This window comes from Rhodnius prolixus, unplaced genomic scaffold (genome assembly GCF_049639745.1).
Source record: "Rhodnius prolixus isolate KJV_2025 unplaced genomic scaffold, Rpr scaffold_4, whole genome shotgun sequence".
NCBI classification, from domain to species: domain Eukaryota; kingdom Metazoa; phylum Arthropoda; class Insecta; order Hemiptera; family Reduviidae; genus Rhodnius; species Rhodnius prolixus.
The window spans coordinates 19,016,202-19,160,380 of record NW_027411614.1 but is presented as its reverse complement, the minus strand read 5'-3'; the positions used below and the strand labels follow the sequence as shown (position 1 = coordinate 19,160,380).

The window sequence follows — 144,179 nt, the reverse complement described above, 5'->3', positions numbered from 1 at the left end:
TCAATCTTTTTAGTAAGTGGAGGTTTCATCTACTAGATTCTGAAGGGGCTGGCACAATAAGCCTCTTTTGGCAGCGGTGCCGTGGGAGCATAGGTCCCGTCCCTTTTCTAATCTATCTATCTATTGGAAAATTATTACTTCTTGCACTATTCGAGTTCAAAGGATATTGCCAGAAGACCAGAAGATGCTCTTGTCTGTTTACTTTATACTTTACCGCTCGAGAAGGCGATGCGATATGCTAGGATCCAGAACCCTGGTACTATATTTAATGGACTATTGGAAATACTAACTAGCATATGAAATACTGGAACGTCCTGCGGAGCCTTGGAAAAAACAGTTTTGTAATTAACATCTACCGTTAATAAGAAAAATGGGACTGAAAAGAAAACAGTGTAAGATGCAGTTTTTGTTTTGGGAATCAGGAATTGGAAGACAATAGCACAAATTAAAGAAGACGTTTGATAGAGGACTTCAAGGCTCACAAGTGGGCTGTGGAGTCACTAAAGATGATGGACTATTTTAAATAAAATAGAATAAATAATGCATCGAAAATGTATTGTAAAAAGTAAAATATTATAATAATTAATTAAAGAAGTGCAATCAAGACGAAGGAAACTCGCTAGACAAGGTGTAATTTCTCAATGTGTCCGCTTATACGAGAGTCAGTACCAGGTCTAATTCTGCTAAGACGACCGTCAGCGGTATCGCATAAACATTAAAGAAACCGCCTTCCCCCTCTTTTATTATGTATATATATGTATACATTTAATTTGACACTTGCAATCCGTACAATGTAATCCAATCAGTAAATCAGCTGAAGGTTGCGTAGGCATAGTTGTCACAGGTGAGAAGCTACCCTATGGTAAGGAGTCAAGATGCACACCAGACTGTGATTAGTCTCGGAGAAGTCCAATTGTGCAATATCTAAAGTGATACTATGGAACTCTTATACAGTAAATATTTTACAGTTTGCTAACGACTCTTGCGTCAAAAGGCTGTAGACATATTGTCACCTGCCATATGCAATCAATGAATATTCCTTAGGCTTATTGCTGTTTAAATGATTTGTGGAACAGTTGCACGCTTTTTTCATCATGACAATTTTACAGATACTAGTCAGTTTCTGCTAATACTAAATTCTATTAAAGGTTTAGTTATTGTGGCGACTTGAAGAACATGAATGGCTTAAAAAAGATAATTGAAAGGGACACTTGAGGACTTGTCAACGAGATCTGTATTCTGATCAAGCTGTCTCCCCTTGCGCTGCTCTCTCTAATTATAGCAACCAAGTCCAATGCCTAATGTCTAAACTAATCCCTTCATTCCGCAATTTGAGAATTTGTACATGCTATGTATGCCCCAATATATTTTTTGGTTACGTTCTGTCAAGTTGTGATGACAGCAAACAAGTAATCAATTTGCAAATTACCCACTTGGATCTTTTACTTTTCATTCGTTTTTTAATTTTTTGACAAGTAACCTTTCGGTTCCGCTGCTTTTAATCGCCCCTTATCTTCAATTCTTTCACTGTTTCATTCACTTCAAGTGCCGCGGTACCAATCCTAGCTCAAACTTTCATATTTCCACAAATGATTTCAAAAATCTTTGAATTTGCCTGAAATCTATTGAGATTTCTTAAACTTTTCGATTCCATGTTCTTCTTGTTCGAACTGATTTATTGTTATATGTATTGTGGTTATGTTTTTCTTTTTAAATGATAAAAATGACAAATTTTAATTAGTCCAAACAAGAATGACGCTCTACACTGCACGGCAGAGAAGGGATCCACTGGATGAAATGCAAACAAGTAACAGATTCTAGCTGTAATTACGATCATACAAATGCAATTTTAATTAAGAATTCAGCTAAATTCAACTTTTAAGCATAAATTAATGAAGAAAAGAATCCAATACATTCAAGAAAGCTTCACATAGAAGGCATTGGAAGTTATTTTTAGTAAAACTCTTAGAAAGGGCTACAGAAGGCCTTCGCTTAGGGCCTAACTTTGTTCGGCAAACTACCTTCCCATACAATGCTCTGGCAATTACATGTCCCGCATAGGAATCACCTTTATACACTAACATTTAACAAATTCACTTAACGATCTTTCTTCTTAACTTACCTTTTTGTCTAACAATTTTATGGACCTACTCACTTCTTATCGACAATCTGCTTGTACCTGTGAAAAATAAAACTCACCTCATTGACCTAATAATCTATTGCTTTATTTTGTTATATTTTTTTAACCTCTTTAATGATTTTCTCATTTATTTGGGAGTTTTATTGATAAAGTTTCCATTTTAATTAATTTAAAACTCCAGCGAGAGTGTTGCCGGTGGGCAGCTTCTCTACTCAAGCTGATCCAGTCATGAAGTCTTCTTTTATCGTATTCACTTATTACATTTTATTCTTTTTGTAGATTGTGAAGAACAAATAAATAAATAAATTAAAAAAAAAAAAAAATTTAAATGCAGCGCAATTGATGAAATTAGAAATTTTGTAGAAGTTCACAATCTTCTAATGATTGAATCTAAGGATTTGATTTTCAAACGAGGTAATTAGGAGTTTAGTACAAGTGCATCAAAATTCCATAAATAAGAGAGCTGCTCCACGCAAGCTTTTATGTGAATATAACATTCCAGAATCGTTTTTTAACTTTAAAGACATTTATATGTGAACAATTGTTGAGAAATGTGTTCATGTTGTATCTTAGAGTGTAAGTGATAATTACTGTTTGCTATTGTAAGTATCCAAGATACGAGTTTTTGTACAAAGTTACTCGTATTGAACTTAACCGAAACGAGGACTGTTATAGAAAACATCATTAGACATAATTGTGGGAATGACTGTTACATTTCCTGGGCCATGTTTAGAGGTCCTCCAACACCATCCTTTTTGGGTGGTGGTACCTCACATCTCCAGAGTGAAATGACGATAAGAGTTGCTTGTTATCTTGGTTCTTGCTGACTGCAGCATTAATCAGTCAAGGTCGGGGGGGGGGCATAAGGATAATAAGGCCACTGCAGGCTCAGGAAGCACATGCATCGCATGGGCCTGGCAGATGAGAGCCTTTGTAGGTTCTGTCAGGAAGAGGAGGAAACGGCACTGTACGTGTTTTGTCAGTGTGAGGGGCTTGTCTGGCTAAAGATGTTACTTCTAGGAGAGGAAAAACCAAGGCCTGTGAGCTTTACCCAAGCGTCGCTCTCCAGAATTAAGAGTCTGATTAAACGGAAAGGTCTGGAGGGCGAGCTCTAAAGTTGGGGAGCCACAATAGAGCCAAAGGGGTCGCGGTGGCGTAGGCCTTAAGGGCCGCCCTACTTGAATCTTATCTTATCTTGGTTCTTCTACTTTTCACTCGATTTTAAAAATCGGCTTATTCTACCATTTCAAAAAGATAAAAAACTAGTTTAGAACGTAATATGATTTCGATTCTCATTAAGCTAATCTAAACTTCGGTTCTCCTGCCTTTAATCGCCCCTTACATTCATTCTTTCTCTGTTCTATTCATTTATATGCTGACTTATTAATTTTAGATCAGATTCTCATATTTTGACAAATGGCACCAAAAATCTGTGGAAATCTCTTGAGCTTTTTTACACTTCTAAAACTCCATTCCATGTTCTTCTTGTTCCAACTTATTAATTGTTATTCAGTTTAATGTTGTGTTTACTCTATGTTAATTTAAAACAGAAATATAAAATAGATTGTTAAAGGATAATAATAGTTGTGTGTTTGAAAAACTTTTTGAAAATTAATAATTCGATAAAGTTTTGTTTTCGGTTAGCCAATCTATTTAAGATAACAGAATTTAAAAAAACGTATTTTTAGCTGTAATGAATTTAATTATACTTGATTCTTCTACTTTGACTTAACTTTAAGAAATTTATAGTTAAAATGAGTTCTCTTTTAACTTCGACCGTGTTACCTGATCGGTATTGGCCTTAAAGTCCGATAAAAAAAGAAATATTTTTTATTAAATGATCTTTAGTTTATTGATTTTTGATTGAGGTTGTGTCCTGTCAATTACAGTACTTTTCGTATCATTTGGAAGCAATAAAGGAAAATGGATACTTCTTGAGTAATAACTTGTTTGATAGGCTTTAACAAGAAGTGCAAGATTTTGCGGAACAAAATGAATAACTTTGTATTCGAATTTGGTCACCTCCGCAAAGCAAGGGTCTATTACATTTACAAAATTTACAGAAATGAATCTTTACTTTAAAATCACGAGCTTACCACTTTGTTGTTCAACTTAGCTGACAAGTTAGCCACCTTCCTCATGTGAAGTATCTTAACTTTTGAATACCTTCTCTTGGAAAATCATTGCTCTGATTCTTAAAATACTTATCGCAGCTTTGCCAGTTAAATGCATTTACCAAGAGGAAACGCATTTACAATTAGTTTTTCAATTTTAAAAACCATTGTTTTTTGGTGTACTGAGCGCTAAAAAAAAAAAAAACATAACTTCTAAAAGTCTGGAACTGCTAGTGCATATGTATGAAAAACAACTCTGCCTTTTCAACCATTTAATGGTTTTACTAGCAGCCTCTCGGATTATTATTTTTCCGTACATAAACTAGGCGAAGCGGGGCTCATGAGTGCTGCAGATCTCGCAGTCTATTAATTTTCTGTTCTGTTGCACAGTTAGTTTCTTTTATTTCTGTGAAAGAAGAGTGTTAGTTAATTTACCTAGTTTTGAGGGCAATATAAAAACAGTGTTTACATGAAAATATAATGTATGTTTGCATTTGTGTTTGTACACTTTGTGCGAGCAGCATGAATACAAAATTTTGGAAAACTTCTTGTTCTCTCAATTTTTTTTTCAAGCCTATCTTTAATAATCTTAGTTAAAATAGGACGAAAATAGGATGGTTTAACGAGCCCTAAAGGTACCTTAGTTAAAAAATTAAGCAATTTGCATACATTTTAGTATTGATGCACTGTATTGACGTGAATGCGTCTTTAAATTTGCTATCATATGGAGACAATCCAAAAAACCTAATGATAACAAAATCAGGGGATACAGTTTGGCATTATAGTTTCGAATCTATCGTCTACATCCAAAATTAAATTAGACCACTCGATAGCTAAAGGATCAAAGAATTCATTACGATAAGCGAGGACTGTGACGCATAGCGCGCGGTGGAGGGGAAAGCGCTGCCATTTTGAGATCATTTAGCTGCGTATCGAGATTTGCAAATGGTATAACTTTTGACTCGGAGAAGCTACGATGTTCGTTTAAGTTTTAATCGTTAGCTGTCGTCACAATCTATCGATTGTATATAAAACATTAGTATAAAATAGTGACAGTGAATATAATAAGGTGTTAGAATAAAAATATATCATCAAAAATATATAATGGCGGCCTATACGCGTCGAAAAGCCATAACCAAATAGAGAGATCGTATATGGTTGGAAGGGGCTTCTCAAGAACAATCGAATGGTAATAATAAAACACCATTTGACCGAGTCAAGCCGTGCCGGTAACGTAAATGAATGAATGCGGCCGAGCGGATCAACGACGGTGTCAGTACATCTGCAGCTGGGGCGGTTGAAATTATGCAAGTGGATGATGAAATCGCTTCTACATCGACAACGCACTGTATAGGCATAGATTGTGTTCGATCGTCGATTATGAAGACACATTGTTTCATCCTAAATACATAAATAAAAATATTTTATATAAAAAGTATAACCTGTTCCGTAAACGTATTCACGTACCACACACGGCCGTGTCCATGACACAGCCACAGTATTTTTTTCTTAACACTAGATTACATGTTGAAATAATTTTTAATTCTAAACGTGATTTTGGAATTATCAATGTGAAAGAATTATCAATCACTCATACCGAACTTCAGCGGAGGAAAGAAGACTATTTTTTCCAAACATCTAAAGAGGGCGGCAATTGGTAAACAAGTTGAACGAAACGAATGGCCTGGGCAAAGTGACAAAGGCAAGGCAGTTGATGGATGAGCTTGTATGCAACTTGATTGAAATTATGCAAATTTGGTTAGGGGGTGGAGAGATTAGGGGTTTGTAAGAATAATCAGGATCTATGTCAGGAACGCAGATTTGTGACGCTTTTTTTTCTTATTCTTTTTTCGCAACTTATTTTTGGTTCCTTAGGAAATGGAGGTGTTTGGAATTATTAAGGGGAACTTTTATGGGCCATATAATTTTCTTTTTTGGACAGCTCCTCTTACGAGGGGTGGCATCGAGCCCTAGTAACAGTTAAGGGCACATCTAAAGATCTGTAGGTGCCCAGTGAGGGATTACTTTTTCTTGTTGAAAGTGCCTTCCTACACAGGACCTCATTCGCAAGTGAGTGTTGTTCTGGCACTCTTGAACTCTCCTATACCAGAAGTTATGCGCAAGTAAATTCTTCGGACTTTTCTTGAATCTAGAAATATTGTCTTGTTCTTCAAACGTTCAAACAAGTTTAACAAAAAACATCGTTTGTATTCACATCACTTACTCCTAGACTGTAAAGTTTAAACAGCGAAAGACTGGGTTTTAGTTCAAAAATGCATTTTTATTTTTGTGCAGTCTTTTTCTAATTGACTCGAATAGATTCCAACTTTGAAGAGAAGTTCTAGGAGGTATGCAAAATACCCATAGGTATTACATTCATTTTAAAAACATTTTACAGCCACAAAGTTCATTAAATTTGGGACTAGATAGAAGACGTAAGGCGCCAACTCAGGTGAGATGGGCGAATGTTCCAATTGTTCGTACTTCAAATCCCTCAGGTTTCCAATCTATGTGCGTCTGATTGTCCTGATTAAAGGTGATTTATTTTTTCTATTGTTCTCCAACTTAATTTTTATAACAAATTTATTCACTCGATTAGGCCAGGTGAATAAAATCCAATCTTTACCTCTATCTAGAGTCCCACAAAAAAGTGTTCCCAGTATTAGTCCAAAAGAGCCAGTAAGAGGGCCGAACCCTTAGCGAGGATTGAGATAATCCTCAATCTTACACTTCTTGCTAATGAAAGGTTGCAGGAAGTCATTCTCAAAACATCAGAAGATGTTTTAGATAACAAACAGCAATCACCTGACCCAACCCAAAGCAACATGAAATCCGTGCAAGCCAAAGGATGGCCTGTTTCTTGTGGACAGAGCTGACTTTGTTGTAAACGGTACGCTCTCTGGAATAGGGAGCCTTTTCTAGTTACGCGGAATTTGAAGATATTTGACTACCCTTCGAAAAAAAAATCTTAAAAGGACACCCCAAGAGGAGAAATTATCTCTTGAGAGTTGGACAATATAGCTTTTTTTTGGGGGGAGAAGTCAGCCCATACTGCCGAAAATCTTCTCTTTTTGGTTTCTCCATCTCAAGAGAATCTGGATGGTCACCAGGAAATATTATGGAGTAGATATTCTGCTTTAGAAATTAAAGGATGATTCTGGTTCTAGGGTGTGATTACTTTTATCTGCCAGCTTCCTGATCCACGACACTTTCCTATAGACCCTAGAGTAGTGATGGCGAACCTATGACCCTCAGGTCAGACATTGACCCGTGCAACCTTTTTCACTGACCCACAATAGCTAGGCAACCATTTGTTTGTTTACGCGGGTTGATTTAGATTTTCTAATTATGTGGAGAATTTATATTCTATCTGTATTTTTTTCAATCACGCATTGACACAAAAGTAATTTAAATGCTATCTATAACCTTTAGTTTGATCATTATAGTTCTAAAACGCAAATGACGACAAATGCTTTTGTAGTATTTAAAATAAAGCAAAAGAGTTTATAAAATATCAAATAAAATGTATAATTTTACTCATACTTTGTTTACCCAAAGCAAATAACCATATTAAGATTTTTCTTCAAATAAAACACACTTTTGTAAGGTTTTGTTCCGTTATGTTTGTAAAAAGAGACTTCCATAGCACTTGTTTCCGTCCCGTTTTACCCGTTAAGCCAACTGAATTTTAAAGATGTTTAGTTTTGAAAATATCAGTTTAAAATTTTTAAACTTAACTCTTGTGCAAATGGGCATTAGTGACCCAAGAGCTGAACAAAATTTGACCCACGTCTCAAAAAGGTTCGCCATCCCTGCCCTAGAGGGTATGGTTTTAGAATAAGTTTTATTTGGGACCGATTTTGGAAATCTGGGAGATCATCATAAAGAAGAATGAATGGAAGGTTATATTTGACTACCTGCTCACTTCTAAGACTTTCCAGAAGAATTAGGTTATTTTTTTGAAGAACCAATCTTCATGAGGATGTACTGAGCGTAAGTGGTGAAGATAGGGAGCTCCCATACTTTTTTAGGAGATCTAGGGTAGATTAATAGGTATTGGAGGATGTTAATACCATATCGAATCTCATTTTGGGAACTTCCTTCAGATTATTCAGGACCAAGGACAATGAGAAGGAGTAGAGAGTTAGCTATAGTTAATCCTTACTGCCGCCTCTCATATGTCCACCTCCAACATTCCCAGCGTATGAAGAGTTCACTGGCCCATCATAAGGGCACGATAGATTTATTCAAAGATGGCAATGCATAATGTCTCTGCAAGAAATCCAGTTTGTTCAGAAGATTCACAAGACGCTGCTTTTCACATACCCGCGGATGGTTGTCAATGTTTTAATTATATAATCATAAAACTTTCAGAACATTTGCTGAAAATTTAATTAATGTCAGACTCGTTTTTTTTTTTGCATACGTCATTAATTATTCATGAGAAAGAAAAACTTTTATGAGGAAAATAGCCTACTTTTAGAACCAGTTTCTTCGTTTTGATTTCCATTCCATTTTGATTTCGGCAAGGCAAACTCCTTCCAGTTATAATCACACACAAAAAAAAAAGGTGAAAAAAGTTATTCATGCCAGATTGAACAGGTGCTGAAGGTTGGGATAAAATGGCAGGTGCTACCCCCTCGCTCAACCCCTTCTCTGACTTTTACTCTCTTACTAGCAGCCCTTTTGTTTTACAACTGGTTAACCTTTCTAAAATAAATCGCACCAACCTAAATCTATATATTTTTATTCTTCGAAGGTATTATAAATAAAGCAAGTATAAATATTGTCAGAAATCTATTTACATCTATAATAAAATAAAAGAATATCCAGTGTTCCTTGCAATTTACAAAACTTTTATCTCAATTTATTGCCTTTTATTCAAGAACAATCGATTCAGTGTAAAATATAACTTCCCCTTTTTGATGAATAAGTTCAAATGAATCACTCGTCTGTATTCCCTGAGAATGCAAGAGATGATGCATATTTTACTTCAGATATAACACAAAATATATTGTTATCCAATCGCGATATATCAAAGTCGATTTATTGTCTAAATCATCTGTAAAGAAAGCGCTAAATGACTGACAATATATGTACGTAAATGTCCCGGCCAGAGCAGAAAAGATTCATGGCCTGAATTGTGGTTTTGGAGCACAGTAAGATTTTTATGTAACCATGGACTTTATTGGCCTTTATTTATTTTAATAAAATATTAATTCTAATATTTTATTTTTAACGGTAATAATTGTAGTGTTGATCATTTTGCCGGTAATTTTGAGTTGATTAAACGACTGCCTAGTTTCCATTATTAATTCCATACGAAATCGTGTGAAGTGTTGCAAGGACGGTTTGCAGCTGTTCCAGAAGAATCCGCAGGACTTTAAGCGTCGTTTCGTCACTGTGGATGAAACATGGATACATCACTACACTCCTGAGACCAAAGAACAATCTACGAGTAAACAATGGGTTACCAAGGGGGAATCTGCGCCAAAAAGGACGAAGACCGTTTTACGGCGACTGTCTTTTGGGATTCGCAAGGAATAATCCTCATCGACTATCTGGAAAAGGGTAAAACTATTACAGGTGCATATTATTCATCGTTATTGGACCGTTTGAAAACCGAGCTGCAAGAAAAACGCCCACGATTGGCCCACAAAAAAGTCCTTTTCCTTCACGACAACGCACCAGCTCACACCTCAGCAGTTGTGGTCGCAAAATTAATGGAAATAGGGTTCCAACTCGTTTCACATCCCCCCTATTCTCCAGACTTGGCTCCCTCGGACTACTATTTGTTATAAATAAGTATAAGAAATGGCTGGCGGGAAAAAGATTTTATTCAAACGAGGAGGTGATTGCAGAAACGAATGGCTATTTTTCAGACTTGGACAAATCCTATTATTCGGAAGGGATCAACAAACTAGAGCAGCGTTGGACGAAGTGTATAAGCCTAAAAGGAGACTATGTTGAAAAATAAAAAAGGTTTACCCCAAAAAATTAAGTATTTTTTATTTTTGCACGGACTTTTCAAACGACCCTCGTAATTGCTCGTGCAGGAATGTCTAAGGAAAAGATTGGTTTGTTTTGTTTATGGCATATTTATTTTAATCATTTAAAAATAAAATATTTACAATGAAAAGCTCTGCTCTTGTTTGGTCTGTCATAGGGTTGGCAAATAAGTTCGTTCGGTTTTTGAGGGTGGAATAAATATCAATTATTTTGATACACAGAATAAATTTTAATCAATTATATATTCATTATTCTTATTGATAACCTCTTGCCATCTTTCCACCAACTTCATTATACCGCGTTCGTAAACGCCTGTGGCTTATCGTCAAAAAACCAATCAAAATGTTTTTTGACAGTCTTTTCTTTATCGAAAGTTTTTCTGTTCATGGAGTTCTGCAACTATCAGAATAAATGATAATCAGAAGGTGCCAGGCTCGGTGAATACGGAGGATGAGAAAAAACATCCCAGCAGTTTATTCCGAGTGGTCAATGACGCATGCGGTCTGGCGTCGTCGTGGTGGGAGACGACACCTTTGCGATTTGCCAATTCTGGACGTTTTGTGCGGATTGCATGGTACAGTTTGGTTAACTGCTAGCAGTATGCAGTTGAATCAATTGTTTTGCCTGACTCGTAGCAGCTCGTAATAGACGCGGCGGCTCACTGTAGTGCTTCCATGATCTTTTACGCACTACTTTATCGTAGACGATCCATTTTCATCTCCCGTTACCATCCGCTTTAAAAATGGGTATTTTTTTGTGACGTTTCCGCAACGAATCGCAAATGGATGTGCGAGTGGCTAAGTTGGCCTCGGTTAATTCATGCACTACCCAAAAATTGAGCCGAGAAACGTATCCCAGCCGGCGCAAATGATTTTTGGAGCTCTTTTAGGATATGTTAAGTGCTATTGCTATTTCTCTCACCGATTGGCATGGATCTTTATCGATTACGCCCCTTGTCATCATCTGAATTAATCTCGGTCGGGTGAAGGGAGCGGGGCGCATCATTATTGCCAAAATCTCCAGAACGGAATTTGGCAAACCACTTTTGGCACACGCGTACTGTCAGGGCATCATCACCATAAACACAACATATCTTTTTATGAGCCTCTGCAGCTCGTTTGCCCTTTTTAAAATAATAGAGCAAAATATGACGAAAATGCACTTTATTTTCTTCCATCTTTACAGCTACGCAGCAACCGCAATAGTAATGTTTGTTTAACCGAAATCCATAGAAAGGTTAAGCTTAACATAATCTTTCAAATGTACAATCGAGTTCTGCGCTTGCGCCGAAAATAAAAAAAGAAAATCGGAATGAATCTGTACCAAAATAAAACCGAACGAACTTATTTGCCAACCTGATACATCCTCTGACTGGTTTTTTATTGAATGGAGCTTGGACACTGCGAGTTTCATGCCCCATCAAAGTTCTTAGTTCTTAGTTCCATCAGAACACTAATCAACTTCAAACATATTTGCGTTCAATCAAAACTTTCAGAGAACCAAACCATGCAGTAACCATTTTAGAACATTCGTAGTGGGATGCCTCATTTGACTGTGGTTTTTTGTTTCTAAGTATTTCTAATCCTTCGGATTTTAATGCAATATTGATTAATTGATTTGTTTTAAAACTTGTTTACTTGTAAGTGTGTTTATAGAGAATATGATTTCCATTTATGTTTCTATTATAAAACATGAGTGGAAATCAAATTCTCGTAATACCAAACACAGTGGCTGATTATAGAAGAAAATCCAAAACCGGTCAGAAATTAAAAAAAAAACAACAAATATTTTATTAATTTATTCTATGACGGAAAAAATCAACGCTACTAATTTGTTTAATTCTCTTTCTTCTGTAAAGTAATTACATTCTAAATGAAAAGACCTGGGTTTGGCATTACATTAATTGGGTCTACTCAAGAGGACTGATTACTTGCCATGTACGAGCATATTATTTAGGTATTGTAATTAGTATGTATATATACATTTTCTCATCTTGACAGAGTAAATTAGAATCATTTGCGAATTCTCAGATGAAAGCGTTTTAATTTACTTTTGTAATGTGAGTTTAGATATTTGAAAGTAATACTAAATGTACTTTAGATCAATATTTCACGAAAGAAAGTTAATAGAGTCTTCTTTTTTTGTTACTTCTTTAGTAGAATGTTGAAAGGGTATTCTTCCTTTTTTCGGACGTGGGCGAACTTTTTAATTTTTACTTGTCAAAGGATGAAATGAAGGACTGAATACGATGGATTTTGTGAAAGGAACATTAATATAAAATAAAAAGTATCTTTCAAAATTGTTTAACAATTATATACAGAGACGTATATCGTATTGCTTTTTGTTATTAAAGGAGAGGGGATTGAGGCAAGTTAAGGTAAAACTACCTTGAGATAAGATTTGGAATTAGAAAATATTAATTTGTTTCTTTAAAAAATGAGGAAAAATCTAGTGCTTTAGAGAGTTGTTGAGTTGTTAGCTGAAGGACTTGCGCAAGATTTAGACATAATGTTAACTTCCTTTTTCCACTTTAAGAGGCTCTACAACCCATCAATAGGCCTTGGCCTACTCGAACCGCTTCCGCCTGCCTTACCCTGTTTAATACGGCCGCTTTTCAATTCCGGTCAACATGCTTCTTGAGTTTCCACTAAACCTATTCATGCAGAGCAACTTAGGGTGCTTCTCGTCCCTTCGACTAAATTCTCTTCAATTCCTTCTCTTTTTTATTCGGCACCTCGTCATCAAACATTTTAATCACGTAGGCTCTGGCTCAACTTAGTCAATTTAATGGCGTACAGAGTCTGGAATAGTCGTATTAACTCCGTATCGAGCGCCTTCTCCAAGTTTTCAGCCTCTCTATTTTGTCCATATAGTATTTGTAGGAGAATCAAGTTGGACAATTTTTACATTGGCTTCGTTTATCGATTCTTTCCTTACTGATTACAAAACTGAACGGAGAGCACCCTGTAGAGCTTTACTTTTCTAACCCTAGACATAATTTTGTCCTAAAAATAATCTTATTTATCTCTCTTCTTGACCTATGAGGAGACATATGTATGAGGCAACAATGTTGCTTAATTATGTAAAGGAGTTCTTCCTGTCAATGTATTAATGCTTTTGTACCTTCAAAACCTGTGTGTTCCGTCGTTCCTTCAGCAGCATATTCGTTACTAGTTGCATTGGTCTCCGGCTTTTAATTATTTTAAACGTTTTTTCTACTTATAATACTATTTATGCCAAGATATAATAGTTGAATCAAAATATTTAATAGAAATAAAAATTAAAGCAATTAGTTACAAACTAATTGGGTGACAGATGTACCTCACGTAAATAATCGCGTAACTCTTTTTGGAAACCTCCTTTTTCCAATATTGAACTTTCATTAGGATCGGTAATAATTTTCTTTCTTTCTCTCTCAATCTCGTTAATTTATGCAGCAATCAGCGCATTGACGCTATAATTAAAAAAAAAAAAGTAAACGAGTGGAGACGTTACCCAGTAATAACGCTCCAAAACATTAGACTGTTACGTAGTCACTCTCTTCACTAGAGAGGAGATCACGAAGCCAGTCTTTTAGGACCTCTTGTTGGGTTACCAGGAAGAGTTCTTGAAGAAAGATTTTGAGCCAGAGGATTTGCATGTTATTGCAGGTTGAAATGGAGTTTCCTGTATCGGTTTTTGGCGACTTGGTTGATAAAAAGAACGTAAGATCTGTATGTATAGCCTTGTAAGAGGCGTAAAAAGGAGCGTCTATAAGTATAGTCCTATAGGAGGCTTAAAAAAACAGCGTATACTTTGGGTCGAAATATTTTAGATTCTAGAGTCTAAATTCTTTGGAGATTGGACGTTAGGTTGAATCCCACAGCTCTATTCCATAAGCCTAGATGGGTTTCAAAATGTTATAAATTAGTCTTTTGTTGCCTTAGGGACACATAAGATCAATAATTTTAGTAGTTTTAGTTATTATTCTTTTAAGTTGTCAAAAGCTTCTGTTTAGTTCTTTAAGTCTAGAGTGGGATAGTTATTCTTGTAAAATTCATTTATGTGTATCTTTGAAAAGATACCTTTTTTTAAAGGTTTAAACTGTTCATTTTAACTAATATTAGCAATAAAATTCAGTTTTTTATTTGTTTTATCGTAGAAAAAAATAATATTTGTTTTTTAAAACTAATTCATGGCAGCTGATTAGTATGTACTCAAACAGTAAGGAGAAGTGAAAATTAAGCGCTAGGAATTAAGAGAAATTAGAATATATGATTCATATAAGGGTTCGAGGAAATAAGGAAGAAGGGAGAAGAAATGAATCAGAAGGCGTTGCTACATCTGCCGACCATCACGTGATAAACAACAAGGATGTGTAATGGTTGCCGAAATTAAAAGAAATCTGTCACACACATGAATTTTGAAAATTAATATTTTCATAATAATTGTGCCAAAAGTGACTGATATTTATATAATTGAATCATTTCAATAATGATACTATATTTTTGCAATGATTTAGTCATAATAAACTTCAATGAAGCTGCCAAAAAAATAGACGTTGTATTGGCCAGCATTCGAGTTCACTTCTGATCCGTGACTGTACGCTAGTAGCCGGTAAATTCAGAAAGCCTTAATATTGGAAGGATGGTATTCGTTTGCCCACTTGGTTACCATCGTTACGAGAGATAACGAGGTCTCCATAGAGGTCAAGAAGAGAATGGGCTGAGCAAATTTTTGCTGACTCGTGGAGTATTTCTAATACGGAGCTCGGACTCCGCTTTACAGACAGTCTCTTTGCTGTCATTGCTTCCTTCATTAAGTTTCGGCCGAAATCTGAAGTTAACTTGATTGATGTGATTGTTCTTAATTTAGTGTTGAAATTTGCAGCAATCACTTTCTTTAGAATTCGTATACCACTGGTTTCCAAACTTTCTGTAAGGTCGACTCCCTGCTTAACCAGTTAAGCGTGTTTAACGTGTAATATATGTCAAACCAAATCTCTATTTCGGTGCGTTTCACGTGTACTCGTCGTGAAAAATGTAAAATAGCCATTAACAATAAAAACTCGAAATTTTAATGAAATACAATAAGAATATTATTTGGTGGGATGTTTCCTTTATCTCACCAATAGAACTTCCAAGTATTTTATACGGAGGAGGGTGGAGGGAGCCAGCCAAATGATAAGTGGTTGGTACATGTTTGGTCTCCGCATTAGAGATTGGGAATTACGTACACAAATAAAAGCTCTCAACCTTTGTGCAATGCCGTTTTCACCTTAGATAGAGGTTCAGACCTCAGAGAATGATTTCATTTTGCAAAGAATTCAAAGATCTTTTCTTCCTTGTAAAAGCTCTTGCGTCCCTAGTTACCTAGTCAAAGCATACGTGAAGCGGTGAAAGATTTTGAAATGCACAGAATGCTCTATAATCTCAAGCCCTAGAAATTGCGGAAAAAGTGCTTGCAGTGACTACTACGACGTTGTAAACGTTTGGTTGTTTTGCCCTGCGTTCGACGTATACATATACACGTCATTGTCTGATTTTAATTCCGCACACTGTGGGTTTTTTTTTTTAAATTAAATTCCGTGCTTAACTGGTTAATGAGCCTCCTGTGTAATTCTAATAGTTTAATTATAAATAATTTTTTTTTTATTACAATTAATTTAACACAAAACAGTGTTTTATATTTCGTAGTTCTTAACAGAAAAATTCATTCTTTATGTACAGGCAATTCAGACATGTGGATTTCTCAGATTATACCTATAACTTCCCGTATTTCTCAACGTGCTTAGCAGCGTAATAAGGAATCTACAATATAATTTTTTTTCCTTGATTGCGCTTAAAAAAAATATTTCTGATTAAAGCTGCGTGCCTCCCTTGCAACCGACAGTGGCACCCTTAAGTGTTCATGCCCCCAGGATGTGGAAGACATTATATATTATACAATTTATCCAAGGCGCCACGATAGCCGAGTGGTTAGAGACGAGGCTCACAAAGCTAATATGTATTGTCTTGGTACTGGGTTCGATTCTCGGGTCTAGGCCTTGGATTTCATTGAATAGTTTATAAGGGAAATTTACTGTAAAGTATGTTTGCTAGTCGCCTCTGTCCACAACCCCTAATTTGGTAGTTAAGTATAAAGCCACCCTGAAAAAAAAAGCATTACTTTGCTTTATACTTTGTTCACTGCTTCTTCCCATGGTGCTACAGTCCCTATTGTAGGACCTGGACCTCATTCAAGAGAGTGCCCCTCTTCCCTGTCCTCGGCTTTTAGGCGCCATCTTCTAACACCCACCTATCACAGAACTCTTTCTACGTCAACCAACCATCTTATCCTGGGACGACCTCTACGTCTTGCCACCCCCGGCCATATAAATACTTTTCTCGGAACTCGGAGATGGGGCATCTGTTCAACATGACCAAGCCACCTCAGACTGCCTTTTTTGTTACAAGAAACTATGTCGGGTTCTCCGTATAGTTTCTTGAGTTCTTCGTTCTTTCGGAGCCTCCATTCACACCGTCAATGTACACCGGGCCGTAGATTTTTCGCAATACTTTTCGCGCCCATATCCCCTAAGCATATTCTCCACATTCTTGTGTCATTGCCTCGCTACCGTACATCACTACCGGCCTTATTATTGTTTTATAAATAATAATTATCGCCGGACGTGACAAATTCTTAAACCTCAAAACCTTTTGTAACTCATCCAAACACCTGTTTCCTGCAGTTACTCTTCTCACACCAATATGGACTTACGGACTCGAACTTTACGGAACAGCTAAAAAATCCAACATCAATAGACTGCAAACACTCCAATCTAAAATTCTCCGCCACATAGTAGACACTCCATTCTATGTTAGTAACCACACAATCCATACTGATCTCCAAATTCCACTCAACTCTGAACTTACCAAAATCCGATATAAAAATTTTCATCAAAATCTCTCATTTCATCCCAACCCTTTAGCTGCAAACCTGTCTACAACTACACTACCCTCCAATCCTCGAAGACGGCTGAGGCGCCGTTGGCCCCGTGACCAACTGGGTGACTAATGGCGGCCATCACTGGATGGCCGTCATTCACGTTTGACACGTTAATTGTTTATACATTCATCGCAATTACCTATTGTACCCTGTGGGTACAGGTGTAAATTTTATTAAAAGGATAAATAAATAAAAATAAAAAATTCGTTTTTAAGTTACTCTTTGCTCAAGCATTGATACATAAAAGAGTTTTTACTGAGTCAGAAGTTAGAGAAGATCTTCTATTGGTCATTATCAACGCAGCTTGCGAAAATAATCTTTCAGATGGCACTGAAGTTGCCCAGGTACTAAAAATATCTTTTTCTGCAACCATGTAGGGAAGTTCTCATTACTCAATTAAAATCAGCTATGTAATGCCCAACTTCCCACACTAGTGGGGAAAAATTCCCATTAGTGTCACTTTCCTCACTAGTGTGTGGGAAAACTTTATTGTGCTTCCTTGATATAAGTAGTTTTGTTATTAACATAAATATTTTCTGTAAAACTTTAATAAGCTTATTTAACGTAACTAAATAATTAAAAAACGAATATTAAAAAATAAAATAAAAATTGAAAGGAATATAGAAATAAAAATAATACTTTAATAAATAATTAGATATTTTTAATTATAACAGTTAAAAAGGTTATAGTGTTACCTTATAGAAATTTAAAATGGATTCTAGTGATTCCTGTTTAGAAAACACTCCTCCATCAATAAAAGAAACAGCAGAAAATGTAATAAGTAATGTAAATAATTGTAATATAACAATAAATGTTTATAATAAATAAATTACTTTTTGTAGACTGTAAAAATGAAATTTTTAATTTTTTTAGTTAATAAATCTAATGGTTGCAGAAAAAATATAATATTTAACTCGAGTGTCAAGTATTTTCCTCACACTCGGCAATTTGCACTTGCACTCGCCTCGCTTCGCTCGCTCGTGCGTGCAAACCCTGCCTCGCGTGAGGAAAAGTACTACTTTCCACACTTGTTAAATAAATAACTATTTATTAATTATGATAATATATTATATTACAACTTAATAATTATATTAGAAAATAATAATTTTTGAAAAGATTATTAATAACAAACCATTTTTGTATTCATTTCGATTGCCTCAGATATTGGGTTCATTTTTTTTTTTTTTTTTTTTTTTTTTTAGACTGAGATCGAGACGAGACACGTCATACGAGACCGAGGCGAGACTTTATGCAGTTCTCGCCTCGTCTCGTCTCGTGCAGCACTACTATAAAGCTACTAAATTGAACTATTTTGTGCCTAGTATCCTAGAAGCGTTCTATGTACGAGTAGCTCAATCGCCAGGTTTGTTAATTTAATCAACAACAAGATAATTCTTCCAAATCATCTCCTCTCCATTTTTCCCCGTGGTTATTTCCCTAATGGACATTTTATATCTTCTTTCGAATTTTGACACTCCATTTAATTCAGCTATCTTTTTCCCGGCTGAATTACTTACATATTCAAATGATTATTAAAACTCTCATATATTTCAACTTAATGAGTTGCAAATATCTGCAGAATGAAAACGCAAGTTTTTTCCTTTGAGAAAACGTTAGGAAAGAAGTGTAGTTTATGACGGGTGACTTGCGGCATTAACATGTAAATGAGCGGCTGGGTTGCCCAAAGTGGGTTCTTCAAGGACTCATCTCGCCCTAAAAGGGTACAGTGTTGGGGAGTAAGGTTTTACCGCTCTATCCAGTACCTCTCAACTTGCTAATTGCTCTTGTGGAGCGTATGCTTTTTATTGTCACGACTTGTAGGATATCCCATGTTAGTTCTCTGCCGTTGGGTCCGTACAGGAAATGAGGAGAGTAGTTGAGGACGGCTCGTGGGGCCTCAAGAGATTCTCTTTCAACAGTTATTTTTTTTGTTGGTTCCTTTCTTCTCTATTTTACTTTTTGTTCGCCACACACTCGCTGTATGTGAAGGGTCTACGATAGAATGCGTGAGTGAGGCTTGTCAAGTGTTAGAGTAATTAGCTTTTAGCTAAGGATAGCCCTTAGGGATTGAATCACGTTTATATCAAAATCTACCCTCTAAATGTGGGCTGATTTTTTTGTGTCCAAAAATACTAAATCACTATAATCAGTGTAATAGACATTGCTTGACAGATTAGCATTTATATTGAACTGTTCTGTGACCACGTTGTAATTAGGATTGGTCTTGTTAGTACATACTTTGTTACTAGATTCGTTTTAAACGGTTGGCGATCATAAAACTGTTGCTGGGCAAAATATTTGTAAGCGCGTAAGGCTTACACCCAGCTGCGGAGGGGGAAGATGACGCAAACGCGAATTCCCTCAGGCGATATGTGCCCGAGGGAGACACCGCAATCGATTATAGTAAATAATGCTAAGAAAATTTATAGCAATAAAAACGGTCAAGAAAACTCTTACCTTTGAGGTACCAGAAGCGAGCGCACACAGCATCCGCCAGACGGTGAAGGATCTCTAAATAAGCGGTAGAAGGGAATAGGAAATATTAAGGAGCTTAAGTATACAATTGTGTAGAGACGTGTGTGTGTGTGTGTGTGTGTAGATGTGTAGTTCTGCGCGTGTGTGTATCCCCAGCACAGAGGTTCGTAGTAAGAAGAAAGAGCCGAGTAGGAGGAAATAGACTGGAAGTGGTCCTTAGGACGTTTATAAGAGGCGGGGTAGATATATAAGGGGAAGCGAAGGGGATAATGAGCTCCTTAGTGCCGGAAGCGGCCAGCGATGTAGCGTTGAGCAGAAGTACAGAAGATGCACTTGAAGAAGCGTACAGCTGGCCAGGCGTAGACTCACGAAGTGGTAGCTGCGTTGTCACTTAGATGCGTTATAGGCCAGGGCACATAATGAGGTTTACTTGGCAGAGCAAGAAGTAGTCGCGAGATAAAGCGGTGCGCTATGAAGCGGGGGTGCAGTGTTCGTGAACTATATATGAAGCAGAGCAGAGCCGGACATCGACTAACTGACAAACGGATGTTACAACTCCGTCCAGAGTGTAAAGGAGGGGAAGGGTTTGATAGCGGGGGAACCCTAAAGAAATAAACAGAACTACAAAAGAGTAGAAAAATAAAATATTTGGCGACGACAAGATAGGAAAAGATTAACGCGAAATAACCCCTAGTGCGAGAAATGGAAAAATGAGACAGAGACAGAAAAAGGTGAGAGAGAAAACCATCAAACGGTACCGCCAAGAAGGACGTCACGCGCCTTAACAATATTGTTGATTTAAAAGAGCTTCAAAATTCGTTTGCGTTTTGAAATCAGTGCCAAAAAATACTGATAAATACTGTAAATGTTTTAATGGAGTTTCATTTTAAAAGGTACATTTATTTTCTAGATTACTTTCATGTACTTGATAGTGCAAAATAATGAGTTGATTTTAAGTAATTCCTTCTTGTTGCAATGCAAGCAGGACAGATCCTGCGGCGCAGAAAGTGAGCAATAGTCTCGCTAAACTCGACGCAACAAACTTCTTTAAACATTAAATAAATTAATGTTGGCCAAGATCAAAGCCCAGATGGCCGCAGGCTACAGATGTTTCTTCGCCTAACAAAACAAGGAGTTTATCCTTTTTTTTACAAAAAGAGAAAACATCAAACATTTTAGAACAAGTGTGGTTGTGAAAACTGGGCAAAAAACAAAAAGCAAATATTCGCACGATTACAAAACTTCCCTTACCTCTCGTAAGAGAAAATAAAAAAAAAGATATGAATCGCTTTTCACTTCATTTATTGTAGAGATACTTTTCTAAATGTATTCAATCAACATTCCGCAAAGTTTATGTTAAAACGAGAATAGATAATTGAATTAGAATTCCAGTACGGTGCCTTCATGGAGGTGGACAGATTTTATTGGGCAGGTTTAGATGCGCCCGCATGGATGTTACTTCCCACGCTGTTCACACTTGATTTGTCTGTAATGAAACAGTACTAGACAAAAAACGAAAACGAGGGACCCATCATTTACTTAACCGTTCTTAAAGACGGCCCCGCATTCGATCTGGGAACAATACAATTCAAATGTATTTTCCAATTCTAAACTACAGTTTTATTTCTGTTAACCATCTTACTAATCCAGTAATAACCATGTTCTATATTGACAATTAAAACAAAATAATTTTACAAACCAAAGTCATTTTATTGGGAAATTATGATCTAATCATTGCATAGAGTGGATAGAGTGAATTAAATGGAGTGTCAAAATTCGAAATCGAAAGAAGATATAAAATGTCCATTAGGGAAATAACCCTGGGGAAAAATGGAGAGGAGATGATTTGGAAGAATTATCTTGTTGTGGATTAAATTAACAAAACTGGCGATTGAGCTGTTCGTACATAGAACGCTTCTAGGATACTAGGCACAAAATAGTTCAATTTAGTAGCTTTATGGAAAGATTTATGCAAGATTGGTAATTGTGACCTTAATAACTGGCTTACAGCCTAATGCCCAAATTAATATACGTTTTTATATTGCGCTAAATAAAATCTCTAATATTAAAGCAATATTTTTAAGAAGTGCTTTGCAAATTTTTCTGTTGCATCCCAGTAGAAAGATTGCAACAGTTTTCTTTTTGAATCAGATTGTTTAATAATTTTCCGACTATAAACAGATATTCTCAAGTTAGTGTCTCTTTTGATGAAAAACATTTTAAAAGCGTAAAGCTTTTCTTTTGACTTGAGTTTAATAAGGATTTTAACAAACAAGAGTTACATGAATCTTATTGTTTAAAACAAGAATAATATCAATTTTGTTTGATGAAATTCTTATTTTCCAGTAATTAATGACTGCAGAGTGCAAAATTCAAAAAGTTTATGAAATTGAATAAAATAAAAGTTAACCTTTTTTGCAAACAGAAAAATAATATATTTCTACATTATTATTTTCTTTAATCAACATCTGAGGTCAATGGCAACCGGAGCTTCTTTTCTGTGCACTGCCGGCCTCTGGACAGTGTTCTCTTGTAACAGACAACACTGTCCATCACTGGTAAGTGAACTGTACGAAATCCTATGAAGAGAAAATCTAAGAGCCAACAGTTGGATTCGATCCCGTGATCTCTGCATTGGAATTCAGTATACGCTAACCTCTCAGAAAATCGCTTACTGTTTATTATTATTCTGTCTAATCGATATCAACTCCATATACAATTAAAAAGTTATATTTTTGAATCAAATATTTAGGGATTAACTAAATAATATCTTGACTTTTAAACTAAATTAAGTATAAACTTAAGCTCGGAGTGTTAAAGGATCACGGATTCCGATTGAGAGAGCACATTGTTGAAGGTTGTAAGAAGGTAGCTACAATATGTGAGGTTTACGTTTAGGCATTTTAGTGGGATATCAAGGATTCCAAAGCTCTGAAATTCATATATTATAACATTGTCAGAATCTAAACTTCCGTTATCAGTGCCTGTACTTATTTGGAATCCATCAAAAACAGGGTAAATACAGAAAAGCTAGAACAGCAATTTGTCCGCTCCCGCAAAGTTTCAAGGGAATAGCATGATGATGAAGTGAATTTGGATTCTCTTGAAGATACTCGACTAAAGCATGATCCGCGTTTTGTTTTCAAGATTCAAAATAATGAGATTGATTATGACGTAACCTTATCTATCATGGGGTTCCGTGTTCCGCCTGTCAGACTTAATCACGCCGGAATGTTATAACATTCCTCATTTCTCCAGCGCAAATTCAGTGGCCGAAGAGCTGGATATGTTTTTATCAGTCAGGAATATTAGCATTTTTCTATAAAAAAAAAAAAAAGACAAAGGAAACTTCTTGCTTCTTGTATTTTATAATCACTTGTAGTTGTATTGTTTCCTTTTGTGAGTGTACTTATTATTGACTCGATTTATCTTATGTATGACTTATAAATAAATACATAATTTTCATTCTCCATTTGGAATCAAGTCCAGACCAGTTTATCGACAAAAATACAACAATAAATAATACAAACATGTCTTTAACTAAGTGATACAGAATAAAAAAGAACTTTTGCTTAATCTCTTAAGTCATTTAAGCGAAATCAAACGGGTTGTTTCGAGCTTTTCCGATCCAAGGGTTGTTGTCATTGATATGTACACCAGACTCAAAAATTACGAATGAAGTTTCTATGGCAAAATCCAGTAAAAAAAATCTGAAGAATTTTATTAAGCCAGACACAGAGATGTGCTTCTAAGTATCTAAGTCGTACAATTAAAAAACATCCCAAAACAAATAGTCTTCTCCAAGATGATGAGTCTTGGACCCAAATATATTTAGACGATTTACCATTTTCTCTCTTGTTTAGTACCTACCCATCTTTAAAATATTATTTATAAATTTTGATTAGTTATGAAATGGACCGTTTATTTTGAAAGTGGTGGAAGTCCATTTTTGAAAAAAAATGTGATATCACGTAATTCATGCTTAATTTTATATTAATTTTTTATGTATAACTAGTCCGTGTTTAATTTCTTGAAAAATTCCCATGTTTTGTAGAATTTACAATTGGTCGGTAAATGAAATTGCATAATCATCGATTATGAAAGTGGTGTAAGTCCAATTGTCAGAGGTAGGCGGCTTAGCAGATGGTTGCCGATCAGTAGCCTGTTATTTTACATTTGTTTTATATTAAATACTATCAATATCTTGTAATTTTAACAATGTAATTAGCGTCTAAAATTAAAAATATTACTTCTGTTTTATGTCGTGTCATTATTATTTGTAAACAAAATTGGATTAATATGAAGTATATTATTATTTATTAACATGAAATATTATTATATATTAGTATATTATTATTTGAAAATATATATTATTGGATTTTTCAAAATTGAAACTAAACGATTTTTACAGTTGTCTAATTTTGAAAGTGGTGTAAGTCCATTTGCAGCCCGGAAGTATACATCAGTTTGGTAAAACACGCCTAAAACAAATTTATATAACCAAATTACATATTGATAAAAGAGTAGAAACATTGCCAGACTTCATATAATTTGTTTAAATTTTATAATTAACTGATATATTAACCTTTAATTTTCTCAAAATAAGAGAAAATGGACTTACACCACTTTCAAAATAAACGGTCCAAATATTTCTTGCAATTAATCTGGATTGGATGATTTTGAATTTAATGTTCCTGACAAAATTTTTTGAGCTTTACCTGGGTATTTGAAATTTTGGTGTCGGGATTTCATCTCACATTTCTAAAGATCGAGGAGGCATCTCCTGTATAGGTTGTTGACCTGTACAAGTTAAAGTCAGTAAATATTTGAAGAGGTTGTTTACATCCCTTTCCTCTTTCTTCTGTACACATCAACATCCCGAAGGACTCTCATTGATTGGTCTCAGGAGAATCGCCTTAAATTCGCATTTCTTAAATTTACTATGATTTCTCTTAAGGAATGTAGTATGCCATTTTATGTTCCACCTTAACAAAAAAAAAATAATAATAATAATAATAAGGGAAGGGATTAGCTATGAGGTTAGCATACTGGACTCCCACGCGGAGGTCTCGGGTTCGAATCCAGCAGCTGACCCTTAGATTTTCTCTTCCTAGGAGCTTCTTACTGCTCACTGTCCGGTGACGGACAGTGTTGTCTGTAACGAGAGAACACTGTCCGGAGGCCGACAGTGCACTGGAAAAAGCTCCGGGCGCTAATAACCTCAGCTGTTGATGCGCCAAATAAAAAATAATAATAATATTTTATTATTAATTATGTAATTTCAAACTTTTTGTCCTTACATATTCCCAACTATGTTAGTTCAGGAGGAATTTTATCCGTCATTATGTCAGCTTACGTCCTGGACACATCCAAAATGTTATACATATTTTGACGCGATGTGGAATGCAGATAGCATGCAATTCACATCATATGCATGCATAAATGTTTCAACTCTGCATTCCTTTCTGTCGCAAAATTGCAGTTCCAAGCATATTTTTGTTCAGTTTTCGGTTAATATTATTATTTAATATTTAAAAAAAGGTAAGAGTATTTAAAATCACGAACTCGATTTTTATATATAACAACATTCTAAAGTCATTGCGATTTTGGGTTTTCTTTTATTAATTGATTGAATCACAATGGGTCTGAAGCAGAATGCAATATTTCCAAATGGCTTTAGATTTAAGATTGTCATCTCATTTCTTCCAGGGATTAAAAAATAATTTCCTTCAAAGCTTCCTTGAATATACAGATAAGTAATTAAGTTTTTTTTAAAGAAAAGTAATGCCCAATTTTACAGGCAGGCTTTACGTCTAACAACCAAATTAGGTGTCGTGGACGGAGGCGATTAGCAAACGTACTCTACAATAACTCTTTTATTAAACATTAAATAAAATTCAACGTCTTGTCTGGGAATCGAACCCAGTACCACCAATACTAAGATGTTTTGCTATCCTCGCCTCTAACCGCTCGGCTATCGTAAAGCCATCGCAGCTATTTTACTTAGATAAAAATGAATTATCTGTTTTTAATAAAGTTAATGTATTCCTAATAAACCCACTTTTAAAGATTTTCAATTATTTTGAGCGTCACTTAACAGAATCCTTAAGAATCAGTTATTTTCTTGCAAGTCACAGGTGAATCAAATCCATCACTATGGAATGTGTGGCCATACTGGACTCACGAACTGAATACTGAAAGAAGGGGCTACTAAGTATCAGTATTCTAGTATACACACTCTCACGCCTTCATGTTCAACTTAAAGGACCCATTTTTCGAAAAAAAAAAAAGAAGCAAAAACAAAAACAGGTATTTCTAGTTACTTAATTTTCTTCAAATTTAATAAATTTTGGCTACATCGTTAATGTGTATTAACATTTAATAGGTAATTAGTAGGGGCGGATGTTGGTCTAGTGGTCAAGAGCGTGGGCATTGTAAGTGGGAGATCACCAGTTCGAATCCCGTGTAAGACTACTTTTTATTTGTTAGAAAAAATTGTTTATAATAAAGTATGAGCTTCCGACACCTAATTGGTAGCTGGACGTTAAGCCCTGCCTGAAAAAATAGGCGATTACTTAACTTTAATAGGTAATAAGTTCATTAAATACAAATTATCCTGAAATGGTTCTTAGGTGGAGATCACAAAAACCCCATTTTCATTCGTAATTGGAAATATTTTTCACAATCCAGGGAAAATATTTCCAATAAACGTTATGGAACCACTAAATCGTAAAATGAAATTTAATCCACTCATTAAAATGGCACTTAAATGACCGATGGTGGCATTTAAAGCAGATGTCGAACTTGCGGTTTCCGGTTTTTTATTTAAGCATTCCATCATAATATTTTTATCTTTTTCGAGTTTAATAGAGCAAAAGGAAAATCTATTAAGTAAATGTTAATCCCAAAAAATCAAAATGTGGAAAGATTGTGGAGTAAAAAGTGAAAGCAAGCCAAACAAAATAACCTACATATTATTGGAAGTGAACTGAAAGTATGGTGCCTGAGCTCGCCTCTGACGTCACACTTCCAACTGCACCTGCTTTTTAGGAATCCCCACGCTTCAATGATTTCTACTTCTTCTTTAAATCAGTATTTCTCTTTTCACTTTAAAGTAATTGTTCTTTATGCTGAAATAATATTAAAAAAGTATAGTTTTTCACATTCTTGAGGAGATATTCCAATCTGGCAGAGATTTACTTTTAACCTATATGTTTATTCAATAAGGTGTACGAAATCAGTTTTCATTAAAAAGCAAACATATTTAGCGGACTTACTTCTCCTGTACCACATTTAAGCAAATTTTGCTGTTCCTTCTTCTATCTTAAAATCTTACAAATTTACCTACCTTCTTTTCCTTAATCCATAAATAAGTAAACCAATAAATAAGATTACATTTTAATAAATATTTTCATACAGAATTTTTATTGCATTACCTGATAATTTATCAAATAGGAGAGAGGGGGCACGTTTGAACAGAATTTACATTTTCTGTTACAGAGTGCACGGAATCGTATTATTGAACCTTTTTATTTTGTTTTCTACAACTTTCAAGTCTTCTGAACAGACCTATTCTAGATTTAAAAATACGAATTCCAAATGTTAATATGGACTAACAATTCTTACATCTTGTCCCTTTACAATCTTCACAATACACATCCAAAGCTGCCACAAAAATTTTACTTCCACCTTACAAAATATAACATTTCTCAATTCTGACTTTATGAAAACGAAGGGAAACTCTGTCAATTATACAACAGGTCTACCACAAAATATGGAGAAAATTACCAATCATAAATGTTTTAAATATTTGGCGAGAAATTAAAACTGTTCAAAGGTGATCCCTGTTCAAATGTGCCCCCCTCTCCCATACTTACAGGGGATATATTTGTCCATGAAATAATTAGTGTTCAAAAATTAACCAATCAGAAAGCAGAAAAATTGGTGCAAATCATGGGCGATTTTTTTTTGGCCAATTAGAAGTTGGACCTGTAACAATGAACATGCCCAAAACCTCTTTCTCGCCTTCTGGATCGCAAAGGATGCGTGAGCCTTTTGGCTTGAAATGATAAAGTAAAAGTAGTAAAGTAATTGCCTATTTTTTCAGGCGGGGCTTAACGTCCATCTACCAATTAGGTGTCGTGGTCGGGAGCGGAAGCTCATACTTTACTATAAACAATTTTTTCTAACAAATAAAAAGTAGCCATACAAAGGATTCGAACTGAAGATCTCCCACTCAGATAGCCACGCTCAAGACCATTATCCCTTTATTATTGTAATTACTACAGAGATTATTTAATAACTTGTTTAATAATGAGAACCTCATGAAAAACTAGATCGCCATTAAATTCACTTTAAACTTACGGAAACAAAACACTCGGCTCAGTAGAATGTATCACATAGTTGTGGTTGATGGAATTCATACATGCCCTTGGTCGTATTTTCTTCATTGATAAGGTGAAGGTGATGTTGTAATTTCAATCTACTAAAACTAAGATAACCAGGTTCATTTTGGAACAACTTAAAAAAGTTAAACAATTTCAAAAAGTCTAAGATAGAACCAACCGTTTTAGGATCCTTACACAGTTGAATAGTAATTTGGGACCATAGCTGGTGTCTATAGTAGCTGATGTCTATTTTTCCTCATCTCACATTCCATATTAAACAATTAAACTTTAGAAGTCGAGTATCGTAGAAACACGTAGCTGATTGCTACAGAATGCAATTAAATTCAAAGCTCTGTTACACTTAATTAGATTCGAATATATTTATAGTTCAACTAACTAACAAATGGAATAGCATTTGGGAACAAAGCTAATAGTTGTTAATTACTGTTTAAAGTTATATGAGAGATGAACAATGCGATGCAGTCAATTCGAAATGGTTTATTCTGGTTGAAAAGTTAAGCTTACCCCAACCAAGAATAGAAAAACTTCAATTAACCATCTCTGGGGGAAAAAAATGCAAACAATTATGAATTTAAAGCTAAATTGAAGTAAGCAAAAATGATAAATGCAAAGAGGTTACCAGTGCTTAAAAAACGTCAAGTTACTTTTTCTAAATAATTTCATTTTAGAGGCTATCGATCTGTTTCGAACTTGATTAGCCCAGATTTTATTATCAACTTTACACCTTTTTTTTTTTTTTTTGAAGAATTCCTGAAAACTAGGGAACGCCCCAAAACGATCCTTCTGGATAAAATGGTGGCACAGAAAGTTCTAGAAAATGATTCAATTTAGCGAGGGCAAATTAATGTTCCCGGCGAGATCATACATATAATTAATATAAACATGGATATGTGATACTTGTATCGAAATGTAATTAATAAAACGCATAAGGGCAATTAATTATACAAAGATGCCAAGAATACTCCTGTAGCAATATTATATTTGTTGTCTTTGCTGGAATTGCTAATAGTTAATTACTGCAGAAAGAGTATTCTTGGACTTGCATCTTTAGAAAGAGTAAAGGCTGGAATAGAAATGCATCGTTCTGTTAGTGGAATTCACACTAAGTAACCAATCATAATTGGTAGGCTTTTTTTTGAATCAAAGTGCGTTTAAATTACTTTGCATAATTTTAGCGTAAATGTGGTAGCAACAATATAAAAATTGTAGTTGTTAGAATGCATCAGTTTGAAAATCATGATGAGATAAAACGGAAATTTCCCTTGGTTATTTTGTGTGTTTTTATTACAATGCATTTTAAAACCGCAACATTACGAATTGTCATTTAATTCTTTGAATATTTAAAGCTATTGACATTAACAGTAAATTAAAAGCATTTAATACTTAATAAAATATTAAAGGATTGAAGAGTAGGCTCGCAGAAAATTTAGGAAGCAATTAAATTTCCACATTTTCCTTGTAGGGAAATACAAATAAATCTTTAATACTTGGAGGAAAAGCTCACTATTTATTTATATTCTCAGAAAAGATTTTTTTAAAGGATTAATTTGAAGAATACTTTACTCCAATCAATTGTGAAGGTTTCTAGGACAGAGCTCATTAAAATAATATATTTTTTCTTCCCTGCGATAATAATTAATATTAATGATATTAGGCCCGAGAAAAAGAAGAAGAAGTTATTTTCTTGTCCAAATTTTTTGTTTCAAGCCATATTCTTGAACGAGCAGCTTTGCGTTTAAATTAGATTCTTGTTTAAGATTAAGTAAGTATTCTGTTGTCCCCTATTTAGATTAACTCTAGCTTCGTGAAGATTAACAGCAACTACTAGTACAACCTTCCAAAATAGTTTACGATTACTACTATTGTACCTGTAAAATAATAGAACACATTTAAATTAATTACTTCCAAATAATAAAACATTTGTATCGCTTTGAAAAACTAAACGAATCATGGAATGATTTTTTTATGGAACTGTTAATTGTTCTGGAACACAATCTGTTATTTTATAGCATCCTTAATTCCTGGAAAGTAGACACAGGAAATAGAGATATTTATTTATTTACAAGCTTATAGGTAAATACCTTTAGCTGGGAGTTGTAACAACATACATAAACAGTAAAATAACATTACATTAATACAGTATTAAAATAAAGGAAATGAAACTATTATTTGTTAGTTACAAAAATGGAAAACTAAAACATAACTCAGACATACATAAGTGAACAATAACTTAATTAATTAAACATAAATTACTCAATAGCAATCACTCTGAGAGCAAAGAACTTCTGAGATTCAGAGCTTGGTTCATAAAATCTAAATCTCATTAATTTGGTTCACTCTATTTATATCTAACAACTTGAGAAACTTACCATTTTTAGAATCATTTGAAGAATGGTACGAGTCAAGAAAATGACTTCTAATAGGTAAAAGTGAGGTACATTCAAAAAGGAAATGAACAACTGAATCTCAAGGGAAGGGATTAGCTAAGAGGTTAGCATACTGGACTCCCACGCGGAGGTCCCGGGTTCGAATCCAGCTGCTGACCCTTAGATTTTCTCTTCCTAGGAGCTTCTTACAGCTCACTGTCCGGTGTTGTCTGTAACGAGAGAACACTGTCCGGAGGCCGGCAGTGCACTGAAAAAAGCTCCGGGCGCCAATAACCTTAGATGTTGGCGCGCCTTAAATCAAAAGAAAAAAAAAAAAAAAAAAAAAAAAAAAACTAATCTGGAGAAAAAGAGTTACAAATGAGGCAAAGATTGTTTAAATAGAGATATTTAATGTAGCATTTTTGAAGATAATGCTTTTTTTATAAAGAATTAAAATTGTACAAAGAAGCAAAACGTCAGAACCTCTTGTACCTACTTTACAAACTATACCTTGTTTTTGTTAGAGATGTTAGTTCTAATAAATTATGTTTATTAAAAATGTATAACTGTTAAACATTGTTAAAACATAAATGTTTCTAAATTTAAATATTTTTATACCAATACTGGAAGAAAAGTTCCTATGCTAAATCGCTATCTGTGACGTAAGTTAATAATTGGTTTAAAGTTAGTAAGGGATTTATATTTTAGGCAATTTGGAATGAAAAGCATGCCCAGAATGTATTAACGATAGAAACTATCCATCTAATCCGATGAACTCCAATGTTATTTAAAAAATAGGATCGTAAATTTCTTATAAATGCAAAATCCAGTACGTGGTCTCTGGATTAGAGATACTGGGCTAATCCAGCCCGGATAGGAGTAATGTTGCCTTTTTTCGTTTTTGGTGACTGATTCAATACTAAAGGATGAAAGATTGTGGCCACTTTCTTGTTAGCAGTTAAAATATTTTTTATATTGTTAACAACGAAGGAAGGTATATCTTCTGTTCTGTCTGATAAGGTTGTCAGTTTGTTGTCACTTCATTAACTTCTGCCGAGCACATTGCTGTTATGAAAAACAGAGTTGCAAAGAAATCCAAACCAACAAGAAATACCATCCCCAAAGAGACAATTCTGAAAGAAAGGATTGTCCGAAAAAAAAAACGCTTACCTTTCCCAAGTTCCGATGAAGAGGACGAAACAGGAATCGAATTCGAAGAGGAAAGTGATGCCATTTCAGAAATCGATGAAACTGAATGTACAGGATATGGGGAAAGCTAGAACAAGACCAGAAAAAAAAGATTGGTTGGAATGCATAATTTGCCGGAAGTGGTTCCACGAAAATTGCTCTTCTTTTGCATACGCTTGCCAAAATTGTAGTAAAAGCGCATTTAAAAAGAAGAATAATAAGTAAATATTAAGTAACCATTCATTTTTTTCTGTTATTTTTAAGTTTTACTAGTGCAATTTCATTTACAATATGTGGCCATCTCTCCCAAGTTACATTGGCCAACTCACCCAGCCCAGTGGGGATAGATGGCCAATTGCTAATTTTTTGTTTGTAAGAATAAAAAAATGTTTCCCTTAGCATTTTTGCTGAAATGTTTTCCTTATCTTATGTTTGTGAGCGCATGAGGTTTCCAAAAATAATAATATAGTAAGCCTAGCCCTTACCAAAAATTTGCAGGCACCCTCCAAATAAAATGGTGGCCATCTCACCCTACTTTACCCAACCAGATAATTCAGTACCTTAACAGTTAGAACATAAGACACACCATCCTTTGATGTTAACAATGCTAATAATTGTTAATAAGCAAATACTCTGAAGATTACCTGGTTCCTAGGACCAGAGCTTGGCAAAAAATAAATAGAAAATTATTACTTAAGTTGGCCATAATCTTTTTCTCTTTTTTCTGCCTGACCAAGATCAGGTGTCATGGACGGAAACGGATAGCAAAAATATTTTACTTCAATTTCTTACAATCGTCACATTAATTAACCCCTTAACGTGCACGCTCGAGCTAACTCGAGCGCGCTAAACTGGCCAAACTGTGCACACTCGAGATAATTCGAGCGGCGTTGTTCTTTATGCTGCTATAATTTTTCACACTCGAATATAATCGAGAATTGAAAATAACAATGTGAAAGCAAAGAAAAACAATCGTTTTATTGATATTTATCAAAAAAACTGTGCATTAAGGGGTTAAAGTCAAAAGGGAAGAGATTAGCTATGCGGTTAGCTTATTGGATTTCCACGCAGAGAGATCCCGGGCTCGAATCCAGCTGCTGACCCTTAGATTTTCTCTTCCTAGAAGCCTCTTACAGCTCCGGTGATGGACCGTATTGTCTGTAACAAAGAACAATGTCCGACAGCCGGTAGTGCACTGAAAAAGCTTCGGGCGCCAATAAGCTCAGATGTTGACACGCGCCTTAAATCATAAAATAAAATAAAAAAAATTTAAGTTAAAGTTCAAGTCTAGGAATCGATCCCAGTATGTCAATAAATCTCATCTTGGCTAGCTGCGACTCTAAATCCTTCGACTAGTGTGCGCCTCAACAACCTCATTGATTAAATCAAACCTGGCTTAGAATCTCGCCCAAAAATTAATATAAGTGTTGATACTGGAAAAAAAACCCTTCTCTATTCATATTTAGCATAAATAAATAAAAGTATGCTAACAAATGTTTAACACTTTTGCTCAAACTAAATTAAATGAGTTTAAATTTTGACTCATACAGAAAACCTGATCTTATCTACATTCAAGAAGGCGGGGATTAATTACAGAGGAAGGTCCGGTGTTTAAAAAAAGAGAGTATGTCTTAAGTTTAAATTAATTGGCCAGCGGAAATTTGTCTCTTTTATTACATTATCAGCACACCAGGAATAGCATTCTGAAGCGACACAACTTTAATGCTCCTATTTCCTTATAGGTACATACAATTTAGAAAAACAAATCAAAAAATATGAAATTAATTTCATTTGTTATTAGATTATTAGCCGAAGCGCAGCGAAAAGAAGCGTGAAAACACAAATATTTCAATTCAAAGCAAGATAATGTGCAAATTAAATAATTATTTTAACGAATGTCTATTTGCCGTCTTGCAACCTTTTTTCCAAATAAGCTCGTTATAAGAAGCCTCTGTCCTAGTTTTTTTTCAACATTAAGATCACAAAAAATAATATAGAAATTGCTAGATGGATAGTTAAAAGAATATGTGTTTTTAAATTATTCCAGAACGCTGAAACTATTGTATTCCAAGTGTTAAAAGATCTCCAATTCAAGTCACATGTGTCAAAACGTCATACAAGTGTCATCTCCTGCCATCCCTAATTGGAGAGTGAGATGGAAATAAGACCTTTTAGAATGATATCTAGTCAAACTTCTGTGCTAAAAATCTGTAAACTCTTATATATTCAGATTTCTGATGATCTAATTTAGTCTATTATTGGATTATTTGTTCATTATTCTTTAATTAATATTTGTTTTGCTATTTTTAGTTTAATTGTAAGGAAAGCCATTACCCTGGTTTATACTTTAAATCAGAGGTGTCAAACTGCGGCCCGCGAGGTAACTTTTTGTGGCCCACGTTGTTCTGAAATCAAATGAAAATAGAAAAAATTGTTAAGGAGATCCACTGCCACCTATACTTTTCAATCTTGTATTGGAGACTGCGGTAAGAGCCATTCGAACCAATCCGAATGGTACGATTCTAAATAGATTGACACAACATTTAGCCTACGCGGATGATGTTGTGATCACAGCAAGAAGTAAAGCGGCATTAGCAGGATCCTTTCAGGAATTTGAAACAGCAGCCAAAAAAACTAGGACTTAGAGTTAATTTCGAAAAAACCTTGCATATGAAGTCGTCTAGATCCCCATTAAATAGGGAGAATATCCAACTGGGAGATTATTCCTTTAGAGTAGTGTAATGATACTAGCCTCCTCGATTTTAAGGGGTTTCAATTAGAAAAAAGAACACCTGGTCGACACTTTAAAACTTTATTATCTTACATAAAAATCCTTGACTAATAATTAACTAATTACCGTAAATTGTATATATGTAACTTAACTAATAATACGCGTAAATTGTAAATATGTAAATGAACTAAAAAGGTGACAAAAATGAACAAAGGAATTACAAACCCTTAACTAAGAATTATAAAAACAATCACTACGACAGGAGTTCCCCTTACCGCCCGTCGCCCTGCCTACCGGGACCAGAGAGTGGCGACCCCAAACATCTCAAGACAAATTTGGCTTACCCGCCGCCAGCACATGCAGCTTGACCATTCCTCGCCAAAATCTTCTCTGATGTTGTCAGGGTTTTTCGCACTCAGCACCAGCCACTCAGTTCGGTCACACTCACTGTTCTGTTTTTCTTTCCTTCCTTTCTCTCATACTATCACTCACACAGACTCACATTGACACACCCTACACACACACACACACACACCACTCTCTAGGCCCCACCATTCCGTCGGCAGCGCGCACAATGCTCCTATTCTATGCATTCCTGACTATGCATTCTAAGACTACCTTATCGGCCTCGTGTTACATTCTCCATGTATAGCAATTGAATTCTAAAAGAAAATATAATTACAATTCACCAAAACCACAATTCCGTCCCCTACAGTAGCAACTCAGTTCAAATATTTGGGGACCATTTTGACTGAAAAAAAAATGAAATAAAACAAGATATAAAGGCTAGGATTGCTGCAGAAAATAGATGTTATTTCTCCCTACAGAAAACCATCTTGTCCAAAATGATGTCACGAAGAGCTAAATTGCTAGTTTACAAGACCATTATCCGACTTATGACTGTGAAGCATGGGTATTGACCAAGGATAATGAGCGTCTTCTAAATATTTGGGAAAAAAAGTTTTTGAGAAGGATATTTGGTCACGTAAAGATAAATAACATTTTGAAGATCAGGACTAGCAATGAGCTTCGTGACTTATATGGCGAACCAGATCTGGTTGGTTTCATTAAAGCCGCCAGATTAAGATGGCTAGGGCACGTAGAAAGGATGCCTGAAACAAGAATTCCAAAAAAATTGTTATATGGTAATCCAGGGGGCAGAAGAAAAAGAGCTCGTCCTCGCTTGAGATGGCTGGACGTTGTCGAAACCCACATCAGAAGGCTGGGAGTCAGAAGATGGAAACTCCGTGCTTTGGATAGGGTCGAGTGGAATGCTGTGCTGAAGGAGGCCAAGGTCCTTATAGGACCATAGCGCCCTATAGTAAAGTAAAAAAGAAAAAATTTTTATGACTAAATCAGCACTTAGGGGAGATCCAGGCAATACTGTACACACAATTGCCGTCAATCCTTTAACTACAGAGTATACACGTGGTCCAGTGCCTTACCTGGAGGCCTGCGGGCGTGTATAAAACATGCTGACTCAGTTCTGGCGACGTTTCGAAGCGATGTCTGCCACTCTAAATGGATTTCCAGAATGATTCGGTTTTAAAAGACAAAAAGAAGTAGGAATTCCCCAAAATATATTCTTACGTTCTCAGGTCTTTGAATCCAGATATAGCAAAACTTGTACGAGGAAATCGCTGGCCAAGTTTCGGGTAAAAAAGAATAATTTTAGCTTTATAAATACAATTATTTAGTGTTTTAATTATTCTATCAATATTCTTGAATCTTCACAGCAGAATATAAATTTAACAAGATTTGTAAGAGTGGTGGGGCCCAGGTGAATCTTGCCTTTAGCACCAATAGGCCCGTGTTTTAAATGATTTGACACACCCTTGCTTTAAATAATTCCAATGTAAACCGTTAGAAATTTTAAGTGCTACAAAAAAAAATGTCAGCCTAATAAACTTCAGTTATAATTGTACAACAATTATTATAATTAAGTATTTTCCGTTTTTTGAGAAAGCGTATTCTCGCTGAAGAAAACTCCCCGCATACAGACAGATAGTATTGTTACAATTTCTAATGTTAGAGAGAAGATAGAATCTGGCAATAACTTAGAATATAAATAGGTTGCTCAGATATAGCTTTTAGATTGCATTATTCATGTAAGTGTAAGTACGACGGTCGTTTGAAAAGTCCGTGCAAAAATAAAAACTACTTAATTTTTTGGGGTAAACCTTTTTTATTTTTCAACATAGTCTCCTTTTAGGCTTATACACTTCGTCCAACGCTGCTCTAGTTTGTTGATCCCTTCCGAATAATAAGATTTGTCCAAGTCTGAAAAATAGCCATTCGTTTCTGCAATCACCTCCTCGTTTGAAAAAAATCTTTTTCCCGCCAGCCATTTCTTCATATTGGGGAACAAATAGTAGTCCGAGGGAGCCAAGTCTGAAGAATAGGGGGGATGTGAAACGAGTTGGAACCCTATTTCCATTAATTTTGCGACCACAACTGCTGAGGTGTGAGCTGGTGCGTTGTCGTGATGGAAAAGGACTTTTTTGTGGGCCAATCGTGGGCGTTTTTCTTGCAACTCGGTTTTTCAAACGGTCCAATAACGATGAATAATATGCACCTGTAATAGTTTTACCCTTTTCCAGATAGTCGATGAGGATTATTCCTTGCGAATCCCAAAAGACAGTCACCATAATCTTTCCGGCCGAAGGAACGGTCTTCGCCTTTTTTGGCGCAGATTCCTCCTTGGTAACCCATTGTTTAGATTGTTTTTTGGTCTCAGGAGTGTAGTGATGTATCCATGTTTCATCCACAGTGACGAAACGACGCTTAAAGTCCTGCGGATTCTTCTGGAACAGCTGCAAACCGTCCTTGCAACACTTCACACGATTTCGTTTTTGGTCAAGCGTGAGCAATCGCGGCACCCATCTTGCGGATAGCTTTGTCATGTCCAAATGTTGATGCAAACTATTATGTGCCCGTTCATTCAAGATGCCCACAGCACTAGCAATCTCACGCACCTTCACTCTTCTGTCATCCATCACCATATCATGGATTTTATCAATGATTTCTGGAGTAGTAACCTCAACAGGGCGTCCAGAACGTTCAGCGACAGTTGTGCCCATATGGCCACTCCGAAAATTTTGAAACCACTTATAAACTGTTCTAATCGAAGGTGCAGAGTCACCATAATGTTTATCAAGCTTCTCTTTAGTCTCCTGAGGCGTTTTGCCTTTCATAAAGTAGTGTTTAATCAACACACGAAATTCTTTTTCGTCCATTTTTTGAAAATCACTCGACTTCCTCGATTCAAACGAATGCCAAACACAAAGAAATAGACCGATCTGGCTGAAACTTGGTGTGTGTTCTTCCAAGAGATGCTACTAACTAAACATAACCTCGATACGCGCCAGTAGTGCTATCTCTCTGACTTTGCACGGACTTTTCAAACGACCCTCGTAAGATATAGGTCAATGCAGCTGGTGAAAGCCAATGCGCAAAAAAATAATGCAAGCTTATTTAGCCAATAAAAATTGAATTTTGTCAAATATAAAATAACCTTTTTTTAAAAAAATGAAGCAGGGAGTTCTCCTTTTCCGGTAGAACGTCGGAAAGATAAAGAAGTTTTGAGCGTAATATTCCAATATTGCCATCAGGTAGTCCTTAGAAACTGCAGAATAGAAAATATAATAAGATAGTAGCTTACACAGCTTGAGAAGAATGGCAATATGAGGTAAAAGAGGTACAACATTGTGTAAAGTGAAGAATTAATTTAAAACTTGAAAAAAAAAAAATTAAATTAAAAAAAATTACAGATTATAACACAGTAATATGAAAAGAATTTTCATAATAAAATACTTGATGATTTGGGCCCCATCAGTTAAGAATAATTTCTAATTTTACATTAACCTCTTTTCTGCAACGCTAGAAAATATATTACAAACTGTTCGTAAACAAATTGTCGATTTCGAAACACCTGCAACACTTTAATCGCTTCTAAAGTACTTTTCTGTTTATTAGAATCTCCTTGTAACAATTCAAAAGTTTAGAATTTCGGTTGATAAAAGTAGAGAAAAATCTATTATCAGCCTACGATTTAGTTAGTTGGCTTGCTCATCACTTTGAGAATACGGGCAGGTTGGAGAAGAGAAACAGAAGTAGCCTTAAGGCTATATTAGGACCCAGAACAGTGTTATTACTTGGGAAAGTACCTATTTATCTACGGGGAAGTAAAAAGTAAAAGTAATGCCTATTTTTTTCAGGCCGGTTTTACGTCCAAATACCAAATTAGGTGTTGTACACAGAGGCGATTAGCGAACATAATTCACTATGATTTTTTTTTCATAACCATTAAATAAAATCCTAGACCATTAATCAAGGCCTAGACCAGTATCAGAATCTAGAACCACAGGACTTCCTAGCTTTGCTAGCATCGTCGTTATCGTCGAGCTTAATTAAAAGTAAAACTGAACCTCCCAGCATTGGCTATTCACACAGATCAATGACAAAGGTTTCTTTCCTCCAAGGGCACTGCCTTCTTGATCATGGTTGACTTATAGGTTCTTCCAACTGAGAAGTAGCTTATTAATAAAATTCTAAGATATTAATCTTATTTCTGAATTATGATATTTAGATGGACTCATATGTTAGCGGGGTCATTCCATGTCAAATCAACACAAAAAAAGACCATTTTTTACCTCACCATCTCGGATTTTCTTGAAATTTGGCACATGTGTACTATTGGTATAGACTTGGAAAAATATGAAATTTTACTGTGATAAATCAACTGGTTTATGAGGCTGTAAAGTTGACAAAAATGGGCTGAAAAACAGGGAACCCTATGTTTTTGAATTACTGTAGAAGCTTTCCTAATTGAGCTACAGACTTGGGATTAGTGTCATTTTATAGTATATATAATGCCCTTTCCTGTGATATGCGACACCATATAGGTTAGGATAAATAAAGTTTGTTAAATTTAAATTTTTTAGAAAGTACATATTTTAAAATTTTAAAATTAATTCTATAAATAGCTAGTAGTGTTATGAATCACTGGGCAAAATATTAATTTGGGACGACAATGGCTTCATTGTCAAAAAAATTTAAGACTAAAGCTCCAATCCGATTAATTCAACTCTGAAATTTCAAGAAAATCCGAGATGGTGAGGTTCAGACCCCGTGTTGATTTGACATGGAATGACCCAGCGTAAATATGAGCATTAAACTGTTTCAGATGAATATCTCCTAAAGAACAGATTTAAAGTTGAGTTCATTTTAGGGTAATTAAAGCATGCTAAATACCTGGCGCAACGATAGCCGAGCGATTTAGAGGTGCAGTTCACAAGCTGAAATGTTTTGTAACACTAGGTTCGATTCTCGGTCTTAGTTTTGAATTTTATTTCAATTCAATTTATTTATTTGTTATAGGGGGTAGTCCCCATTCAAAGGAGCATGGTGGTGATGGTGTTTCAGATCAATAACATAGAATTATAAAGAAACAAATAATTACAAATACAGAATTAAAAAATGAATTATCTTATGCAGACTAAAGTTACATATAAGTTTTTATAAAACCATTCATACTTATATTGAAAGAAAATGTGAGCTGAATTGACAGTGTCTGGATTCAACTATTTTTCAATATGTTCCCCTACATTATCAGAATGTTAATACTCTCTAATAGGTTTGTAGAATGGACATTCAACAAGAATATGTACCAGGTCCTCTTTCTTTTGTAACCGACATAACCCACAATCCAACTTATTTTATTATTAAATAAAATAAGTTAGATTGTAGGTTTAATACATTAGTATTAAATAAGAGAAATTTAATTATATTAGTTGTCTGCTCCGCCTACGACATGAAAAGTAAATCCAGCCTGAAGAATTAAGCCCATATTTTGTTTTACATTATTAAGTTACTTCTGTAAAGCTGGCGAACAAACATTTCTAGAATATACGACCAAAAAATCTGCTAATGAATTAATAAGTAATAATAGTAATAATGAAACAACACTTTAATCGCTTCTAAAGTACTTTTCTGTTTATTAGAATCTCCTTGTAACAATTCAAAAGTTTAGAATTTCGGTTGATAAAAGTAGAGAAAAATCTATTATCAGCCTACGATTTAGTTAGTTGGCTTGCTCATCACTTTGAGAATACGGGCAGGTTGGAGAAGAGAAACAGAAGTAGCCTTAAGGCTATATTAGGACCCAGAACAGTGTTATTACTTGGGAAAGTACCTATTTATCTACGGGGAAGTAAAAAGTAAAAGTAATGCCTATTTTTTTCAGGCCGGTTTTACGTCCAAATACCAAATTAGGTGTTGTACACAGAGGCGATTAGCGAACATAATTCACTATGATTTTTTTTTCATAACCATTAAATAAAATCCTAGACCATTAATCAAGGCCTAGACCAGTATCAGAATCTAGAACCACAGGACTTCCTAGCTTTGCTAGCATCGTCGTTATCGTCGAGCTTAATTAAAAGTAAAACTGAACCTCCCAGCATTGGCTATTCACACAGATCAATGACAAAGGTTTCTCTCCTCCAAGGGCACTGCCTTCTTGATCATGGTTGACTTATAGGTTCTTCCAACTGAGAAGTAGCTTATTAATAAAATTCTAAGATATTAATCTTATTTCTGAATTATGATATTTAGATGGACTCATATGTTAGCGGGGTCATTCCATGTCAAATCAACACAAAAAAAGACCATTTTTTACCTCACCATCTCGGATTTTCTTGAAATTTGGCACATGTGTACTATTGGTATAGACTTGGAAAAATATGAAATTTTACTGTGATAAATCAACTGGTTTATGAGTTACAAGGCTGTAAAGTTGACAAAAATGGGCTGAAAAACAGGGAACCCTATGTTTTTGAATTACTGTAGAAGCTTTCCTAATTGAGCTACAGACTTGGGATTAGTGTCATTTTATAGTATATATAATGCCCTTTCCTGTGATATGCGACACCATATAGGTTAGGATAAATAAAGTTTGTTAAATTTAAATTTTTTAGAAAGTACATATTTTAAAATTTTAAAATTAATTCTATAAATAGCTAGTAGTGTTATGAATCACTGGGCAAAATATTAATTTGGGACGACAATGGCTTCATTGTCAAAAAAATTTAAGACTAAAGCTCCAATCCGATTAATTCAACTCTGAAATTTCAAGAAAATCCGAGATGGTGAGGTTCAGACCCCGTGTTGATTTGACATGGAATGACCCAGCGTAAATATGAGCATTAAACTGTTTCAGATGAATATCTCCTAAAGAACAGATTTAAAGTTGAGTTCATTTTAGGGTAATTAAAGCATGCTAAATACCTGGCGCAACGATAGCCGAGCGATTTAGAGGTGCAGTTCACAAGCTGAAATGTTTTGTAACACTAGGTTCGATTCTCGGTCTTAGTTTTGAATTTTATTTCAATTCAATTTATTTATTTGTTATAGGGGGTAGTCCCCATTCAAAGGAGCATGGTGGTGATGGTGTTTCAGATCAATAACATAGAATTATAAAGAAACAAATAATTACAAATACAGAATTAAAAAATGAATTATCTTATGCAGACTAAAGTTACATATAAGTTTTTATAAAACCATTCATACTTATATTGAAAGAAAATGTGAGCTGAATTGACAGTGTCTGGATTCAACTATTTTTCAATATGTTCCCCTACATTATCAGAATGTTAATACTCTCTAATAGGTTTGTAGAATGGACATTCAACAAGAATATGTACCAGGTCCTCTTTCTTTTGTAACCGACATAACCCACAATCCAACTTATTTTATTATTAAATAAAATAAGTTAGATTGTAGGTTTAATACATTAGTATTAAATAAGAGAAATTTAATTATATTAGTTGTCTGCTCCGCCTACGACATGAAAAGTAAATCCAGCCTGAAGAATTAAGCCCATATTTTGTTTTACATTATTAAGTTACTTCTGTAAAGCTGGCGAACAAACATTTCTAGAATATACGACCAAAAAATCTGCTAATGAATTAATAAGTAATAATAGGTAATAAAAATAAAAATTATTAAGCTGCTGTTGCCCAGAAACTGGACCCCGAAATCTAATCTTAATTAATAGTTTTATATGAGTCTCGATCTCGATAATATTGTTAAAACTCATAAAAACTGTAGAACTTTTGAAAACTTTAAAAAAAAACAAAACAAAAATTAGAGAAAAAATAAAAAATATTTCTAACTTAAATTAAATCCCAATAATTTATATTAAGGCTTTCCTTTACGATATTGATTCTGAAAGAGTCGAAAGTTTAAAACAGGATATTAAATGATAATTAGTTTAGTTTATAGACAAATAAGTTTAACCCGGGTGTTTTATAATAAGATATTTCCCGCTTGGGAAAGGAATATTTTTGGAATCTTGAAAGAAAGAGTTCAACAAATCGAATCAACTACCAACCAGAAATAAACTTGACTTTCTGAGAAAGATACTAGCAAAGACATGTAGATTAATTAGTAGGCTTAGAATTAATCTTATGTTGTATAGAACCTCTACGTACAATTAGAGTATCTCCTTTGTGCCAAGTTTATCAAGTCATTATAAGTCTTGCTTAGCGCTAAGTTATATCAGGGAGTATAAAGGGTTCTGTATGAAAATTGTAGCAAATAATTATAAATCCGTTTTGTTGTGTAGAAAATTCCTTCATCTTTTAACACAGAGATTAAGTTCACACTGATTAATTAACGAGTTTAAGTTCAAAATTTAACAGAACTTAAATTGAAGAATTTAATATAATTTGTGAAATAATTGATATTTTTATTAATGTAAGAGGTTTTATTAATAATGGTTTATCATTAGTAATTGTTATTTATATTTATTTAAAATGAAGTAATCAACAAAACAGATCTTTTTTTAAATCGACATTTATAGCTCACCTCTTGGTCATGCCAAGTTAAAGGTACATAATAAATATTGTACACAAACAAAACACTTATATTGCATAAACAAAACACAAGAAAAATACAAAGAGTAAAAACAACTAACGCAAACGCATAGAAGCACATGGAACAGAAAAAAGACATGGCGAGATGTTAGAGACAGGTTAACCAACAAGTACATACAATCGATTATAAACTAAAACTTTTTCTAACACTCCCTAAGAGTTTTATTTATCACTTCGGTATAATCATCTTCATCGTCAGGGTAGTGAATCGAGATCCAGGAAGCGCTTTAGTCAATATGTCTGCTAACTGCTCCTCACTGCTGATGTGAAGGACTTCCAATTCACCATTACTCACTTTCTCTCTAATGAAGTGGTATCGTACGTCAATGTGCTTACTTTTAAAATGGAACTCTGGGTTTTTCGCCAGGCGGACTGCACTTTGATTGTCGATGTAGAGTTTAGGCTTGTCAACATTTGAGGTTATTTCTTTTAATAATCTCTCAAGCCAAACCAGTTGTTTTGTAGCTTCACTTGCTGAAATATATTCTGCCTCCATTGTTGATACAGATACGCTCTTTTGCTTTTGGCTCGACCAAGTCAGTACTGATCCTGCATATATACAAAGTATTCCGCTCCTTGAAAGTCTAGACTTATCTGAAGCGTAATCAGCATCGCAAAAACCAACTAAATTTCCTTCTCCACCTGTTCCGTATAACAGTCCATAATTTTTAGTTCCTTGCAAGTATCGAAATATTCTTTTAACCTTTTTCCAGGACGTAGTTGTAGGATTTTCCAAGTCTTGTGCCACAGTATTCACGGCATATGCCAAGTCTGGCCGTGTACCTGACATTAGATATATTAAGCTGCCTACAGCTTCTCGAAAAGGTACCTTTTTATCTAGAGGTTCGCTCTCTTCATAAAAATTTCCATTTGCCTCAGCAGGAGTTTTTATAGGTTTGGCTTCCTCCATACCAAACTTTCTTAATAGCTTTTCAATATAAGGCTGTTGTCTGAGAAATATTAAACCGTCGTCCATTTGTTGTATTGTGATACCTAAGTAACAGTCTGGATTTATTATCTTAATACTGAATTCCTTTTTCATTTCTGCAACGAAACTTGAAATATCATTTAGGTCTGTTCCTGCTAACAGCCCATCGTCAACATAGCAGACTACTATTAATTTATTTCCATCCTGGTGTCGAACATAAAGGCAAGGATCGGATTCACTTTTAGTAAATTTTTGTTTGTTCATGAAAGAAGCCAGTCTTTCATTCCAACATCTGGGACTTTGTTTTAACCCATAAATGCTACGTTTTAATTTCCAAACTCTGTCCGTTCCATCGTTATATCCCACTGGCTGATCCATATAGATTTCTTCATTGAGATTTCCATATAAGAAAGCCGTTTTCACATCAAATTGGCGTAAAAATAATTTTTCCTCAGCAGCGACACTCAAAACAGTTCTCACCGTTTCAAATCTAGCTACTGGACTGAAAGTGTCCTCAAAATCAATACCTTTTTGTTGCGAATAGCCTTTGGCTACAAGTCTTGCTTTAAGTCGTTCGGTTGTTCCATCAGACCGTGTTTTTTCTCGGAAAACCCATCTATTTCCAACAATCTTTTTGTTTCGTGGCCTATCAACAACTTCAAAAACGTCATTTTCTGAAAGAGTTTTCATTTCATTATCCATTGCACTTCGCCATTCTGTGGAATTTAAAGCTTCATAAGTATTCGGCATTCCATTTGCAATACATATATAGTCATTCAACATAGTAGGAGTCTTTATTACTCTTCCCGATCTGGTAGTCAATATGTTTTCTTCTCCATCTGATTCAGATATGTCTGGGGTCGTTTCTTCATCTTTACTTGAATTAGTTGAGCATATAGTCTGTTCCGGATCAATTGTGCTACCTTCTTTGGAATTACTATGAAGCATTTTACTTCCACAACAACTAGTTCGGGGTCTCCTCACTACTCTTCAAATAATCTGTAACCATAGAATTTTCTGGTGGGAAGATAACATCCGCTGATCTTAAGACTATCCGTCCATTGTAGACTCGAAATCCATCTCGTTCTCCACAATAACCTACTAATATCCCTTTTTGACTTTTAGCAGACCATTTCTGTCTCTTTTGTTTCGGAGTATGTACAAAACAGGTAGAACCAAATGCTTTGAAATTACCAATAGGCGAAGGTCTCTTTCCAAACCACAACTCGTAAGGCCACTTACCAGCAACCGCTGTGGGCCCTGTACGATTAATAACGTGACACGCTGTATTCATCACTTCGGTTTTATTAATAATAGTTTATCATTAGTAATTGTTATTTATATTTATTTAAAATGAAGTAATCAACAAAACAGATCTTTTTTTAAATCGACATTTATAGCTCACCTCTTGGTCATGCCTAGTTAAAAGTACATAATAAATATTGTACACAAACAAAACACTTATATTGCATAAACAAAACACAAGAAAAATACAAAGAGTAAAAACAACTAACGCAAACGCATAGAAGCACATGGAACAGAAAAAAGACATGGCGAGATGTTAGAGACAGGTTAACCAACATGTACATACAATCGATTATAAACTAAAACTTTTTCTAACATGCCTCATGGTTTACGAGAAAAATGAAGAAGATAAAGTGGTATCTAAAAATAAAACAAATTCATTTTTTATGTGGACGTAAACTTGTCTTTTTTTCTGGCGGGAACAGATCGCAATGCGGCAAAAAAAAAAAAATTGAAATTAAAAAATAAAATAAAATAAAAAGGTTCTTTAGTTCTGCAGTTCTGAAGCTGAAATTATATAATTATTATTGTGGTATTAAATAAAAATTACAAACAAACTGTCCTCCGTGACAGCGTGGCTAGCAACAGAAATTAGATTCCCTTGTCTCTGCTGGCCGAGCCCTTTTATTTAAACAAAGTAGGTTCACATTGTTTGCCTTACCATTTATTAACCCTTTAGGTTGTTGGACAAATGTACAATTTTTTTCTAAAACCTGTTAAGAACATACAAATCTCCGTTTAACTTCAGTTTTTAGTAATTTAATTGTTTTCAATTTCTAAGCTCTAAATTCATGTTTCGAATTCTTTAATTTTTTCATCTAATTCTTATAGGTGATCATATTAAAGAGGAATGAAGTTAAGCACACCTTCAAGGTGTCATTTTAGCAAATATCTATTATCAAGTCTTGATTTCAATAAGAAAAAGCACAATCAGGCAACAGTAAAATAATATAAAATACAAACTAAACAAAGTATTCTTGAAGACAATAAAGAAATTATGAAAACTACTTCTAAAGAAAACAACCATGGTTAGAAGCGAGTCCAAAATTTGTAATAATATATTTTACGATCATTTGAAGAATGACGTAGTCGATGTACTAACACTACTCTTACTTTCTGAAATTGAAAAGCCCTTGCTTGTGCAGCAGGTTAAGATTCACCCCTTCACATGGCTAGAATAGGAATAAGTATAAATCCACAATGCTCATGTGTTTTGGATCGCGCCTTCCAGATGCAAACCACATAATCCTAGACTGCAATAAATTTTAAGAAAGGCAGAGAACAGCTTTGGAACGCTGTTAATGACTCAAAATGCCCAATATCTGCCAACTTTTTAAACATCTGCCAACAGTCTTAAAAATTAATATTATACTCATTCTTCACATTATTACAATCTATATATGTTTAATTTCACAATTTTATTATTTCCGTTTATTAATAATAATAATAATATTAAATGTTCATATATTTAGACTCCCGGTCGATTGTTGAATGTTAATTAACCAGGACAACACCACGACAAGCAAGAGGGCTCAGATGTTCTTAATGTAACAACACAACATAATTGGGCTCGTCATGAGTTTTTACCAGTTTATCACACGCGATAAAAGTAAAAAGTAAAGTAATCGCCTATTTTTTCAGGCGGGCTTAACGTCCAACTACCATTTACTAGGTGTCGTGGATGGAGGCGAATAGCAAACGTACTTTACTATTTCTCATTTAACCATTAAATAAAATCCAAGGCCTAAGACCGGGAATCGAACCCAGCACCACAATGCATATTAGCTTTGCAGGTCTCGCCTCTTGACCAGCTCGGCTACCGTAGCGCTCCTTTTGAATTGGACATAACTTGTAAGGCTTACCACTGATCTTTTGTTACGATACAATGAAAATTAGACCCTTCCCTCTGAAGAATCATCTTCTAAAATGTAAAATATAAAAGTTAACTCCTTTTTTTTTTCTAATTCCGATTTTGAAGGAAATTTAAATACGTAAACTGCGATAAGAACCAAAATTTGCTTTTTTTGGGAGATGGGACTGGTTGAGCTTGGTGAAAATTATTTTCTTATGACTCTTAGCCATTCCAATCTCTATTTCCTCAAGGAATTTTGCATTTTACGAGTAGTATGTATATGATAATTTTAAGGAATATTAATTGAAAGATTTGCTAATATTTATCGCTACCACGATTGTACGTATTTATTCTAATCAATTCAGAAATTATTATTTAAATAACAATTTACTGAAAAGAATTTAACCTGTGAACGTGCTTTGGTCAAAATAATAAATAAATACATAAAATGTTGTGTTATTTGTTATGGAATATGTATGCTAATACATTGGAAATACAAACTTATAACAGTAGTAATAGAGAAAACAGATCGAGACATCATGCAATGGAATATTCATACAAATTTAGAGATACTGAGCCTATCTGCCTACTTCAAACACTATCATAGAAACTACCGGATAGCTCCTCCCTCCGAACAACATCCATATTCATTAGTTAGAACTCTATTAATAAAGCCATAAATAACAAATTCGAATCGCCTCGGCTACTATTCTGTAATAATGCTAGAGTAAATTCATTCTGAACTTATTTTATTTGAAAACAAACAATATAAAGAAAAGTGGGTTAAATTTGTAGTTTAAATTCCTTTAAGTTTAATAACTTAAATCCAAACGCATTCTATACTAGCGATTCCCTCTAATCCAACTCATCGCAGCCCTATTATCTCCCACTATCTGCTGAGACGTCGGAAGCGTCGTTGGTCGCACTCCTTGTCGCCATAATGGCTTATTACAGCTGTCATAACTGCGTGATCAAGCTAATGTATGCGCGATATCAGTTTTTACTTGTTTTATACTGTTGTAAAAACTTATAGAAGCTCTTAAAAACGAGGCATTAATGCTGCAAGAAAAAAATATGTTTATTAATGAATTTACAAAGCGAGCTTGGCGAGGTTTGACGCAAACATTAACTAACTGATTTAAGCAGCATTTTAGTTGGTTTCTTTTTTAAAGAATCTGTTATAAATGGACAGAAGATGAGACTTAAAATCAATTAATTTCTGTCAGCCACTTTTTTCTCTCTTGATTGAAAGAATATTATAAGTAAACAACATGTGATGAGAGATTTTTAACATAAAATAAAATACGTAAGCTAAAATTACAAGATATAAATCTAAGCTAATACTATTACTTAACTCTAAACTTTTTCCAAAGTGAATTATCTAAAGGCAAGGTCTGGGATCGCCGCTCTATTCCTCTTAATTAGATAAGTTTAAAAAAGAATCTATAAGTGTTTAGCTGTAGAATGCAATTTTTTAGTTTTTTAAAATTAATGACGTTGCGTCTTCATTTTAAATTCTGCTTTAAGATTTTGTCTGTCGCCTTTACAAAATTGAAGCCCATAAAAATAATTAACAAAAACCTATTTTGGTTCAAAGAGTGATCTAACCTTGCCCAAATTTGATTGATTTCTTCTGGGTTATAATATGTCGGAGTGGGAGTCTAATTTTTTTTTTTGGAACTGTTACGGAGGAGTCAGTGAATAGTTCAATGAAATCGGAACGTTAGGAGATTGTTAGAGGCCTCTGGGTAGGATTTGTGACTTTAAAAATGTCAGAACCACTCAGTTGGGGCTTCAGAACTGAGGTAGTTATTCAAAGTGAGAGGCGAATTGTGGTATTCAAATTATGGGTTGACCATGCTGTTATAGTTCCAAAGAAAAATGTGTATTTAGTAGAAAAGACTGCCCAACTTCCTTTGTGAGTAACCGCCCCATCCGGTCTGAATTCCCGGTCTGAACTTGACAACCTGGAAGAATTCAAATAAAGGAGGCTAATTAAACAAGTGCCTCTAAAGGAAAAAAGGTGAATCACTGTAAAGTTGTCCACTCATATCCGTTCAGATCCATTTAGTGATTTGGAAAGACCATATTGTTGCGAGAGTCAAGTTTCCAAGTGCTTTACCGTGGTCTTGATTATGTGTGGTATGGATTAGCACAGATACTTCTTCCACTATGTGAGTGAGGATGGGTTTGTAGAAGGATTTCAATCTGAATTCTTCGAGATCCGATCATATTGCCAGAAATTGGAAGCTATCTCCTTAGATTAAAGGAATTTCGCTATGCAACCAAGAGTTTGTGATTAAGATTGGATAAATCGCCGCGAACTCGCAGGATTAATTCCTTCTTAAAGTTACCAAACGAACTATGTATTTGTACATGCCCACACCTAAGTCTTAAAATAATAATAATAAAAAATACAATTTAAGAAAATAAAAAGTTACTTTAATGTTCAAATTAATGCCTCGAAAAACTCGCTAAATTGCTTAACTGATCACTTTTTCATGTCATCATGTTTATGACATTTCTCTTTCAAATCTGACTACGCCCGCCACTATTTTTTGCAATCTCAAATGCGCCCGTGATACAAAAAAAGGTTGAGAACCCATTCTCTAGACCAGAGATGGCGAACCTTTTTGTTCATTTTTTTTTCTGTACTAGCTCTTGGGTCACTAATGCCCATTTGCACAAGAGTTAAGTTTAAAAATTTTAAACTGAATATTTTCAAAACTAAACATCTTTAAAATTCAGTTGGCTTAACGGGTAAAACGGAACGAAACAAGTGCTATGGAAGTCTCTTTTTACAAACATAATTGAACAAAACCTTACAAAAGTGTGTCTTATCTGAAGAGAAATCTAAATATGGTTATTTGCTTTGGGTTGTCGATTTTTTTAACAGACAAAATATGAGTAAAATTATACATTTTATTTGATATTTTGTAAACACTTTTGCTTTAGTTCAAATACTACAAAAGCATTTGTCGTCATTTGCGTTTTAGAACTATAATGATCAAACTAAAGGTTATAGATAGCATTTAAATTGCTTTTGTGTCAATGCGTGATTCAAAAAAATACAGATAGAATATAAATTATCCACACTATTAGAAAATCTAAATCAACCCGCGTAAACAAACAAATGGTTGCCTAGCAATTGTGGGTCAGTGAAAAAGCTTGCGCGGATGAGTGTCTGACCCGCGGGTCAAAGGTTCGCCATTACTGCCTTAGAGGATGCAATCAGCCGCTAGTTCTCTGTCTTGGGGATTTTCCCTACCGTTTCCTATTCAATCCTACCCTCTTGCAGGGCTACCTGCAAGTGTCCTGAGTCACTGAACTGCTGTTCTTCAGGCAATGGGCGCAAAACAGAAGCTGATTAGAGTTCATCAGGCGTACGATCAGTCACGTCATACTTTCCGTATGAAATATTGAACAACGGGAGTAAGCTAAATTTCAGGCCTGGTTGCTTGCAGTTGCGTTTGGAATCATTGTGGTCTGTGGTTTTAAAAGTAACTCCAATAACGGTTATGAGTTGAGCGGGAGGAACCCCGCAATATTTTTTGTCCGGTGTCAGCCTGTAGCTGAAAGTGCACCAGCTAGATGTACGCGCGGTCCACCAAAGCCAGTTACCTTCCCTAACTCAGGTGGTGTTAACTTGGTGGTTGGGCCACTTCACGAGTTGCTTTTACGAGTTCAGGCGGCCTTTAAATGGGCATAAACTCTTCTGCTTTGTTCTTGCACATCTTGAGCTAGGGTCTAGCACAGGGGTCCCCAAACATTTTACACAGGGGGCCAGTTCACTGTCCCTCAGACCGTTGGAGGGCCGGACTATAAAATAAACTATTTTAAAGTAAAAAACAAAAACAAAACGGGAACAAATAGAATATTTCAAATAAAGAACAAGTAAATTTAAATCAACAAACTGCCCAGTATTTCTGTGGGAATTATGGACCTGCTTTTGGTTAATGAGATGGTTATAGTGCTTTGCCTTTCTTCCTATTCCTGCTGTTATTTTACACTGTTTCCGGATCCCGCGTCATCGGAAGTAGTACTGTACATGAGCGACGCAACACTTTGCGGCACTGCCACATATAGTGCTCCTCACACTGACCACCAATGAAAGAGATGCTCCTAAAAAGTCCTCAGGGGGCCGCATGCGGGCCGCGGGCTGTAGTTTGGGGACCCCTGGTCTAGCACAACGACCCAGATAGGCCAATTACATCTCCTTTTTGTAAAACGATCTCCATGCTCGCATGGGGATGACCAGTATACCCTACTAAGGATGGGAACAGTCCTTATAGATCCATTGAGTACACCATTAGAAAATGATTAAACGAGAAGAATACCCGAAGGCTGGCAGTGCACTAAAAAAAAAGCTCCGGGCGCCAATGTGCTCAGATACTGACGCGCCTTAAAAACTGCGGCTAATGATGAGATTTTTAATCCAAACCAATCTTTAAATTAAATAAAATATTGTTTCATTCAGAGCTGTCTGAGCTAAATGGTTACAGAAAATAAAAGGAATAAATATAATGATATCCAGCATTCCCGGATCTATCTCTACAAAGTTAGAAAAATGTATTTACTTTTTGTAATTTGTTTATTTTTATGTAGTTTGCACTCCACACATGTGTATTTCTTATTACAGAACATAAAGACAAAACTTAGTTACTAAGTAATTACTATGATTGATATGGGTTTTCTACTTAATAATTGGATAAATTCCGTATTTTTTAGTAGAATTTACTTCGCTGTTTACATATGTTCTGTCAGACTGTGAATGGGATTAATTAAAATCAATTATTTGCGAGCTTTAGCCTTGTCATATAAGATAAAACCATGTAATTACAGAGAGAAGTTTACAATTTTCTCGTTATTAGTTGATTTTACAACAGTACATGGTAGTTTAAACCTTCTTCTAAGAACTATTGTTTGTTTACTACATAAAGAGATAACTAGCTACACACATGGTTTGCTTTGTTATATTCTTCCTTTTGTTTTTAGTATTTAATCCTCACTGCTACGGGCGGTCACGTTTAGTGGAATTAATCAATCACACAACAAAGGAAATAGCCACTACCAAAGATTTTTTTAAAAAATCTTTTTGCTCCATTATTATTATTATTTGTTTCTTTTTTAGAAATGAACTCCTTTCTCTGGAGAGTGTCCGGCCGATAAAGACTGTTAGGCAACATACCGACCTCCTTATTTTTGCCACTATGAATCACTCTGGTGAGAGCTTTGGGAACTAGAAATCTGCTTGCACCTGCTCTTTTGGAATCTGTAATAACAATTTTCACTGATAGCCTTAATAAACATAGTAACTGTTCTCCAAGCAAAATTATATTATAATCAACTAATATAAGCCACAAAAATGAGTTATTTAAGTAACATAGGGTGTTGTTGTAGTGGTCACGAACGTGGATTTATAAATAGGAGATCCCCAGTTCGAATCCCGGTATGTAGCTTCTTTTTATTTATTAGATGGAAATATTAATAATTATGTTCTTCTGTCCCCTGAATAATAATTAATAAAATATACAGGGTGACCAGAATTATATGCTCCACCCACTTTTTTTTTTAAACGGCGGGAAATTTCGAAAAAATAAAAAACACGTATTTAATCATTTTTAGTCTAGTTTATTTTCAGTGAATGACCCATTTTTTTAAACCCCTGTATCTCGAGATACAGCATCCAACTTTTGTTTTTCAAATGGAACGTTATATTTTTTGTTTGCATATTTTTGTAGTATTTGAGCTCCTAAAAACAACAAAAATTTTTTTTTTGAAATCGGTTAAGTTTTTCAAAAGTTATGGTAATTTAAAATATGAAAAACAAATTTTACTTTACTGTCAAAATTACGTTATTTTTTTAAAAGAATCTATTCAAACTGGGCACAACCAGCGGATAGGCAAGCCAAAACTCTGGACTCCCACGCTTTGCTTGTAGCAGCACTTATGGTGGCAAAGTCAAGATCTAGGCAGGCTAGAGTTATTCGACGTTTCAGATCATCGACTGAAGCCACGGGATTAAGGATACTGTACACTTTATTTTTTTAGGTATCCCCACAAAAAATAATCCATTTGGGTTAAGTCCGGTGATCGAGGTGGCCATTGGATGGGATAATGAGTCCCTAAGCACTTATCATGGAAATTTCTGTCCAGGTAACCTCGAACCACTCTCGCATTATGTGCCGGGCAACCATCTTGTTGAAAATACGTATCTAGCCAACGTTGTAGATGAACATTTTCAAGTAGAACAGGCAAAATATCTCTTAAAAAAAAGTTGGATACCATTCACCAGTTAAGTTCTCTCTGTAGAAGTATGGGTCGATTAGTTGATTTCCTAAAACTCCACACCAAACGTTTGTAGAAAAAACAACCTGAACGTCGAATAACTCTAGCCTGCCTAGATCTTGACTTTGCCACCATAAGTGCTGCTACAAGCAAAGCGTGGGAGTCCAGAGTTTTGGCTTGCCTATCCGCTGGTTGTGCCCAGTTTGAACAGATTCTTTTAAAAAAATAACGTAATTTTGACAGTAAACTGAAATTTGTTTTTCATATTTTAAATACCCATAACTTTTGAAAAACTTAACCGATTTCAAAAAAAATTTTTTTTTGTTGTTTTTAGGAGCTCAAATACTACAAAAATATGCAACAAAAAATATAACGTTCCATTTGAAAAACAAAAGTTGGATGCTATATCTCGAGATACAAGGGTTTAAAAAAATGGGTCATTCGCTGAAAATAAACTAGACTAAAAATGATTAAATACGTGTTTTCTATTTTTTCGAAATTTCCAGCCGTTAAAAAAAAAGTGGGTGGAGCATATCTCTGGTCACCCTGTATATAAGAATAAGTTACAATTAATAATTGTTTACAATGTATGTTTACAATTGTTTACCATCACTATAATGCTATTTTACATAATATTATTATATAAAACTAGATACACTATTGCAGAGTCTCAATTATTTCAAAATTAAAACCTTACTGAGGATGCCTTCTGCAGATCTAAGTAACTACAGCAGCACTGAGTAATTGGCTCGTGAATTTATGCCAGCTTAATCTGCATGTTATGCCTAAATACCTAATATAACCAAGTTGATATCCACCTAACTCATTGACTCTTAGTTAGAAAAGTAGCATTTACCTTGTTGCTTTGCCCGCATTGAATAAAAAATTCATAATAATAATTTGTCTTTTTTTTAAAAAACTTATTTGAGGGTACCCGACTTATTGTGCACCCCGTCACTAGATACCCATAGTAATTATAAAAAAATTTCTAAAAGAAATTATTAAACATTTTCTGAGCAATCTTCTTTGGTACCGCGAAATATAATTAATATAACAACTTTTTTGTTTTTGTTTAATTATTAAGAAGCATTTCCTTAAAAAAGAGTTTTACTAAAATATCAAATAATCGCCTTTGCTTGGTCCGGCTTAAGTTACAGTTTACGAAGTAAACCGGAACCGGATGAAAGGATTAGAAAAGTTTTCTTCCTTTAAGACCCCCTGCGGTCGTGGTGGGGGCATCTTTATTTCATAAAAAAGGACAAAGTAAGAAGTTATCCAACTTTCGTCTTGTTGAATTAAGTACGCCCTACCTATAAATAAATTTCAATTGTATCTTTTATTTCAGGATAAAACTTCGCTACATTACTTTTTCATACTTTTTACTTTTTTATTATTTCTGAATTTTTGCTATTTGCTATCATGGTATACCGGGATTTAAACTTAATCTCAGTTTTAATAATAGCTTTCCTTATTTTCTGGCCGTAGATTCAGAGGGTTTCTACGACTAAAACCCTAAAGGGAGGATTTAAACTGAAGTTTTAGGGTATGTAGTGTGTCATACGAGGTCTGTAAATTAAGTAATGAGACTGATTTTTATTCAAAAAGAATTACGATTCTATATTGTCACCTTCAAAATAACTTCCTTCTGAAGCCACACAGCGCTGGAGACGTTTCTTCCACTCCTCATAGCAGTGCTCGAACTCAGATACTGGAATAGCCTTCAGGTGGTCGGTTACAGCCGTTTGAATGTTTTCGACTGTCCCAAAATGAGTTCCCTGGAGGTGATTTTTCAACTTCGGAAAGAGAAAAAAGTCACAAGGACTCAAGTCAGGCGAGTAAGGAGGCTGAGGAGCCACAGGAATGTTTTTACTGGCCAAAAACTCTGGTTTATTGAAATTGCTGTGTGACAAGGAGCATTATCGTGATGCAACACCCACTTGTTCTTGATGTTTAGTCTCACACGAATGACCCTTTTTTTGAAGTTTTTCAAGAACCTCTCGGTAAAAGTGTTGATTGACCGTTTGACCTTGAGGTAGAAACTCTTTGTGGACGATTCCCGTGGATATCGAAAAAACAAATTAGCATGCATTTGATCTTCGACTTTCCCATCCTTGCAATCAAAGTTGAAAAATCACCTCAAAGGAACTCATTTTGGGACAGTCGAAAACATTCAAACGGCTGTAACCGACCAGCTGAAGGTATCGGAGTTCGAGCACTGCTATGAGGAGTGGAAGAAACGTCTCCAGCGCTGTGTGGCTTCAGAAGGAAGTTATTTTGAAGGTGACAAATTGAGTGAATTGACACAGGTGAATTGTAATTCTTATTGAATAAAAATTTTAAAAAAATCAGTCTCATTACTTAATTTACTGACCTTAGCATAGAGCTGGGTTTCCAGACTCAATTAAACCACGGGCCACTTGGTGTAACAGTCAAGATTCACGCGGGTCACAACATACGAGTATTTATAAATTTGTCCTAGTTTTCCAATATCTGGATTCAGAGACTGTGAACAGACAATCTTCATTAAGGTAGATAGATGTCTATCAGTCAATCTTGTGCTGTACGCCGTTTTATTTAATTTCATAGACGGAAATAGTTGCTCACACAAGGACATACTCCAAAAATAACACAAAATTTGTGCAGCAAACATTTTTGGATATTTCTCACCAAAATAAGAAAACCTATATTTTGGGAATTCCTACTTCGTCTTTTAAAAACAAATCATTCTGGAATTCCACTGAGAGTGGCCGACATATGGCTTCCAAACGTCTCTTGAACTAAGTCAGCGCGTTTATACAATTCAGTAGTTAACGGAAACTGGGATTTGTGAGTACGATATTGCCTCGATCCTCCCCTAAGCGCTATTTCCTTCATAAAAATTTTTTCTATTTTCATTTGATTTCAGTACATCGTGGGCCACAAGAAATTACCTCGGTAGAAGGACTTAGTAGAATTGAGACAAAACCATGTGAAATTGTTTAAAATTAATTAATATGGTTCTCTGTAAAAATTTTAATGTCTGTGAGCAATCAATGCTATGCATCAAGGTTAATAAAATCGGATTTACTTCCAAATCTTGTTTCCATTCAAATCTTTTATTTACTGAGGTACACTGGAGACCTGGAGATTTTGAACCGAAGTGAACACTATAATAATAATAATTTATTATAATTATCAGGTTAAAGTTCGGTGTCTTTACAGATCGTAAATTATTTATATCACAGTCATTTAAAAATGTTGTTTACTTTATTGTATTATAAAGACTTGAAATATTTGACCTGCCTTTTGTACTTTTATATGCAATAATTAAATAAAAAATAAACAAAATTACCAATGAAATAAGCATATTATGTTGCGATATTACTACTTTATAACCTTGCCCGTCAGCGCATCTGAAGACGCTATCTTTCGGGCTACAAGGATGTACCGCTAACTGTCATTTCAACAATTAATTTAAAATAAAATTGGATGGGTTCCCAAACCCATGCGAGCTTTACTTAGGTTTTTTTATTTTTTTAAAAAAAAGTCTTACACATAGCTGCACCTTAAAAGCTCTTCTATGTAAGTTATAGTTGTGCACTTAATATTGAACTAATGGTTCGGAAACTACTGCAAGCTCTAGGTCTTTATTGAGGTCTGCAAATCTCATTTTCTTTTTTATTATCACCTATTTTTTCCTCTTGAAACGGTGAGCAGTATTATTGAAAAAATCCAGCGGTCCATTATATTCAGGAAACTCTTATGATTTATGTTTTTTTTGCTTTTCTACAAATTTATGAATTCAATAAATTTATAAAATATAAATAAATATGTTCATTTAATAAGGCTAATGTAGTTTTGTTCTACATATTGTTTTTCTTTTTTCCAATGCCATACATCATTGGAGCTCTGCCAGTAGATGTCTCGCAGCCCAATATATTTTAGCTCTTGATGAGAGCTCGTCAGTCAGTATATGTCGCAGTCAAATGGGACAGGGCTTCGCACTCAAAAAGATGATCACCTGTCATCTGCCCGTCCCCGCAAAGAATACAGTTCGGGTTGTCAACTACTCCGATCCTAAATAAGTGTGCCTGTAGGTAATCATGTCCAATGATCAAACGAAAACAGGCCACCGCTACGCTCCGAGGCAGGTTATTTGGCAGCACATTGTCCCTCTGATAATGTGGTGTGCAGCTCCGCTGTACTCTTTTTGGCTTTTGACCAGCAAATTCGTCTTGTATTCTCAAAAGGAATGGACCCTTCAGGCTGTGTCATATTTGCTGACAGATTCCTCATTCCCGCTGAGGCCGCAATGGCCGCGGATCCAATGTAAAACCACCCTCACATTTTTCTCGATTAGGTCGTTAATTATTTTACGACATTGAATTATATCGTAAGAGTCGGTCGCAGCCCAAGTAGTCAGTGCCATTATCACGGCCTGCGAATCGACAAAAAGGACTACATTCTTAATCGCCATATTTACAATGCATTTTAGGGCTAAAAAGGACCGCTCTGACGTCCCCATCGAAATTAGAGGCCACTCTGAAAGCGGAGCTATAAACCCTTGCACCTGCACTACCACTAGCGTTTACAGCTGACCCATCCGTATACACATGCAGCCAAAGACTGTCCGGGTATCTATTATGGATGGTTTCTAAGTCTAGGGCTTTTAATTCATATGCTGGAGTTTCTTCTTTAATAAAATCTTTGATGAGATGCAGCGTACTACATAATGTAAAAGAATCTTTAATTCTTAAATTGAAAAATTATTACCTTTATAGAGTATCCTTACTACATTTTTATGAGAGAGACGAAGTTGAGCTATGATTCTAATTTTTGTAATTGATTTTGCTTTTAAATATGTTTCTCCATCGCCCCAACAGGCTAATACTTCTATAAATGTTGCTGTAGCGGGAATTCAATACATTTTTAACCGCTAGACTGTACCAGCGATTCGACCATTTCTCAGTTAAATCATTTCCCTTCAATGAATATTGATATTCATTTGTTTGTATTTGACAGTACAGACAAGATCAATGACATTGTGTATTATGTGTTGGGTTCATTGAAGTTGAGATCTTTTATTATGAGAGTCAATATAAAAGTTTGTGAGTTAGTTAAATTTTTCAAATGTGTCCAGAGGATATCTTTCTTATATATAGTGCTGCACTATTGGTTGTTTTTTATTATATAGGTGTAATTTTTCTATTTTTTCATAATGTATATTATATTTTTACTATATTTTGTGAAGCCCCAACGCTTGTAAAACTGTTAGTTGTAACAAGTAATAAATAAATAAAATAAAATAATAATAATAATAATAATAAATTGAAAAATTATAATGTTCTACTTGCAGGGACTATTTTTAACAAATATGTAATGCATTCAACTTTCTAGATGTATTTTCCCTTACCAGTGATAGTTAAAATTTTTCAAAAAACTTCTCTAATCAAAGAAATCTCCGAATTTGAGTGGATTTTCTAAATCTTTTATAAAATTTCTTGAGTGAAATATCTTTTAGCCGGATACTTTAAACTATGGGCAGCAGAATCTTTTAGAATTCTCTTTTAAAGTTAGAAGTTGGAATGGCTAGTTCATATTTAGGCCTGTGATAGGAGAGGTTTTTTTTTTAGTAGAAGCTGACTTTAAGGCTTGTGGCCCTTTTTTTGGGGGGGGGGATGATGCTTAACTTTAAACTACTCTTGTAAATTCCCCTGGGAGTAACTTGGTCTGCGGCATAAATTTTACCTGCATTCAGATAAAAACCTCAGCGTTTGTGTAACCTCTACCTCTAAAGTATGAGTAGAAGTTGAAAGTAAAATATGTTGTTAACACTGCATTGCCAATGCTCGAACTTAGTCAGTTATTGCCAATGTGGAGTCATATTGACTACATAATTTATATTTATCTTTTTTTATATTGATTTCAATTTTAATAATAAAATTTGCATTAAAGGAAGAGAAAGAACAGGAATTAAGAACGAAAAAACTAATTTTGTCCACAAATCGGCTTTAACATTTCACGCAGAAGGAATTAACTTCAACTTAAGATCGCAGTAATTCAGTATTTTCTAGAACCCTGATTGGCTGCCTTCTGATCAGGGACTTTTTCTTTTTTTTAAATTTCATTCACTATCTTTTCAATTACTGTGCGCTGTTGACACGGATCGGAAATTACCCAATTCGCTACAAGTTTTTGCTGCAATCCGGACACAAAATCAATTCTAGAAAGAGGCTTTTTTTATTGTGCCTTGATACTTTCTATGAAAATTATGTAAATTTATCAAGTAAGCATTTAGGCAATAATCTGGAGTCGAAGTTAATAACAGAAAATCTACTTATGTTGCCAATCAGGAGTCGAAATGACTCTTATGATTCAAGTAAACTAATCTGCAAAAAGAAACTAAGAATTCCACGGTCTTCATCTCGTGACTATCAAATGGCGTGAGAGTGGGGATAGCATATCTAAGAGCATTTTGGGATAGCTATGAGATGTGGGGAAACAGAGACCATTCCTATTTTTTTTGGAGTCAAATTGACTTCGGATTGGCAATGCAGTGTTAATTGGAATTCAAAGTTCAAAGAAAATGAAATAATTCTTATTTCAAGAATTGAGAGCTAAGTAAAACTTAATTAAGTTAAACTTAAATGAATATAGATACATTACAACGAAACAGGAAAAAGGAGAAGACAAAACAAGCATATATACGGCTTGGTAGTACGTAAGCAGGAAATGGCGTATTTATTCAATTAATTATAAAGTAAGAAGAGAACTTAAAATATCTCTCCAAAATAATTCTATAGAAATAAGATAAGAATAATGCAAAAACCTTCTTTAATGAGGAAGGAAAGAAACAATTATTATATAAATATAATAAATTATTATATAAAAATAATAAAGTAGAAATGGCATCCTGTACATCTGTTACATTCGCAGGTAAATTAAAGAAAAGTAAAAGTATGGCCACATTAACAATGATAAAATTACCGTTTCCTACATATAAACAAACACTGTTTTTCCCTTTTGATTTCTCTGGTTTTTTTTGTAATCAATTATTAACTTTCTGATAAATATTAATTGACTTTCCATCAACAATGAATATTATTTCAAACTTTTGAAAACAAACGCTACTCTTCAAACAAACAACACAAATTCATTGTTTGCCTATAATTTATTTTTCTAGATTTATAAGCGAAAGTATATCAATGTTTCTGTTGTATTTAGTACCACATATATCAACCAGAGAATGTTGTATCTAGAGACGGTCATATCTGTGTTTGGTGTAGATTGTTTGGGGTGGGACTTCTGATTTTTTGTTCCTAAGTTATTGTTTATTAATAATAAATAAACATTTCATTCTAACTTTCATTTACTTCTAGCAGAAGGTTTTTCCATTGTTAAAAATATATTATTTTATTTTGTTTATTTTTGTTCAATATTTTCCCGAAAATATAAAAATAAAATAATATTATCCTTCCGGTAAAGGAGAGACTCATATTGTGATTGAGCAGTTGTTAAGGAGAAGGATCGAAATAGAAATAGACAAGAAATTTATTATTCTGGGACAATTGTCCCCTAAGAATAAATACAGGAGCAAACAGAGGCCTTAATAGTTTGGCCTGTGATTGAAAGAAAATCAATAAATAAGTAAGTATTTACAAAAAGTGAAAATAATAAAACAGCAGAAATTAAGGAAATAAATTAAAACAATTAGAATTTCGGAGGAAGCTGAATAGAAAGTAGATAACTGAATAGACGGGATTTAAAGATAGATAGGGTAGGAGCATGGCGGACAGATGATGGCAAGGAGTTCCAGAGAGAGGTAGCACGTATAAGGAAGGATTTTGTCAAAGGATGAGGTACGGTGAGAGGGTATATAGAGATCAGATGAGCGAGATCTAGTGTTACGGGAATGGATGAAGGATTTAAAGTTAAAGAGTTGAAAAATATAGGAAGGCCTTTGAGACTGGATGACAGGATAGACAGAGAAACGATAAATGATAGAGAAACGTTAATGATATGAAAGTGACCAATTAATAGTAATTAATAATAATTGTTTAGTTAATTAAAGAAAGTAGAAGAATGTACTGAATTAGCCTTACAATCACAGTAAATAATACAAGTAGTTATTTTACCCAGATAAAAATAAGTATGACTAATATAAGTAATAGTAATGTGGGGAGAATGAAGCGAAGATAATAGAGCAAAGATTTAGGGTTGTGGTTACAAGTAAATGGTCTGTGGAAATGTCCGTTTCCTTGAAAATCGCTCCGTCCCCAGCCAACTTGATGACGGCTATCCTCGCCACAGCTCGTCTGCGGATAGGGTTATGTACCCAGTCATGGGTAGTAGAGTAAGGTTTTGTAAGCACAGAGCGTTTTCAAACGCTGATAAGTTTAGCGTAAGTTCTGCCGTTACGCAGTCGGGTGAAATAAAATTCCTTGGCCCTGTTAAGTGCGAAATAGCCGCTAGTTTATTTTGTTGTGAAAATAAATCAGAAATAGAAATATTTGTGGAAAGTATCCACAAACAAACTTCTAATATCACGAAACATCCCAACAACTAAAAAAGTGCATTAGATTAGTTACCAAATTGATGAAAACCCTTGGTTGCTGTTAAGTAAATCTGAAAGAAAAGATTGACATCCAAGAAAACATTGCTGCCAACCGATGTTCTTAAAATTCAGAATTGTTGCAATATATTTTGCTTAAGATTTACTTATTCTCGGACCGCTTCTCTATACTGTGTACACATCTGACTCTGCACACTCTGCTCTGCACTTACGCTGACGATACTGCTATTCTCTCTTCTAACTCAGACACCACTACAGCCTCCTCTCGTCTACACAAACTAGAACCCTGGGCCAAAAAGTGGAGAGTCAAATTCAATACTCAAAAGTGCGAACAGGTAACTTTTACTCTGCGTGTAATTCTTGTCCCTCTATAAGTTTTAACTCAATTCCTCTTCCTTCTGCTAATTTAGTTCGCTACCTTGGGATGTACATCGACAAAAGACTAACGTGGAATCCGCACACTAAACTGAAAAGACTTGAACTCAACCGACGAAACAAATTACTACTGCGACTAATTGGCGTCAATCTAAGCTGCCACTGGAACGTAAAAGACTAATATACAACTGCGTACTCAAACCGATCTGGACTTACGGACTCGAACTGTGGGGTTCAGCCAAACTTTCTAATTCACAAAAGATCCAGTCCTTCCAATCCAAAATACTCCGTCAGATTACGAATTCTCCATTTTATGTCTCTAACTCCACCCTCCATAACGACCTCAAAATCCCTCCATAACGAATCTAAATCTAAATATAGGAAATTCTTTGACTCTCTTCCATTCTGTACTAATCCTCTTGTTCAAACTCTCGCCTCCAATATGATTCCAGATCGTCCTCTACGACGATTGAAACGCTGTTGGCCTCGTGACCAGCTTCAATAGTAAAAGAAACTGCAGCGAGAGTGTTGCCGGTGGGCAGCTTCTCTCCTCAAGCTGATCCTGTCATGAAGTGTTCTTTTATCGCATTCACTTATTACATTTTATTCTTTGTAGATAGTGAATAGCAAAAAAATTATTAAAAAAAAATAATAAAAAGATTTACTTACTGGCAGAGGGAAAACGCTGGCCAGAGGAAGCTGGAAAAGTTCGTACTCTTAGAATCGCTGACCTATTTTGGGGATTACTGTGGCTGGGCAATAGAAAATGCTTTCATGATGAATGAACAATCGCCGTTCAAGATCCCTTAGTTATCAATGAAAATGTGCAGACTTTTTTGAAATACGCTTATTTCCTCTGCACCAGTTGGTAGCACCAATCTACCCTACTAACAGCTACTCAGAACTGGATAAAAGCTTGGATCCTTCTTATAAGTAAGACCTCTCAGTTGGCAACCAAATTACACAAATTTGAATAAAGAATCTTTCACCTTGATCGCTACACCTGTATGAAATCTCACAGCTGTGAGATTCAGTGATTGAACATAGATTGCAGGTGTTTGTAGAATGTAAAATGTGTAACTGTGAATGAGGGGTATAGAGCTAAAGTTTGCCTCCGGGTATGCTAAATTAGTGGTGGCAGGTGCCTTAAAAATATAGTTGTGGGGCCAGTTAACATAGAATTAGGTTTTTGTACTGAAATATTCCTAAGGTAAGGCTTTAAGAACTTTTACAACGTACCTTTTCTTAAAGAGAAATTCCATTTATGTTTATTTTTCAAGATGAGTGTATCTTTCTATTGAAACCATAAATATTTTTATTAACTTTTAAAGTAAAACAAAACCCTGTTCAAATATTATTTGTAAGCCTAACTCAAGTCTGGTCCAAGCCTAAGTCAACACTAAATGAAATAACTCTTCTTTTCAGCTATTGAATCTAGAATAAAGTAAATAAAAATCTTTTCTATTCTTTAAAAAAAATGTATCAAATCCAAATTTAAAATAAAACTTGACTAGTTTAATAATAACAATAAAACAAACCATCCAAGCACAGTGCACTCGAATCCCTAACTTAGCAAAGTAAGAAATATGGCGGATTATTATGTTACTTCATTACGCGAAATCAAACAGAATTTTATGTGTTTCCTCAATCTTGGGAGTTCACTAACACTCCTAGCGGTGATTGTAAGTACTAAGTACTCCAGAAACAGAGAATTACGGCGCATTTGAATCGGTCGCAATTCGTCAAATGCGTTCAATGAGGTCTTCTTTGCATGCTTAGTTTGTTAGGTTTTCTGAATGATTTTAAAATATGATGTGAACAATTACATTAAAAAAAATTGTTATTTTCAGTAACTGGAATAACCTTGCAATGAAATATAATTTTTCTTTTAATTTCAGTTGGTAGTTGTGCAACTTTTCTGTCGAAGTCAGAGAAGCCATTGGAGAAAATCGAGTATTTCTGCACAACTACCTTTGTAGGGTCAAAGTGGTTGGTTTGAGTGTTGGTTGCGTCAGTAAGTGAATGTTGGCAGAGGCGACAGGCTCCGCAGGTGGTCTAGGATACCTGAAAAAGTAGTCAGGACTAACCCTTCTCACTTATCAAGACATCCTGATGGAAGTGAAGTCCCCAGTTTTGGTTAATGGTGTTAGATGGCATCAGGCAACTTCTAAAGGGAACATACAGGTATATAAAAGCCAAGCTAAATCATAGACTTCCTTTGTACAATAATGGTAAAATTATTGAAATCTCCGTAAGAGTGTAGTAGATAGAATCATGAAATATCATAATGTATAAAATGTTAGAAGGTTTTAGTAGAAGTAATTTGTGTATAGGTTTGGTATCCCGGGTAATTATATTGTAACAGATAGTATCTGTTGTATTACCCATAATGAACAGATTATACACGCTTGGTATTTTTGGAAAGAATCTAATTAAATTTAATAATATTGAATATAATAACAAAAGCTTTTGTAATGTCTATTATCTCCTATATTATCATATCTACTTAAAAGTTATTGTTTTGGAAATTTTATTTTGATAATAAAACTATCTATTCAGACAATGTTGGCAAGCATCGGTTCCTGAAACCATGATGGTGGCCACCAAATGCAAGTGCACTACTTCATCATATACTTAGTCACACCTTCTGTACGAGGAAGCATTGCAATCATGCTGAATCTCTATTTTCAGTTTCCACAAGAAATATCCACTTATAGGTTCCTGGAGTCCCAAAAAAAGTGGTTTTTACAAAATTCTTTCTCACTCTCTAGATGTTTTGATGAGTAGATTCCTCTAAAGCATCATTCCCCGTGAAATTTGCGGTCCTATTTCTTATACATTGTTTTGGAGAAATAAATATGTGGTTAAAATAAGTTGTAAAGAACATTTCTTATCCGGCAAGTCATTGAATAGTTTACATTTTTTATTTTTTTGAAAATGACTCAGAGGTTTCATGAAGCATTGTTTGTTTATCAGATACATATTGCTTTAACTTTTATTATCATTCTATAAAAATTCGTTTTAGGGCCGATTTTGGCAGTGCACTGCTAACTTTAAGGTCTATTGTGCCTTACTCGCTTACTGGTCCCTGGCAATTCCTACAGCACCTCTCCAGTACAAAAATCTTAGAATTTCAAAGAATTACAGGAAGAGTCTTCTCCAGCACCAGGTGATTTCCCAAGTTCCTGTACGTTCGTTGAATTTTAGCTTGGCAATCACATCGGAGGTGTATTGGAACTCAACTCCAGCGCTCCACAAAATTCCCATAAGTCTTCACGTTCATCAGGACGCCGTCTGAGTTGATGGCAATGCCTCGTGAAGAAATAGGAATCATTTTTTAACAATGGCACTCCAAGGTACAAAGGAAAACTAATGCTTCGCAGGGAAGTCCTAGTAAGAAAAGAGGAGTCGGTTATTAAGAACAATCTTCAAGGTAGTGTACCGTACACTACGAGGTGTGGCTATAAAATAACGAGACTGATGCTGCTACAGAAGAACTATGCATACGCCAAATCTTAACGACCGACAGCTGTGCAGCGTAAAGCCTTCTCTTTCGATTGCAGCTTCTCACGTGTTTGTAGAGAAATCTGTCTGACCGGAACCGTCGTTTGTGTAAGAGGTATTAGTTTCGTTTTGCCGAAAACATGATACTACATACACATGTAGTAGAGCAACGGATTGTGAAATTTCACATGAAACTTGGTAAAACTCGTACTCCTCACAAAGCCCTTTTTACAGATCTTCAAAAATTGGGAGTGCTTTAAGGTGGATATATCTGCTATCAGCGAAATACCTGGGATCAGGGAGCAGGTAGATGGGGGCTTCGCCACCCATTATACATTTTTATAGACTATTTCCTATGTTTCGATGTCCTCTGGATAAGAAAAAGAGGTTTTTGCATTTTTATTTTATAAATTTAGCTCAAAAGCAAGGTCGAAATTTTTTGAGGTCAAATGATTCAGACGCCAGAAATCAAAATTTTGCTGCTTCCTAGTTTGAAGTTTACCAAAAATCCAAATAAGACCATCATAAATAATTTAAAATAATAATAATATAAAAAGAGAGTAAGAAATGAACATTACTATAAAAATACTATTTCTAACTGGAGGAACTTTATAATAATATGTTTCTTTACATCCCTGGTAGGGAAAAATAAATTGATTGAATGACGTAAGAGGGGAAGATTATATGAAAAGATTTTCCTCATATTTTAATACTCTCCTTTTCCTGAAGCTTCCTTCTTGTTGGCCAACCATCGAACGGATCTCTCTTTAAAACTTATTCAGAATTCAAAAAATAATTACCCTAAGTAGTCGGTTTTTTTAAAGCTCAAGTTAAATAAAGAAAATGAATGTAAAAAAAAAAATAACCTCAAATGATATTGGTAGCTGCAAAAACATGATGATGACAATCGATAATTTGTTACACTGTCCCTACGTAACTTATTACAACTTACAACAGTATGATAATGCCAAAAACTAAATAATTAAAGTTCATAAATAGTAAATTCGAGGTGTGGTTATTAAATAACGAGACTATTGCTGTAAAACATTTTATTTTAAAATTACACATATTTAGTTATTATCACCTTCAATATACACCCCTCCCCTATCCCTACAACGCTCCATGCGAATTTACCATTGTTCGAAACAGCGCTGGAAGTCTTTTTCTGTGAGCTCCTGCATGACGCGTGCCGCTTTTTCTTTCACAGCTTCAACGGACTGAAATCGTGTTCCTTTTAATGCAGATTTGACTTTGGGGAACAGATAAAAGTCACATGGGGCCAGGTCAGGGGAATAAGGCGGATGGCCTAAAACCGGGATGTTGTACTTGGCTAGAAACGTCTTTGACAGACAATGCAGTGTGAGCTGGCGCGTTGTCTTGATGGTGAACCCATGACTTGTTCTTTCACAAGAACAAGTTGTTTTTTTCCTTACTCTTTCACGGAGTTGAACAAGCACCTCAGGGTTGTAATGTTGATAAATTATAATCGATATTTTCATCCGTTTTGGACGTGGTAGGGCGACCCGGGCAATCATCATCTCTGAGTCTTCTCGGCCATCCTGCAAACGCTTGAACCACTCAAAATCTCGGGAACGTGATTAACATTCATCACCATAAACTTCTTTTAATAAAAGATAAGTTTCAGTAGCGGTTTTACCAAGTTTCATGTGAAAATTTCACGACAATTCGTTGCTCTACTACATGTGTAGTATCATGTTTTCGGCAAAACGAAACTAACACCCTTTAGACAAACGACGGTTCCGGTCAGACAGATTTCTCTACAAACACGTGAGACGCTGCAATCGAAAGAGAAGGCTTTACGCTGCACAGCTGTCGGTCGTTAAGATTTGGTGCATGCATAGTTCTTCTGTATCAGTCTCGTTATTTAATAGCCACACCTCGTATTAAAAATGATAGTGCGAAAAAACTCGTAACAGTGTGATCATCCATTATTGGCATCATATGGTTCGACCTGCGCGCTTATGGTTACACTTTTACATATGACCTGAACGCATTCTGCTCATTTTCTTTTTATCTTTTTATTTTTAAACTCAGGCATGCTACAGTGGATCGAGCTCTATATTAGATTAATGCTTGTACTACATCTGAATATGCATGGACGCTCGTTTGTGGGCTGTTGACATTGCAGTAATGAAGTTACCTTCTTCTCGTCCTCTCTACCCGCGCAGTTCGTTAGAAAGGACAGCAATTGCACTCCCTTACTCTTCGTACTACCAAGAATAACTCTACTTCTCCAAGAAAGAAATTGATTCTACAATTTGTTATGTCTATACCTTCATAAACAATCATAATGTTAAAAGGGAATTTTGTTTGCATCCATTATTTGTTGCCCTTGTTATGAAGGAACAAATTGGTCTATACGTTTGTAATCTCAAATTTGATGTTTAGTTTAGATTCCACTATTTTTCTTGACCGAAAGTACAACTGTCCGGGTGTCTTTCTCTGACATTGCTCGGGCGTTTTTGTCCAGGTATGGCACTCTTGCTGAGGAAGTTCTTTTATAAACAAAATAATATTAGATTAGAAAAGGACGGATGCGACTAGCAAACTTCTAAGTTTCTCATATTAACAATTTAAATGAAATCCAAGACCTCTATACTACGGAATCGAACCTACTAAACCAATAATACATATTATGCTTTACAGGTCTTGCCTTTAACCACCCAGCCATCGTTGCTCCTTCTTTATTGGCATATAAGTAAGTAAGTAATTGCCTATTTTTTCAGGCGGCTTTAAGTTCAACTACCAATTAGGTGTCGTAGACGTAGGCGACTAGCTAGCATACTTTACTGTAAATTTCTTTTATTAACCATTAAATAAAATCCAAAGCTTAAGACCGGGAATCGAACTACAATACATGTTAGCTTTGCAGGTCTCGCCTCTAACCGCTCGGCTACCGTAGCGCCTATTATTGGCGTAATTTTTTAATTGTTATGGTGACCACACGTAATCAATTTGCTTACCATACATACATGTATTTTAGAAAAATAAACGCTTATTACAAAATCTGGTATGATTGCATTTTGTAAAAATTGTTTAAATATAATTGATCTAGCGTTAATAAACAAAAACAAAGTAGAAGGGAGAAATTGACCTAACCCTTTGGGCAAACTTTTCGACCTGTATCCATCAGTTTAAAGGACTAATTTCATATTTCATCTAAAAGAACACCATGAGTATTTGCAATTAGCTGAAATATTAGTTCATTTATTTGATTTAGAGAAGTGAGCGCGGCAGTCAGAGAGGTAGATGATCTAATTTTGATTGCGCCAGCACTCCGGCCCCCGTCTTGCGTCATATCCACTACCAATTATCTAAAACACCGAAGCTCTGAGCTAATAAAAATGATTAGGCCTACTTTCTGTTTGTCAGATATGAGGCGCCAACAAACATTTCAGCATGAAATCTTGTTTTCTTCTGATTTAATAAATTAAAAGCAAAAATTTTTGTTTGCTTTTGTAAATAAGAAATTTTGTAGAGAAAATATTATGTACCGAATCACTTCAATATACATTCATTCTTTAAAATTTATTGTTTATCTACGACTAGTGTATCTTTTTTAATTTTTCTTGAACTGATCAATTTAAATTTATGATCAAAATAAATTATATAAATCAAATTTACTGTTTGACCAATGTAGAGAAAGATAATTCTTAATGTATTATACGCAGTTAGTTAGAGCAATAAATCTTTACAATTTATTTATCTGATAACTAAGGATTTTTATGTATTTAAAAATGCCAAATATTTAACTAAAATATGCATTTATTTTCGTCAATTATGTGGAAAATATGTGATTTTCTTAAAATATTTTCTGGAATATTTAAGTAAAATGGACATTTTTTTTTTATGAAAATGGAATTTTTTTTTGGGGGGGGGCAAGTTATAATTATTTATACAAGAAAAGAATATTTTTACAATTTATAATAATTTATTAGGAACAAAATAATTTGTTTTTACAAGTTATAATGATTTATACAACAAAGAACATTTTTACTATTTATAAAAAGATGTGTTAAATTTTCAATTTTGAAAACTTCACTCTTCGAAATAGTTTGCAACCACATGAAATTTCAAATGTTGGAACGTAAAGTGACGACGATCTGGGCGTAAGATGGACTTGTAACGACTAAAAGATCGTTCAACATCTACAGATGTTATAGGTGCCTTGCTGAAAGAAGTTATCTCGTTGGTTGTAAAGGGTACACGATGTTCTGAGGTGACTTCTATTCCACTGATAATATCAGAAATCTGGCAGATGGTCTCCCACCCTTTGTTCTTGCTCAGTACTTCTACCAGTTTTGATCTGATCAGATCTCCCTTACTCCCAGGTATTCCTTCCACCTTTTCGATGACTTTTTTAACGTTGGACACGTTTTCTGTCAGTCGAACATTTTGGGACTCAAGTTGGGTAATGGCTTGTGCAAGAAATACGCAATTGTCAGAAATGAATGCAAGGTCGTTCCTTAAATTAGGTTTCTCGAATAAAGACTTGGCTGTATTTATCGCTACTGCTTCGTCTTCGAGATGTGAAAGGACATTCTTGATTTTATTGTAGTTTTCATAGTAATACTGAGCTGCTTCCAGCCAAGTACCCCATCTTGTCAATATTGGTTCTGGTGGAAGGCACAAGTCTGGATAGAGATCTTTTAGCATTTTAATGCGACTTGGTGCTTTTAAGAACACTTTTTTAACCGAGGAGATTAAGGAATCTACGTCACTGAACAAAGATCGGACAGTTTCTGCTACTCGATGCAAGGCATGAGCAATACACGTCACATTGTAATACTGAGCTGCTTCCAGCCAAGTACCCCATCTTGTCAATATTGGTTCTGGTAGAAGAAAAGAGATCTTTTAGCATTTTAATGCGACTTGGTGCTTTTAAGAACACTTTTTTAACCACTGTGATTCACAGTCTGTGGTTCACAGTTCCTGTCAACCACCTCCCAATTATGAAAATATGCCCAAAATAAAAAATATGAAAAATATGTACATATTTTGATTAAATATGTAGAAATATTTATTTATTTTAATCAAATATGTATAAATATGCGATAACATCCAAATATGTGGAAATATGTGAAATAAAAGTAGGCTCAAACGGCTTAAAAAGTGTCAGTATGAATTCTTCTAGTTGAAAAACGTCTGTAAATTGCCTAGAAAAAAATATGTAAATACATACGAATCCATTCCCTACTTATAACTAATAGGGAAATATTTTGAGTCTTTAAATCGTTTGAAATGTTCGCTTCTGCTCTTACCGGATAGAAAGTAACGTAACAGTTAAATTAGAACTGTAGATTTCAACAATGGGTTAAGTTACATTTATTCTTTTATTAAAAAATTCTTTAAGGATTGGTCTTGAAAATGAACTTCTATTTTCGGAATTTTTAAAGAACACAAATTTGAAGTAGAACCATTGAACTTCACTGTAAAGGATTTTAAGAGTTCTGAATGTTAATGGAGCTCCTTCACAACATTCTAATAATAATAATCTTCCCATAAAAATATCTCTAAAAATGGAATAGATAAATTTTTAATGGCTCGATTCGTAATTAGTTCTCCCTTTATATATCAGTTATTTTCTCTCATAACAGGTGAGGAACAGAGTACCATGATTTCACTCACAAACACAATTGCCAATCAATTTCCTCAGATCTATGATTTTTACTAATTAGAAGGATTTTCAGAGATAATACAGCTTCATTTGATATTTCAACAAACAACTGATTCTAATTTTAGGTTAGAATGTTGTTCAGGGGCTTTCCTTGATGTACAGCAGGCCTTCGATAGAGTATGGCACACTGGCCTCTTGTGGAAGCTTAAAAATAAACCTGCCACGTTTTATTTAATTATAAAATCTTTCTTGTCCGACAGATACTTCCGAGTGCAAATAGGATATTCTTTCTCCCCACTTAAACATATCGACGCTGGAGTTCCACAGGGCAGCATTCTGGTTCCTATTCTCTACTCCATTTACATTTCAGACATACCAACAGATCCTAACATTACACTTCTCACTTACGCAGATGACACCGCCTTACTGTCCACTAATCATGATCCTGTACTTGCTCACAGAAATCTGCAGTCACATCTCTCCTCCTTAGAACAGTGGTTCAAGAGATGGGCTTAATGAAAGTAAGTCGCAAAACATCACCTTCACTCTTCGTCGCATTACTCTTCCTCCAGTCATCTATAACCTAACACCTTTACCAGTAGTGAACGTTGCCCGCTACCTGGGGCTTTACTTAGACCGAAGACTTTCTTGGAACCCCCACACTAGACTTAAAAGAACAGAACTGAACAGACGCTATCGACTACTTAAAAGACTCTTAGACGACAGATCAAAAGACTCTCTGGACAACAAAAGACTAATTTATACTTCTATTTTAAAACACATCTGGGCGTATGGAATAGAGCTGTGGGGTTCAACCAAACGCTCCAATCTCCAAAGTATTCAATCTCTACAATCAAAAATACTTCGAACTATTGTACACGCTCCATTATTATGTCTCCAACCTGGACTATACACACTGACTTTAACATTCTTTTTGTTACACAAGTTGCTAAAACAAGATACAGAAAACTCCACTTCAACCTGTAATCTCATATAAATCCTCTAGCTAAAAAATCTTTCTTCTAGAACTCTTCCTGACAACCCGACAAGACGCCTTAAGAGACAGTGGCCTCGTGATCTCCTCTAATAGCCTATTTTGGAGTGTTACCGCTGGGTAACTTCTCCACTCGTATTCTTCTGTTATTTGTTGTTACTGTTATCACTGTTACTTATAGCGCCAACGCGCTGATTGCAGCAAAAATAAACGCAAAAAAAAATTAGGTTAAAATACTAACATGCCAGCTGTAACTTATAATAAAATCTGAATATTTAATTGAAATTATTATTTTCATGACTCCAAAATAATAATAATAATAAATCAAATTGCACTACTTAGGTGCTTTCCAAAAGTATGTAACATACGTATTTGTTATTCCTGAACAATGTCTGATATCTTCGAGCCATACGTTTAAGTGTTAGTGAGATTATCCAAATAAATTACGATCCGTGCAATAAGTTTTCTTCGGCAATTCTGGGGAGATTATGAACTCGCGCTTCGTTTCCATTATTGACAATCGCAATCGTTCTCTTATAGAAAAAAAAAAAAAAATGACAGTCGTTTATTCTTTGCAAAATCGCCGAAACAAATTATCAGCACTCAAGATATCACCAGCGTTGAGCATATGGACTTTCTTTCCAGAGAAACAGTCACTTAGAGGTTTCTTTAGTTCAAAAAAAAGGACTACGAAGGACTAAAAAGTGCATGAACTATAAATGCGGTTTAGAAAAAATACACAAAGAATGGGCAGATAGAAATGATTTGATGACCAAATAGTTTGTGTCTAAAATCTGCGCAAGGTGGGGCTTATTAGCTTGGAACTTGGTTGTGCAGATTGTGTCAGGAAGAGGAGGAAACGGCCTCTCACTTGCCGTTCGATTGCGTTGCAATCGAGCGGTTACGCTATGACCAAAGGAGATAGTAGCGCAAAAAGTACTAGGGTGAAGGGACCAGTAATTGACTGCTTAAGAAAAAATTCGAGTTTAAGATAGAATAACTTCCGTTATTTTGGCTCCAGGTGTAGGTTGTAAAATTGTACCGCTCCAGTAGGATGTATTTTATTTTATTAATATTTTAAAAGCAGTAAATTCGATCTTTATGTCAACCAAAAATGACTTTATTTGTAAGTATGTCAATGACCCAGTAATTGACATACCGAATTTTCGGTGGAACCAGTGTTTGACATGGAGTGGGACCAGTAATTGACATACAAATATATTCATGAAACGACATAAGGTATGTATTCAAAATCACTTTTAAATCTAAATAAATCACTTAAATCACCCAAATCACTTTTTCAATTGGATTTATAACAAAAATTAGTCTTATTCATAATTAATTACAATCAGTTTTTAAATAGGCAAACCTAAATAATCTAATATTTTTTCAACATTACCCTTTTTTATGCAGTTTTTGACGATCAACCCTTACACAACTGTCCTACCGGACAGTTTTAATTAAGTCCAACCCAGACAGGTAATTTGAAGAACAGCCCTTACTTTCAATAGTACCAAGGAGATATTAGCTAACATGCTTGTTAGATAGTACACAATGTCTGTCGGCTCGCTTTTATCTCTTTCTCTCAACTCTTCCGCTCTCTTATCCTTTCAAGTTTCCGCTAAATAGCTTGATCCTTAGACCTTTTTTTGGGAACTTTTTTGATTCTCACTTTACCAAACTACCCTCTCTACTTCCGATTAGACTATGTGGTCACATCCTTGTTTCATTCATTCCGCCCATAACGCTGCTACCGATGGCATCTTCGCGCCTTTGGGTTCGATTTGTTGGTGCTTTCTAGTGAACCAAATTTCTCCTACGCTTCCCTTCTTTTTGAGCGCTTCGCTAATATTTTCCACAATCTGTGCTGCCAGTGTCATTTGCTTCAAAACCAAACTATCTGAATGTAATTCATTCTTACTTTCTGCATCTATTCAGTATTTTATTGTTTATTATTACTGAGTTACCTCTTGGGCACATGTATATATACATTGTGTACATTGTGTGTGATCACGATTATTCCAGTTTGTTGTTCATACATTGTTGTTCTCTACAGAATAATCATTCTGCTTGCCCTCTTGAAATAAGGCGTACATTTGCTAATTCATTAATTTAAACATATTTTGTTGGAAGTTTTACTATTTATTTTATGTTGCCGATTTTTATCAATGATTTTATTTTACAATGTATTGAATTTTTAATTATAATAAAATTTATCAACCTATCTTATCTTATCATTTTCCCAGGAAGTCAATCACTGGTCTCAAACAAAAAAGCTGTAGGACTAGTAATTGACATACATGTCAATTACTGGGCAGATTGCCGTTTCAAGGACCAGTGATTGACAGCCCCATTTTAATCCTCAATGCTTCTTATAATTAAAAAAAAAACTACATAAATGAAATCTACAAGTAATACTAATTATAACAGAACATTGATAACCACACAAATATATGAACAAATAAACGAAAAATAAGAAAAAAGAAAAATTATTTTCTTATCAATCCTCCTTAGCAACGGCTTGTTTTTTCCTTGATTTTGAACTTTTAACACAAATAACCTTCCACTGATACCAAGGAACCTTCCAATAATTAATATCTTGCTGGAACTGCTGTCCAAAGGCTTCTCAATAACGAAATTGAAAGAATCACCACTAAAAACGGCTCAAATCCCTTATAATACCAGTTTATTTCTGGTATGTCAATTACTGGTGCCCAGTCAATTACTGGTCCCTTCGCCCTAGTAGGGCAAGTCCTCAACCTCCTTTAGTAGGTGAGGTATTGTCTACTCGATTCAAAGGGAAAGGCACAGTACCCCTCTTTTGGCTGCGGTACCACGATACCTATTTGGTAGTTGGCCAGTTGGACGTAAAGCCCACTAAATAATAATAATAATTATTAGTAAATAAAAACGAAAACAATAAAGAAAGGAGAAGGTTCTTTTTAGGAAACTCCTTTTTAAAATTTACAGTAACTATCATTCACTATAATCCAGACATCTATAGTTGATCCAATTTATAGTTACTCGTATTATTCGATTACAAGGTTTTTACACTCATAAAATTTCCTAATCGATTATTACATCAATATTTAAAAAAAATAGTTACAAAAACACAAAGAATGAATCTTAAATCTTTATTATTATTTTGATAGTTATAAAATGTTTCAATAAAATTCAAGTATATAATAAAAATATTACGTGTTATTGTTAATAACATAAAATACGAAATAATTGGTCGTGTTGTAAGTGATTGTACACTCGTTGTGGAGTAGCCTGTTGGATGTAAAAATTTATTGGTTTTTAAAATTTAATATCGCACTTCAGTCACTACAAATGTTACGTAAATTAATCTTTCATCAAATTGTGTTACACGTAAAACAAAACAATATTAATAACTTTACTTAAAAGATGTAAGAGGGTGGACCACCACTTATAAGTATCCGAATGATTTAAAGATGAACTTGGTTGTTATTAAATTTAATGGGGCCACATTTTTATGAGAGCAAGAACATAGTATTACCATTTTGAATTTTAACGAGCTTCACCGTAACCACGAGATTCTTTTTGTGCTTAAGCAACCTGCTTTCCTGGGACATGCTTAGAATTGATCATCATATTTACAAGCTTATAAAAAATGTTTGGCTTCACTCATTCTTGCATTAATGCTTATTTTTTGTCATTAAAATTTCGTTTTTTTTTTATCTTTTATGTTTCTTTTTTTAACACTACATTATTTCGGCTTGATTGTTGTTGTAGTTGTTGGTAGTCATTGTTAAGAAGTGGAGTGAAGGTTTTTTTATTTTAGGTATACCCAAAAGTGATGGCATTTTCAACAATTTTGACTCCTGCTTCTAAGCACAGTTCAAATCATCTTCAAATCGCCGTCTAGATGTGTAGTACGAATTGTGTAGCAGAATACCTGCCAAGATCTTCCCCGACAATGATGTTCCACTCCACACAACACTCATGATTGGTCTTCAGCTAGTCCAATGCGATAGAGATAATCGAGTCCGAGGAGAGCCTAATGCAAGTCTCTCCTACTTTCCAACCGGCTTAGATCGTGAGGAAATCTTTCGACTTTCGTTAATATTGTGCAAGTGTCATCTATTTCACTCCGCTATTTTGAGAGTAAAGCGAATTAGACTACTTGAGAAGCTAATTTGACAGTATATTAGTCACAGAGATAGTGATTTTAGGCTATGCTTTTATCTCTTCTTAGCCAGTCAATCAACACCTTCGTTTCCTTGTAATTCATAATGGCTGGAAATCCAATCAAAGGCGATGGTCTTTTTTTTCTTATGTCTTTTCAACTGACTGTGAAATCGAATCTTTTCGAATACACATCTCCTCCTCTGTAAATTCAAGTAAGCAACTTAGCCCTGTCATGCTGAACTGTAGAAAATGTGGTTAGGTCTACAATGCTGGATAATGTCTTTGAATCCATCCCTCGTTGCACCCATGTTTATTGTAAACCCTGACCGATTCTGGACCTTCATCCTTCATCGGAGTTAAATAATTAGTCTATCGCAGAGATTTCTACTTCAGTTACGATACCGTCTCTCGTCACACTTGCTGAATTTGGAGTCAAACCCACGCCTTTCTGTGGAAGTACATCAGAGTAGTCCAAAACATCGAACTTAAAAGAATGTTGATACTTATTAGCTCTGCCCAACTATTGTAGGTTTATATTGTTGTTTGTATTTATCGCTCTAAATTGTGATTGAATTTAATGCAATCACCATTGAATGAATTAAACTCGAAATTAAAATAAAAAATAACACATTCATGACATTATATTGGTTATTGCAAAAGTGACTTCTATCTCATGTACATATGTTATGTATCTTATGTATTATATGTATCTCAACATCTTATTGAAGGAAGTTCTTTTATTTTTTTGTATATATTTCCGTATTTGTACTATCAGGGGCAAAATTCCAGACGATGATGCCGTTCGCTATTCCAACATCTATATGTAAATATCTTCAAATACCTTATATCTTGCTGACAGCGTTGAATATTCAAGAAGATTGACAACTCAATTTTTGTGTCCAGATTACGTAATGTACAAAATGTCGCGAACAATTTATTTATTTTTCCGCTTTCTCTTAGAGCTAACATATCAAAGTGTTGCTACAATCACATCCACTTCCTGGATTGAATTTTCCCAAGAAATAGAGGCTTTGAGTTGAAAAGATAAGGTAGAAACATGTCTTATATAGTACATTCCCCGCGCACTGATTTCTGGGTTCGAATCTAGACGTGCTTTAAGGAGGAAAATATTACAAATAAAAGTCAGAGATCTCCATGTAAGCAGATAAAGTTTAAATAAAATCATTTGTGCTGTTTTTCTTGAGCAAGACCAAAGTGAAACTTTCTCTTGGTTGATTTTGTAATGTAAGGTATGTAGTCAAAGTATCAAAGTGTAAAGTATCAAAGTGTAAAGTATCAAAGTGTAAAGTATCAAAGTGTAAAGTATCAAAGTGTAAAGTATCAAAGTGTAAAGTATCAAAGTGTAAAATATCAAAGTTGAGCTTTCCAAAATTTTCAGTTTTGGATTTATGATGAGAAGAGATAATTCTTTTATAGGTTGAACTGAGATGGCCAAAGATTCGAGGTTGAAAATCGAGCCATAGGAATTTATGGAAGCGGATTGTGAGGGAACATGATGTGATGATTGATTTTATTTGATGATAAATCACTGCATATTTTAAAATCATTAATTATTATTATTTTTTTTGTTCATTGTGTCACAAATAATATTTTTCGCAGTCAGAGGACCTTCTAAAACGTGTATTTCTGGTGGGAAATTAATATTGAAAACCGATCACGAATAGATAAAATTGTAATTTTGATCTTAAATAACTCGACAAATATTAGGGACATTGAAACGGGGTTAACGTCATTTTTAACCATTTTTTATGTAGTTTTCATAAACATTGACAAAACCAGTGGTCCTTATTAAACCCCGAACCCGTATTTTGGCCGTAACACCCCCAAAACTGAAGATACAGCATCGGGGGTAAAAAATTTGAAAACTAGACCAAAAAAAAAAAAAATAGTTTACTGCATGGGATTTTCGAAATTCCGCTTTCCTAAAGAGTTATTAGCGATTGGTGCGTTTTAAATGGATCACCCTGTATATGTATATTATGATTCCTAGGCAAATGGCTACTTTAGACAAATATTACCCGGCCAGATAGATGGTTCGAGGCATTGTTAAGCAAGTAGCACTCACTTACGAGGGTGGTTTGAAAAGTTCTCGGAATGTACTAGAAAGAAGTGTCTTACCTCGGTGGAACTGCTTTTATTTTTCAACATAGTCTCCCTGTAGACTAATGCATTTGTTCCAGCGATGTTCCAATGCCTTGATCTCCAAGGCCTGCAAAATACCTCTCCAATTCGGCTGACAGTTCTTCCGTTGTAGGAAATCTCCGTCCACCGAGGAAAATTTTCAGCTTGGGGAAGAGATGAAAGTCTGATGGTGCCAAATCAGGTGTATAAGGTGGATGTGGCAACAATTCGTACCTCAGTTCATGAAGTTTTGCCATGGCAATAACACTTGTGTGCGGGCGAGCGTTGTCCTGATGAAAGATGACTTTTTTTCTTGCCAAACCAGGCCTTTTTTTCGCGTATCTTTTCCTGTAGTTGGTCTCATATTTGAGGTAATCTTATTTGAAAAATCTTATCTAAGATTTCTTTATTATTATTATTTTTTAAGACGCCTCAAAATCTGAGGTTAATTGCGCCTGGAGTTTCCTGCAGTTGCCAGGCGGATTTCCAGAACGTGTTCTCTCGTTCACCGTCCATCACCGAACTGTAAGCTGTAAAAAGCTCCTAGGAAGAGAAAATCTAAGAGGTTGCTGCTAGATTCCCTAGGTTCGTCCCATAAATGAGATCATTAGAGGATCCGTATCAATTCCTAACTGTAACGATTGAATGACGAAGAGGATATCCGTTAAAAAATGTTGCAGGATGCAGGCAGACAGATTTCTCAGGCAAATGCTTTATAGAAAACCAGGAGAAGCAAGAGAACGAGGAAGGATCTGTTTGAAGTGGAAAGATGTCATGGAGGTGGATCTAAGACATAGTACTACGAGGACAAGGGCGTGAGATAGGGTTTATTGGCCCCAGATCGTTGAGGTAGCCATGCTCCTGTCAAGACCGTAGCGCCAATGGAAGAAGAAGAAGTTCAAGGGTCTAATTCAAATCCTCTTAATTATCAACTGCAGCTTGAACTGTTCTACGAGCAAGTTCTAACTCTAACTGACGGAATAATGTCAAATAATACTGAATAGAACATAGAACGTTCTCTAAATGTGTAGTATCGTAGGGCCACTGCAGTATTGGACTATTTTTTTGATTTATTATTTAGTAATAGCCAAACATTTTATAATAGATAATTATCTTGTTTAAGCACAACAGCGAGTGTTTCTCACGATTTCATTGTTCCACTGGGTGGTTATTATTTACCAAAAAAGTGTAGAATTACTACAGATTATGGCATTAATGCGGAAAATTGTGGGAAACAATGACAAAGGCCTTCTGTATATTCAATAATCTGTAATCTTGGTTTCATTCACAACACTGAATCCACCTAAATTGAATACATAGACATACTGCTTAGATCGTACGTGCATGTTATAGCTCTTAGCCTTAATTAAAAGATTCCTTGTGAATCGACATCAATCTGATTTTTAAGCTGTGCACTTTCATATTGGTGTTCATACCATAAATACGGTATCCACAATAAGTAAACCAACTCCCACCGTTAAGTTTAATATCAAATGTCTTCGACGTTAGTGGTAAAAGAAAAGAAAACTCAACTTTAAAGAAGCTCCTGAAAACTTACCTTAGACAACCTCGTAAAGAGAGAAGGTCATTTCTTCAGGGATCTTGGGCTAGAACACGATGTACGTGTACATGCAGAGAACGTTGAAAAACACCCAACTTTGACAATTTTTTTCTCTTTTTCCGTAAAAGATAAAATTCCCAAATTTTCTTTAAAATATAGGGCAATTCCTCCTTTATGACTTGAATGAGCAAAAACGGCATTTTCAGAAATTGTTATTGTTACCTTTCTTTGTAAACAACGTAGCGCCTAAATGCGTGAACAGATTTTCATGAATGTGGTGTCATTCGATTCGGAATTTCATGTAAATGTGTTTTTATTAGGGTATTGACGCTGTCATCTAATGGATGAGGAGTTAGCCCCAAATATACTTGTTCCCCCTTCTAAAACCATTAATAGTCCTTAACAAAAATTTACGTTTTATTAAGGGTAAACAAATTATCTTATAAAGTTAATTATAAGTGTAAACAAATGTACCTTTTGTCGTTTAATCAACTTATACGTGGACTTGTTAAACTGCCTTTGTACGGCGTACCTAAACGTAAAAGTCAAGGTTGGCTCTACCACATGCATTTCTTTCAATTTGGGCTGAGTGAACCCAAAAGTATTTTTGAAAAATGAAAAAATTACTTTCATTTGTTTGTGTATCTTTTTTTTCAGCAAAAACTCTAAAATTTAGTTAATTTCTGAGATTAACATTTCTGGCTATTGAAACAGAAATCTGAACTCTATCATGAATTATGTGCTATAAGAACGATACTAGAAAACAGTTTTTCCTGCTACTTATTCAGTGAACTAGTGCTGTCACCACTCTATTAGCCATAGAAGAAACAGATTCAACCAATAGTTGAATGCGGTGACATCAAATTACTGCCAACCAAAATAGAGACAGACATTCTCAGAGTAACATTATTAAGTTCATTCTTCGCACTACACTGCTTCTTCTAGTTATTGTGTGCAATGAAAATTCAATTTGTTATTTCTTAGTCTTATTTCAATTTGTCATTCTATGTTGGTTTTATTAAATAATATGATAGTTTTGGTTTTCCGCCATTGTTAACTGATGATTTTTGTGAATATTGAGGTGCTGTCAATAAATTCACAAAGTTCTTTACTTCGTACCAACGTTTCGGTAATTTTATTATTGGCGTCATTGTGGTGCACTGTTTGGTAAGAATAATATGCTAGATTGATCTTCAATGCACTCGGAAATGATTGCAAAGCTGTAGACTTAGTTAGCATAACTTTGTACTGAAAGCAAAAAAGCACAAGTGAAATTGATAGCTGTGCAGAGGCGTTCTTGTGTAACTAACCTTCACTAATTATGAACGTCCGTCCGCTTCAGTAATCTAAAACCTTCTAAATGGAAGGGAATAGTTAGGTTTATCAATGAATACGTGTTTGAACATCATGTAAGCAATTATATGATCAAAGCGTTCATCTCACATATTGTGTGTGTTATAACAATGATCCAAAATTCTGTTTAGAACTTCAAATATACCAGTTTCTTTTACAGACTCCTCTTAAGCACACAAATTGTCTCCAGAATTTGAAAATTTAATGTTTACCTTGATACTCACAATTCTATCTTGGGTTTCTCTTAGATCCTCGTTGTTTTTATGTTCGTGAAGAATTGTTTGATTTATGAGGAGGCCGGAATGGGTAGCAGAGAGATATTTTATTTGTTAATGAACTTATCTTGTATGGCTTCCCAAAATTATTGCCTGATTGATGGAAGATACTCAAACTCAATTGGGTAAGCGCAGCATCTACAAATGAAATAATAATTTTAAATAAAATCAGTTATTTAGAACTTTGATCTACAGAATAGTTTGTAGAGTGTTTTGAAGTTCACTGTAAAAAGGCTTGAGTAATTTTTCTTCGACCTATCGAATCGAAACATCGATCTACCCTTAAAACAAACATTACTGTTTATTTATTTTTAACTTATGGCACGCCAATGTTTTAGGTACCCTTTTTTAATAAACTGCCAAACTTTAACCTCCTGACAATGTTTTCACGTTAAAGACAACAACTCTCCAACACCAGACAGTGTTACTTCTGTAAGAAGCTGCTAAGGATAGAAAATCTAAGGTCAGCCAACTAGATTCTAAACGAGGATCTCTGCGAGTGAATAAAGTTCTTAAAAAAGATATTTCGAACGAAAACGATATTTCGCGCACCTCTAATGAACATCCTTTAGATCTTGGCGCCCCACAGTTTGGGATAACTTGGGCTTAACGATCTTTTAGATACCAAATCCGAACATAAAACTACCGAATTTTTTGATAGATTTGTCTAAAGTATACTTAATTATTCACAACTTGAAGTGAAATATTTAAATTTTAATTTCTATGCAGTTAAAGGTGAACACGTTATTGTTGGTATGGCGAGAGAAGTTGATGTAAAGATGTTCTGATAATTATTGTAGCGTTAAAAAATGATACTGTCACTGCCTGCATTTGATTATGATAAAATCAATTTAAGATCATTAAGAAAACAATGATCAATGAGTACTTTGAAAGACAAGGGAATGTCACTTTAAAATAAAAATAAAAGTTAACTCTTAGTATTGTCAGTAATTTAGGGCTACAAATACATTTTAAAGCCAACAAATCTCATGTAAGTTAGTAATGTGTATAAATAAAGGATAGGCATAGATTTGAAAGTTTAGCATTCGTAATGAAGGTATGCTTTTGTGAGATGTAGTGGGGTGCTAAGCTAGCTAGAGTGTGCAAGCTCTGCGGTGAGACAGTCACTAGAATAACAAGTATGCGGCCCAATAAATCCAAAGTGGTCAGCCAGCGCTAGAGGTCTCTTCAACCAGAGCGCACAGCCAATCCGTTTCTGTAGAGTTCCTGCGGTCGTTTCAGTTGTGGTTGCCAGTTGTGTGTAAGAGACGGAGATGGTATTGCTTGCCACGTTGCTTTAAATGTTTTCTCTTTGTTTTATGTTTACAAAAAATTTAAGGGAATGTTTTCTATCAATTCTAATGAAATAATTCAGTTTATAAATGTCATCGCAGTGTCATAGACAATGCCACTATGAAATGAACATTCTACGAGGCGTGCTTTGTAAGTCAGTACCGTTTTGAAATAAAAGCAAAACAAGCCTGTACCTTAATCTTCTTTCCGACGTAATTGCTAATATTAAGGCACTTATCGTATCGTCCAAACAGTTTTTGAATCCCATCCTCATAGAAGTCCTCCCACCTAATTTGAAAACCACTGCATCCCGGTCGTTTTGACATCATCATCGTTGTCATAGCGCTGACCATCCAGATACATCTTCAAATGCAGAAACAGGTGGTAGTCATTGGGCGCTAGATCGGGACTGAACGGAGGGCAATCAAGTTGTTCCCAGTCCCAATGATATCTTGAGTTTTCAAAACGATCCCCTTTCTCAGTCAGCATGCCACGCCTTTTGTTTTGGATTGCACGGTGCAAGTTTTTAAAATATCTCACTATATGTAGCAGAATTTATTGCGACACCACGAGGCAAAAAATCCACAAGTAACGCGTCCTTCCTTTCCCAAAACACAGTATACATGATTTTCTGGGCGGAAATTGTTTTTTTGAACTTCACTTTCATTGATCGTCATTCCATGGATTGCTGCTTCGATTACGACTACCCCATGTTTTGTCGTCTGTGACTATTGGGTCAAAAACGTCTTCACCTTTCCCTGTATCGCTCAAGGAAACATAACGCACTGGATAATAGTTATTTATTTAACAAGTGTGGAAAGTAGTACTTTTCCTCACGCGAGGCAGGGTTTGCATGCACGAGCGAGCGAAGCGAGGCGAGTGCAAGTGCAAATTGCCGAGTGTGTGGAAAATACTTAACACTCGAGTTAAATATTATATTTTTTCTGCAACCATTAGATTTATTAACTAAAAAAATTAAAAATTTCATTTTTACAGTCTACAAAAAGTAATTTATTTATTATAAACATTTATTGTTATATTACAATTATTTACATTACTTATTACATTTTCTGCTGTTTCTTTTATTGATGGAGTGTTTTCTAAACAGGCATCACTAGAATCCATTTTAAATTTCTATAAGGTAACACTATAACCTTTTTAACTGTTATAATTAAAAATATCTAATTATTTATTAAAGTATTATTTTTATTTCTTTATTCCTTTCAATTTTTTTTTTTTTTTTTAATATTCGTTTTTTAATTATTTAGTTACGTTAAATAAGCTTATTGAAGTTTTACAGAAAATATTTATGTTAATAACAAAACTTCTTATATCAAGGAAGCACAATAAAGTTTTTCCACTCACTAGTGAGGAAAGTGACACTAATGGGAATTTTTCCCCACTAGTGTGGGAAGTTGGGCATTACACAGCTGATTTTAATTGAGTAATGAGAACTTCCCTACATGGTTGCCGAAAAACGTTTATTTTTGTGCACCTCAGTCATTCGGTACTCAGAGTGAACACAACTTCGATAATTTAAGCATTCCATAGAAAACACTTTTTTACACTTGAGGAAACTCATTTGATAACGATGAAATCGTGAAGCGTCTGTTCCCCTTGACTTTTTCGTCAACTTTTTGCGCTTTTTCAATAAATGACTGAAGCTCATCTAATTCGTTCCACAAGAACATTCTTGCGGACATCTTTAAAAGCGCTAATCCATTTCGGTACCATTCCACTGCTCATAATGTTTTCTCCATAAGCTTCACTGATCTCACGATGAATTCCAGTCGCTTTCACACCTTTAGCACTAAGAAAATGAATCACAGTGCATATTTTACAGTCGGCGAGATTCGCAATCGGCGGAGACATTTTAAACCGCCCGAAAGTTTCCGTAGTTGCGCCTAGTTTCTTCCTGACAGATCTAGGTACACAGCGTGTATGCGCCTAATGCCGACCGTAGCATTGCAGCGGCCGAATAACATTATCTCGGAGTGTCTTTTACATTATCCGATATTATTTTTTAAATTCATCTAGGAATTTCATTTAAAATCGGTATATTCTATGAATCTGACGTAGTATACAGCAGGAGTGCTTGGAGGAGAGAGCTACTCAATGGTAGTTACTCTGTATTAAGGTTCTATTTAGTTCAGCCACCCACAAAGGGAATCTCGGGGTCACCAGCGGAAGGATTGTCACAGATGTTGAGAGGTGCGAGACTCTGGGATTAAGTCCCATTTTGGAGTGTCAGTAAGCTGTGCTAAAACTAGAGGTTCGGTTAACCTACTCATACTCAAATGGATCTAAATGACAAAAAAAAATGTACAGTTTCTCTGAGAGATACCAATCACGAGTTGCACCTAGGAATTTTTAACGCAGAGAACGTCAAGAACTCAATAAAAATCCGCAGGTAAAGTGTTAATGTGCTAAATACGGACTGGTAGAAAGCAATATGTATTTTATTATACTCTTAGTTGGTCACATTTTAAAAATGCTTCCGATATGTATCGCAAAGAATGAAGAAGTACGCAATATCTATGCCACCTTTAACGTTTCAGACAAAGTTTGGTGCGGTTGGTTAGGCCAATTGCAATCAAAAAACAAAACCAAACAACATCTCTACACGAATACATTAGTTCAGTAATGCCATGATGTTGTACGTTGTGCGCTGGCTTTTAAGTTCACGATTTTATGAATGACTTACAGTATTGTGACTATTCATTCATCCCTCCTAACAGAATGGCAAGTAGTAAGCAGAAAGGCCGGCCATTCAGAAAGCCCTTTCTTTGTTGGAATTCCAGGTTGAGACCCAATTGTCCTGCAAAAAACTACATTACTTTTTTCTTTCTTTTCTTTTGAATTAATTCCAGTTTTAACTGCTAATAATAATGGAAATTTAAAAAAGCAAAAACAGCTGTTCAAAAAAAGCAAAAAATGGAGAAGGTAATATCTATTCTATTGTCTAAACAAAAGCAACTAGTGCAGCAATTGTGGTTACGGTGGTTCGAACGTTTTCAGTTGGAAGAATAAGTATTGCATCTGATGATGACGGGGGAGGCGAACAAAGGGAATTGCCCGCCCCATGGGCTTTCCGGCCGACAGGTCTGGTGGCCGCCGCAAACAATGTATTCTGTTTTTGAAAAACAAACATGAAACTACTGATCAGTATTCCCTTTCTCTATCTACCTATCTCTCTCTTCCTGTAATCTCTGCTCCAGCTGGACATTCTTCTCAACACTTATTGCGTTCTATGGTCAGCGCTCTTATTCTGTAAAACACGTACTTATTCAGGAGTGTTGTTTTTTTTTATATCTTTCTTTGTGGTAAAGGTAAATAAATGTTTCTCTTTGTAGATATTTGAAAGTAATGGAGCGGTTATTTCATATTTATCTTGTTCAAACATGTTTGTATGCATTGTTTCACTATTTTACTTTGTACCAAAATTCACAATCAATTTAATTTGTTTTTAGAGAAATTTCATTTTAATATTTGGCAAAACTAAAGGCTGTTTTTTTTCAGTAATTTCGTTGCTGCTTCCTTGGTGTTCCAAATGGAACACGAACTGAAAAATGAAGTAATGTTCTATACCAGTGATTCTCAAACTTTTTTTTTTTTTTGTAGCGGCGGCACACTTCTAACAATTTCAAAATTTGGCGGTACAATAAGATATGTTTAAAACTATTTTACTTACCCATAATACATTGTGTAAAATAGTTTGTTTATTTTCAATATAAAATAAAACAATATGTTCTAGAAAAACAACAGATTATGTTTATTAAGGGATTAATTACAAGTTAATAAGAATACATTTAATGAGAAATTTGAGCTTGATGTTTTTTGATAATTTCGTTTATACTCGTATTTGGTTGTATAAATGATAATGCTACTCTCATATCGCCTTCTACATATTATATATAATTTTTTTTGTAGGTATTTCTATAATTTGGCGGCACACTTTAAAACTTCAGGACCTACGGTTTCATTCAGTATCAGAGGTTGAAATTGATAGAGGTTGAGGTTGATTTCCACTCACAAAACTTCTTCGCAAACTGCTACATAGATGGAGTTCACACATTTTGATTATATTGCAATTTATTTGTAAAAAATAGGAAAATATTTTTGTAGAATTTAGTAAAATATATGGAAATGTATTGCGTAATAACGTGTATTTTATTAATTATGAGTTTAAAATATTGTTTCAATGTACAAACATCGAAAAGTATTTTATACGAGAAAATCAGACGCTAATTCGAACTGGCAACACTGAATATGCTATTTCTGCTAACATTTAACGATTGGATAATCTACCAGATAACATGATGCTAACAATCCAGCACAGAGGATCTAACCATATTTTCATCATTTTAGCTGCCGCTTTGAATATTCACTAATCCGGATTTACTACACCCATCCTTATCTCTTACGTAATTATTTTTAATTATAATTGCAATTGATAAAGGATCAATTGTTTGTAGTATCAACAAATACGATTGGTAGAGATTTTATTCATGTTTTAATATAAAGTCTATGTGATACAATAATGCATTGAGAACTTAGGATCTTGCCTACCTCCTTTCTGGTGCTAGATAAATCCTCGTTCTCTTTCCAAGTATCTGGGTGCAGAAGTTTTAGAATCTGGTACGAGTTTTAGGGCTAGTAACTTCCCAGGCGGTTAAATCTTCCAAGCTTAGTCTCGAAGAAGTGATTTGGAGGTCATGAGGAGTGTGTTAGAGCCTCCTCCATTTCCCTTCAGAATCTGCATGTTACGTTCCAGGCTCTGCTTCTTCTGGTGTCGACCCTAGTTGACAATGTTCTGCAAGGAAACCCTTCTGCAGACAGAATGTATTTTGAAACAGATCAAGGCATGCCTCAAATCTATTCCGTTTATGATTTCCAGACAGTAGATTGGTTTATCTGGGAAGGTGGTCAAGAGTTCATTGCAGAATTCTTCCTTTTCATTCTTAAGCTCCTCCTGGAGAGAGCTGTCATCAACTTCCTTTAATAGTACTAGGCGTGCTGAAGGTTTTTTCGTAGAATGTTGAGCTAAGAATTGCTAGAATATCAATAAGAATGAAGAAATAACAACAGTATATTAATTATTTATTTTTGAAAAGTTAAGAAATCGTGAGGTGTTGACTGCTTTGGTCTTTGGTTTGACTTTGGCCTTTGGCTTTGGTAACAATAGTTTCATTGAGAGCCTAGGATGTTTATTACTGTCTTGTTTCCAGATTTTCGTAGGATTTTTATAATCTGGAATCAATGTTAAATGATGTCTTTGTTTTCTGTCTAAATATTTTTAAATTTAGACGTATTTTTGGTTAGTATTTAAAGTATTTCTAAGTATCATTTTATTTATTTTTACTATTCTTGCCTTTATTATTATTTTTTTTTTTTTTTGCCGGCGCATCGACGTCTGTGGCCATTAGCGCCCACCACACATTTTCTCTTTTCTTATTCAATTGCCACTAGAGCTGGGATGGTACCTATTGGCCTAACGGGCTGCCACGTACATATTATTATTATTTTTTTTTTGGCGCATCAACAGCTGAGGTTATTAGCGCCCGGAGCTTTTTCCAGTGCACTGCCGGCCTCCGGACAGTGTTCTCTCGTTACAGACAACACTGTCCATCACCGGTCAGTGAGCTGTAAGAAGCTCCTAGGAAGAGAAAATCTAAGGGTCAGCTGCTGGATTCGAACCCGGGACCTCCGCGTGGGAGTCCAGTATGCTAACCTCACAGCTAATCCCTTCCCTCCTTATGATTATTATTATTATTTTTATTATTATTATGTTTTTTGCTAAGTTATCTTGGATTTATTTATTTTTATTTTTTTTTTATTTTATTTTATTTTTTTTTTAAATAGGAGGATTCGATTTTTTGTTTTTTATTAAGGTCATTGAAGTATTTTTTATTTTGTTTTATTTTTTGTTTTGTTGGTACCATTGTGTATTTTTGATTATCTGTTGCCATATGAGATTAATTTTAAATCCTAAAATTTTTATTATTTTATATTTTTTCTCCTTTTTAATAATTATGTATTCCATTTACTTATTTATTTTTTTGTATTTGTCGAGGTCCATCTCCAACTGTATACCTATGAGTTAAACCAGTTGTAAAAAAATTAAATAAACAAAATAAATGTTTAATATGCCTAATTATCGCATGTAATAGGCGCCACGGTAGCCGAGCGGGTTAAGAGGCGAGACCTGTAAAGCTAATATGCATTGAGGTACTGGGTTCGATTCCCGGTCTTGGCCTTGGATTTTATTTAATGGTTAAATGAGAAATAGTAAAGTACGTTTGCTATTCGCCTCCGTCCACGACACCTAGTAAATGGTAGTTGGACGTTAAGCCCCGCCTGAAATAATAGGCGATTACTTTACTTTTTACTTTTATCGCATGTGATAAACTGGTAAAAACTTAAGACGAGCCCAATTATATTGTGGTGATACATTAAGAACATCTGAGCCCTCTAGCTTGTCGTGGTGTTGTCCTGGTTAATTAACATTCAACAATCGACCGGGAGTCTAAATATATGAACATTTAATATTATTATTATTAATAAACGGCGAAATAATAAAATTGTGAAATTAAACATATACGAGTATATTTGCATCCACTATTGTAATAATATGAAGAATGAGTATAATATTAATTTTTAAGACTGTTTATTATTAAAAATTATTGTTTCTAAGGGTCAGTGTGATTATTAAATCAAAAGTATAGAATACTAATAATTTGAATATAAACATTTTATGTGCAAACAAAAAGTCACAAAGATATCGAAAATATTGAAAACTCAGATAGACGTGAAAGTCGGAGGTAATTTGATAGAATTTTGCTTACAAAACATTTGAACTTGACAGAGTGACAACCAACAGAAAACTGGCCGTGGCGAGAAAAAACAGATGAAATGACGGATGCTAAACAGTGCGGTGTGACGCCGACAGCTTACATAGAATGCCTTGACCTTTTTCTTGTCACTTCTTGTTTCTCTTACTGTCGATCTGTCAGAAAATGTCTTATTTCGGTTTATAAAACAATATTTCTTACATTTAAATGTCTGCTAATTTACTAGCGGATTTCAGAGCTGTAAGAACGCGCCCCAAAAGACCCACCGCCCTTAGGATTGTTAGAAATTACTCTAAAAAAAATTCTTACAAAAATTTAGGGTGTTAATTGTAATTGATTCTTATGGCAGAAAGCGAAGGTGAACTAGGCAAATAGAAATTATTATGAAAGATGAAAATAGGTATAAAAGAGCAAATGAATGAAGGTGTAGCCAGGGTCGAGATTGCAGGTGAAAGCGGTAGATGATGGTGGCAAAGAAGACCGGTCTAATGCCGTTCTTGAGGAGCACCTGCTTCTTCGTTCACGACCTCCATCTTACCATCCTCCACTTCCCCGGCCATTCACAAGCTTCTTCTACAATCTCTGCTCTCAATCTCAACTGTTCGCCTACTTATATTTCTTTGTGTATATATTCTTACTTTATACACGCCTCTCCTATTTTGTATTTACCTTTAATGTAAACTTTAGATAATACATGATTAAAGAGTTTTTGTTTACTATAACAGTAATCAATTTAAATTTAAAAAACATATTTAAGTTAATATACTTATAATCTGCTTAAAAACACAATAATAACATCTAATACCAACAGGAGCAGATGCACGAATTTAATATAGTATTTTGCCAACCAATTATGCAACTGCAGAACATACTTTACCATCAATTTCTTTAATTAACCGTATAATAATATCCAACGCCTAGACGCCGGAAATCAAACCCAGTACCACAATGCATTGCAGTTTTGCCGGAACTTATGTGCATATTTTGATTCATTCTTTTAAATGTTTTCAATGTAAGTCGTTAATTTTGAAGTATAGAAAGAAAATAATACATTGTAATATGTTCTTTTTTCTGCAACCATGTAGGGAAGTTCTCATTACTCAATTAAAATCAGCTGTGTAATGCCCAACTTCCCACACAAGTGGGGAAAAATTCCCATTAGTGTCACTTTCCGCACCAGTGAGTGGAAAAACTTCATTGTGCTTCCTTGATATAAGAAGTTTTGTTATTAACATAAATATTTTCTGTAAAACTTTAATAAGCTTATTTAACGTAACTAAATAATTAAAAAACGAATATTAAAAAATAAAATAAAAATTGAAAGGAATATAGAAATAAAAATAATACTTTAATAAATAATTAGATATTTTTAATTATAACAGTTAAAAAGGTTATAGTGTTACCTTATAGAAATTTAAAATGGATTCTAGTGATTCCTGTTTAGAAAACACTCCTCCATCAACAAAAGAAACAGCAGAAAACGTAATAAGTAATGTAAATAATTGTAATATAACAATAAATGTTTATAATAAATAAATTACTTTTTGTAGACTGTAAAAATGAAATTTTTAATTTTTTTAGTTAATAAATCTAATGGTTGCAGAAAAAATATAATATTTAACTCGAGTGTAAAGTATTTTCCTCACACTCGGCAATTTGCATTTGCACTCGCCTCGCTTCGCTCGCTCGTGCGTGCAAACCCAGCCTCGCGTGAGGAAAAGTACTACTTTCCACACTTGTTAAATAAATAACTATTTTCATCTTAACAATTTTCTTTAAAAACCTATGTGAAAAGGGATTTAATACAACAATTGCCATAATCAAAATTCTGAACGCAATCATTTTGCAACGACTTACATTGAAAATATTTAAAAGAATCAATCAAAATATGCACATAAGTTCCGGCAAAACTACAATGTATTGTGGTACTGGGTTGAATTTCCGGCGCCTAGGCGTTGGATATTATTTTATGGTTAATTAAAGAAATTGATGGTAAAAGTATGTTCTGCAGTTGCATAATTAGCGAATACATATTGGTTGGCCAAATATTATATTAAATTCGTGCAACTGCTTCTGTTGGTATTAGATGTAAGCATGGCAGAAAACTGAAAACAGGTTTTATTGGTTTTCTGCTACAGTAATATTCATCGCCGGCGTCATTTCATCCTAAAAATTCGCCAATCTCTCATTTTCCAAATGAAGTAAGTATATGAAAAGAAAATAAATGACTTGATTTTTTTTGTGGCCTTTTGTACTGAGGCAGATAGCTCATGACTCTTGATTAGACTTTAACGATTAGCAATTTTGCTCTAAATATGGCCGTCTCTCTTCTATTTATGTTGAAAGTTGAGATTGTCTATTTATCTCAAAACATAAATATTTAGAGGTTTCAAGATTACCCAAAATGAGGGTTGATGTGGTAACAATATTTTTTGTTTTTGTTTTTCTATGCTTATAAATATTATCCATCGGGAACAAACTAAATTTCATTTTTTAGTCTTAACAATGAAAAATAAAAAGTTTTGAAATTATAGCATTGAAAAAAAGAAACTATCAATTTAGAAATTCCACTCTGTAATTATTGTAGTCAAAATAAATAGAATTGAAGCAATAAGCTTCATCGCCCTTGACTTTAACTCTAAGTATAAGTATACAAAAACAATATGTGGCTGTTCAATGAGCCAAAGGGGCAGCTGGCAGTTGGAGAACGTGTTGGGCATGTGGGTTAAGGCATGGCCCAGTCTCTAGTACAGAGACGTGCTCTCGACTCTACTTGGAATAAGGAAGCCGCAATCACAATATTCTAGAGGAACGTGAGCCGTATACCAGCCTCTATCACACCTATTGGGCCAATCAAACGATCAAAAGAATGTTTCCAAAATAAATAATAAAAGAGAAATCGTGTTTTCTTTTCTTTTTTTTAATTTCATCCTTATTGATTTGTTTGTTTTATAAAGCAAAAAACGATAACGTTAAAGTATAAACCTTAGTTGTCAATAAATAATTATCGTTATGACGATAATGCTTTAATTCAGCGTTTCCCAACCTTTTTTGGCTCGCGCACCACTTGGTAGTGTGCATCATTGTAAATTGTACCACTTCGTAAAAATGATTGTATTTCGTGAAATTTGTTATTCCGAGTGTGTTATTTTATTATTATTATCTTTATTTGTACAGAGACACAATGTATCTGTTACAAACGAATTCAAGTTCATGTTCACTTTATAAACTTCGTAAAGTGTAAGATCTTAGTTTTAAAACTTTTTTAAATAATTAAAAATTGCGTACATATTTTTCTCTTCAAAATTATTAATTAATTTACAAAGTTCTTCTTTAGGATTATTATGTTTGTGCCCAAATCTTCTAAATTAATTTCTTTTAAGCATTCAACTACCTGTAAGTACCAATTAAATTGAATGTTGCTTGGATAGAGCTTACTCATTACTAAGGAACGGATTTTTATGTATTTAAAAATGCCAAATATTTAACTAAAATATGCATTTATTTTCGTCAATTATGTGGAAAATATGTGATTTTCTTAAAATATTTTCTGGAATATTTAAGTAAAATGGACATTTTTTTTTTATGAAAATGGAATTTTTTTGGGGGGGGCAAGTTATAATTATTTATACAAGAAAAGAACATTTTTACAATTTATAATAATTTATTAGGAACAAAATAATTTGTTTTTACAAGTTATAATGATTTATACAACAAAGAACATTTTTACTATTTATAAAAAGATGTGTTAAATTTTCAATTTTGAAAACTTCACTCTTCGAAATTGTTTGCAACCACATGAAATTTCAAATGTTGGAACGTAAAGTGACGACGATCTGGGCGTAAGATGGACTTGTAACGACTAAAAGATCGTTCAACATCTACAGATGTTATAGGTGCCTTGCTGAAAGAAGTTATCACGTTGGTTGTAAAGGGTACACGATGTTCTGAGGTGACTTCTGTTCCACTGATAATATCAGAAATCTGGCAGATGGTCTCCCACCCTTTGTTCTTGCTCAGTACTTCTACCAGTTTTGATCTGATCAGATCTCCCTTACTCCCAGGTATTCCTTCCACCTTTTCGATGACTTTTTTTAACGTTGGACACGTTTTCTGTCAGTCGAACATTTTGGGACTCAAGTTGGGTAATGGCTTGTGCAAGAAATACGCAATTGTCAGAAATGAATGCAAGGTCGTTCCTTAAATTAGGTTTCTCGAATAAAGACATGGCTGTATTTATCGCGACTGCTTCGTCTTCGAGATGTGAAAGGTCATTCTTGATTTTATTGTAGTTTTCATAGTAATACTGAGCTGCTTCCAGCCAAGTACCCCATCTTGTCAATATTGGTTCTGGTGGAAGGCACAAGTCTGGATAGAGATCTTTTAGCATTTTAATGCGACTTGGTGCTCTTAAGAACACTTTTTTAACCACTGTGATTCACAGCCCTACAGTCTGTGGTTCACAGTTCCTGTCAACCACCTCCCAATTATGAAAATATGCCCAAAATGAAAAATATGACAAATATGTACATATTTTGATTAAATATGTAGAAATATTTATTTATTTTAATCAAATATGTATAAATATGCGATAACATCCAAATATGTGGAAATATGTGAAATAAAAGTAGGCTCAAACGGCTTAAAGAGTGTCAGTATGAATACTTCTAGTTGAAAAACGTCTGTAAATTGCCTAGAAAAAAATATGTAAATACATACGAATCCGTTCCCTACGTCATTACAATCAGTCTATTTAAGCAGATCTTTACGTAGTTATCATTTAGGATCTGTCACATGATAATTCTATTAAATTTTCTTTATCGATAATAATGTAGCTTTTTATAAATTTTCTTTATAGAAGGGGTTTGAAATCCTATTATCATTTGTGTTTTCGGGTTTAGGAAAATACTCCATGAAAGACAATGTTAATCCTGTTAAACCTACCGAACCGCATAAAGTTAAAAATAAAGATATGAAAGTAAATTAATCGTTGATTTTGTCAGGCGTGGTATAACGTCCAACTACCAAATTAATGTGGGTGATGAGAAACGAAAGCACATAAGCAGTACACGTTCTAGGAATTAACCTCTTTTCAACATTTCTTTCGTTCATAATGAATGTCTGGCATATAATTAACCCTTTGAGTACCAGAGATTTTTTTCCATACATATGCGAAAGATACCGGGGGTTTTTATTCGTTTTTGCTGAGGTCCGGGAAATGCTTTCTATCAAAGTCAATTTTTAAGTATTCTTTTAGAAATTTTCTCATATTATGTGTACTGCTAACATATAATAGTAAAATTTGGTTTGCAAAATATATAAAGGTTCAAACCTTGCAGAAAAGGACACGTCATAATAAAAATCTATTTATATTTAACATGAAAACAGAAATACTCTTATTTTCACAACTGCAGTATATTTCTTCAATAAGTGAAGCTGATACAACATGATACATAGAATAAATGCATGAATAGCATGAGAGGAGAATTCGCCCATTGGTGAAACTCCCAAAGAGGTGCAGTTCACTATTGTACACTGGCACACTTACTTCATTGAGAAGATCGCGTGGCCACCTGCGCTTCAACCGCCTGAGAGGATTTCCTGGTAGAGTGATTAGTTGAGATACTAGAGGATTGTAATTTGAGGTAAATGAAGTATGAAATTTAGTGGGATCTTATAGCTTCTGAAACATAAGGAACAAGGAAATCTCGGTGCAAGGTAGAGTTAGAGACATTGTAAGGAGCATTTGAGATTCGGCGGAATGTTTTTGACTGGAAAGATTGGATTTTATAGATATTAGAAGCTTTGGCTGAGCCCGAAAGTTCCATTCCGTAAGTCCAGGCAGGTTTCAGTATCATAATGTAGATAAGTCGTTTATTCTGTAGTGAGATCGCTTGTCGAGAAGTCTAGATAGAAGTTTGAATCGTCTGTTCAATTCTTTCCGTTTGAGTCTAGTGTGTGGATTCCAGGTTAGGCGTTGGTCCAAGACAAGTCCTATATTAATAATAATAATAATAATAATAATATACATTTATTTTAGAAGATATAGTACATAATATTTTTTAACAATGTACAAAAGGCATGGCTAACGCCGTCTGCCTGAGTTTGGTTACTAAAATGAAAAGAAAGAAAAAACTTAATAAATTATATGAAAATAAACTTAATGGCACAAAAAATAAAATAAAATAAAATAAAATAAAATAAAAAAATAATAATAATAATAATACAACAATAAAATAATAAAATAAAATAGAACACTGTGAGCGAAAATTAAAAGTAAATTTTTTAAATCAAATTAATTGTAATTAAAAAAGTAGTATTTTCAAAATCAAAAAATTAATAATTGAATTCTCTAATGAGACTGTATCTATAGTTCCAAGCCTGCCTGGCAGAACTAATCAAATCACTGCAAATATGCTGATTCCCCAAAACATCAATGACATATTGAGCATCTAAGAATTTCACACCGAGACTCCTCAGTCGAAATTCCGAAAGGATTGGGCACTCGCAGAGGAAGTGATGCAAGTCCTCCCTGCTATTCAAATTGCATAATGCACATTTCTCTTTTTGGGCAGCTTTATCAATCCATGGCACATAGTTCAGATAAAGCATTTCCCCTCTAATTTTAAACCACCACCTCAGACTTGACATGCCCAACTGGGTGGTAGAGCCAACTTTAAAGATCCCAAGCCGTCCTTTAGTCTCAAGCAGTGTCCCATAAAGGATAAAACGCTCGGATTTCAAAGCGCGGCCCACAGATTCGTCCAGACAAGCCTCTTTCATCCTGCGCAACAGTTCAGAAAAATTAGCTTCCCAACCCGACATGTTATCGCGCGAAAAATCAAACAGGAGTGAGTACTTTTGGGCGAGGTTGGACCAATCTCTGAACCAAAATAAGTTATTATTTACTATTACATCAGCAACAATTTTTGAGAGGCGGTTATCATTTGCTGACAAGATTTTGAAACAAAATTTAAAATGCAGACGCAGAGTGTAAATGTAGACTGGATCTATATCAGTTTCTATGTTTAAAATAAAAGCCGGTGCTGTTGAAGGGAGTGCGAACAATTTTTTAATAAAATATCTTTGAAATCTTTCCAGTAACTCGAACCGCTGGTAGCCCCATACTTGAGCAGCGTAACAAGTTACTGAGCGTAAAACACTGAAGTACACGCGATATTTAGAATTTAGAGGTACGTCATTCAAAGAAAAAAAATTGTTCCACATTCTGTTGAGGCCAAGTTTTGCTGCAGAAACCCTATCTTTGAAATGGTGAATATAGGAATGGCGTGACGACAATGAAACACCAAGATATTTATAAGTGTTCGTTATATCAATTGGGACCCCATTGAACTTCCATTTTTCCACAGAACTCAATCTGCCTCCCTTTCTAAAAACTACTATTTTGGTTTTGGCCAAATTTACATTTATACTCCATTGTTGGCAATATTTACCAAGAATATTTATGTTCCTCTGCAGACTAGTTGGGTTATCAGCGATAATTACCAAATCATCGGCATATAACAAGGAGTTGATCTTCATGTTACCAACTAGAACACCACCCTCGAACGCGGAAGGGAGGTCGTCAATAAACAAAGAGAAGAGGAGAGGACTCAAAAGACAACCTTGCCGTACACCACAACCGACTCGGAAATAATCAGAAACACCATCACTCCCTCGTACCGCCGAGCTTGAATGAGAGTAAAGATTCTTTAAAATGTTAATAAATTTGGATGAAATACCGAGATTGAAAAGTTTAAGAATTAACATATTATGATTCACTAAGACAAGTCCTATATTTGCGTTCATTAATTTTAATTCTCCATTTCTTTAGCCAAGGCTCAAGAGATTCTAAATGGATTCTAAATTAACAGAAAACATATTTCTGTTAATCGCCCTTTTTTTTTACGCTAAATGATGCACCTTGACATTTCTTCAATTGGTTTCATGTTCAGATTTGACCTTATTCTAGCGGTCTCTTTCTTTTTCTTTTATCTAATTCAGATGCAGCATCTTAGTAGACTAGTATCTATTTCTTAAGCATCTCCCACAGCGATCTGGAACTTTACAATAGTGGCAAAAAGGTAGAAGATTTACTTGGAGACAGTATTTTTCCTTTTTGCACTTTAAGGATAACTTGGTTTTGATGTACATTCTTACAAAAAAATTTTCTTTTTAAGATTTCTTCTTTCTAAAAGACTTTATGAAAGTAACTTCCACAAAAGCGGACCTTTTTTAAAAAAATAGGATAGCTTGAGCACGGTTCTAAGAAAATTCAAGCATCTTAAAAGATAATGGCGTCTTTGCAGCAGCCATATTTATTACATTTATAAAAGTATTAAGGAGACATTTTTGTAGTTTCACGTGAAAAAAATGTATTGTATATGAATATTTCATCTTTCTCTTGTTAATGTGATGTACATTCTTATTTGATTTGAATTCTCTTTTTATACTTTTTCTTTACTGAAATAAATCCTTCAGAAGTTGTGTCATACTGAACTGGATTCCTTACAATTTATTGGTGTGCACTACATAACGATGCCTTTTTCTCCATAATAAAAAAATCTCTCCAAGTCTACACCTTCCAGCATCCGCTTTTTCCCTTTTTTTTATCACTTTTTTTTTATTTTATTTTATTTCTATTTTTTTAAAAGCTCTTTACGGTAACATTTCTTTGTGAAATCTATGACAACCGTAAAAAGTTAAACCCTCCATTGGTTTTCCTAAAAGAAATGTAATATATTATGATACTTGAGTTTGTTATAAAGATAAAATAAAAAAGAAAATAAAAATAAATAAAAGAGAGATAGTGTGAACAAGAGAGAGAGAAAGAGAGATAGAATAAGAAAAAAAACAAGAACAGAACTCGTTTACAATCCGTTATACAGTGAAGTTATTCTGCGGCCGAGTAAATAACCTTACAGTTGTCGGTCTAACTCTGCGGCAAGTTTCCGGCTAGTCTTATGTAACTAAGCTTTAGGATTGCTTAAGAGCTTAGGATTGACTGTGTCTAGGGATTAAGTCTTACTGGTCTCTTCTTCGGTTTTTTTTCCCTTTGTTGATGATCTTAATATTTTTATTTTTTAAATAAAATCGCGTAAAATTCATGCGAAAATTTATTATTATTTAATTTTTTCTGAAATAAAAACGTTTGTTTGGTTGATGTTAGTATTTCTGTAAACAGTATAGCTCCTTTATGGTCAGATAAAATTTAATACAAATAAAATCTTGATGCTGGCCATAAGTAATTCAAATAAACACTTAAATTGCAGTTATCTACCACCTTCAAGTTGTTAATTTTTTTTTTGGGGGGGGGGGGCATTGGCTTTCGCCATACAGCCAGCATCGTCTGTGTGCTTATCACTAAATATCACTCACTCTCCAATCTTACTTATAAATACATTCGCTTCACACATTCATCCCTCTACAATATACAACTATTTACATAAACTACAGCTAATGGATGGATCAGTACTCTATATTCCTGCCATCCTTATACGAGGGGGTACCCAAAAATAACCGGAATTGCGTTGCCGCGCATGGAGCTTATGTAGTATGCATTTCTGCCGCTAGACGTGTATAGCGCAATTCCTTGCCAGTTCAGTCCTGCCTGTGTTGTCTGCCTGGCTTGTTCTGTTCATCTGCAGTGATTGTTTTTACCAGCGTTGTTTTGTTCTTTTTTCGTTTTTTATGATGGCAAGTTTAAGTGAACAACGTGCAGCTCTGAAATTTTGTTTTCTACTCGGCAAAAATGCTGCTGAAAGTGTTTTAATGTTGAAAACAGCTTACAAAGATGACGCTATGGGAAAAACTCAAGTATACGAGTGGTTTACTCGGTTTAAAAATGGCGACATGTCGATTGATGACAAACTTCGTTCTGGACGTCCATCAACTGCCCGAATCGACGAAAATGTTGAAAAAATTCGAGAGCTGGTGTTCACAGACCGTCGACAGACAATTGATCAACTGTCAGAGAGTAGTGGGTTATCTTGGAGCTCGGTTCAGCGAATTTTAACGGAAGATTTGGGGATGAAAAGGGTTGCTGCCAAGTTTGTTCCTCGAGTTCTGAATGACAATCAAAAAGAACATCGAGTTGAAACATGTCGTGCTTTGAAACAACAGCTTGAAACTGATCCAGACTTTCTGTCAAAGGTCATTACTGGTGATGAGCCATGGTGCTATGGTTATGACCCAGAAACAAAGCAACAGTCGAGCCAATGGAAGACGTCATCTTCACCCCGACCAAAAAAATGTCGTCAAGTCAAGTCAAACATCAAAACAATGCTGATTTGCTTTTTTGATGCCAAAGGCGTAGCCCATTCAGAGTTTGTCCCCCCAGGTCAGACCGTCAATCAAACCTTGTATTTGGAAGTTTTGAAAAGATTGCGCAATTGTGTTCGCCAAAAAAGACCCGATTTGTGGCAAACAGGAGACTGGTTCTTCCACCACGACAATGCACCTGCACACACAGCCATCTTTGTTACACAGTTTTTGGCTAAAAATGGCATGGTTCCGCTGCCTCACGCACCTTACTCGCCTGACCTGGCTCCGTGCGACTTTTTCTTATTTCCACGCATGAAAAAGGGCATGAAAGGTCACCGATTTGACAACATTGAAGAGGTCAAGAAAAAAACGAAGAAGGAGCTGTCAGCCATTTCTAAAGATGACTACAAAAAATGTTTCGAACAGTGGAAGCACCGGTGGGACAAATGTATTAGTTGTAATGGAGAGTATTTTGAAGGGGATAAGGTTGTTCTGTAAAAAATTTGTAAATAAATAGCTTTTAAAAAATAATTCCGGTTTTTTTTGGGTACCCCCTCGTAGCTTAACCGAAATTAAAATCACGTAATCCTTCTGTAATCATTTTCTTGCCTTCATTCTAATCGGCTATAACTTTTAAACACATTCATATTTCATTGCTAGCTCTGCTATAGACTTAAGCACATAGATATTGGTGGAGAATATTATGTCTTCGTAGCGAAATGGTGCATCTAACTACCTGTACATGTCGTCAAACATTTGTTTCCTTTCTACTACATAACGTGGACATATCATTATTATATGTTTTAAAATCCTCCTCCTCATTGCAATCTACGCAACGAGGAGAGGACCTTGGTTACTTTTTAATCTTGTAAAAATATTCTTCGTAACCAAAGGGGAGAAAGATTATTCCCAATTTCAGTCATAATTTTGTACATCTTTTTTCTTTTTTTCCCTTAACTTTTGGCCTAGGCCATCTTTTTTTGGATAATACTTATTAACAATTATAATTTTGTTTTGCTTTGTTAACATTAAAGGATGGCGTGTCTTTTGTCCTGACTGTTTAGCTTCTTAAGACAATCTTTACTTCTTGTTATTTTTAGATCTGTTCTTGCTAATAATGCCACACTGTGAAATTCGTCTTCGGTCAGTCAATAGTAAGCATTACCTGAGGCCAATTCTCTCTTTTAGTAATAAATATATAAGTGAAATGAACAATTTATTATTTACAAATAAAATATAAACATTACCTACTTTTTATTTTTAAATGATTGTTCAATATGGAGCCCATTTTACTGCAATACCTCTGTCGCTGTTCGATACTAGCTGATACCATTTCTTAGCTTTGTAACAAAACAAAATGTGGGCATAACTTTGCCGAAGTTATTATTATTAAATTTTCTTACGCAGGGTGGTGTGCCATGGACCGAAACAAATGGATGAAGCCGTGTCTGGATTGTTGTAGGACGGGTATATGACCCGTAAGAGGGAAGTGAACTAGCCACTTCTCAGGGAATCCTTCGGGTATCCCAGTTAATCAACACGAACGAAATTTACTCTGGGCACATCAAATAATCGCACAATTAATTTAATACCGTCACAGATGGTTGGTAGCGTGCAAACATTTGGGTTTTAGCAAACCCAAAGGCAAGACTCGAATTCATCATATACACACTTGAATATCTAAGGCATCACACAAAAAAACCTTCACATTCATTGAAAAAATTGGCGTTTGAGTTTAACGTAGGTAGATTAGCATTCAAAGATTATATCGTGCTTGTAAATAACAAACGAATATGGATGGATATTAAAGTATTGAAATCTCTAATTGAAAAACGGTCATTTTTATAAAATATCTAATATTATACTTGAATTCAGAGGATCCTATAATATTGCGTTTCTAAAGTACAACCCTCTACACTACTCTGTACATATGCAGACGCCACAGCCATATTATCTACAAGTACACATCCTACATCAGCTTCATACAAGTTACAGACACACTTACATAAATTAGAATCCTGGGCAAAGAAGTTGTGGATTAAAATGAACCCACAGAAATGCCAGCATGCCAAGTTTACTCTCCGGCGGGGCTCCTGTCCACCTGTCCTCTTCAACAGCAATCCTTTTCCTTGTACAGATCTGGTGCGCTACCTTGGGCTCTACATAGACAAACGACTCACATGGAACCTACACTCTAGACTTAAAAGACAATCAATGACAAAAGAACTCAAACGATTGACACTGATATCCTTAAACCCATCTGAGCTCATGGAATAGAGCTGTGGGGTTCAGCCAAACCAACAAACGTACGGACTGTATAGACATTCCAATCAAAACTACTCCGACATATAGTTGACACTCCTTTTCACCTCACTCTTCACAACGACCTCAACATTCCATTCGTACACCAACTCGCCAAGATGAAATATCAAAAGTTCCATACTGCTTTCTCTACTTGCTCTAATCCTGTCTCTCGCCTCCTCTGACATCTCTAACAATCCTCCTCGCCGACTGAATTGCCAGTGGCCCCGGGACTTCCTTGAGAACTGAAGATCTTCGATCTGTCCATCGATCTTCTGCAGAGAGTGCTGGGTAGTTTCTCTCCTCCTGCCCCAAATTTTAAGCTCTGAATGTAACTAGAATATCTGTGAATAAATTAATACCTATTTCTTTACATTACATCATACTGCCTGCTGTCTTCCACAAAGAATTGAATTCAGATACAAATCGGTTTATTTCTAGGTAATCAAAATACAAGACATTTTGCAAAATAATGTTTCCTATTTAAATCGAATTACATTGTCCTACCATTTGTAAGTTACTAATGGCAGTACAACTAATTAAGGCTGTTATAAATACTAAACAAAACTTGTACCTATTTCGCAAAATTAGATGATTAAAAATAACAGCTTCAGAGAGGCCGACAGTTTTACAAAGGTCATTCAAACCGGTTAAATCAGTTCAACTTTTATCCCAAGCAAAATTTATTTATTTATTTTATTTTATTTATTATTATTTATTTATTTTAGATGAAAATTGGTTGACCCATTATATTTAATTGTGTTTGATAAATCCTATTCATTAATTTGTGACTTTTGGAATTAACAGGTTGTGAAGAGCTAATGAATAAGCCGAACACAGGAGATTGTGGAGAGCTAATAAATAAGCCAAGAACTTATTACTCGCTCTGATCCCCAAATTAAATAATAGTGGATGGAATACTTCACCGGACCGCCAGTACACCTCCACGATCGTCTTAGCGTTCGGTACACCCCATCAGGAAAACATCTAGAATACTCCCGCCTAGCTTCTCCACTATTCCAATCTACGAAACCGTTCGTGAAATCGCGATATTCAATATTCGAACACGTTGGCATCAACTAAATATCTAATGAAAATGTAAACTTTAAACTATATTTTCTTCTTGTTGTATTTATTTGTTTTTATAAGCCGTATTAGGATAAAACATGTCAGTTTTTAACTTGGAGATTATAGCGATAAGTAAGTTCTCGGCTTATTCATTAGCTCTTCACAACCTGTTAATTCCAAAAGTTTATTGACTAGTTCAAAATGATGATTTATTCACATTATTTGGAATATTTCTTTAATTAACTAAAGAATAACCCACAGATCTAAACTCGTTAAACAAAAATCCTTTCTTTCGAAATTGGTACCTAACACCCATTTAACATCATATTCATTTTTCTTCTTTTTATTTTATTTTATTATTTATAATGTAAATTTTATATTTTTGAATATAGTTCTTAAATAAATTAATTATTAAATTACACGTTTGCAAAAACTCGTACTGGATTTGATAATTCTGATCAGTTATATTCTTATTGTAGGTGAATTCCTTTCTTAATGCCGACGCTGTTTTGAGGCCTACTTTTTTGCAATTAATCACAGATTTCTGCATCAATTTTTAACATAACCCCAATTATTGTATACCGTTCGAAAGGTGATTGTATGTAGATGTTTTTCCTGAATAGTGCACGGTTTTTTCATATAAAATGTTTTTGAGAAAAATGAAAAAGTATTTGGAAAAAATTAGAAACTTGCTATTTCTTATGTTTGGGCCACAAAGTAAAATACTTAATATTATTATTTTGGAATACAAATTTGCTTATTTAAAAGGAAATTTAACCTTCTTTCTAATAAGCTTATTAAAATAGCTGTAACTTTAATAGTTTGAGAAATATAGACAACTTTTTGCTAAAAAGTAGTAACACCTTGAAAAAAACATAAAATTAAAAATATCTATAAAACGGAGCCGAATCGAGCCATAGTTTATATGGAATTTTTTGTTGCAAATGATGCCCAGAATCGCCTCCCGAAGTTACCGTGGTCTTATGCTGAACACCTTGTATAATAGAGAAAAGATGATTTTTTTTTTTCCAAATAATTGAAATCGACATCGACCGAAATAAAGGTGCTAAAGTTAGCACTTAGAAAACAGAATTTAAGCTATAGTTCTTGAAAAAGCGTGCTAGATGTTTGTTATTGGTCTCAAATGTAAAAGAATAATGTTTTTGAATTAAAAAAATTGTAAATATTATGCATTTTGTAAAACATTCTAAAGAAAATTTGAACTCCTTAGAATTCGGTAAATTGTGTATGCTCTTTTAAGAAAATACATATAGAAAAAATCTGTTATCGTTTACAGAACATGCAAAAAATTTGCGTGAATGACGTAAATATTTATTAAAGTTACATGAAGGTATTAAAAGAAGGTTTATTTTAAAAGAGCGAGAACAAATCATAATGAAGTTTCTACAATTCAAGAAAAACTTTTTCAGGTCTATAGTACTTAAAATATAGAGAACAAAATGTGAATAATGAAGAAAATGCTTGGGCCGTGAATAAGAGGAAACAATTTGCAGATAATGAAAACAATGGTTCGATCAAGCGTTGAAAAGTATGTTCAAATAAAAGTAATACAACAAGTTTCTTAAATTAATGACTTATCTGTTTGTTAATATTTGGGAAAAATTGTTTCGTTCATTAAATAAATTGTTCAAACTCTAAATTAGGATTATGCTACGTTTCAGGTTATCTTATTTTAATCGGAGAAAGATGTGAGAAAGATGAAGCGATGAGTAGTAACTTATCAGCAGTACACTAAACTAACTTTATTCACCAAAAACATTAACTAAATCTAAATTATAATCTAAGATATCTTGTAAGCGAGGATATTCGACAAAAACACCTGCAGATATAAGGCACTGGAGCAAATGAATTCTAAGAAAATTCTTAATATTAAAACTATCCGGTACTACGTTGTATTAGGGCTTATTTATTAAATTAACTGTTTTTATAAATTGAAAGCGTTCTCAGAACAGAACTATTCAATTTGCTGCGTTTCAAGTAATCTAAGAAGTTAAAGGAACACTTCTCTATTTATTAATATTTCTGTCTAAAGTCCGTTTGTAAACAGCAGGTACTTTGTTTAGAATTATAAATAGACGAGTTTATTATATTTATCTTGTTATACAGATAGTCTAAATAAAAATATCTTTCAATCGATTATTTTGTGACTAAAATTCTAGATGCCTCTGTTTATAGTTTATTAAATTTATAGACTTTCTCATTACTGCTACTTGTTTTGAGTTTTTCCTTTAAATATCCTTCGTTTACTTTGTGAGAGAGTTTATGAGTAAAAGGCAAGATAGTTCCTGAAAACAGAGTTCATTATTTATTCGTTGAAAATTATGTGATTCTACTGTTTTGATAAGATCTTTTGGGAGTAAAAACATTGCATAATTTCTAGTTTAAAGGAAGTTCAATTTCTATTCATTTTATTTTAATTTATCGATTTTATTTAAATAAGTAAAATCGATATTAAGATATATGACTTCAGTGAACAATATATTTTTATTTTTAATTATCTTAATGGATGTATATTATTTTTAATCCGGTAATATAATTCCAATACGGAAGTTAATTAAGCGATTGATACTAACATCACCAATTCACTTTGTGCACGAGTTCAGCTACTTCTAATGCACTTTTAACCAATCCTGTAGAACGTATGTGCGACACAAGTACTGGTTTGAATGACATCGTAAAATCGGCCGCTGGCAAACAGGTTGCATGGCTTTCAGTGTAATTGCATTTTGCATAACGAGCTAACTAGTCATTTGCATATTTTCCACTAACTGTTAAACTCTTTCCCTTCTCTTAATAATAGGTACCACTTTAGAACTCTTCATTTTAAAATTTATTTCACTAATGGCTGATGTTAAAAAAGAGGGTACCAGAATTTAACACGAGCTTCAGAATAAATAGAACAATTACATTTTTATTCTTTTAATCAAATTACGCTAACAACAAATTTATTTAAAAAAAAAAGAAAAATTGACAAGAATTGCTATAATTTGCTGTAGTTATCAATGTCTCTCTTACGAATTTTTCTAAAAGATAGAATTTTTACTGAAAATTATAACGTTCAGATCACATGGTGTGAGAAGCCCGGCTTAAGACGAGTAAGACAACGTAAGTTTGTTGACTTACTACAAGTCTTTATACTAGATAATAGTTCATCTAACAATCAAGTACGAGACAGTCGCCATAATCTTTCCGGCCGAAGGAACGGTCTTCGCCTTTTTTGGCGCAGATTCCCCCTTGGTAACACATTGTTTAGATTGTTCTTTGGTCTCAGGAGTGTAGTGATGTATCCATGTTTCATCCAGAGGGTTTGAAAAGTCCGTGCAAAAATAAAAACTACTTAATTTTTTGGGGTAAACCTTGTTTATTTTTCAACATAGTCTACTTTTAGGCTTATACACTTCGTCCAACGCTGCTCTAGTTTGTTGATCCCTTCCGAATAATAGGATTTGTCCAAGTCTGAAAAATAGCCATTCGTTTCTGCAATCACCTCCTCGTTTGAATAAAATCTTTTTCCCACCAGCCATTTCTTCATATTGGGGAACAAATAGTAGTCCGAGGGAGCCAAGTCTGGAGAATAGGGGGGATGTGAAACGAGTTAGAACCCTATTTCCATTAATTTTGCGACCACAACTGCTGAGGTGTGAGCTGGTGCGTTGTCGTGATGGAAAAGGACTTTTTTGTGGGCCAATCGTGGGCGTTTTTCTTGCAGCTCGGTTTTCAAACGGTCCAATAACGATGAATAATATGCATTTGTAATAGTTTTACCCTTTTCCAGATAGTCGATGAGGATTATTCCTTGCGAATCCCAAAAGACAGTCGCCATAATCTTTCCGGCCGAAGGAACGGTCTTCGCCTTTTTTGGCGCAGATTCCCCCTTGGTAACCCATTGTTTAGATTGTTCTTTGGTCTCAGGAGTGTAGTGATGTATCCATGTTTCATCCACAGTGACGAAACGACGCTTAAAGTCCTGCGGATTCTTCTGGAACAGCTGCAAACCGTCCTTGCAACACTTCACACGATTTCGTTTTTGGTCAAGCGTGAGCAATCGCGGCACCCATCTTGCGGATAGCTTTGTCATGTCCAAATGTTGATGCAAAATATTATGTACCCGTTCATTCGAGATGCCCACAGCACTAGCAATCTCACGCACCTTCACTCTTCTGTCATCCATCACCACATCATGGATTTTATCAATGATTTCTGGAGTAGTAACCTAAACAGGGCGTCCAGAACGTTCAGCGTCACTTGTGTCCATATGGCCACTCCGAAAATTTTGAAACCACTTATAAACTGTTCTAATCGAAGGTGCAGAGTCACCATAATGTTTATCAAGCTTCTCTTTAGTCTCCTGAGGCGTTTTGCCTTTCATAAAGTAGTGTTTAATCAACACACGAAATTCTTTTTCGTCCATTTTTTGAAAATCACTCGACTTCCTCTATTCAAACGAATGCCAAACACAAAGAAATAGACCGATCTGGCTGAAACTTGGTGTGTGTTCTTCCAAGAGATGCTACTAACTAAACATAACCTCGATACGCGCCAGTAGTGCTATCTCTCTGACTTTGCACGGACTTTTCAAACGACCCTCGTATGTGTTGTGCGATAATTGAAGAGTTGAACTTATAGATGTAGACGTCACAGCTTCTACAGAGGCCACTTGGTCCAGGGAGAGGGCAAATTGTGAATAAAAATAATGGGAATTGAAACACATAGATGCACTTAATGTTTCAGTCTTAAAGGAAACCATCGGAAAGGTCGCAGAGATAGTTCCAATCTAGGATGGACAGACACAGTTCCATTCAGTCCAATATCTTCATATGACACTTCATTCCTAGCATGCAGTAGAACTTAGTAAAATGTAGGTACTGCAACCCTACTTTATATTGACGAAATCTTTTGCCTAATGTTGGTATTACTCCAGGTAAAATAATCAATCTTCCTGAACAAAAAGTTGAATGTATATTCGTAGGCAACTGGATATCACTGCGAAGTTTGTTTATTAAGAATATTTTCGAGTAAATTGTGAAAATACTTCTTAATATTGTGGAAATACTTTTCTTACAAGGCGTCACGATAGCCGAGGCCTACAAGGCTAATATGTATTGTTGTGCTGGGTTCGATTCCAAGTCTTTAGGCCTTGGATTTTATTTAATGGTTAATATGAGAAATCACAGTAAAGAATGTTTGCTGGTCGCTAACGTCCACGGCACCTAATTTGGTAATTGGACGTAAAGCCCGCCTGAAAAAAATAGGCAATACGTTTACTTACTTCTTTTACAAAAATGTCATCCCTCTGCCAAAGATTAAGATATTTATGTAAACAAAGAATCTCAATCATCAAATTATGCGTGCAAATCTTGCCAAAAAACCATGCAATAAGTTCTCTGTTGTTTACTAAATACTTTTAGATTTTCTTTGAATTTAAATAAATAAAAACTACAAACCTTCTTTAATTTATTTTATTTTTTAAATAAACCTTTTTCACTTCTAGTGAAAGAATCTACACTTGGGTCAAAATAGTTTATCAAAGTTTCTGGTAAACAGTTAATTTACAAATTCACGATCAAAATCAAGCGATAAGATGAAATGATAAATGAGAAGGTAACATGTCTAGACGAAAAGACTTCGTAGGAATTACTGGTAGTTAGAAACTTGATTGCCCATCATCAACAATCGACATTAGTGTTGCACCATTGGGCTTATTTATAATCTCAAACTGAATCGCTAACTCTGTTATTATTGAACTTTATTTTCTCCCGATATTCTAGTCCAATATTCTACATTTATTCTTATAATAATCCGTTAAAATTGAATTACATAAAGATCACTGTTAGAATCCAGTTTAATTTGAATTGAACTTCTGGTCTACCTTACCTAACACCTCAATTATCGATTCCCAAGCATTAATACTTAGTTTGCTTATCGACATTGGCAGCCAACTTCTAAATACAAATCCAACTTTTACTTCTTAACTTTTCTCTAATTATAAGATATTTATATAATGCTATTGTTTGGAGCTGTAAATGTAAATGCTCTCACCGCTACTGTTATCCCCTCCATCCTATCACTGTAGAATTCATGGCTACTGCTCAAGCAATATTGTCAGCATTCACGGCTCCTGCTGGCATTGAGCATATAAACATTCACCAATGTCAGGGTGTAGCAAAGCTACCGACAACCTCATGCATATTGTCAAGCTTCTGTCTAACAACCAGCCACATGTATGACAAGTTGCAGCAGCAAATGCACTTTCAGACACCATAACGAGCATAAGAGTTAACCTCAATAATAATCATCCACTTAGAAAACCCCACTTACCTACAAAAAGGACTTGGTACTGTTCTTGCAAACCAGAAACCCATTGTTTACAATGTAAGTAGTGATAATAACAATAGAGTAAATAACCTAATGTGTAACCTAATAATGGAGTAAATAATAATAATTAAATAGCTTAATAATTTAGACATTGTGGGGCATAGCTCAAAACCAATGCTGTTACTGAGAAGACAAACGCTAATATTCGAGACATCCATGCACTCAACCAACCATTATGCCACGCTTTGTACATCAATCTGCGTCCGGCCTAGTTGAAGTTCTTTTCCGGTTCCGTCGAGCGATGCCCACTTCACACTTGATTCTTCACAGAACTAACTAATTCCTCTCACAACTCACTCAACTTACTAGTATTGGCAAATCTTAGCAATGGCTATGTCTCATGTTAGAAACACATGATGAAATCACCCGTTCCAGAAAACAATTCCTTAAACTAATTTTCTTTGACATATCACAATATTACCAAATTTCTATTACAATTAGAATACAAAAACCATGGTTTCGACACACTATGCATTGTCAGCTTTTCAGTTTTCCAAGTCTTGAAGTTTGGAATTACACAAAGAAATGAAAACTGCTTTTTTACCTAAATCATTACGTCGAGAGAAAGTATGATGAATACAAGGATTGTAACTTTACCTTTTTTTTCCTTCAAGAAGACTTTACAGCTCATGGACCAGTGACGGACAGTTAGTCTGTAGCGAGAGAACACAGTCCTCAGCCAGGCAGTGCGTTGAAAAGGCTCCGGATAATCTCAGATGTTGACGAACCTAAAATGAATATAATAATAAGCTGTGTAATCTGAAAACCAGTTACCGAATTGAAAAATTCAATACGTCCCCTTTAAAATTGTGGGCGGTAGATAGCTACATAAATATGTATTACTTTTAGGTTTTATTGTTTTAATTTAAAAGAAGTGAAAGATACTTGACAAATTTGGGAATCATTGGGCCAAGTGATTCATGATTGAGATCTGCACTCTAGTTTACAAACAATGTAAATATGTTTTTTTTATTGATTGGATTTAAAGGAAGTGATACATTATTTTGTTTTTTAATTTTTAATTTAATATTTACATATAATAATTTGACAAATTTCATTTTGAACAATTTAAATTAGATATTGTTGCCTTTAATTTAGGCCATGTAGTCTGCTGGCCTCTCACGTATCCCTTCATGTACGCGTGTTGTACGTCACGATTGATCGTTTACGTTTTGTATTGTAATGTAACATGTAATTAAGTGAACTGCTCACGCCATCTATGTCCACTAAATATCATGGGAATAATTCCTCTTCTTCTTTACAATTTCTACTAATGGATGTCCTAAGAAGTGAAAAAAGAGGATTAAAGAAATATTGTCTCAGATGAAGAAGGTGTAAATAAGATATAGAAGGTCTTGGGCTCGAGTACAGGCTGTCCTTAGATTTTCTGTTTCCTAGGAATCTCATCTCAGCACTCTGCTTGATCTTGTCACTCATACTCAATCTTTCTGATGGTCAAGAAAACGAGAGGAGAGTGCTTGATGTCCTGCAATGGTTTTAGGCTCCGATTTGGTTGTAGAAGTCTATTTCAAAGAAGAAAGGTTTGGCTAATTTCGTGTCCAGTGAGGAAAAAAAATTGAAATATGCAAACGTACTACTTTTACGAAGTGCTTTTAAATTCTATCTGTGAAATACAGCTGTTAATTCTGATCTGAATGGAAGTACAGATAAATTGCTGTTATGAAATCTCTTTGTGAAGGTTACCCATAGCTTTAGACGATTTGTTGAAAATATAACAGCAGCCCAAAAATTATGAAGAGTTTGCAACTTATAAGTTTATTCAGATCAACTAGCAATAAGTTATGGTTCTCACTCAATCCTGGAACAGGCGCGTTGATGGATTTTTGTCCATGATCGACAATTTCGTGTTTTCTTTGACGTCGCTGCTGTTGCTATCCTCCCAATTACTCATCTTGTATGCATAAATTGATTTTATATGTCAGTGCAAGTATTATAAATAATGAAATATTCATTTAAATTACACAGCTTAAAGCTTTTTGAACTAAGTTCAGAAAGATATTTATTATCCAATAATAATTTTTCAAGCGCACATTTTGTGTGTAGGATTCATGATTCCATATGGTGAATTCGGTTCACCACACTCCTGTTCGTGTAACTTCAATGCGTTGAGGGTTAAATGAGGGTCTAGCCACTTCTTTAGGAATATTAGCATCCTTGGGTATCTTCTACCAGAACAACACTTATATTGTCATCCCAGGACACTCTCACAAATAGGGCTTCCTGCACTTAAGCCTGCATAGATAGTTGCCGACCAAACCTACATGCAAATTGTAGTTCTAAATCACTGTATGTACATATTAAACAGTTATAGAGGCCCACTATCTAAGTACGAAAAGTTGACTTCGAAAAGTTAGACTACATTAAAAAAGAGAAAGAATGCCGAAATAAGTGACAATAGGTTTTATTTATAATTATAAACTGTTATATTAATGACCTGTCCGGTTATAGAACCACAAACTCGTACTTTAATGTGGATATCCATTTTTTGTTTAGTCGTTAAGTTGGTCTATTGCTGGTGTTCACAGTTTAACTGGCAGCTTAATAATGTTACGTATATTCGTATCTGCGGACGATGAGATAAAGCAGATAAGAAGTTATCTAAGAAATTACATCTTTTTGATAATTATTTTTCATTTTTGAACTAACAAATAGTTTTAACGACGATACAGTTCCAAATAAGAATATGATATTCTGCGTCAAAAGTACAACTAAAAGGATCAAATGTTCTATCTGAGAAGTACACCTCAAAGATGGATGTCTGTCTAAGAAAGGTTGGAATTGGATATTTGGTTTCAATCTTCTTCTGCAGTCAGGAATCTTATACGGCTTTCAAAGTTTTACATTTTAAGATTTTGCTTAGATGGAATCAAAGTCTTCTTAACAAGCATCTCATAAAGGAGAAAATTAGGACAACTAACTCTTGGTTAGAAGGAGTTGGTTTCTGGATATTAACAGTGAGGAGCAAATTCTCATGCAATTCTGGACATCGCACTCATGTCTATACAATTAATCAAGTGGGATATCTCTTGTTGTTCAGTAAAAATTCTTGTACAATGTAAATATCCAATAACTTTTATCGGAATATATGAATAAAACTTGTACTTCATTCAATCAGGATGGAATCTATTCAACTGTTATTTTCGAATAGCCATTGAAGAACCAGCAATGCACTTCATCCTTCCTGCATTGTTCAGAAAACATCCATAATACCCTAGTGCTTTAAGAATGTTACCTTCCTGTAGAAGCAAAGGGCTAATTAATAAGGCCAATGTTTCAGGTTGCCTAGGCATAGCTCTGGTTTGACTGATTGATATCGTTCTTGATCTTATTCTTTGTTTCTTTAAAAATAAAAGAAAAAAACAATTTGTTGCTTTATTAAACTAAAATAATTAAACATCTTTCGGTTTTCCCAGATGCATCAGTGCCCCTTAATTAATTAGCTAAATAGAAGGAACGTCCGAGAAAGTTTCTCATGAATAAATGAAAAAGCGCATTGCTTTTGTTTAGAGCTAAACAATATGTTTTTTATCATACTGATCGCTATAAAGGCCACAACCTTATTTAAAATTTACATTCCTTACAACTAATCTAACTAATTGCCTCCAACAAACAGTTCGGCAATTCAAGTGGGTCATCTTAATTTATTTTCAGAATGTACTAAAAGTAATTCAGTGTAATTTTTTAGTACAAGGAGCTGGATAGGAGACAGGAGCAACAGGAATGGAGTTAGCAGAACCACTCCTAATATCCTAACCAGCTGTTAGTGCACCCCACCTTATATCGTTAATATAATGGGCAGCGCTGTTTCCCCTCGATCCTCAAGCCCTTCACCGTTCGGATTAGAAGGAGAAGAAAATTTGTAAAGATGACCTTTTCGTTTTAATTGCCTAAGGGTTTATTCCTGTCTGCATTATTCACCTCATTTTTTTAGGAATATTTTTTTGAAAGTCTTACAAAAAATTGAGGTTTATTTTTACATTAATCTCTTTTCTGAAGGATAATTTTGCGACCTGCAACTAACTGCAACCTATAGGATGGTATTGCGACATTTCCTGGGTATTACCAGAGTATACACGCAAGTCCATCGCTCAAAAGCAGAACCCAATGCCTGTGAGCAGTTTCGCTCCTGCTACGCCCTTGCAATCTTCTCATTCAAGTCCAAAATCATCCTCCAGTCCAAGTCGGCTCTTGTGTCTCCTGAGACTGCGGGTGCTCGTTTAGATAGGCCAAACAAAACGCTCTAGCTTCTGGATTCTAGCTTAGCAGATCCGCTGTTAACGTTGGTGAGGATTCTAGGCTGAACTGCTCGGCCTACTCTGAACAGTGTTTGTTACACCACCATGCTTCTTGAATAAGAACCATACAAGGACTTGAAAGACTGCATACCGATTTTGTCTCAGCCTTAAGCACACAGCAGAAAAGTGCCTAGCTCATTAGACGTTTATTAAAACCTCCTCGGGTTAATCCGTCTGTTCTCGTTGCCCAAGGAACACAGTCCCAAACTAGCCTAGAATAACTTTTAAAGCCATTCTATTCTTGACACTTGCCAGAATAGATAACGATTCTTCTGGGCCGGAGATTTCATTTTAATTTTTTCCTGGACACAACTTATAATAGCCACAACTTCCGCTTGGAAGACTCGGATAAATTTGCTTGGAGCTATCCCGGATACGGATTCACAGACTGCGCTAATAAATGCCAGCTCTCAGCCCCTTCAATGTCTTGGAGCCATCTGTATATCAGACAGGATAACCGTCCGGTGAAAACAGACGTTCATGGGTTTAAGTTTGCGGTACCCTTATTTTATTGGGGTTTGCCTTCTGTTCGAGGGAATAAGAGTAGAAATTTTAGATGTATCATATTTACGATAGAAGAAAGAGATGGGTTGGCTCTGTACTTGCAATATCCGGCGCTAGCTTCGCTTAAGAGATAACATTATTAATAATAAACATCTTACAAAGTTTTAGCTGCTTTTACGTATTTATTCTTTAAATTTAAACTTCATATTGGGGAGAGGCAGGAAATGAATTTCTGCACAACGACGCCCTTTGCCTGAGCGGTAGCACTGGTTGTTAGTACATAGATACCACCCAAGTTACGTTCTATTTTGACAACAGGTTGTTTTTGTATACAATGTGTATTCAATTCAGCCACCACATAATAAGTAGCTCTATAGATGTTAGGAAGCACGTAACAGATCGCTGCTTGTTTTACATTTCAATATCATGAACGTTATACTTATACACATATTTCTTAGTAAATATGTGTTGAGTAATGACTGGCTATTTACAGTTTATTTATTCTGAATTATTATAAAATGCAACATGATTTTGTTACTTATTTTTGACTGGCTTCAATGTTTCATTCTTATCCGCCAACTGGATAATATTTAATAAACATTTTGAAATCAATATTTGCTCTATATATTTCTTTTACCTTTTGTATTCTCTTTTATTTGATGTTCCAAACGTTATTTTCACTACAGTTAAAAAGACGTGATGTATTTCTGTAATTAAAGTGCGCGACGCTTATTTATTTTCTTTCTATATTCTGTTAGTAGAAGTGAAACAAATATTTGATTTATTGCTGCAAAAGAGACATTCGATTATCTAGCCAGCGAGCCGGAAGGGTGTCATTTGGTTTACCGATGGCTCCAAGATGGACTGTGGGACTGGGGCTGGAGTGTATGGGGTTAAACCCGAGGTTCTCATTGAGAGGTCTCTTGGGAGATACTCCACCGTCTTCCAGGCGATTAAAATATGTGCTGAGGAAAACCTGCGGATCGATCTTAGAAATAGGGAGATCTTCATCTTTTCAGACAGCCAGGCTGCGCTGAAGGCCATTGTTTTCTTCAGAATCCCTGGTATGGAAATGTAGAAAGGCCCTAGAACTACTGGCTCGTCACAATAAAGTTCGGTTGGAATGGATGCCGGGATTAGGGGGAATGAAGCAGCTTAACGGCTGGCCAGGAATGGAGCTAACACTCCTTTCATTGGCCAGGAGCCTGTCCTGGGGATTACCAAGGGTTCGGCTCGTGCGGCTCTTAGAGATTGGATTTGGAGGGAGCACGAGAAGAGCTGGATGATGTGTCCTGGGGTCAAACACAGCAAGTGTGTCATGCCCTTGCTGTGTAAGCAAAGAACCAAAAAGACTCTGTGCTTGGGCAGAAATCAGATTAATCTGGTTACAGGCCTATTCACAGGGCACGGCAGGTTCAGGAAGCACCTGCACAAGGTGGGGGCTTATTAGCTCGGAACCGTTGGATAGATTGTGTCAGGAAGAGGAGGAGACGGCCTCTCACCTGTTGTTCCATTGCGTTTCAATCGAGTTGAAACCTTTGGATCTTTGTGACCAAAGAAAATAGTAGCGCAAATAGAACTAGTAGGGAAAGTCCTCAACCTCTTTAGTAGGGGAGGTTTCGTCTACTAGATCCAAAGAAGGCGGCACAATAAGCCTCTAGTAGCCGCGGTGCCGAGGGGCGTAGGTCCCGTCACTGTCTAATTTAATTCTAATTAAATCTAATTTTCTAATCTTAATCTAGCCAGCGAAATAAATATTTGATTATCAAGTGAGAGAAATATTCTATTATGAAGTACCAGATAATCTATTCAAATATTTGCTATCGAGCTTAAAGCAAAATAACACGTTTTCCTTGTTTTTTTAAGAAAATGGAACTGTAAATGCAATACAGTTCATATGAACCCTGGCTTAAAATCGGAAATAATTACCTTCATGGGACCCGATAATTAGTAACCAAAATTCCTTAATCACAAGCATACAATTCAATGCTTTTTTTTTTTTTTTTAACATCTTAAGATTTTTCTCAAATCGATTTGCTTGGATTAATTAAAGCTTAATAATGAAATAATTAATTTTGTTTAATTTTGAAAATGGCTACATCATTTAGCTTAGCTACAGATGTCCAAACTCATCTCCCTTGAGAGCACCTATTGTCTATTTCAATGAATATATTTTATAGATACTAGATTTTTTTTTTTTTTAAATAATGTTTGAGTGCCATGTTTACGAGATACATATATGTATATTATGTGCGATTAGGGTACAAATGAACCCACTTGGATAAGCTTATATAACAGCATTGAAGGTTACCCGATACATGAATGTACGGTAACTTGATTGAGGTTATTGCGTGTAATCCAACTAATGGATGTGCATGCATAGATAGTTACCCACATACACATTCGTAAACCACCACATTATTGCAGTTTGTTAGTGGTAGAATATAACAACTGCCCATTGCATTTAAGCTTTAAATCGTTATGTTGGTTTTGGTTATAAGTGTAAATATACATTTCAAATTGCAACATGTTATCTCTTATAATATCTCCATTTAAATGCGATTTTCTGTGAACAGTTCAATGTTGAGCAGTACAATTCCACATAGCAATCTAAAATCTCAAAAATAAAACAACGTTTTGGTTATCAGCACTATCTACAATTTTTTTTCATTTTCTTTCTCATACAATTATTATTATTTTGCCAATACAGATTTATAAATAAGGAACGGATTTTTATGTATTTAAAAATGCCAAATATTTAATTAAAATATGCATTTATTTTCGTCAATTATGTGGAAAATATGTGATTTTCTTAAAATATTTTCTGGAATATTTAAGTAAAATGGGCATTTTTTTTATTAAAATGGATTTTTTTTGGGGGGGGGCAAGTTATTATTATTTATACAAGAAAAGAACATTTTTACAATTTATAATAATTTATTAGGAACAAAATAATTTGTTTTTACAAGTTATAATGATTTATACAACAAAGAACATTTTTAATATTTATAAAAAGATGTGTTAAATTTTCAATTTTGAAAACAAGGCATGAGCAATAAACGTCACATGAATTATCTTAGGATAAAATACCTGAATAGATTGCCCAGCCTTGACCATGTTGGGGGCAGCATCAGAGAGAAACAAAAGAACTTTTTCGTTCAAAACTCCACTGGGCCATAGGATATGCATTGAGGCAACGAAGAATCGTGAAATGGTGGAATGATTGCATTTTTCGAGAACCTCACAGTTCAAAAGGAATGGCTTTGAATCCACATCAGCATCACTGTCAAGTTTTCTAATAACTGCATTGGCAATATACCTGCCCTCAACGTCAGTGGTTTCATCAATTGACACCCAAATCGGTCCATCTTTGATATGTTCTCGAATTTTGGTTAGTGTATCTTTATAGATATCTTCCAAGTAGTTTTTCCGCAGAGTGCTCTCGTCAGGCATTTTTTTCCCAATATAGGTCTCTAAGAATCCTTTGAAGTGAGGATTTTTAAGTTTGTGGAAAGGGATATCTGCTCTAACCAAAGCCCGACACAGATCTGTACTCAGAGTAGACTTACTTGATGATGGAGATGTAAGGAAGGCTTGATAGGACGTCCTCTCTTTCTTTCTGTTTTTATTCTCTATGTGTGATCCGGTGGCAATATGTTGGATGACTTGGGAACGTTGAGAGCAAGAAAGGCGCTTGTCACAAGCTGTGCAGTACAAAATGTCTCCATCACTTCGAAAAAGTTCTGCTGGAAACTCGCGAAGATATTTAGCAACCAGTTGTTTGTTTGAGGCCGATGTTCGTGGCATTTCACCCAAAAAAGAATACACTAAGTGACCGAACGAAATGAATTGGACACTTCAACGAACGAGCTGAAAGAACAGACAACGTCAGACAACTTCAAAGAACTAACAAGTGCCCGTCACTGTTTAGCAGCATTCTGTGTAAATTACAATAACCATTGTACCCACTGTGATTCACAGCCCTGCAGTCTGTGGTTCACAGTTCCTGTCAACCACCTCCCAATTATGAAAATATGCCCAAAATGAAAAATATGAAAAAATATGTACATATTTTGATTAAATATGTAGAAATATTTATTTATTTTAATCAAATATGTATAAATATGCGATAACATCCAAATATGTGGAAATATGTGAAATAAAAGTAGACTCAAACGGCTTAAAAAGTGTCAGTATGAATACTTCTAGTTGAAAAACGTCTGTAAATTGCCTAGAAAAAAATATGTAAATACATACGAATCCGTTCCCTATTTATAAAACATGTAGCTCGACCAATTAAAGAATATTCAATACACATTTTAACAATTAAATAGTGATATGTTTCTTAACTCTTATTCAATAGTTTGTTAATTAAGAGCAAAGTAATAACAATAATAATGGCTAACAGCATATTGTTAAAACTGCCAATCTTGTATTTAGAAATTAAGAATTTTTTGTTAATAAATAATTCCTTCAGTTCATTAGGTATTGTTGATCCTTCCACTTGAGATTTACGAGGGTCGTTTGAAAAGTCCGTGCAAAGTCAGAGAGATAGCACCACTGGCGCGTATCGAGGTTATGTCTAGTTAGTAGCATCTCTTGGAAGAACACACACCAAGTTTCAGCCAGATCGGTCTATTTCTTTGTGTTTGGCATTCGTTTGAATCGAGGAAGTCGAGTGATTTTCAAAAAATGGACGAAAAAGAATTTCGTGTGTTGATTAAACACTACTTTATGAAAGGCAAAACGCCTCAGGAGACTAAAGAGAAGCTTGATAAACATTATGGTGACTCTGCACCTTCGATTAGAACAGTTTATAAGTGGTTTCAAAATTTTCGGAGTGGCCATATGGGCACAAGTGACGCTGAACGTACTGGACGCCCTGTTGAGGTTACTACTCCAGAAATCATTGATAAAATCCATGATATGGTGATGGATGACAGAAGAGTGAAGGTGCGTGAGATTGCTAGTGCTGTGGGCATCTCGAATGAACGGGTACATAATATTTTGCATCAACATTTGGACATGGCAAAGCCATCCGCAAGATGGGTGCCGCGATTGCTCACGCTTGACCAAAAACGAAATCGTGTGAAGTGTTGCAAGGACGGTTTGCAGCTGTTCCAGAAGAATCCGCAGGACTTTAAGCGTCGTTTCGTCACTGTGGATGAAACATGGATACAACACTACACTCCTGAGACCAAAGAACAATCTAAACAATGGGTTACCAAGGGGGAATCTGAGGCCAAAAAAGGCGAAGACCGTTCTTTCGGCCGGAAAGATTAAGGCGACTGTCTTTTGGGATTCGCAAGGAATAATCCTCATCGACTATCTGGAAAAGGGTAAAACTATTACAGGTGCATATTATTCATCGTTATTGGACCGTTTGAAAACCGAGCTGCAAGAAAAACGCCCACGATTGGCCCACAAAAAAGTCCTTTTCCATCACGACAACGCACCAGCTCACACCTCAGCAGTTGTGGTGGAAATAGGGTTCCAACTCGTTTCACATCCCCCCTATTCTCCAGACTTGGCTCCCTCGGACTACTATTTGTTCCCCAATATGAAGAAATGGCTGGCGGGAAAAAGATTTTATTCAAACGAGGAAGTGATTGCAGAAACGAATGGCTATTTTTCAGACTTGGACAAATCCTATTATTCGGAAGGGATCAACAAACTAGAGCAGCGTTGGACGAAGTGTATAAGCCTAAAAGGAGACTATGTTGAAAAATAAAAAAGATTTACCCCAAAAAATTAAGTAGTTTTTATTTTTGCACGGACTTTTCAAACGACCCTCGTTTATACTCATCTGGCTATTAGAAATAGCTCACAAATACTTTAATTTCTGGATTAATGTACTATGTTTTAGCCGATATTAAGACTAAGTTTGAGATAGCATAAGTACTTAAAATGAAAATGAATGCTTGAACTAAAGTAATTTCGACCAGAGTGCTTACATTGACCCAAAAGTTTTGAAAAAATGTTCGCAAAAATTATTTAAAAATAAATAGATGCCACATAAAAGATAAGTGTACGTCTGTAAAAATAATTTGAAACTCATGCTGTTATCTATTCGCTTTACTTCTTACTGGCCCAAGATATGGAAAAGAGAGTGGAACAGAGGACAAAAGTAACTCCGATATGCGGTAGCTGTTGTCTATTCGTCGGCTATCTCATGCCTGTCGTTCAAGATACTTCAATTTCATCACCTTCAATAGTTGTTCAGAAATTTACAATGTGTGTGTGTGTTGTGTGTCAGTTGGACTGAAGCGTGCGTATTCTGCCTAACGCGCTTAAAGTTCAAATTTGATTAAAATTGTCCGATAGGATGAAAAAGTGTAACGTTGAGAAACACCCAATTTTTACAATTTTTTTTCTCTTTTTCTATAAAAGATAAAATTCCCAAATTATCTTTAGAATATAGGGTAAATCCTCCTTTATAACTGTAATTTTGTAGCAACAACCCAGATCTAAAATAGTACGTAGTTTACGTTCCACTATCAGACCAAACAATAATTTTTTAGACGAGATCAGTGCACCGAAAGAATTACTTTGCAGTGGCTCACCTAGTGAATATGTAACCAAAATTAAATATTTCAGTATCAGAGACTTGACAGACAGATTCTCTCCATTGTCTAGGTGCATTAAATTTAGATTAGCTTGGTTAAAAAAAAGTATGATTAGTTCTTATTTTGTTTTTGTATTAATTTTATTAGTTATGATGATATACTCGATGATAAGATGATATACCAACAGTTATGATGATATACTCGTAGCTTTACATTGAACTTCACAAACTTTTTTTATAATACCCTGAAGAAGGTAGTAAAAATTACCGAAACGTTGGTATAAAGCAAAAAAGTTGTTTTTATTCAAGACCGCACCTCGATATTCACCAAAAATCATCTATCAACAACGGTCGAAAAAACCATAACCATCATTAATTTTATTTATGTAAATTTTCTTTTATTATTTATTACGCTCAAAATAAATAATAAATATTTCAGTATAAGGTAGACCAGAACTGTGATTTTACTTGTTACATTTTAGTACGTTTCAAAGATTTATTATTATTATTTTATTTTTTATTTTTTGTGAATAAATTGAACATACGAGGTCTGTAAATTAAGTAATGAGACTGATTTTTTTGATTTTTTTTATTAAAAAAGAATTACAATTCTATATTGTCACCTTCAAAATAACTTCCTTCTGAAGCCACACAGCGCTGGAGACGTTTCTTCCACTCCTCATAGCAGTGCTCGAACGCCGATACTGGAATAGCCTTCAGCTGGTCGGTTAAAGCCGTTTGAATATTTTCGACTGCCCCAAAATGAGTTCCCTTGAGGTGATTTTTCAACTTCGGGAAGAGAAAAAAAGTCACAAGTGTCATTACTGGTGACAAGTCTTGGGTGTTTGTGTACGACCCAGAAACCAAGCGCCATAGCATGGAGTGGCACACTTCAACCTCTCCAAGGCCCCCCCCCCCCAAAAAAAAGCACGGATACCGAAGTCGAAGATCAAATTGCATGCTGATTTGTTTTTTCGATATCCTCAAGGTCAAACGGTCAATCAACACTTTTACCGAGAGGTTCTTGAAAAACTTCCGAAAAAGGGCCATTCAAGTGTGAGACCAAACATCAAGAACAAGTGGGTGTTGCATCATGATAATGCTCCTTGTCACACAGCAATTTCAATAAGCAGAGTTTTTGGCTAGTAAAAACATTCCTGTGGCTTCTCAGCCTCCTTACTCGCCTGACTTGAGTCCTTGTGACTTTTTTCTCTTCCCGAAGTTGAAAAATCACCTCAAGGGAACTCATTTTGGGACAGTCGAAATCATTCAAACGGCTGTAACCGACCAGCTGAAGGCTATTCCAGTATTCGGAGTTCGAGCACTGCTATGATGAGTGGAAGAAACGTCTCCAGCGCTGTGTGGCTTCAGAAGGAAGTTATTTTGAAGGTGACAATATAGAATTGTAATTCTTTTTTAATAAAAAATCAGTCTCATTACTTAATTTACAGACCTCGTATATAACAATAATAATCTTTTCGGTAGGAATTTAAAGTTTTACCATAATTTCAAAGAAAGTCTTATGAGAATATATGGCAGATTTTTTGTTTTTTATTTTTTTAATATCACGAGCGGATCCTTGATAATTAACTAACTATCCAGAGGCGTGGGATTCTATTAAATTAAAATATTTATTAATGGAAATTTTAATTACATGTTCATATTTATTTAATTAATGGAACTGTTTTTTAATCCGTTTATTTATGATGTTAAATTTTTAGATAAACCAGGCTGACGTTAGAAGGGCTTTAAAATTATCCTCATTATTAAGTAATAAACCTGCCGTGATCATTGAAATCTGGTAAATATTCTTTTTCTGCAACCATGTAGGGAAGTTCTCATTACTCAATTAAAATCAGCTGTGTAATGCCCAACTTCCCACACTAGTGGGGGGAAATTCCCATTAGTGTCACTTTCCGCACAAGTGAGTGGAAAAACTTTATTGTGCTTCCTTGATATAAGAAGTTTTGTTTTTGTACATAAATATTTTCTGTAAAACTCTAATAAGCTTATTTAAATTTATTTTATTTAAATAATTAAAAAACGAATATTAAAAAATAAAATAAAAATTGAAAGGAATATAGAAATAAAAATAATACTCTAATAAATAATTAGATATTTTTAATTATAACAGTTAAAAAGGTTATAGTGTTACCTTATAGAAATTTAAAATGGATTCTAGTGATTCCTGTTTAGAAAACACTCCTCCATCAATAAAAGAAACAGCAGAAAATGTAATAAGTAATGTAAATACGTAAGTAATGTAAATAATTGTAATATACCAATAAATGTTTATAATAAATAAATTACTTTTTGTAGACTGTAAAAATGAAATTTTTAATTTTATTAGTTAATAAATGGTTGCAGAAAAAATATAATATTTAACTCTAGTGTAAAGTATTTTCCTCACACTCGGAAATTTGCACTTGAACTCGCATCGCTTCGCTCGCTCGTGCGTGCAAACCCTGCCTCGCGTGAGGAAAAGTACTACTTTCCACACTTGTTAAATAAATAACTATTTCTTAAAATCTCTCTCAAAAAAAGAGTTATTTGTTCGCAGTAAAAACTTTAGTTTTAGATTGCTCGTGCCATGCCAGTATATTTCATAGTTTCACCACCTAAACAAAAAATATTGCACATTAACTTCCAAATAAAGAATTTTTTTTTCTATGTATTATTTATTTTTTCATGGTCAGTATTACAGTAAAGCTAATGATGATTTCGATCATTTTAAACAGATTTAACGCATGTTTCTAAGATTTACTTTGCATGGCCAAATTTTCATACAGTGTTCAGTATATTATGTACAATAAAAATTATATATATATTTTGTTATAACTTTATATGAATATGTAAACTAGAGTTAGGTGTGCATTATTGTGGGGACAGTTATGTCCAGTAGCAAATGAGTACCTCATTGAACTGGTGAGCTAGCACTAATGCCAGCCTGCCGTGACTTCAAGAAATAATTTCACTGGACTAACAGTCCATTCGGCCAGTTCTCTTCGAGTACATTCAAAAAACTCCTGAACTATTTACATAAATATCACCTATTATTAAATTACATTGTACTTCTAATGTAATCAAGATATATCAGTAAAAATTTCTCAAACCTAAACTAATTTCAAACCGTTTATTAAAGATGTAAAACAATAATAAGTAAATAAAAAGTTCAAAATGATTTCAACCTTTTCGACAGCAATTAGTTCGTAAAGAAGATAATGTTACATGAAAAAATGTTATACTACAAAGGTATGGTGCGCTCATAGTACTTTGGAAGAAGCGGAAGAAGCAGTAGTGGGTATTCTTGAAGAAAAGCTTCTAAAAAGAAAGGGAACATTTAAACGTTGAGAGCAGAAAGGCACAAAGTGGCTGAGAAAGATTTTGGAAACTCCTGGAACTGTCCAGGATACGCAAGCCACTAAATCGGAAGATGGGTAGTAGGTGAGAGTGGGGCACATTTGAAAAGAATTTACATTTTCTGTTACAGAGTGCACAGAATCGTATTATTGAACCTTTTTATTTTGTTTTCTACTACTTTTAAGTATTCTGAACAGATCTATATCAATAAGCAGTTGCTACTTTACATATACAGTGACTCCCATTAATATTGGGACACCTATTACAAAATGATTTAAAAGGAAAATGAAAACAACAGACAAAAGTTTGGAATTTTTTTTTTTTAAATTACATTAGCAACATCTGTAGAAATTATATATAAGTATAAATCGATGAAATTCCAAACTGTTAGGTAGCACTTTTTGAAAAAGTGTAAAATAAGGCTCTCAAAAATATTGGGACACCAGAAGTGCTAGAGTTTAAATGTTCAATATTTAAAATCTCCTACTATTTAATAATTGGTTGGTAATAATTTAATAATTGCTTTTTGACTTACAATAGCCCTCAAACGATCAGGCATAGGTGAAACAAGTTTTTGGTTAATTCAGGTGGTGTTTTTTTCCCATTCTTCCAGGAAACATCGTTTTAATTCATTTTTGTTAGATATTACTCGTTTACTTAAAGCACTGGCTAAATATTGCCATAAATGTTCAATGGGATTAAGACCTGGAGTCTGCGGAGAGGTTTGGAAAACTTTGGGCAATTATATAACAGTCACTGAAGTATCACCCAAGCCGTAGGTTTGGGGTCGTTGTCTTGGTAGAATTTAGAAGACCCTAAAATACCAAATGTTTGGGCACTTTTTTCAAATTATAGTTGAATATATTACTATAAACCATTTTGTGCATCATTCCATCAATAAACACTAATTCTCCAAATCCTGATGCCCATTCAGCTCCAAACCAGAACTGACCCACCACCACCCGGAGGTACAGCTTTAAAACCCTTTAAAGTTGGCTGTAAATTCTTCTTTTCGAGTTCAGCATTCGCTTTCCTCCAGACCATAACCCTTCCATCTGACTGTAAAACATTAAATTTTGATTCATCGCTAGAGTATATCATTCCAAAAGTCACTATTTACATTGAAATATTTTTCGGCAAATTTCACTCTCTTAACACGATTTATCTTACTGAAAAAAGGATTCTTCCAGGCTACTCTACCATAATAGTCGAGTTTTCTTAGCACTCTCCGAACTGTTTCTGCTCCTTTTTTGCTCTCTGAACATGTCAAAAATTTCACATTGAAGTTTTGGAGCACTAGGTCGGTGATCTTTTTTAATTCTTTTAATATATAACGCTGCTCTCTCTCAGAGAGCAGTTGAGGACGGCCTTTTTGTGGGGTTGAAACAATTCTTTTTTCTTTTTGGTAACGCTGAATGATGTTCCACACAGTAGATGTTTTAGGTCCGATCAGTTTTTCCGTCTCTCTAACACTTTTTATTGTCTTTGTTCAAAGAAATTACAATTTTTCTTTGTTCAATCGTTGTATTTGTATTTTTTCGCGACATGTTATACCTGGCTTGATTTATATAAACTAATATAATTATTAATTTCATATTGAATATATGCTTAAGGTATATATTTACAAATTGTATAGATATTCGGGCAAAACCTTGGCCAAACTATAAATTATAATAGTGTCCCAATATTTATGAGAGGTAGAATTAAAACATTTTTATTTACTTATTTAAATAGTTTTTATTTAATTAATAGTAATTATAAAATGAAATGAATTTATAAAAATTTGAATAAATGGGTGCCACTTTTAATTTTCGTCAATTTTTAACTTCTGTATGTACTGTCCCAATATTAATGGGAGTCACTGTATATCCATATTTTTTTAATTTAAAAATGTGTTATCAAATGTTAATATCTGCCCCACAGGTGGAGTACCTTTGAACGCAATATAAAATAGAAAGAAATGATATTACTTTACTCTGAATCCCATTTACTATATTTGAACAAGGGGCACCTATGAACAGTTTCAATTTCTCGCCAAATATTTAAAACATTTATGATTGATAATTTTCTCCATATTTTGTGGTAGACCTGTTGGATAATTGACAGAGTTTCCCTTCGTTTTCATGGTTTGTAAAGTCAGAATTGGGAAATGTTATATTTTGTTAGGTGGAAGTAAAATTTTTGTTGCAGCTTTGGAAGTGTATTGTGAAGATTGTAGTGGACAAGGTGTAAGTATTGTTAGTGCATATTAACATTTGGAATTCGTATTTTTAAACCTAGTATTTACAAAAGTCTATTTGCTTGCAAAAAGTGTTGGATATTATATTTTTTTTTATGGAAGGAGATGGGACACATTTCAACATCTCGGTTAAAATGTGCCGCCCTACCGACCTGCAAGTTTGTGACTTTTTTTTGTTTAATCGCAGAGAAGGGGAAAGTGGTCCGAACCTAAATTAAGAAGCGCAACAAACCGAATATTTTGTTCAAACTTCCTAAACCCATCACACTTCGGGTACAACATCCCCAACTGAGTCATTCTTGATTTTTGAACTAGATTTCAGTGGTTTAAAAGAGAAAGTAATGTAGTAGTGAGAGAAATAACTGATAGAAGGCAGATTCAGAGTAAAGTAATATCATTTCTTTCTATTTTATATTGTGTTCACAGCTACCACACCAGTGGGGCAGATATTAACATTTGACACAAAATTTTAAAAATTAAAAAAAATATAGATATAGATATTCATGTAAAGTACCAACTGTTTATTGATATAGATCTGTTAAGAAGACTTGAAAGTTGTAGAAAACAAAATAAAAAGGTTCAATAATACGATTCTGAGCACTCTGTAACAGAAAATGTAAATTCTGTTCAATTGTGCCCCACTCTCCACTACTCTAGGCGTAGTTCCATACAAATCAATCAAAATTTTTTTAAAAATTCGTTTTACTTTTGTATAAAAGTAATATATAATACAAAATAAGTTAATTTTGTTCTAATTAATTGTTATTAGATAAAAATTGAAGCATTAATTTGAATATAAAGCTGTAAAGTTGTGAACATCTATTACATTTTAGTGGATTGGGGTTCAGAACAGAATCCCTCTTTAGCACTTTCTGTTATATTGCAAACTGTAGAAATAGATTGCGGCTACACGTGTATTCGTACATTCTAGGTCCAGTCTGGGGGAATTGAAAAGTTACACCCATGGGGATCGTCGCGTACTGGTGCTCCGCCCGGCCGAACAACGATCAAATTGTTGTTGGCCCCACCCCGCTAGGAAAGTGGGGAAAGGTTGCTGGTGCCGCAAACCCCAACAAATTGTCACCCACTTTACCCAGTGAATTCAACTTAGGTAATACATTGCAGTTTGGTACGGTTCTGGGAGATTGTTGTGGATTCTGTGGTCCACAGTAACTCCCTTTTGAATAACATTTCCTATTCCATTTATATTGGATTATATCTGTACGGCGACTATATTAGCCATTTCAATAGTGAAAGCTTTTATAAAATATAGGTGAGATGGAAAGGCCAATGTTGTGTCAATAAATTGTTTCCATTTGTAAATGTTTTTCCAAATAAATTTTCTTTTAAACACTTGGTAGTTTTATCTCTGTGATTGACGTGAAAGCTAACTAAGGCCCTGTATAACCTATTTATTGTGGTAAATTACTGTTAAACCCAACGATTCCACAATTATCCCCCGATTTCGTATACGAACGGCATTTCTCACTCATAAATAAATATTAAATCATTAATATAAACGCCCAGGCGCTCCGAAAACTGAGAGGTTGGCCAAACTAAGGAATATTGTAGCAAAGTTTTCTAATGCCTGCTCCCAGTATAATTTAATTTAATCAAATAATACAAGAATGGTTTAGCAATTTGTTAGTTAACAATCTCTTCACAAAAACAGATCGGTAGTTGGTCCTAAAACATTAGTCCACAAGAAATGATAGGCATTTATTTTCTATAAATGAAGACTTTAATTAAAAATAAAACAAAAAATTCTATATCACATTAATATTCTCATTGTCCCTCTAGATGGGGATTTAGAATACATCTTCAGTACTTCCTGCTTGACAATTATATTTATAGCAGTATTGACAGCCAGGCGGCAGGTTGGATCATTAAAACTAGGGGAGAATTGTTGTACCTGAATAGATACCGTATGGGTGACTCTATAAAACTCTGTTCTTTGTGCAATAGAAGGGATAATGAAGATGTGTACCATTTCGTCTGTATTTGCCCTATACTAAGAGAGTTTCGCCTACGGTACTTTGGTGCAGAAAAATTATCTTATGTTGAATTTCTGGAGTATCTTAACGGTAAAGACTGGCGCCCATTGATAAATTACTGTAAATCAGCGTGGAATTACAGATATGAGCTCATACAAGAATTTAATTACACTTGATTATTATCTTGTCATCTTAGTTTTTTTAATATTGCTCTTATTATAGTTTATAATTGTATTTAGTTTTATTTGCAAGAATTTTTTGTTTGTTTATTTCTTCTTTTTTGTTTTGTTTTTTAATTAATGTATACATTTATTTAATTTGAATTATGGCAACTCCTCGGACGGTCCATGAGACCACGAGTAAGCCGGTTGAAATTTTTATTTATAATTTATGTAAATTGAAAATGTATTTTCTTCAATAAACCTATTATTATTATTATTATTATTATTACTTCCTGCTTGACGTAAGAGGCGACTTAAAGAGTACACCTACACCTGAACACATTTACAGACCACTCACTCATTACATATACAGTCCTACATAAACTATTAAGGCATTCTCAGTACACATTCTAGGGCTACCTTACCCAGGGAATAGCCCCTGATGGGGCAGCAAGGCTGCAGGTTCCAAGAGGCTGCCCCACCACCAGCCTCGGGCGCTGAGGGTTAATCACCCCTATGCCTTAAATTTTCATGATTAGGAGACCTGAAATAGAAGAAAACAATAATGGATTGATACGTGGCAATAGACTCCAGAAACGTCTTACTGGCTTAAAAATATGATTTTGGAATATTCTATCCCTTAACAATCTAGGAGGACTTCAATTCCTTCTTAATGAGATTGACAAATATTACATTGTCCTTGCTGTGTTCCAGGAAATTCGCTAGACTGGAAACGGAATTTTTGCAAAAAAAATAGTCACAATAACATCTATTATAGCTGCCATGATAAAAAGCATGCTTTTGGAAATGGGTTTATAGTAAAAGGAAGAATGAAAGAACTGGGCATTGGATTCACAGCCATGATCCATCGCATCAGTGAGCTGCGGATTAGAGGAAAGTTTTAGCTTTCCATAAGCTGTCATGGCCCCACAGATTCTTCTGAGGATGACAAGAAGGATGATTTCTATGAAGCCCTCTAGAATGCATTTGATGAGTACCCTAGAAGTGACATGAAGGTTCTCCTTGGTGACTTCAATGCTAAAATTGGAATTGAGGTATTGGCCTGCATAGCTTGCATGAGGTGTATTTTGATAACGGCCAAAGACTAATTAGCTTTGAAGTCTGGTTATAGAAAGTACATCTTTCCCATAAATAATGATACCTCAAAGAAAGATACTGTATGCGCTTTCGTCCCGTTCACGAATTGATAGTTGGGCGGACGTTAAGCCCCACCTGAAAAAATAGGCGATTACTTTAAGCCACATGAAGGTCACCTTTAATCAAATTGAATATTTTTAATTAGCGCTATTCACAAATCCACTGATAAGTACAAGATCTTAAAGAGGAGCTAACGTAGATATCTATAGCTAGAATCCGATCTAGAATATATCTCAGGCTAGGAAGTTTCGCTCGAAGAAAGCGAAAAGATTTAATGTCGAAAAACTAAAGAATTATGAAGTGTTACCTATCTACCAGCAGAAACTTGAAAGAACATTTAGCTGAAAATTTATCTGAAGTGACTGAGACGATCGAAGACGCATGGAAATGCTGGCAAAGTGCTCTTACTAAAACAGCCGAGAAGATTCCTTGGAATAAATGAACCATAGAGAAGGTTCTTCCATAGTTTGATAAGGAATGTAAAACAGCCAACAGATACAAAGTATGTGGCTTACAAAAATATGCTTGCTAAGCGATCTACTAGAAAAGCCGCAGAAGAGTATAAAACCAAAAGACGAGAGGAAAAAAGAGTTCGCAGGAAGAAGAAGACTCGGATCCCACAGAGGTGCTCTTGCCGGTAGTTGAGATGGATTTTGAAGAATCGATACCGCCAGAAAAAGAAGTTATCGGGGAAGTTATTGGTAGAATCAAAAGGAATAAAGCCCCCGGTTTGGATAGCATCCCGGCAGAATTTTTAATGGCTGGTGGGGATGAGCTCGTTAAGGAACTCTACAACTTGATCAGTCAAATTTGGCAGGAAGAGGTAATGCCAAAAGATTGGACAAAAGGAGCCGTTGTACCAATTTTCAAAAAAGGAGATCCCACGTGCTGCGAAAATTATAGAGGCATTACTCTGCTTAATATCGCCTATAAGGTCTTCGCAATATGCCTTTATAACAGATTGGTCCCGTATGTGGCAGATTATCAAGGAGGTTTCAGAAAAGAGAGGTCCACAATCGACCAGATATTTGCTTTAAGGCAAGTCCAAGAAAAAATGAGAGAACATGGCATGACTGTCTGGATGTTGTTTGTGGATTTTAAGGCCGCGTATGATACCGTATTTAGGAACGGACTCGTACAAGCTCTGAAAGACGTGCTAATCCCGCCAAAACTAATAAGGCTTACGGAAATGACACTGCGAGATTCTAGAGGACTAGTTATCTCCAGCGGGACTCTTTCGGATGCTTTCGATATCGGAAACGGGCTCAGGCAAGGAGATCCGATGTCGCCCCTCCTGTTTAACTGTCTGCTGCACAAGATATGCAAGACTCTTGAGATGGACCTCAATGGCACGCTGATTGATCGCACCTCTCAGATCATGGCGTATGCGGATGATGTGGTGATCATTGGTAGATCCCTGGCAGCCGTAAAAAGTATCTTCGTCACGCTGGAGCGAGAAGCCAAGCGCGTCGGGCTCCGCGTTAATGAGGGAAAGACGAAAGTGCTGGTGGCTAGGAGGAAGCCTCAGGTGCATCCCGCGACGTTTTACGTCTTTGGGGATTACGAGTTCGAGGTCGTCTCCAACTTCCCCTACCTGGGCTCTATCATTTCGGACATAGCCGACGAAAAAGAAGAAGTCAGAAGAAGGATAGCAGCGGGAAACAGAGCGTACTACGGTCTATATAAAATAATGAGGAGCAGCCTGGTCAACCGAGGAACAAAGATCCAGATGTATAAGACCTTGATAAGGCCTGTCGTGACCTACGCAAGCGAAACATGGACACTGAATAAGGCAGCTTGTGAGAGGATTGACAGGTTCGAGAGGCGAGTCCTAAGACGGATCTTTGGGCCGAAAAGGGAAAACCAGAGCTGGAAAAGAAGGCCAAATCAAGAGGTGTACGCCCTGTATGGGGAGCCAAGCATCACCGCGTTTGTGAAGGCCCAGCGGCTGAAATGGTATGGGCATGTATGCCGGATGTCCGAGGAAAGGTTAGCATCAAAGGTGCTAAAAGGAAAGTGGCACGGCTCTCGCCCCCGGGGACGTCCGAAGACCAGGTGGGTGGACAATGTGAGAGCGGATATGAGAAAGATAGGTTTGAGGGCCCACCTGGTGAATGATAGGGTTGAGTGGTCTACCCGCATAGAGCAGGCCATGGACCGTCTCGGTCTGTAGTGCCCATAGAAGAAGAAGAAGAAGAAGGAAGAAGAAGATGAAGAAAATATGGGTAAAAAAAAGAGAATATCGAAACTCACAGGAATGTGCAAACGAGGATAGGCAGTTCTTTCAGAAAGTTAAGAAGGACAGGGCGCCTTTTAAGCCAAGGGTAACTGCATTAAAGAACATGAACCAACTATTAAAATGAAAGAAAGTTAAGAATTACCACTTAAAAGCTAAGAAAAGCGACTTCGGCTGTAAGAAAATGCATTTTTTTATTGTTTACTATTAGTACTTCTCTTGCATCCATTACCGAAGGTTATTGCTCTTTACAACCACCGCTTATCCAGTATACGATGTCATTGTTTAAACAAAATCCTTATTTCAAATAAAATACTTCGCTAAATCTTGTACTTGTTTTTAAAAGAAGAATCACCTAAAAGCAGAATTCTTTGTGTTAATTGACTTCCTTTTAAATATTTCTATCTACTGTTCCCCTCACTAAATTATAGACTAAACAAATGTGTTTATTAATTAATTTATAAGTAATTTAATTACCAACGCTTCTTATGGGTGTGGTTATTTGATTAATGATTAAGAGCGTGGCTTTGTATTTAGGAGATCCCCAGTTTGAATCCCACTTATTGTTACTTTTTGTTAGAAAAAAAATATTAATAGTAAAGTATGCTTCTGCCCCCGTTTATGAATTGGTAGTTGAACAAACGTTAAGCTCCGCCTGAAAAAAATAAGCGATTACTTTACCAAAGCTTCTTATTTTTAAGCGCTTTGTTTTAATATTTATTAATAAAGTTGAAGATTCTAATAATTAATTCCAGTAATTAACAAAATTACCCACCTATTCAGTTTGTAAGTTCCCTTACTAGTTCTTAAGGCAACATATCTGTGATAGTTTGAAACTTTGTTTCTCGCTCCATTTCTCTAAAGTATATATTAATACCTACTTGTACATGAGTGAGTAGGGCTTAATAAGATTATAACTAAATAATAGTGCATATACAGACAAACTTGAGTGTTTAGATGAGTTGGGCCACCTTGAAGGAATCTTTTTAACAGAAGCTTAGATATATTTTAATATTCGTTTTTTTTAATGAAGTTTTAGTAAAATGTGACATCCTACCTTTAGAATTCCTCATTTAGTTTCCAAGATATTATCAAATCACTCATTAGAAGGATTAAATTAATACAAAGAATGATTTCACATGTTTAACAATTCCTCATCATCGGAATGCCATAAAATAGATTTTCATTGAAAAATTTAGCCAAATAAGAATTATATAGGGGAAGGTGGAGGAATATCACGAAGTTAAGGGGAAATCGCTGTATTTCTTGTTCTATTGGCTTGATTACATTATTGCGAGTGCCAATCAGAAAAGTATCATTTATTGTAACGCTGGCTGGTATATCAACATTATTAGTAATCCTGAACAGTAATAAAAAATGAATAACTAAAATAGTGCGTTTGCGAGGTATTCCCCTACATATAGGGTAATACCGCGCACCTGAAACTTCAAAAAGTTTGCTTATTTTATCAGCTATACGAGGGTCATTTGAAAAGTCCGTGCAAAGTCAGAGAGATAGCACCACTGTCGCGTATAGAGGTTATGTTTAGTTAGTAGCATCTCTTGGAAGAACACACACCAAGTTTCAGCCAGATCGGTCTATTTCTTTGTGTTTGGCATTCGTTTGAATCGAGGAAGTCGTTTGAAAACCGAGCTGTAAGAAAAACGCCCACGATTGGCCCACAAAATAGTCCTTTTCCATCACGACAACGCACCAGCTCACAGCTCAGCAGTTGTGGTCGCAAAATTAATGGAAATAGGGTTCCAACTCGTTTCACATCCCCCCTATTCTCCAGACTTGGCTCCCTCGGACTACTATTTGTTCCCCAATATGAAGAAATGGCTGGCGGGAAAAAGATTTTATTCAAACGAGGAGGTGATTGCAGAAACGAATGGCTATTTTTCAGACTTGGACAAATCCTATTATTCGGAAGGGATCAACAAACTAGAGCAGCGTTGGACGAAGTGTATAAGCCTAAAAGGAGACTATGTTGAAAAATAAAAAAGGTTTACCCCAAAATTTAAGTAGTTTTTATTTTTGCACGGACTTTTCAAACGACCCTCGTATTTACAGTGGGAAAGCAATTTAACTAACCGATTTTAAAATTTTTACTGTTAATACAAACATAAGTACTTAATAATAAACAATATGAATGTTAATCATTACATGTGTTTAAAAACAAGTTGAAATCAAGGTAATTATTGAAAAATATCAAAACTTAACTTGCAGTTCGTGTGCTCATTCTTTAAATCACAGCATATCAAGGCATATAAATAAAGGAAAACTCAATAAAGTCAGGAATACTGAGAAATGTCTTTAAGAAGTTAAAAAACTGATGTGCAGACAATTTTCTTGATTAATGCGCAAACAATGATATTGTACTGATGAGCGATGTTCAAGAAAAATTGTCTAATAATGGACAGTGAGCTGTATGAATCTCCTTAGAGCAAATCTGAGGGCCAGCAGCTGGATTCAGATCAGCGATATCATAATAGGAATTCAGCAGGCTAACTTCTGAGATATTCTTTTCCCTTATCTGTTGTTGGAGGCTACAGAAAATGCAAACACAGCAAGCTAAAATGTTTAAATACTTTCTGCTTCATGTCTACAGCCCATTTTGCGGATGAACTTTTTAAGAACGGTTATGTTTCTTAACCAAAACTGTTAACAAAAACAGCAAACTATGTAAGACTAATTTTAAATCCAATTGAGAGTAACCATAAAATTAAAACAAATGGACTTTAGGTAGAGTCGGAATACTTCCTTTGCTATTGTTCATGACTACGTTTCTACGCATTCTAGGGTTAATGCAGTTTGGGAACTTAGTGCAGTTCATTCTGCCATTTCATTATCTTCCGCTCGTAATCGTCTTTACTCCCAACTAAATCTACTATTTTGTGATTGTTTAAATATATTTTGCTGTACACTAGTTTTTTTGAAAACGTCCAAAACAAGGAAAATGAAATTACAATTAACAATTAAAGAGTTAATACACAAAATAGATACTGTAATGCAGATACATCCAGCATAGTGCATTTATGTCGTATGTTGTGCGATAGGATGAAGTAAGAACTAATTTTTAAGAGTCATTCAAATGGTGTTGATGTGGATTACGAATGAGCAGTATAGTTCATATATGCAGAATGTCCTGGGATAAGCATACAGACAGAACTACTGCACATTGTTTGATGAAGCTAATAATACTATCAGCGACACGGTGGTGATGCAGTTACCCAGGCTGGAGCAGACTGGCTGCATACATGCATACATTCTAGCCGCTTGGCTATAACCAATCGTGCTCCAATGCCATTTAGCCACTGGCTCTGTTTAATAAACACTAACATTGTTTATTACAAATTGTGAGGTGGACAGTCTTACTATACTGTAATACTCGAGATTCCGAAATTTTACCCAAAATTCCCAATTTCATAAAATATTTAACCATCCTCATAAAAATGCCATAAAATAGATTTTCATTAAAAAATTTAGCCTAATAAGAATTATATAGATCAACTTGTATTTAGTAAAATGAAGTTTGGTTAAATCCATCGAAACAGACTAAGTTTTACTTAACAGAATCTCAAAGTTTTAACAACAAAATTTAATTCTCATAGATTAGGTACAGGACGCAGGACCGTATTGAAGACAGACATTGTATTGAAATAGTACTTCATAGAAATCCAATCCTCACCTCTCTCCTAATCAAGAAAGCTTCAATTAAATTTGGCTAAAAAAGTTATTATTAAAAGCAGATTCAGAAAAAGAGTAAAGTATTACTTCTATTTTGTTAAGTTACAATCCATCGTCGTACCTATTCAAAATAATTTTGTTTAAACAAGGCAACCTTCATGGACAACCGGAAATCCTCACTCGTACTAGACTTAAACGGAAGCAACTAAACAGACGATTCAAATTACTCTCTAGACTTCTCAGCAGACAATCGAAATTTCCACTAAACTACAAACGACTTATCTACACCATGATACTGAAACCTGCCTGGACTTACGGAATGGAACTTCGGGGCTCAGCCAAAGCTTCTAATATCTACAAAATCCAATCTTTCCAGTCAAAAAACACTCCTTCGAATCGCTAATGCTCCTTATTTTGTATCTATTGTAACTCTAACTTTCACAGAGACTTCTTGTTCCCAATGTTTTTGAAGCTGCAAGTTGCCCGTTACATTAAATTCCAAACTTCAATTTCCTCACATCCTAACCCTCTAGTATCCCAACTTAATGCATTGCCTGGAAATACTCCAAGAAAGTTGTCTTCTTCTTAATGAGGTAAGTGCCAGTGCACTATGGTGAAACGTTCTTCTTTGGAGGTTTCACCAATGGGTGAAATTCTCTCCTCATGCTACTCATGTATAAATACTATGTATCACGTTGTATTATCAGCTTCACTAGTAGAAATTTACCGCTGTTGGAAACCATTTCTTTCCTGAAAAACTGTGAATAAAATATTTAATTTTAAGATAAATATTTAATGTTAATATAAAAACATTCCTCATCTTAGTAAGAAAAAGAAAATGGTGTTAAAGTTTAAATATCTAGTTCAGTTCGCTTGTAGAGTACATTACGTTTATTAAATACAGCCAAAAAGAAGAAAAAATGGAATTGAAATTTATTGATCGAAACTTATCGAAATCACTGTCAAAATTACAAAACATAAATAATGAATGCCTCGTGAAATTCAGGTTTTATCGCAATAGTTTCCCTTGGACTAAGAGGAAACAAAAAAATCATTGGAAGCTTAAACATGCACTCTAAGCTACTTTACACTATAAGAGGCTAAAATCTTTCTCCAGGGGTCTTAACTGAATAATACAGATGGAGCCATATTTAATAAAACATACGGATTGTAGGGATTTTTTTTGGGCGAATTTCACCATTCATAAAGAAGATTTCACTTTGGTACTTTTGCTCTCTTGCTTCCTCCATTTTTGATGCAAATATTTCCTCTGTATTCTTTTCCTTGAACTTTAGGCAGGAAGTAAAAAATATTAAACTGAAGAATAAGAAACTACCAAGTAAGGATGAGAAATGTAAGGTTGAAAAGACCGTAAAATGAATCTTCTGTCAATAGAATAAGAAAAAACAATGCCTAGTCATTACAACATTTTGTGAGTGCTGATTTGTTGGGATTAGGTCTTGGATAACATCTTGCTCTAATCGCTAAACAATTCGGCATGGATATATGCCTGCTTAGAGGCCGAAATGGAATGGAGGTAGCCACAAGAAAGGGTAACATTCAGGTAAGATTATCTTAGTATAATTCAAGACTTATGATCATAAGACTTTAGAGGATAGCATGACCTGACCATAAGCGTACCCTAAAATGAACCCTCCTTGGAGCATATTGCTAATAAAAATTGAAATATTTTCCAACCTAGAAATGTGATTACTGGAAGAATGTAACATGGCATTCCCAAAATTCCTGTAAAATGAGTAACTGATTAAATGATAAGTGATAAATGATTCATTAATAAATGCCAATAAGAAAGGTTAACGAGCAATTAATAACATGAGTTAGAATCCTTCCCTCAACTCTTCTACCATCAAGATTTCCTCCTCAAGTAATTTTCGCTTATTCTGCAAGAATTACTAAATGAATTTCCAGCTATTTGCTTCCAAAAAATTATATCGTCTACAATAATGAGGATTCTGAAAAAATAATGGTTTGGTTTTCGACCTTTGTTAATACGAGGGTGGTTTGAAAAGTTCTCGGAATGTACTAGAAAGAAGTGTCCCTGTAGACTAATGCATTTGGTCCAGCGATGTTCCAATGCCTTGATCCCATCTCGAAAATGAGATTCCTCCAGGCCTGCAAAATACCTCTCCAATTCGGCTGTCAGTTCTTCCGTTGTAGGAAATCTCCATCCACCGAGGAAAATTTTCAGCTTGGGGAAGAGATGAAAGTCTGATGGTGCCAAATCAGGTGAATAAGGTGGATGTGGCAACAATTCGTACCTCAGTTCATGAAGTTTTGCAATGGCAATAACACTTGTGTGCGAGCGGGCGTTGTCCTGATGAAAGATGACTTTTTTCCTTGCCAAACCAGGCCTTTTTTCGCGTATCTTTTCCTGTAGTTGGTCTAGGAGGTTTGCATAGTATTGCCCCGTAATTGTTTGTCCAGTAGGAAGATAATCTTATCAGCAGAATGTCTTTTGCATCCCAGAAAGCTGAGGCCATGACCTTTCCGGCCGAACTGTCGACGATCCTCCATGACCTTTTTATGAACTTTTGCGATAAATTCTGGGGTCGTAGCACTTTTTGGCCGTCCACTACGCGGATCATCATCTAAGCTCTCCCGACCAAATTTAAACTCGCTGGTCCACTTGGCAACAGTTGAATATGAAGGAGCGAAGTCCCCCAGTGTGTTCTGAAAGTCAGCATGAATTTCCTTTGCTTTCATACCTTTCTTTACAAAGTACTTAATCACTGCTTGAATCTCAGTTTTTTCCATTGTCACAAATCACTACGCGGGAACAACAATAAAGAGTCGTCACTACCACTCTCCTGCAGCAAGAGCACTGACGCGCCACGTGTTCACTCACAAAGGATGTGTGATTATTGCGCGGGAACCTCGTTGCTCTAGCACAGACATCTAGCGGTGATTCCGAGAACTTTTCAAACCACCCTCGTGGTATATCCTTGGGAATATTAAGAAACGGTCAATAAAATTGTGTAGACAAATTTTTAATTTAACCCTACGTTTTGGCAAATTTATTGCCTATTCAGGGTTTTTGTATAATTGTAGATTTATATGTTTAGCTACATCGTAACTGTTGAGGATTCACGGAAAAGCGGGTTTATATGGAGTTAAAGGGAAAGGTGAAATCAGTAGGGATGTGAAACCTTAGGTATGTGGTGAGTAATTTGTTAAGTTACGTCTTGAAGATTGTTATTGTAGAAATCTGAAAGATTGTTCGTGTCTGACTTAAAGTTGATGGATTTTTGTTGTTTAATGTGGATCATTTCTAAGATGTTCCGTTTGATTCTGGTTGGTGTTACTGCAAGTATGGAAGTGTTGTCAAAGCCAAATTCGTGTTGCAAAGTCTAGATGGTGTTTAGTGAGAGCAGATAAGGTATCATTAGGTTTTTTAGTCTCTTGTTCAGATATTGTGAAGTTTCTCCAACATTATTTATGTAGCAACACAATTTTTGCCATCTATTCTGGAAAAATGTCATAATTAAATATTTCTTTGAAGTACTAAATACTCGAATGTTGTGCTAATTATCCCGTTTTCAACATTTATTTAGTTATTATAATTATAATTGTAGCTACTTGCATAATCCACATATTTTTGAAAACAAGGTTATACATTTGAAAATGAAATTTTCAAAGCATTCTGTTGTTACATATTACATGAAATTATAATTAAACCATCGCCCACTACAAATGGGTATAAAAGGTCTATAAGCTGCTTATCATTCTCTTTTGAAATTTAATGTTAATTAATACAAAAGGAAGGTATTATTTTTAGTAAACCTGAGGTATTAAACAGTTATGTCTACAACCTATGCGGTGGTAGAAGGTTAATGACGAATAGATATATATATATTTTTTTTACACTAGTTATATCCTACGATTTGTCTGAATTTTTGTATGTAGCGTAGCTGTCAGGAGTGCTAGAAATAATTGGATAGGTAGATTGGATTGGTGGGTAAACACGGTGCTGCAGGATTGGAACACTGTTTTATTTCACGTTTTCCAAGGGAGGAAAAGAGAGATTTATACCATTCCCCCATATTTTCGTTCATATCTTGAAACAGGAAATTCGCAATAACTTTTTCCATGTATCTGTGTATATAATCTTTTTTCAAGTTTCTTTAAACCGTTGAACGAGTGCAAAGAACAATATTTAAGATCCTACATTTTTAAACCTTCTTATTTTTAGTAAATTATCGGTTATCCATTTTCCTCAACGAATGCTTGACACAAAATAATTTTGTTTCCTTGAAGTGCCAAACGGTAATCCATTTGAACTTGAGAAATACGTTGTAAAAATCTGGGTAGGATCCTTGCAGGACTTTTATTATAATTTGCGAATCGTTTACTTAAAGGTACATTTTAAATTGTACCTCAAAACATGCAAACCAATTTTTTAAACTTATTCAAATACAAACTTTTAATCTAAATAATGATGTTTAGGCTTAAAAGAATCATCGCAGCCACATTCCATAATATCTCAAAAACGAGAATAATCAGTTTTGTGAAGAAGTACTTCCGGATTATCTACAAACCCCTAATTATCTCGAGACATTCAACTAGATAATCTTTATTTGTACAAAACATGAAAGCCATACCTGCAAAATGTTCGCATAAACCAAAATTAACCAAAGTTAATGAGAAGAACTAGTTCGTTTCGCTGGCTTTTAAGTTTTATACAATATTGATCTGAAAATTGATCATTATAATTTTCACCTGGCAGGTTGATTGGTTGAATTACGAAGCAGCTAACTTAGCAGAATATTATAAATGAGCATAAATTTATATTGCGTAGGTCGGATTCGTGATTAATTAATTGGTTGGTAAGAAATTTTAGCACGTTCTGACTTGCTAAGAACTATTGGGAACGTTTTCTGCGTTAAATACAAATAATTTAATACTGTGGTGTGTAGAATGACTACACCATATAGTAAATTTCCTTCTTTCTAAGAATGCGCCATTGTTTTTACGCTTTTACAAAATATGAAAAGTAAGCGGTTTCTGACGATCTCCTTTTATGTGTTACAAACAGGATTAGGTGCTGCTGTCACGGCTTAACTTAAAAATTTAATGCAATTTTGGTCAGTAACTCGTAGTGTTAGTGAAACCCTGGTACAACGTTGGCCTCAAAAATACCCAACCTGCTGTTCGTCGAATATTGATGCTTTTAGGACCATCAAGGAAGCTAACACATTGCAAATATTTCGGGTAAACGCCGATCTACTGAATGGCATTAACAATGCAGTTTTAGTTAGATTGAAGAGCGTTCGAAAGAAGAGTTATGCGCTCGATAAGTGGATGTCTTGTGTTTTGAACGATCGGCGAAAATTGTTAATTCTTTTTAACAATGCACTGCCAGTGCTCGAACTTAGTCAGTTATTGCCAATGTGGAGTCATATTGACTCCATAATTAATTTTTATCTTTTTTTTGTATTGATTTCAATTTTAATAATAAAATTTGCATTAAAGGATGAGAAAGAATAGGAATTAAGAACGAAAAAACAAATTTTGTCCACAAATCGGCTTTAACATTCCACGCAGAAGGAATTAACTTTAACTTAGGATCGCAGTAATTTCAGTATTTTCTAGAACCCTGATTGGCTGCCTTCTGATCAGGGACTTTTTCATTTTTTTAATTACATTCACTATTCTCTCAATTACTGTGCGCTGTTGACACGGATCGGAAATTGCCCAATTCGCTACAAGTTTTTGCTGCAATTCGGACAGAAAATCAATTCTAGAAAGAGGCTTTTTGTTCTGTTCCTTGATACTTTCTATGAAAATTATGTAAATTTATCAAATAAGCATTTAGGCAATAATCTGGAGTCAAGATAATAACAGAAAATCTACTTATATTACCCATCAGGAGTCGAAATGACTCCGATATATTTACGTGTAATGTCAATCTGGAGTCAAAATGAATCTTATGATTCAAGTAAACTAATCTGCAAAAAGAAACCAAGAATTGCACGGTCTTCAGCTTAATCAAATGGTGAGAGAGTGGGGATAGCATATCTAAGAGCATTTTGGGATAGCTATGAGATGTGGGGAAACAGAGACCATTCATATTTTTTTGGAGTCAAATTGACTCCGGATTGGAAGTCTATTGTTCACTGTATGAAGAACACACAAACAACCTACATTTGGATCGAATTGTGACTTTTGATCAAAAGTGGCTCATCCATGGCAATAAGAAATGTTGTGGTCAGTAGTTGGACAAGGCTGAGTTCTCCAAACAGTTGCCAAAGGCTACCGCTCCCTAAAAGTGGTTACGGTATGGGGGTTAGCGACTCGAGTCTTGCTGAATCATTTTTAATAACAGGTGAAACACTGAAGAAATCGACAAAGTATACTAGCACACTCTTATATACACATATATACTCTTAACAGCAAAATTTAATCAATAGAAACAGTCTGGTCTTATACTAAGACCCCACAGTTACCCAAATCACCGTCCGAAAATTGTATGAGTTAGAAATCAAAGTTCTGTATTGCCTATAAACTATCCCAGACTGATTACCACTTTTCAAAGCATTTAGGTAACTTCTTGCTGGTAAAAACTTCATCTCTAAGGATAGGCTAATTAGGCATTCGTCGAATTCTATAAATCTCTAGGTGGGGCAAATCGATTTTTCTTTTTTTAGGAAAGATGTACCGCTAATGGAGCTTATTTCGATGAAATTGATTCTGAAACTCGCAAAACATTCCGTCAATCTTAATTGATTTTGTTTTACATAGTTAAATTATTGATGTTCTTTTACATTGAATGCCGAAGTTTTCACAATTAAGCTTCAAAATCAATGTATTATGGGCAGAATCTAAATGAATAATCATGATATTCAACTTGTTCAACGCCATTCTTTCAGTAGCTGAATCAGTTTTGAATACAAAACGATAAAACGGGAAAACCCATTTTTATTTAAATGAACCATCCCACAAGTAAGCCTATTTTATATTTAAATTTAAATCCAATATGATATCATTAGAATTAGTTTTAAAATGTGTGAAGTTATACTAAATTCTGGTTAAATTGGAATAATGTTAAAAGGTATGGTACAATTACAGTGGACTAGACCCTTAAAGCGAACATGTTTAATATAAGCAACTATGGTTGGGTTTATTTGAATACATGTTTCTGTTAGTCAGTTATTTGAAGGGTTTTATCATTTAGCCGTAGTCCTCTAGGTCGTGAGCACTTCTCCAGGTAAATGAATTACCCCCGGGTTGTTTCAGTCTGCCCTAAAGGATTTCAGATGGAGAAGAAGACGTACCCGACAATTAACTTGAATAAGCCTCTTACTTTCTATCTATTCTGCATTCTTACGGCTCTATTCGGGCTTCGGCTCCCTTATATCCTTTACTCCCACTCATTCCTCGGTAAGTGCTTATAAAGCTCGAGATCAGATAGCTACTGCTAAACTCCATCACACTACCTGTTTGGATTTCCTCTGTCTTCACGCGGGCGACTCCTTCAGCTTTCTTTACACTCGACACTCCAAGACTTTTCCAAAC

General features: G+C 34.9%; 1 long non-coding RNA gene across 2 annotated transcripts; it reads left to right on the top strand.

Annotated features, from left to right (window-relative positions):
- The first annotated feature begins 52,721 nt into the window (after window positions 1-52,721).
- Window positions 52,722-87,694, top strand: LOC141455908 (uncharacterized). Of its 2 annotated transcripts, none has more exons than XR_012459531.1 (3): window positions 52,722-52,867; window positions 64,531-64,816; window positions 87,475-87,694. It is a non-coding gene; the product is annotated as an uncharacterized lncRNA (long non-coding RNA). The 2 variants fall into 2 exon arrangements; XR_012459532.1 differs by lacking the exon at window positions 52,722-52,867 and adding an exon at window positions 63,718-63,842.
- Window positions 87,695-144,179: the final 56,485 nt, after the last annotated feature.